General features: G+C 54.5%; 2 protein-coding genes across 2 annotated transcripts; both read right to left on the bottom strand.

The window, feature by feature from the left end:
• Nucleotides 1-23,445: 23,445 nt before the first annotated feature.
• Nucleotides 23,446-25,396, bottom strand: LOC111161385 (carbohydrate sulfotransferase 8-like). The gene is made up of 3 exons (XM_022525007.1): nucleotides 25,393-25,396; nucleotides 25,186-25,223; nucleotides 23,446-24,603 (listed from the first exon to the last, which is right to left on the bottom strand). The coding sequence occupies exons 1-3, from the start codon at nucleotides 25,394-25,396 to the stop codon at nucleotides 23,491-23,493; spliced, it is 1,155 nt and encodes a 384-aa protein (XP_022380715.1). The 3' UTR covers nucleotides 23,446-23,490.
• A 39,576-nt stretch (nucleotides 25,397-64,972) lies between these two features.
• Nucleotides 64,973-127,888, bottom strand: LOC111161601 (carbohydrate sulfotransferase 8). The gene is made up of 3 exons (XM_022525358.1): nucleotides 127,759-127,888; nucleotides 66,713-66,750; nucleotides 64,973-66,130 (listed from the first exon to the last, which is right to left on the bottom strand). The coding sequence occupies exons 1-3, from the start codon at nucleotides 127,886-127,888 to the stop codon at nucleotides 65,018-65,020; spliced, it is 1,281 nt and encodes a 426-aa protein (XP_022381066.1). The 3' UTR covers nucleotides 64,973-65,017.
• Nucleotides 127,889-135,334: the final 7,446 nt, after the last annotated feature.

Genomic DNA, 135,334 nt, shown 5'->3' with positions numbered 1-135,334 from the left:
GGAAGGTCGGGAATGGGGACAGTAAGGAGGCAAGACTGAGATCTCCTGACTAGGCATTCTTGGGGGACCAGGAGACCCTCCCTACCCCCCTCCAAGTTGCTCAACACTCTGAGCCTTTTTTCCCAAGGGGAGTTTCAGTGTTTTTACCAGATTTGTCTATGTGAACATGAGTGCAAATAACCGAACCTTCGAGCTGGGGAAAACGGGTTCTTTCCCATAATGGCAACTGGACTCTGAGTGGCTTAGCAGTGAATTCAAGGACCCAGGCTCCCTCCACTCTCCTCTGTGGTCCTCCACACTGTCTGCACACGAGTTCCTCTCTGGTCTCAAGGTTCCTGTAGTTCCAGGCTTGGCACCTGCTTGGGCACGCATGGAGAGCAGGGAAATGATCCCATTGGCTGACTTACAAGCCAGTCCCTGGGAAGGGGATTAGCTTGGACCAATCAGGTCTAGCCCTTGTCCTGTGGGGCTAGCGCTACGCCCCGAGTCCTGGGGGGAAGGTGGACCCTGGGCACAGTCCAGGGGGAAGGGGGAGAGAATGGACTTGGTTCTGGAGGCTGATGCCCACCGAACGCTGAGCTGCAAGGAAGATAGAAGCTGAAGAGTGAAGAGAGGCCCCAAACCCCAATTGCACTTTCAGAGGATCTGGAAACAGCCATTCCACTCCGGGTCCTCCTTGGATCCCAGGAGACACCAGAGCCAAAAGGGAGGTGGCCTGGCAGAGCAGGTGGCCTGAGGCCAGTTTCATTAGTAAAGTCCCTACTCCCAGTAGGCCATTAGGACATGGGGGTGAGGCTGTCCCCGCTCCCTGAGCTGCGCCGGCGGCGGCTCGGTAGGGCAATGGATCTCCACACAGGCCCGGCACCAATGTTGGGAAGAAGCACAAAAGCAGCTCCAGGACTGCTCTTCCTGCACCACAGACGGAAAAGGTTTCTAGAAAGCTGCTACCGTCCTGGGGGGCCAGCAAGACTCTCTCCAGGCTTCTCCAGGTCTCTCAATCCATGTAAGCATAATCTGTAACCCCGAGAGAACAGCCTTAAATGCCAAGTCTTGCCCCTGAATGACTTTGTGTGGCTCCCAGTCTGGCTCCAAGGGGCCACTGAAGTGGCCTTGGGCTTACAACACAAAGGACCTTACAGCAGCACTTGCACAGGTCCAAGGGTAAAATGGAGCTGAGACAGAGAGGAGAGCAGAGACCCTGTCGCGAGGCTCCTCCCTCCAGCCAAAGCTCTTTACACCCACCCTCCTCCTTGTCACAGTTGGTTCCTTCTCCTCGGACCTGCCCTGTAGGGAGACAGTCTGTGCACCGCATGAACTTGGAAGTCTGAGTCCAACTGGGTGACCTTGGGCTTAACCTCTCTGAGTCTCAGTATCCTCAAGAGAGCAAGAACTTGGCCCAGCCCATTGTCAGTGCTCTTGAAATGACGATGGTTCGATGCTTCTTCCCCCTGACTTTCCAAGAGCCTCCGGTCTGGACCACAGACGGCAGTTACACCCTTCACCTTGACTCCAGTTGCAGCTGGCTAGGCACGCACACACAGGGGGTGCACACGACCTGGGGAAGGTGAGCCAGAGGGAGTCCCCTTGAATGGTTCCTGGACCCCAAGATTCAGGGGTTAAAACCTCGTGATTGTATAATTAAGATAAACATGTATACATTGAAGTGGAGAATGTAGACGTTGCCCAACGTGTAAAGATAAGACACAAGACTTCAGAGAAATTTCATCTCGCTTTGGGCCATGCCCCTGGGGTGGAGCTAGTAAGTGTCTTCAGGCTCTTCTGTCCTCAGGGGCCCTCAGGGAAAGATGGAATCCACCCCACCAGGTTGGGGCCCAGGGAGCAAAAAGGAACCCTGGAGGGCATCAGTGATCCACTGGTAAATTCTTTTCATTTTTCAAACTGTGAAAGTCTTCACTGCTTTTTTCAAAGTATTTTGAAATTTTAATAAAGAATACATTATCATTAAAAAAAACTGCACGTGTGTGCATGCGTACCCCCCCCACACACAGGAAAAATGTATGAAGGGGAAATGAAAATCCTATTTCCTTTTCCCAGAGAGGAATGTGTCAATGACTTGGTGTTTCATGTTCATCCAGCCAGTCTTTCTCCCATGTGTACACATAAAGATGGCACAAACACACACAGGCACACATAGTCGCACAGACTCACACAGATATGCACACTCAAAGACACACACAAACACAACCGCAGACATGACTGCACAGACACATGAGATGACAGAAACACAGGCGCATAGATACACAGACCCACACGCACTCACACACAGTGGCGCACACAAAGGGCCATATACACACACCTAATGTGCACAGATACAGAGTCCCGTAGAACCACAGGCACAGGGACGCATGCACACGCATGCAAATGTACCCATGTGTACATAGTTTTCAAACTAGGGCATCAAACCATTCATGCTAATCTATAGCCTCTCTTTCCCATGCTGTGTATTTCAAAATAGAGAAAATTTAACAGACACCCCTATAGCCACTACCCAGACACAATAAATGTTAACATTTTGAATATTTGCTTCAGATTCTCCTTTTAAAAATCAAAGGAAATGATACAGACCAGTTGAAATCCCTCCCTTCTCTCCTCTTCTAAAATTGCCACCCAGAAGTGGCAACATTCCTGAACACATTTTTATACTTTTTGCAACATATGAATATATTTATAAACAATGATACCATTTGTGTTGGTTTTAAACTTTTATACAAATGATATCCAACATGTGTGTCTTCTTGCATTTTGTTTTTGCCACTCACTTTTGTCACATTACTGGGTGTGGTGGGTGCCCTCCCTTGTCACTCCTTTGATCCACACTGGGCCTCCGCCTCCTTCCCCACCCCCTCCCTCAGCCCACTCTTCTGTGTCTTATAAGCCAAGGGCCCCAAGGGGCCTCTCCTGGCTGGAATTGGGTCTTTGATGCATTTGCTGAAAACAGTAGTTTCTGACCACCTCAATGTCGATGGATGTTGGAGGAAAGGAAATACTCCATCTCCCACCTCCTACCTCCCACCAGGCTGCTTTTGGACAAGGGCATCACCTGACAGGTGTTTGTGTGGATGAGGTCCATTCTTTCCCTCCTCCCTCCCACCTTTTCCCTCCCTCCTGTCCTTTCTCCTTTCCTGTCTTCCCCCTTCCCCTCTTTTCCCCCCTCCTCCCTCTTCCCAGCTCCTTCCTCCCTTTCCTCCCTCTCAACCCTCCCTCCTTTCCTCCCTTTCTCCTCTCCGCCCCCCTTCTCCTCTCCCTTCTTCCATCCTCCTGCTTAGAGCCTAGAGGCGATGCAATCCTCTGGCTGAAAAGCTGGAAGGTCACCCAAGGAGCTGCAAAAAGAAAAGCCATCTTGATATATTTCAAAATATGATCTCCCTATGATGTTTTACATGTCCTTTTTTTTTACATTTAGGTCTCTTATCCTTTTATAATTAACTTTTGCTTATAGTTTGAGGTTGGGATCTAAAACAGAATTTGCTGTTTAAAGACGGCTAGCCAGTCTTCCAGGTGAATCAGCTAGTAAAAATTTCATATTAGGATTTTGCTTAGAATTGGAGAGAATTGAGGTCTTCTTATTTTTGCTTTATTATACCAGGAATATGGGAACACATGTAAGTTGTAAAAAACAAACAAACAAACAAACAAAACGAAACATCTATTCTTTCAGTATTTAGAATTAATAACAAATTACCCCCCCCCCCCCCAGCAACTTCATTCTCCTCCTAGGGAACCTCATTTTGGTATGTGATAGGTTAAATTATTGATTCCAATTTTTCCCTGCCCTGTAGTAGTTTCAGACATCTATACACTTGCTACGGCATCAGGCTTGGCAGAACATACTTTTCTGCTCTTTGATACTGGGCTTCACCAAAGGGAAGTTAGCTGATGTGGCACGAGCAGAGACTTGAAATAGACTCCCGTGGCTGAGCTTGCCTCTTGAGCTCCCGCCATTGCAGTAGGAAGAAATGGTGATCCTCCAGACTGAGCCCCAGAATGAGCTGTGTGGGATGGGGCTGCCCGAGCCACCACAGTTGCATGAGAAATAAATTCCTTTTGTTGTACACCACTGAGACTTCTGTGTTTCTTTGTCACACAGCAGAAGCTGACCGATACAAACTGTATCCTTGTATGTGTCTGTGTGTGCGTATGCTCCCAATCTAATTTGTGTGGGAATGCCTATAGAGTTGACCTTGAATGACTTGAACAACGTGGGTTTGAACTGCACATGTCCACTGACAGTGGATTTTTTTAAAGGTTATTTATTTATTTGACACAGAGAGAGAGAGGGATCACAAGTAGGCACAGAGGCAGGCAGAGAGAGAGGGGGAAGCAGGCTCCCCTCTGAGCAGAGAGCACAGTACAGGGCATGATCCCAGGACCCTGAGATCATGACCTGAGCTGAAGGCAGAGGCTTAACCCACTGAGCCACCCAGGCACCCCAACAGCGAATTGTTTTTACAGTATAGTAAATGTGTTTTCTCTTCCTTATGATAGTCTTACTATTTTCCTTTTTTCTCAGCTGACTTTATTGTAAGAATACAGTATATTAGTACAGATAACAGGCACGATATGTATTAATTGTTTACGTCATTGGTAAGACTCCTGGTGAACAGTAGGTTATTTGCAGGACAGAGTGATACGTGGGTTTTTAACTGTCAGTGGCGGGGGGGTCGGTTGTCAGCACTCCTCCCCCCCTATATTGTTCAAAGGCCAATGGTATATGTATACAGATACACCCACATAATGACCTGCATAATGGATTCAGTCTGGAGTTCTTGGATTCTCTGGAGTCCTATGCTGGAATATGGCAGCTGGGAAGAGCTGGCCCAGGTCCACTGCTCCCCTCACCTTGCTTGGCTCCGCCCCAGACAATCAGGGGGCTTCATCCATACTGTATGCTTACACCCCACAAATGGCCACCCCTTGGCCACCCCATGTACCTGGGAGTACACACACAGGTGGGTGCTGTCCACCCTCAGGACAACTGGTACAAAAGGACCTGAGGAAGACCCCCAGGCAGGCCCCGGCAGGAAGCTCAGGGCTGTTTGGGCAGAAAATCCAAGGGTCTCAGATGCATCGGCACATAGAGACTGTATGTCCTCTTACCCCTGCGCCAGCACATCCTGTCTTCCTCTTGCATAGTTAACCTCCCCCTTGCAAGGGATCCTTTCCATTGGCCTTAACACACGTTCAAGTTACATCCCATGAAACAAGCGAACAGAACTCTAACTGTTCCAGGCATCCCGTTTCAGCCCCTTCCCTGCATCCCTCCACTCATCCCAGCAGACACGATGGAAAGAGTGGTCGGCACTTCTTGTCTCCACCCCCCCCAGTCCTGCCTCGACCAATTCCAGTCACCTTCCACCCTTTAATCCCTTCAAGTCTCCAAAGTCCCCTCTTTCTCAGGTCACCCAGCACCTGCATCCCCTCATTCAGTTTCCCCACCTCCACGGCATCTGGTTCAACCACCACTCACTGTGTTGGACAGTAGTGGGACCAATAGCTCCCTGCTCTCTCCCTCTGGACTCCAGGGTGGCTCTGTCCTTCCCTGCCTCCTCTGAAGTTAGGCAGAGCCATGCAACTCACTTTGCCAGCTTTTATGAGCGACACAGACCTAAAGAGGCAGCTTGCCTTTCCCGTGCCCCTGCGCTGCCTGGGAGATCATGGAGGCTGGTTTAGAGACAGAGCCTCCTTCAACCTAGTGCCCGACTGACCATGATAAGCTGAGTCCCTCCTGACCCACGCAGGACCTATACGGTGAGGGAGAAATAGACTGTGGTCTTTCTAGGTCGTGGGGACTCTAGGGGTAGTAGTGTCTGCCGCATGACCTTGCCTGCCCCCCCGGGGCACTTGACATCTACAGAGCAGCACTCACACCCGTTCCCCTTCCACCAACTCAGCCCACTGCTTCTCAGTTTGGTTTTCTGGCTCATTCTCCTCTACCTGGCCCTTCCCAGGCCTCCTTCTCTTCTCACGTTTCCTCCCCACATAATCTCGTTCAGCTCCGCAGCGTCAAAGACCCTCAGATCTACACCTGCCAGGTCCGGCTGCCTGCCCGATGCCTCCCCTGGGATGTCTCACAGGTTCCTCAGACTCAGCATGTCCTGACTCCAGCTCCTGATCTTGCCCCCTCCAGGCCTGGCCACTTCCTCAGTGTCCCCATCTCACCCTGGAAGCCAGGAGTCCTGCGGGATCTGCCGCCTTCCTTACCCTCTTGTTCATCGATCATCTCAAGCCCTTCACCACAGTCTGTCCAGTCACTCCCCCAGACCCATGCACGTTCCTCTGTTGCCACCTCGGTCCAGCTACCATCGCCTCTCATCTGGATGTCCACAGCGGCGGTCCTCCTGGCTTCACACCGATGTTTGTGAAAGAGAGAGCAAGGGAGGAGTGGGCAGACGGAGAAGCTGAGCTCTCACACAGTCTCAACAGTGCCATGTTTGACCTTACAAGGAGCACAGAACGGTCCCTCATTTGGAGCGAACATGCTGGGCGTCTGTGTCGCCATATTGGATAGGGGTGTTACCTTGAGCAAGGCGGCACTCTCCACCCAGGCCATCTCTGAAGGGAGCTGATGGCTGGATGCTCTCTGCAGATGACAACCCCCAAAGCTGGAGAGAGAAGCCCTTCATTATTGACGAGGGCCCCAGGTGGGGGGGGTGTCCAACACAGTCCATCACAGTCCATCACAGTCCAACACAGTCCATCACTTGTATGATCAGCCTCTACTTCTTCATGGATGTTCAGGGGGTAGACCCCCCAGGATGGTGGTGTGCCTCTCCCTCAGGGAGAGAAGAGGAAGTTTAGTGGGATTAATGACAACCCCCCAATTGCTGCAGTGGGTCTGAGGCAACAGCTGATACTCATTCTCTCTCACCTTGGTTATCTATTCTGAATTTCACCCTCAGCTCATGATCATCCTGGCCTCAGGGGCTTCTCTGGTGGAATAACCAGACCTTCATCCCTGAGGGGTCTGAGACCCTGGCCCACATGAGCTCAGGCCAGAGTTGCTGTACTTCTCCACTTACAGTCAAAATTGGGGAAGGTACCAAGAGGCACCCAAACAGATTAGTTAACCAGACACCAAATATGTTTCTTCCTACCCCGCTGTGTGTGTGTGTGTGTATCTCACAACTACCTCTTTCTGATGACCAGGGTCCTTAACCCCTGCCAAGATGGGGACTCTTGTTGCTTGCTGGTCCCTTGGCCCAAGGGACCTTAAAGTGCCCAGACAGCGTCCACAGCTTCAAGAGCTCATGAAACGCTTCCCGTATTCATTGGCAGAAGCATTCCTCATTGGAACCAGGATCTCTTAAACCCTTAGAACCCAGGGTTGTGGGAATGGGTGGCCCAGATTCCGCACGTAGGTGACCAGGAGCAAACGGGACCCCCTTACTTGTGCTCCTTGGCTTCCAAACCCATCCTGCCTTCTATTTAGTTTCCTAGTTTTTGATTGCTATTGTAGCAAATTACGAGGAACTTGATGAGTTTAGAACAACATAAATGTGTCGTCTTACGTATAGTTTAGGATATCAGATGTCGGAAATGGGTCCCACTGAGCTAAAAATCAAGGTCTAGGCTGGTCTGCATTTCTTCTGGAAGCTCTAGGGGAGAATCCATTTCCTCGCCTTTTCCAGATCCTGGAGTCTGGTTGCTTTCCTTGTCTCATGGCTCCCTTCTATCTTCTAAGCTGGCGATGGCTGGTCAAGTCTTTCTCACCCTGGACCACTCTGACACTCTTCTGCCTCCCTCTTTCACTTATAAGGATGTTGGGCCCACCTAGATCATGCGGGATACTCACCTCATCTCAAGGTCAACTTAATCATGTCTGCAAAATCCCTTTTGCCATATAAGGGAACATACATACAGGCTCTTGGAATTAGGACGTGGACATTTTTGGGGGAAATGGTCATTTCCCCCTAGGGGTAGACCCATGTCAAACTATTGTTGATTTATTATATATGCTTTGCTCTCAAGAGGGGGACCACATCTTTGTAAAATGGCCCATCTGATTTGGCATATTCCTCTGTCTGACTGACACATTCAGGGTGCTGTCATGAGTGATATGACCTATCCCACAGTTGTGGGCCCACCTTCTCACCTCCTTTGCTGACATGTTTTGTGGGGTCCTATGCTGGTACATCTTTAAGTCCTTGGAGGGTAGCCTGGCTCAGGCCCCGTGGGTAGGAAAAACAAGCCTGTACCCAGAATATGTGTTCATTCCTAACAAAATGAACCGCTGCTCCTTCCAGGAATGAAAGGGATCCACTGTGGGCAACTTGCCATGAGGTGACCGGTCGGTGTCCTCAACGAATGGTGGCGGGTTTGGGACTTAGTGTTGGGCTCTGAAAGGCTGCACTTGGCAGCTACAGCTCGATCAGCTTTGTGAGTGGCCGTCCGTGTGTTAGACCTTCCGTAGCCTCCATCCCTGCCCCAAAGACTACTCCTTTTCTGTACTCTTTGTGCCAGCAGAGAAGAGGCCAATGACCAAAGCTGGTTAATGTCCCTTGGTTAAGTCATTCTGTTGACTTAGTTGTTTGGTGCCCTTTCCATGATGGATGCTCTCCAGTGAATGTCCACACGTGAGAGAGCAAGGCTCACACTTTGATCCAAGTCTCATTCCTGTGACTGCCTCCCAGCCCTGTCCTTCCTTCTGGTTGGTTTCCTTCTGGGCCCATGAGTCCTTCTTTTTCTACCAAAGTGGACAACCAAGTGCATTGCTCAGAGCTCTACCCACTGGGAGGATTTCACTTCACCCACCACATCTCAAGGCCACCCCTGAGTGGGGCTGCCATGTAGACCTTACACATTTTTTTTTTTTAAGAGAGATCACAAGTAGGCAGAGAGGCAGGCAGAAAGAGAGAGAAGGGGAAGCAGGCTCCCCGCCGAGCAGAGAGCCAGATGCGGCGCCCGATCCCAGAACCCTGAGATCATGACCTGAGCTGAAGGCAGAGGCTTTAACACAGTGAGCCACCCAGGCGCCCTTTTTTTTACTTGCTTCCACACACCAAGCCAATACCCCTGTGAACCAAGCTCTGGCTATTTCTTCTTTCATGAGCCGATCACATTCCCCACAATGTGGCTATAGGTGTGAGACAAAGAGAGGTGCTGGTGTAACAGGAATGAATAACCAGAGAGCCTGGGTTGTATGCTACACGTGTCTTGTGTGTGGTCTCTTGTCCTGTCCTCGTTTGATCCTAGACGCATCACTTCTGTCTTCTGTCTTATGATGGCTGCTGCTGGGTCCACATGACCTTGGGACTTGGTGGGTCTGACAGAACTCAGTTTATGATGGGCAGTGCTATGTTCTGATGTTTGTGTCCCCCAACTCCCAAACTTCATAGATTGAAGTCCCAACCCCTAAGATCAGCCAGATCTGGAGTTGAGGCCTTGAGGAGACCTGTAAGTCGTAAGGATGAAGCCCCATGAAAGAGACCAGTGCTTTATAAAAGATGCTCAGGAGGCATCTAGCCCCTTCCATCACGCAGGGAGAGGGTGTCAGCTCTGAACCACAAAGAGGGCCCTCATCAACCTTGCTGGTGCCATGATCTTGATCTAGGAAGTCTAGTTCAAGATCTAGACTTCCCAGCCTCCAGAACTGCGAGAAATATGTATTTTTCTGTTTATGAATGATCCAGTTTATGGTATTTGGTTATAGCAGCCTGCATGGACTGAGCTAGGTGGTCACAGCTGCATTTCCACAGTGTCCCCTGGCCATTCAGGCCGTCCGTCTCTACCAAAGCCCATACCTAGCATGCCAGGAGGTGCTTTTCAAAAGATTTGCAATTTTCCACATGGCATGGCCTGTGACAAAACCTTAAGGCTCTGCATTCTAATCCCTCTTTGGGGTTTGCCAAAAGCTCTACATGATGTCTTTTTCTTTTTTTATTTTCTTTTTTTTTTTTTTAAGATTTTATTTATTTATTTATTTGACAGAGATCACAAGTAGGCAGAGAGGCAGGCAGAGAGAGAGAGAGGATGAAGCAGGCTCCCCGCTGAGCAGAGAGCCTGACACAGGGCTCCATCCCAGGACTCCGGGATCATGAGCTGAGCCAAAGGCAGAGGCTTTAACCCACTGAGCCACCCAGGCGCCCCATGATGTCTTTTTCTAATACTGACACTCCGATATCACAGGGTCTTCTGGGTCATAGAGCCCAAGCTAGCCCCTCTCATACCACAGCTTGGACTTGCTGCAAAGCCCTTTCTTGGTCTGGACTATCTTAAAGCTGGCAGTATTTCCTTTCTTCTGATATGTGGTTTGGGGTTTTCCTACATGGGAACTCTGCTTTCAGAACCCAAAGAGACCTACCAAGCATTGTGCTTCCTTCTTTGAGGTTGGAGGCCCAAGATGCCACTATGTGTCCTTTACTTTGGTTGTCCTGGAATGCCCGAGAGCACAGCAGATGCCCCAATTTCTATGGATATGAGAGGCCCCTGAAACTTAATGGGGCTATCCTCCAACCTGCCAGAGTGCATGGGTCTTCCTAAGACCACAATGTACTTGCCATTTCTTGCCCATTCATTCTGATTGGCATGAGGTTATTGATACAGCAGACCAGTGTGCTATTCTGTAGGATGTCCAGCCAATCCAGATCTTTTGGGCCTGTTTTGAGGCAGAGGGCTGGAGAGTTATATTGCTGGGGCAAGACTGTCAATGAATACTCTTATCCATTCCAACTGAAGGCAAGCTGGTTTCGATCCTCTCTTCCGATGGCGATGGAAAATAATGCATTTACCAGATCAATGGCCAAAGACCATGCACTGAGGTCATGACAGTTTGCACTAACAAGGATACCACGTTCGGCACGGCAACTGTAATTTTGACCACCACCTGTTTGGGCTTGCAATAGTTCATGGTCTATACTCTAGGATCCGTCTTGTTTTTCAGGGTCCCAACTGGCCAGTTCAACGAAGCTGTATTGAAGACCACTACCCTTGGAGCCTTCCTTTAGGTTTTAAAGGGCAACTCCGATTCTGCTGCCTCTCTGCCCCGCCCCCGGATACAATATAGTTTTATGTTTACTACCTTGGAAAGGGGCAGAGGGCAGTTTCAGAGACTTCCTCTTGGCCTGCCCCACTACTAAAAGCCCTGACTCTACAGGCCAAAGAGTCAATGAGGGAGTTGTGACAACTACTAAGTCTATTCCTCTAACACACTGGGGGAGTAGGGACATGACCCTTGGGTGAGTCTATGAATTGGCTGGGTCCACCGTAAGCCAGATGGGGGCCAGCGTTCCACTGATCAGCCAGCTCTACCCGCCCCTGCTCTAACGGAAGGCCACCATGATACATGAGATCTCAGATATCAAGTCAGACCCCGTCCAACGGTCCTCGGTTTGCTTGGGTACCCTATTTCTCCAGTGTACCTTTTGGGGGAAGAACTAGGATGATAATTACTAGATATTCTTGCTTTGGTGTCATAGGCTCATCCTGGGGGCTTGATCCTCCTTTAGTCACTGGGTTCCTGGTCTGAAAGCTGGCTTACATCCAGAAACTGGGCGAAGAATCATGACTTTTTTTTTTTTAATTGGGAGGATTACCCTCAGGCTCCTGATTATCCATTCTTGATTTCTTTGATTGTACCGATCGAGTAGCTCTGCTGCTGGCTACCCATCCATTTTGCCCCCAGGGAACACCTTGTCCTGTGGACCGGCTCTTTGCCTCTCTGTGAGCTAGACCACGCGAGCTGTCATGCTGACCTGACACCACTCATCGCCTTGCTTCTGACGGGGAAAGATCACACTGGACCTCTGTGGTTGGGTGCCCTGGCCCCATCGCTGCTGAGTGCCTCTCCTGCTGAGTGGCCTATGGAGGCCAGCTGTCATCTGCCCTCAGTGACACCCAGTGCTCCTCTAACCAGCACATTCCCAAGCTCTGTCTCTGCTGGGGCCTCCCACTGAGCATGGTCCTATACTGTCCTTTGGCCCTTACACTCACTCCAGCATACCCACGGCGCAGAGCCTGTTCATACCCTTTTCTACCATCTAACATGGAAGTCTGGGCATTTCTTTTCTTTCTTTTTTTTTTTTTAAAGATTTTATTTATTTATTTGACACACAGAGATCACAAGTAGGCAGAGAGACAGGCAGAGAGAGGGGAGGAAGCAGGCTCCCCGCTGAGCAGAAAGCCCGATGTGGGCCTCGATCCCAGGACCCTGGGATCATGACCTGAGCTGAAGGCAGAGGCTTTAACCCACTGAGCCACCCAGGCGCCCCAGTCTGGGCATTTCTAAGAGTATGACAGGGCATTCCTTTGTTCACACTTCTAGAACCCATCTCAGGAGCCCCATCTTTTGTAGCTCTTGCTAGGATACTGAATTCTATATTGATAAGTTAATCAACCCTATTCTAATCTACATGCTTCCTTCTGCCCCTCACCCCTCCCTGCCATGTGATCTTGGACGGAGCCCCCTCAGAATCCTGTCCCACCTGGGCTCGCTGGCACCTGCCAGTGCCTGCAGGCCACAGGTCCTGGAGCTCCTTTAGGCTAGAGTTCCTTTCCTTCCTTATCAAACGCACAACACTTCTCTGGCCCAGTTATGTTGTGACTTGACCCCTGACTACAAGTCTAGTGGCCGGAAGGGGAGGTGGGGGAGATCCTGCAGGGGAGGCACGCTGTCTTGCAGAGTAGAGACCTCTGCATTTCTTCAAAGAATAGGGGAGCTTTAGCCCTTAGTAGGGAAGACTGGACCACCTTCTGCAGGCTCAGAGCATTGAAGGCAATCTTGGGATTTAAGATATTGGGGGTGCCTCCGCTCAGATGCCCCATCTGAAATGTCTGTCCCAACCAGAGCATGACCTTGGCGTAGGTCAAGGTCATGGAACTTGGCTGCTCTGAGGTCCTCAGCTTTCTCTACGCTCTTGCTATAGGAGACCGAGGATCCCCTCATGTTCTCCAGGAGACTTCTGGCTCTCACACTCTGCTCTTAACTGCTCTGAGCCCTACCTTTTCTCAAAGTGTCGGTCAAATTTAACAACAGCCATCTAATGCCACTGATTTCACTTTACCCTGAAATTTCTCAAGTACCACTGCATTCCCTCCCATGGGTAAACAGTTCCAATTGACCAATGGTGAAATTGTTAACAATTGCCTGGTCATTTTATGCTCTTACCAAGCCCTACCGGGTCCTGTTGCCACACAGGCAAGATGGTTGAATCGGCTCTGAAATCCCACCTAGCATCTGCTTTCTCAGACCAAGGGGCACTCACTGCTGGGGGCAGTGGTGGTGGGGGGGGGGGTTCCCTGGGGAAGCAGATCTCATTAGCATGCAAGAGGCTTATTAGGGAGGGATCAATATGGGATCAATATGCATGGAGTGGAGGGGAGGAAAGCAGGCTAAGGTAGAGGGAGAAATTGGGCTCTGATGCTGTGTTAGTTCCTCAGGACTGCTCTTAACACTTCGCCGCAAACTTAGTGGCTTAAAACAGTACATATTTATTACATAATTATTCTCTTACACTTCTGGAGTTGAGAAGTCTAAAATGGGTCAGCAGGGCTGTCTTCCTTCTGGAGGCTGTGGGAAGAACGTGTTTCTGTGCCCTTCCTGGTTTCTAAAGGCCTCTCGAATTCTTTGCTCATGGCTCTTGGAGTGATGGTTTTTATCACTCCCATCTCAGCTTCTGTTGTCCAGTCTCCTCCCTAACTCTGACCCTTCTGCCTCCCTTTCATAAGGACCCTTGAGATTACACTGTGCCCGCTTGGGTAATCACGGATCATCTCCACATGCTCTGATCCTTCATTATAGAGAGAAAATTTCTTTAGATATGTAAGCCGACACATTCACGCGTTCTGGGGATTAACACCCGGACATCTTTGGGAGGTCATTGTTCTATCTGTGCATGCAGAGCTTTGAAATTGGATGACCCTTCAGAATTGTTGGGTGGGGACACTGGGCCTTTCTCCTTCCATGCTGATTTGTCATTGGGTATGATGTGACCTTCAGCAGACAGTTGTCTTTAGCCAGGGCTGGCCCTTAAGAGGCTTGGCACTGGTGGCCTGTCTGCTAGCAGCACTCTGGCGACTGGAAGTCTCTCTTTCCTGAAAGAGACCTGGGGTGCACATCATGGCATCTACCACAGCCCCTCTGTTCCAGCCCCAGCAACCCCCTTTTGTCCCTCGCTTGGCCAAAGAATCTTTTGCCACAGGACATTTGCACATATTTTCTTCCCATCCTCTCCAACTTGTCCTGATCTTGGCTCCATTACCACTTCCTCCGGGAAGCCTTCCCTGACTTCTCTGTCTGGGATGTCTTCATAGCTCTTTGAAGGTCATGATGCTACAGCCGTAGGTACTACTACTTCATTAGAGTGAGACCCTTCTCTGCCCCCCCCCACCCCAGGTAGACACAGCTGGGGCTTATTACTGCTCCACTGAGCACAGTGGGCCTGAGGTACTCAGAAGGTATCTATGGAATAAATGAATGTAAGGAATGACTGCTTTCTTAATCAAATGGGGGGGGGGGACAATGTATTGGGCAGCATGAGTGGATCACACTTTGTCCACCTTTTCCCTGTTCATGGATATTGAGGCTGTCTATAATCCTTTGATATTTCATGACTTGCTTCAGGGAACATTTTCCACGCACAGGCTTGTGCTCTTGCTGGAAGTTTCTGCAGGACAGATTTCTGCTGGGCCCACCAGTCTCCTGGAGTTGGGAATGAAAGGGTCAGGTCCCCCCTGGGCAGCAGGGCCCAGAGCGAGCTCTCTGCCTGGGTTTTTGCCATGGGCACAGAAAGAGCAAAGGAAGTGGATTCCCAATGGGACAGAGAAGCACAAAATCATCCCATAGAGGGAGTGGCAGTGAGCCGGAGAGCAAAAGCCTTTGTGGCACTCAAGGTCCCAGGTTCCGAGGCCCTGTGGTCCAGCTGTGTGTGTCCCCAAGTTACTGGAGCCCTTGTAAGGGCCTCCTTTATCTGAAATGGGTCCTCCTGATTTGTTATACTTGCTACCAAAAGGGTCCAGCTGTTACAAGTTCCAGTTCTTGTCATTGTTGTCTAAACATGCGACTCTTACATTCCTTCCTTAAAAATGGAGATGTGTGTGCTTGTGGGTGGGTGTGTGTGTGAGAGAGAGAGATCTGTAATAAGCTTCTGTATATATTCCCAACGCCTCTGAAAAGGCGTTGCATCCTCTCTGGGTTGCAAAATGATACTCATTTTAAATATAAGCATAATAGCACGAGCCCCTTGCTGACCCTTGCGGGGGCCAGGCTGGGTACACAGGCCTGGCTCTGGGTCACAGGTGGGAGGACAGCAGGTGAAACGGGTAAGTGCATCTCGCGCTCAGTCCTGGTGCCGAACAGATGTTTGTGGACATCACGGGGTGGCGTGGGAGGTGGGCACTGCTGCACAAAGGGGTCTGCGTGACTGAGTCCTGAACGCATCTAGGGCTTGTGGGAGGGGCTGGCAGCGGGCTGGGCTAGGAGAGTCCTTTGTGACCCCTTTCCCTCCCAGTGTTCCTGTCTGAGTGGCCAAGGACCATGCTGGGGAATCCCTGAGCCTCACTACTGTCCCTGACGCTGGGCCCCAGTTCGGGCTGGGAGCGCATGCGCCGCATCACCGCGCTCCCACAGTGCCTAGCGCAGACCTGACACGTGACCGCACAGAACAGGTGGAATGGACGCCTGCTGACGGCCTCCCGGCCTCACGATTCGTCTTCCCTGCTCTGCAAACGGGATCACCTTTCTCCCCTTCCAAAGCCCACCAGCTTTCAGCCCCACCCTGAGCCCCGCCCACCGGTTAGCTCCCACCTCAGTTCACTACTGGGGACCCCATTAGACCCGTAGCCCTGGCCACCAATTCTGGGAGAGCCCAACCCCTGAGAAATGATGGCGAGCCCTTGTCCTCGTGTCATTAATTCTCTTGTGACCGAGGCCTTTCCCCCGGGGTGGGCACGGGGCTGGGGTGACTGATTGCACCTGCTTGGCCTACGAGCACTTTGGCCAGTGGGAGGTGTCGACAGCGTTTCGCAAGTGAAATGCTGCGTGGAGATTAATGACCCCTGAGCTGTGGCTCTGGGCGCGCAGGGGCTGAGCGACACCAGGCTGGGCCTGCGGGTCTGCGGGCCTGCGGACCCCCTGCTCCTCACCCCCACCCCCCAGCCCTAGAACCCAGGGCTGCGGGTTCTTCTCCTTCACCCCAGTTCCCAGGATCTCCCAGATATGGTTGCCTCAGCCTCATGCCTGAAACCTCAAACACAAATAATTTTCAATTTGCCTGGGAGTTTCAATCGTACAATCCAATGTTAAATAATAGATTAGGTGCCTCAGGGAGAGAAACAGGGTTTAAGAAGAAGAAATAAATAAAAGGAAAAGTAAAATTCAGCACATGGGCTTGCAGAGTAAGAATGTGGCTTCCCCTCCTGGCCTGTATTTGCCTGCCCTGCTCCCCCGTGCCAACACACCGCGTCCCCTTTCCTGGGTCTATTGGAGTCGCCCTTGGTGCACCGGGGTCTCCCTGCAAGCGGGTTCCAGGCGTCAGCCACTCAGGGTTCCTCCCGTCACCCCTGGCTCCCAGCCTGTGCACTCCATGGAGAGGCCTGACTTGTGGCCCTGGCAACTGCCACCGACCCAGGCAGACAGGCTAACTCCCACCCTCAGGCCCCCATGGGCTGTCCCAGGCGATAGACATGACCTGACCGGGTTGGGAGCCAACATGGGTGGAGGATGATGGTGTCTTCACCCGCGGAGGGTGAAGTGGGTAGGTCTGTGGGATGTGACTTGTCTACAAGCACGGGAACTGAGGTCATCTCTGTGTGGCGACCTTTCCCTCTGCCCATCCTGGCCAGTCACCCACCCCCAACCCTGGCATAGTCTTCTCTAACTGCCACAGGAAGATGCATTGTCTCCAAGCTTACAGATTCCCCACCCCCACCCTCCCTGTACCCAGTAGCCCTTCCCGGCCCTCTCTAGATCCCTTGGGTCACCATCTCCCTGTCCCCTTTCTTCCAGACACTGCATACGTCTAGGGGAGCCCAGCTCTGAACTCTATGCCATACAAAAAGCAGGATGGCACGCTGGTGGACCCCAGAGCCAAACTGCCAGGGTTTGAGTCCCGTGACATCCTCTTAATAGCTGTGTGAGTTTGGGAAAATTACTTACTCTCTCTGTGTCTGTTTTCTCAGCTGGGAAAATGAAGAGGCAATGACAGTACCTGTCTTCCAGGTTTGTGGTGAGGATTAAATACCAGTCCCTGGTAAGCCAGTGAATACCAGGACTGTTACTTTTTGCTTCAGAAGGCCCAGGCAGGAGATGTTAGTGGCTGTGGTTAAGAAGAAGGAGCTGGAGAGGGAGGGGAACACGTGGTCTCAGCACCGGGGCGGGGCGGGGCGGGGGGGGGGGGCCTGGTGGCAGAGACAATGAGTGTGAAGGGGGAAGTCCAGGCCAATCCAGGGATGGAGGGCCGAGATGGGAAGCCTGGGGCAGGGGAGGCCTGAAGGGGAGAAACTCAAGGCTCCCATGGACGTGCCCTCACCCCTGCTAACAGAGGTCAGGCTGCTAAGCTGCTGGCCCCAGGGGTCTGCGGGGCAAGGATCATGAGGGTGTGAGTCCATTGAGCTCATCTAGGGAGTGTGCGGACAGTGTCTGTGGAATTTAGAAGGTGGGGTAGTGGAAGACACGGAACAAGCTGTTTCCGTGGGGGGGTGGGACTGCAAGGCAGCAGGTTCAAGCGTCAAAGGCCAGTGGAGGTGAGGGGCAAGAAGAGAGAGGGACAGGTCAAGTGCTGGAGGGGATACGGGCTATGGCTTTTTGTTTTCAAAAAAGATGAGGTGTTGACAGGGAAGCCCAGTGACTCAGGGAAGGTGGAGTGGGCCTGTGAGCGATGTCTCTGTGGGGGAGACAAAGAGCTTGGGGTTCCCAGAGTGCATGGAGGGCAGGCTCTGAAAGGGCAGGGAGGAGAGATGGACAGAAGGGGCAGAGGGGGGCCTGGGCGGCTCGGTCATTTAAGTGTCCGTCTTCAGCTCAAGTCATAAACTCGGGGTCCTCAGATCGAGTCCCCTGTCAGGCTCCCTGCTCAGTGGGGAGTCTGCTTTTCCCTCTCCCTCGCAGCTCACTCTGCTTGTGCGCGCACGCACTCTCTCTCAAATAGATAAATAAAATCTTTAAAAAGGAGCGGAAATAAATACGACGGAAGACAGCCAAGACCTTTCTGGTCCTTCCTGTGGGTCTCGTTCCAGCGAGAGGCCCACCATTAGCTGTGCGCCTTCCTGTGTGTGTCTGCTGAAGTGTGTGGATGTGTGTCTGTGTCCGTGTGGGGCTGGGTCTGTAGTTGCTTGTAGACGCGCGTGCACAAGCACGTGTGTGTATCTGCATGTGTGTTTGCTTCTGTGTCTCCGTGTCTGCGTGTGTGTTCGTGAGGAAGGGTCTGTGTGGGTCTGTGTAGGGGAGCATGTCTGCGTGAGTGTGTCACGTATACGCGTGTTGAGGTCATAGAAGGCCTGAGGTCACCCTCATGGGGAGTGAAGGACAGATACAGCAGGTCGTTAATGGCCCAGTGGGTTTGTGATCATTTCCTCCTGCTGCAGAGGGGGTGGGGGATGGGGACTTGGCTGGCTTGGGGTTTGCCAGGACAAGGAGACTGAGCAGTGTTCAAGGTCAGGCAGGTCAGGATCCACCCCCAGGTCTAAGCCTGCCACCCAAACCTGGACTGGGGCCAGCAAGAGTGGTGGACACGTGGCCCTTCCCGGCTCTGTGTCCTCCCTGTGTCTGCACTTTGGAGAGAATCCTGGGACGGTCCTGTCCCATTAGGCCCATGTGAGGAGGCGGAGGAGTGGGGACGGGGCCTGTTTTCCAGCTTGGGGTTATGGCCAGTGGGGCCCCTGGAGCAGGTATATTGGGAGTGAATTCTGCGTCTGCCCAGAGGTATCTGAAAAGGCAGGAGCCCCAGGACTCCATGGAGGGAGAAAGGGCAGAAAACCGGCTGACCGGGTGGTGGGGGGGTGTGGCAGGCTGGGGAACCAGTCTCCGGTGGGGCTGGCGGGTCCCCTTACCTCTCTTGGAGCCGCAGGGTCGGAATCTCGCGGCAACCTTGCGGCCCCGGCTGCTCAAGAGCGAGGACTTGGCGCCCCCTGGTGGCCGAGTGCCGCCCTTGCCGGCGGAGTCCGGCGCCCGCCCAGGGCCCACACAGCACCACGTAGACATGGAGGGGGCGGGGCGGGGTCGGCACCAGAGGGAGGGGTGTCAGCCCCACTGCCGGGGCGGGATCCCAGCTCCAGGTGCTGTCGCTGTGCAGCTCAGACAACCTCTCTGTGCTTCAGTTTCCCCACTTATAAAGTAGGGCTAGACACACACGGTCAGGGCTGCTGGGAGGGGTTTATCAGGCAGTCGCAGGGGAGGCCAGCGCAGCGTGGTAGACCCTAGGCCCCACAGTTTGGAATGACTCGTTTCTGACCTCTGACTCCCGACCCTTGCCACCTGCCCTGGTTTCATGTGCTGTGGGGAGCAGCCCTCAGCCTATTCTCTCCCCATCCCCTTCAGGAGGTAGGTGCAGAGGTGAGAGAGGGGACAGGAGCATCTGTTCCAGAGTGGTTCCGGCCCAGCCAGGCTCCTGGATACCGTCTTGCTGCCACCTCATAGCCGAGACTCTGGTGGCAAAAGGCCCTTCTGGGCAGCAGGAAGTCAGGGCACAGCACCAGCCTCATCTCCAGGGCAGGCCAGGCCGACAGGATGGACCGGAGATCAGGGCTCCCCCGTGCTCTCCTCCCCTCCCCCTGCCTCTCCCTTTAAGCCCCCAGCCCCACAGCAGGAGCAGCGAGGGGAACACAGGCTATCCCCTCCCCCACCAGCCGCTGAGGCTACCCCAGGGTGCCTGCTAATTCTTCAACCAGCATGACTGGGCCATCAGCATGGGTCCCCAGAGACGGGGACAGCATGATTTCCGCCCTGTTCACCTAGTCCTTTTCTGGGGCCCACGGTCTTCCCGAGCCCCTGGTGCCCAGCTCTGGGTGGGGAGGTGGGGAGACACCAGGAGGCAATACCCTTCATCAGCCATGGCTGCTCCCCAGAGAGGAAAGGCGGGGGAAGGGAGGGAGGGCAGATCACGTCCTGGTCTCGGGGCTGCTCCTGGGGCTCCCAACCCCACCAATGGGCTGGACCTGGAGGCTGAAGTTGGCAAATGGGCTTTGTCTTGGAGGGGAAGTGGGTGCTGGAAGACTGTCTCTCTGCCTGCGGCCTGACCACGTCTGTCCTGGGCCCCTTTGTGAGCAGCCAGTGGAATGAGGGCAGAAGGAGGGTTTGGCCACGTGTCCAAGGCCAGAGACCACCTGGCTCGACTTGACATCTCACCTCTGCTGGGCACTCCAGAGCTTCTGGGGCTCACAGGTCCCAGTGGGAACTCCAGGTTTGGGGGAAGTCTGCTCTTCACCGCTCAGAGGGCAAGGCTGACATCTGGGAAGGTGATGCAGCTGGAGAAGGGCACTGGGGCTTGGGGAGTTATTTCCCCAACTTCCTGGGCCTGCTTGACCCCTGGGAGGAGCCTGGGGCCCCCTCTAGACTCAAGCCACAAAATGGTGAGCAGATGAAAAGGGGGCAGAGATGGGCCAGGCAGGGAGCAGAGCAAGACGATCCCAGAGAAGAGGGAGGACTTTCCACGGTACCCTCCCCCACCCGACACAAACCCAGGCTCACGGATGGTCCATACCACATCACCCTGGACACCGACCCCCAGGAGACAGACACCAACCCCCCCCCCCCACACACACACACACACACACTCACACCCCTGCCCCACCCACCCACCCACCCAGACACACTCACATCCACACATATTCCTGTGTTGGCAGTTCAGTCCACAGTCCCCAAGCCCTGGGGCTCTATGAGGATGGAGTCTGGGGTTTGGGGGCTGGAGCTGGGTTCAGCATCCCCTCGGTGGATTCAGGGTGAGGACTCAGGGCTGGGCCTCCTGTGGGCAGGTGGACGGCATGCTGGGCGCCACCAAGCGGCCATCATGATCATTGCCTGGATTCTGTGTCTCCGCTTTCCATTTCCAGAAGGAAATCCCCCTCTTTTATTTGCTTATTTATTTTTTTTTAATTTTATTATTTATTTGACAGACAGAGATCACAAATAGGCAAAGAGGCAGGCAGAGAGAGAGAGGGATAAGCAGGCTCCCTGCTGAGCAGAGAGCCCGATGTGGGGCTCGATCCCAGGGCCTTGGGATCATGACCTGAGCTGAAGGCAGAGGTTTAACCCACTGAGCCACCCAGGTGCCCCTGCTTATTTATTTTTTAAAGATTTATTTATTTGAGAGAGAGAGAGAAAGGGAGAGAGGGATACAATTTGGGGGAGGGGCAGAGGGAAAGACTCCTCCAGCAGCCTTCCCCACTGACTGCTGGACCTAGACAGGGCTCGATCCCGTGACCCTGAGATCATGACCTGAGCTGAAACCAAGGGGTCGAGGCTTAACTCTCTGAACCACTTGGGTGCCCCAGGAAAGTCCCTCTTTGATGGACGTGTTATGTGTGTCCATCTGCCCAGCTCGGGCTGAGCTGTCTCTGAGGGATGACATGAGTTAAGATGTTTCTTCCTGGTACACGCCCCCCCCAACACACACACTTCTCTCTCTCATTCTATCTCTTTCACACTTGCAACACACACACACACACACACACACTCACACGTGCACAGCGGGAGGTTGGTCCCGTGGCGATCCAAATTGTCTCCAAGCAGCAGCTTGCCTCAGCTGGGCTTCCGGGTGTCCCCCTGGCTGATGGGATGACATGGTGACACCCGGCCTCAGGCTTCACCAGATGCCTCCCTGCCCAGAGACACTAGTTGTGTGTGGAGACTTCCCTCTCACTCTGCGAGCCCCGCAGCCCAGGCGCAGCTGTGTCGGGGCCCTTCCCTGCCTCCTCTCACGCTGACCCAGCCTTGGAGCCTCAAGGCACTTGTCTCGCTGCCTCCACACCCCGGAGCCCCTGGGGCCCTGACCACAGCCTCCTTCCTGCCCCTCCGAGCTCCTCCTGCCAGATGGCCAGGCCACTCCAGCTGGAACCTGGGGAAGGGGGACCCTGCTCGGGGTTCCTGGACATACGGGACCCCAAGCAGGGGGAGGCAGCCTCAGTTCCTTGTCCCACCTTTGTTAAGTTTCCGGAGCCCATGGTGGAGGCAGAAAGGGGGTGGAGCCCCACGGGCCAGCATGAGGCTGGCTGGGAGCCAGCAGCACGGCGACCGTGGGACCAGCAGGGTCTCCTCCCAGGCCCCAGCAGCATCTCCCCCAACATGTGGGAACAGACTGACAGCCATCTCCTGGCGAGATCCACGGAGACACCCTTGGAAAGATACAGAAGGCCGTGCAGCAGACAGGCTGACAGAGAGATGAGGCCTGACAGCAGACAGACAGACCGACCTTTAGAAACAGGCAGCATTTTGTATTACAAACGGGACCGGACATAGTCACGGCCACAGCCACCCTCAAAGCTCCCACACACTTTTTCTGGGACCTTTCGAGAATCACTCTGGCTTTGGACAATTTCAGAGCCATTACTGTGTGTGGAAAGTACACTGTTGGACAAGTTCCCCCTGTGGGCTTCTCTTCCTCCTCCCCCACGGGTGGGCAGCCCTGAAAGCTTTAAGGGCGTCTGGTCAGGTGAAGGGAGCCAGGGGTCAAGGCCAGGTCAAGGGGTCTCCAGACAACAGCTTCGAGATAAAGCCATGCTGAGAGAAAGGGAGAGCATCCCTCCCGGCCCGTAAGTGCCATACCCACGGAGACCCCCCCATGCTGGACCCCACAGATCCCCACATGGCAGCTTGCCCAGGGAACCCTGGCAGGTCCCCAGAGGGCCTCCACAAAGTGACTAACAAGAAGAGACCCCAGTGGGCCTCCACGGGGACAGGTCAAGTGTCTCCTTTCAGGATAAATGGGCCAGAACTGAGACCAGAGGCCCCAGGTGCCCTGAATGAGAGCCTCAGATCCTCTACTCTCCCCGCCTCCTTTCCCGCAGCAGGACCTGCAGACGCCTGGCTCAGGCCCCTGGGGAGGGAGAAAGAGCCCCCAGAGCCCGGGGAAGGGGCCATGTGTTCCCATACCAACACCAAGTGTAGACACCTCTACTCTGGAAACCATGTGCTTTATTTGGAATCTCTTTCCGAGGGAACCTCCCCCGGGCTCATAGAAAATCTGCAAACCATGTGGTTTGGTACAAGGCAATGGCTAAGGGACCGCAGGAAGTCCCTTACCGCTGGGCCCTCGTCTTCCGGGCCTCAGGCTTCCCCGGCCATCCTGACTCTGCTGAGCTGGGTGTTTGCAGCTGGGACTCCTGGGGTCCTGCTCAACCCCCGGGCGTCTTCCTCAGCAGAGGAGTGAGGAAGTGGGGATGGGACAGGGGCCAGAGGCTCCCCTCCAAGGCCCGGGCCTCTGTCCCCCACGTACAGCTAGCGGCACCGAGCAGTCGCGGCTGCTCCGGTCTCCGGAGCGCCGACAGGTGTGGGAGCGCGCGCCGGCGCGTGGGGCGGGGCTGCCAGCGGCCAGCCGGCCCTGCGCGTCAGTACAGGTCCGCAAAGGGCTTGGAGTAGTTGAAAACCAGGTAGTCCATGTAGTAGAAGTCGTAGGTGCGCTGCCGCTGCAGGGCGGAGAGCTGGGTGAAGTACTGGCGGGCGATCTGCGCCGTGGTCCGGGCCTCCTGCGAGTGCCGGTCTTTGAACCGGGGGAAGGTCAGGTTCCGGGGCGCCCGGATGAGGCTCAGGAAAAAGTTGGCGTCGTCCTCCATGCTCTCGAACTTGCCCACGAAGTCATAGTCGATGAGACAGGGGCTGCACAGCCGGCTGACGTGGTCCCAGTGGATGTCCATGCCCACGGGCCGGTGCACGTCCAGCAGGTACTGGACGAACTCGGGGAAGCGCACGCCAGAGCCCGTCCGCAGTGCCTCCCGGGACGCGTTGGCCCGGTAACGGGCCAGGATGGCCTTGCCGAACACGGGGTGGTAGTAGCTATTGGGGTGCTCGAACTTGTCGCGGAAGGCGGAGACCAGCCTCTCGAAGGGCTCGCGGACGAAGAGCATCTTGGTGTAGGTGCTGAGGCGGTGAAGGATGCCCTGGCGATCAAAGGTGTCCAGCCGCTTGAGGGCGCCGCCGTAGTGGACAGTGTTGTGCGGGATGTCGGCGGTGGACGAGGCCAGCCCCGCCAGCACCATGAGCACCCTCTTCCAGTTGGAGCAGCCCGCCTTGGGCACCTCGCAGTACAGCACGCGGTGGCGGTCCTCCACGAAGATGCGGGACACGTGGCGGGGGGTGACCGCCCGGCGGCTGCTGCTGGCCCTATACTTGGCACATGCCTCCCGCATCACCCGCTTGCGCTCCTGCTGGCTGCGGTGCATGGTGACCCAGTGGCCGTCGGGGGCCCAGGGTGCCGGCCGCGCAAATGCGCCCACTGAGCCGTTGGCCGGGACGGCTGCCGCAGGGGGCATTTTCTTGATAAGTAACCGCCGGCGGCGCTGCCGGGGCCGGGGCCGGGGCCGGGCCCCCGTGTTTAGGTGGGCTTGAGGCTGGTCTGGCACTGGCAGGTGGAAGTCCCTTGGGGCCCGGCTGGACAAGTCTCCGGGGACCTTCTCCGTCGGTGCCTTCGAATCACCATCCTGGGAACTGCCTGGTGGGACGTCCTGGAGCAAGAAGAGAAATGGTTATCAGCATGGACGGGCCACTTATCAGCAGGACACTGAGCATCACACAGGTCAGACCCTCACTATGGCTGGGGTCCCTGCCCCCTCTGTTGCCTCTTTTTTTTTTTTTTCCAGGGTGAGGGAGGAGACCAGCTGAGTCTGCTGGATGGGACCCCTCTGGCAGAGCCCACGTCTAGTCCCTGAAGGCCCCACCCCTGGCTGGCCACTGTCTTGAGGCCAGAGATGCAAGTGTCTTTTCAGCCACGAGATGGCGCAGGCCTCCCAGGAACCTCTCAGAGCCGGGCGAGGGGAACAGGGCAGGGAGCTGGTGGCCGGAGGAGGCTGGCTCAGATTTACCGCCTCTATTAGCAAAAGTCCAAAGCCGCCAGCTAACAGGAAGGAGAAATTCATGGGTCCAAAGCCCTGGGCTTTGTTCCCTAGGCTCCTAGGAAGGACAGGGCACGTTTTTCTTTCCAAAAATGGATTTGACATGAGCTCTGGATTTTCTTCCCTGCTCACCCCACCCCCTCCAACTCGCCCCAGGCTGCCGGTGCTCAGATTTATCGGACTCTCAGAACTCACGTTGTAGGGCTGCTGTGGCCTGATGCTGAACTTTATTCCTGAAAAGCAGAGAGGACAGTATTAGCAGAAGTAACATGTGGCTCCCAAGGACCTGTTCACAGGCCCTTGACAGTTGGGCCCCCAGGCTAGAGGGCACTTGGTGTGGGCTCCATGACAAAGCAGATCAGGGGGGCACGGCTCAGTGTGAGTGCCCCTCCACCCCCTTACCCATATGGAAAATGGGGGTGCAGTGAGATGTAGCCCCACTGGCTCCTAGCTGATGATGCCTTCTCAGTGTCTTACCTCCTGATGTGACCTGGAAGGTCTCAAAAGCTGGCCACCTGCTCAGTGGAATAGCCAGGAAACCCACAGCACTGCCCCTCACCCCCATGCAACCTCACTGTCATTAAGTCACAGGGAAAGGACCCTCTGAAAGCTCTGTTCCTCCTCTCTCTCTGCTCCACTGGCTCAGCCCTTGCTCTAGTCAATGTGAGCTTTCTGTACTCGGAATATGACACAATAACACCCATACCTTTGCACACACAGGCCTGGGTGTGGAACACACGCCTTCCCTTGGACTGGGGCCTCCTCACTTGCTCTGGGAATTCCCCTAACCTAAGCACCTACTTTGAGATTTTGGCCAGCTCAGCTGGCCATGGGACTCTGGCGTGAGCTGGCCATCTCCTGCTCGCCCTGGTCTCCTGCAAAGGGCTGAGCAGAGCCCAGGCACAGAGTGACTGTCTGGCAGGCACTTGTCACTGGAGGGGAGAGGAGACAGATCGGTACATTGCTGACCACACTCCACAATGTTCCCTCTTCCCCCAAGGAGGCTCTTTAGCTAGGCTGGGGCTGAAGTCACCCAGGATAACAAGCTCTAGGGAAGTGAACCCCCACTGGGAGGGAAGGATTCTGCTTCATACTTTGTTTTGGGGGAGGTCCTAGGTAAACAGGACGATTTCCTTTGGGGGGACCTATTTAGGAGTCTTGGCCTCCCTCTCCCATCCCTGCCTGGCCACTGAGGCACCAGGGGCTCTCCCTGCTCTTGTGCCATATATGTGGCTGCTTCTACTCTGTAGCTTTGTTGAAAGCCACAGTCACAATTAGCACCCGCTACCCTTTAAGGAAGAAAAGGCTTGAACTTCCAACTGGCATGACAAGGCACACCTGACCGAGTTCTGGCTGTTCCTGGCCTATGTGTGTGAGATGTTCTGGCGGCCCAGCATGTCTCCTGCTGTCTCTGTGTACTTGGCATAGGTCCAGTGGCCAGAACCCAGCTGGTGAGAGAACATCCTGTCCCTGACCCAGGGGGCTCCACCAAGTTCTCCACAAGGTTCTTTTACAGCTTCTCCCATCGCTGTGACCCTGGCCTCATGCTGGTCAGTCTGAGGATGTGCCTCTACATCTCCTTCACTCACCAGCTACGAGGGGGGATGCAAGGTCACCCCTGGGATGGAAAGCCTACATTCCCTGAGCCTCCTGGGAACTTCTCTGAGTTCCAAAAGTGAAACAAAGGTGGAACTTGGGCCCGTAGCCTCTTTCTTCTGTTGCAATAGTGTTCTTGGATTCCTTTGGATTGGGAACAGGGGTGTGGCAGAGGACAGAGTGTACATATCTTCCTGGGCATTCCCAAGCTTACAGGCAATATGTGTATACATATGGAGCAACTCTGAAACAAGGCTTCCAGACTCTTCTGCGGAGGCTGAAGGGAAGCTCCATGTAGAACCAGCTGCACCCCGGATACTGGGTGCAAGTAGTGGGTCCTTGGTTCCAAGACAAGAGTCTGTTAGAATTGAGCACCTCATCAGGGTCCCCCTCTGAGCCCAGAGCCTACTCCCCTCCTGCTGACCACCCCTCCCCTGCCCTGCCCTGCCTCACCCCTGCATGGGCTTCTTGAGTCCATTTCTTTCTGGCACGTGAGGGTTTCCTCCTGCAGCCAGTGATCACAGGTCCCTTCAGCAGAAGGGATGGGCTGCACACGCAGGCCTCCTCCACACTGCTGGGTTTCCTTAATTATTTTCTTCTGGTGACGGCAGCTGCCTCTGCTAAACCACCTCTCCTCAGAGTCTCAGGTACAGGAATTTACTCTGCTTGTCAATCCTGTCAACTTGTCAAGGTACGGTGGTGCTTATTTACATTCCTTTTTGGGAGCAAATGAGTCATGCCAGATTTGGCCAAGAGTGGGGCTCAGGAGCCACTCACAGAAGGCACCCTGCCAGCCAGTGGAGCTGGAGGAGGATGCGTTTATGGAGATGTCAGGCCCTACAGCTGTGACCTCCCGCTGGCACTGTCCTCACAGCCTGGAGGGTGGTGGGCCATGGGGCCTGTCCCATTTTACCTGTGCAGCCTGTGCAGAAGGATGCTGAACCCCAAGGGGTTTTCCAGGTTGGCCCACTTGAAGGCTGGAGAAAACATCCCTCCTAGACCAAACCCGGGCTTGGGGGCATCTCTGACCTCCTGGCCACTTTTACCCAATAAAGCCAAGCTGGCTGCAATTGCCCCCTTTGAAAATAAAAAAATTGTCTTGTGGAAAACCCCAGCAGTCCTTAGGCGGAGGCCGAATTTGCCACAAGCTGTACGTTCTTGACCTTTAAACTTATTATCGTTCATTTGCCAAAGACTGACCCTATCCCGTATGGCATTTTGGAATAAAGACAGGTAGTTAATGAAGGAAATGTAACAGGCTCCCCCTCCTTGCCAGGGGCCCACTGTCCCTACTTTTTCTGTAGAGGAAGGTAATCTTCCATGCACGGCTTGGATAAAAGCCAAAGCAAAGACCACGCCTAGTTCTGAGCAAGTGAAGGTGAGCAGCCTTGGGTGTCTTGAGGACAGGGTCTGGGTATCCCACAATGGACTGCACTTCAGCACTTGGACAGCTCCGTGGCGTGCTGGGGTGGAGGGCATTTAAGGACGCTGTCTCAGCTGCACCCACGAAAGTACCACGGGGGCAGGGAGAACTTGGCTTCAATATAACCACCACCAGCCCCTCCCAAGCCCTCGAATAAACATGCAGTCTAGACAGAAAAAGTGGGCTTGCTGAACAACATAAACCACAAGCCCCAGCCTCCTTTTCCATCCGATGGCACCCACGCCACCACACGCCTCCGCTGTCTCCCTCCCCCCCACCCTGCGACAGGGGAATCCCAAGGTCAGTCATGTACATGCTCCATGTCCAGGGTCTGAGCTACCTGTCTTCTCCTTTCAACATCATGTTAACAATCTGTGAGAGAGCTCCTTCCCCTGCACGGTAAGAAAAAGACAACCGCTTTCTCCTTCTGGACAGATGATATTTGCAGAGTGGTTGAAACACATGCTGTATGATAGGAGTAAATGCTGGTGAGAATAAACAAAGCGTGACTCCTTGGGACTGCCAAGTGGGCTCCACACTGTGAACTCTTCTCTGGCTCGGGGTTTTCTTCAGACTGTTGGGCTGAAAAGCTTACTGGTTACCTGTCAAGGGGAGGCAAAGGCTGATGATGTTGTATGTGGCCAGTTTCTCCTTTCTTTTCCCTCCCTCCCTTCCTTCCTTATAAAGACAGAAAACTGACATATCACCTTTTTTTTTTCTTTTTGAATTTTTATCTATTCATTTGAGAGAGAGAGAGTGAGAGTACAAGCATGGAGGAGGGGCAGAGGGAGAAGAGGAAGCAGACTCCCCACTAAGCATGGAGCCTAACTTGGGGCTCCATCCCACGACCCTGAGACCATGGCCTGAGCCAAAATAAAGGGTTGGATGTTCAAACGACAGCCTCCCAGGCGCCCCTGTGTGGCCAGTTTCTTATGATTAGGCTGTGTAGCCTGGGCCTGGGGCAGAGTTACCAAGCAGGCTTTGCAGGCACATGGGCTGTTGGGGAGGGGATGCTGCCTACTCCTCTCCCAAGTCACAGGAGAGAGACCTGCTGGGTTTAATCCAAAAGCCCCAATCTCTACTGTCCAGGACCCACTGAAGGTCAGGCTGTGTAGACCAACAACACTGACATGGGCCGAAACAGGACCCAAGTTCCCAGAAAGGGCGGGAAGCTGCCACGTGAGCCCTTGGTTGACCATGTTTGAGGAGTGTGACTGTTACTCCAACTGGCCCAATCCCAGCCCCAGGCCCTGATCGTGGTGAGGGGGTCCTGCTGCTCTGAATACTGCAGGCTGGGGAGCAGGCAGGGCTGTCCTGAAGGAGTCATACCTGCAAAGAAAAAGAGGTAGGAGAGAACAGAAGGGGCCAGCATGGGCCACGGGGCATGGATGTGAGTCCACAGTCCCTGCTCTGTGCAGAGTTTCAACCCGTGGTCCCTGATCTCCAGAGCTACCCCCAACTGCCTTTCCTTGGCTCCTTTTCCATGTCTTGGATCTTCTGGTGGCTGAGCCCGTGTGTCCACAACCATCTGGGCTGTCTCACCACATGTCCTCTTATGCTGTCCATCAGGCCAGGAAACTTCCAGGGCTTTCAGGCTGGCCTGAGCCAGGGAAGATACTGGAAACAAGGCCCCCACTGCATCTTGGTGTCCGGCATGTGTGAGATACAGAGTCCAACTTGGGTCCCGGCCCAGATTCCCTGGCAGGTGCGTCTGGTGAGCAGCCTTGCCCTGCTCTGCTGTGTCCCTTCCTCCTTAGAAAGCAGCAGCTCCTGAACCTCAGGTGCGTGCCAGGGGGCAGCCCGCACGGCGGGGTGGCGTACGGGTCCTCGCACAGTGCTGGGGGGCCGCAAGGTGGGAATCTTGGATGCGGGCAGGAGAAAGGCAGCCAGGAGGGTGCGATGCTCGCTGCAGTTAGGGGAGGAAGCCCTGAGGGAACAGCCAGGCCCCACTCCACAGGAAGCATGGAAGGGTTCTGAAGGAGGGGCTCAATTAGCCCTCCACGACTAGGATCCATGTACACGGGGAGGAGAGAATTTCTTTTAAGGAATCAGCTCATGCAAGTTGTGGAAGGAGCTGCCCAGGCTGACGGGTCTGTCTACTCCCACACAGGCGAGGAGGTCAGATCTACGATGAACCCAACTGGCTGCCTCCCATTGCCATATGTGGGGCACTAGGTCGGGGCCTGTGGCCTCCATGGGGCCACACCAGCTCTGGCTCTACTCCCACCAGCAGCTCAGGCTCTGCCCTTTTGAGGGGCACCCCCTACCCCCACATCGGCCTCTGATGCCTCGTTGTGAGCTGCTTCCTTCCTCTGGGCAGGTTGTTAATTTATGCAGATGAGATGCAAAACTGAAGTTTAAACACACTCAGCAATTAGCGGGCAGCCTGGACTCCAGGCACAGAATTCAGACGGAAGGAGCCTCACCGAAGGGTCTTAAATTCTCACTTGTGATCACAGGAAAATCCAAGTCATTAAATTCTCTGCTCGGGCTCGTGCATGGCCTGGAGACCAGCCTCAGTCCCAGCGGTGCCCGCTTCTGCTGTCCCAGGCCCAGGGCAGGGAGACAGGGTTCCTGGCAGCTCTGTGGCCAGAGTGTGGGCCTCGGGCAGAGGCAGGAGGTAGCTGGACAAGCCACAGGCCCCTCTCCTCCTGCCTTAGCCTCTGTGGGTAGGCTCGGACACAACCAAACTTATGGTGGGGTGACACAGTAACCCCTGACCTTTGGGCCAGACCAGAGCAAGGGCTTGCCCTCCCTTCGCCTGGAGACTCCGAGTAATAGCTTTTTTTTTTTTTTTTTTTTAAGATTTTATTTATTTATTTGACAGAGATCACAAGTAGGCAAAGAAGCAGGCAGAGAGAGAGAGGAGGAAGCAGACTCTCTGCTGAGCAGAGAGCCCGATGCGGGGCTCGATCCCAGGACCCTGGGATCATGACCTGAGCCGAAGGCAGAGGCTTTAACCCACTGAGCCACCCAGGCGCCCCCGAGTAATAGCTTTTAACAAGGGATCACATATTTTAAAAGAAACGAGAGCAAAAGCACAGCTGTGTGACCTTGGACAAATCCCTTGACTTCAGTGAACCTTAGTTCCCTCATCCATAAAATGGGATAAAAATGCCCATCTTGCAGGTCCATAAACATGCACAGTGCTTGGCAAAGAAGAGCTCATGGGAGGGAAGCTGTCGGCTCCGGGTGTTCCCATCACCAGGTCACCTTTGTAGCAGGTGAGTTTTTCCAAGCCCATTCTTCCAAGTCTAGCTCCAGCACCAGCATGGGGACTCTGGGGCCTGTTTGCAGAGGAGGGAAGAGGGAATCTTCCCGCCTCGGCCTGATGGGCTCCTGACTGCTCTGACCACCACTTGTTTTGTTTAGCGATTCCATTCCCTCGCCTCCGTGATTAGGATCCACGATTCAGCTGGGTTGTTCCCTGTCAGCTCAGCCTTGGCTGTGAATTCCCTTGCAGCTGTCAGATTGGAGCGCTGGAGCTGCCTGTCAGCCAGCCAGCCAGCCGGTGAGCCAGTCTGCAAACCCAGCAGCTGTCCTGCTGCTCCACACCCCCCATCTGTCCATCACGTGGGGGGTGAGCTGTCCCTGCGCTTCCCCCCACCCCCACAGCATGCGTGCCTAGACACACGGGAGGGGTCCCCAGCTCCTGCTCCAAAGCTCTCCTGTCAGAGCCTGCGGGGGGTGATTCCTACCATGTTCTGGGCCGGGGGCGGAGTGGGGGGGTCCTGCACTGCACTGCACCGTACCTCCAAGTGTGCAGGTCACATGGAACCGACGTGGTACACCACGCATACCCGGCTTCTCTGTGCCTGTGTCCTGCCACGGGACGTGGTGGGCTCGGGGTGGGGAGGTGTACATTCACATCTGTATCCAGCTTCTGAGAGCTCATGGCATGTGGCTTAGAGCAGGTCATGCCTCTCCTCCCTTCATGTGTTCTTTCAACACACATGAGCCTGGAAGGATTACCAGGAGCCCAGGAACGCTGCTGCAGATGATAAAGAACCAAGTCTGCGACATTGGTCAGTGAAGGCACAGTACCCCCTGGCGGCCATCCCTGCCACCCCTGCAATGTGTTGGCAGCAAGACCAGGAGGAAGAACTCAGTGGCGCTGGCCAACGCCATTTGTCCTTCTGCTCCACAGATGGAGCACCTGTGTGTGTGGCCGGCAGTGGCTTACACACTGGTGACAGGGTCTTGGCAATGAATGGGACCATCGGGGCCTCTGCCCTCATGGAGCTTACGGTCTAGCAGGGAAATGGCAGCAATGGGGTGAATGACAGTCCACGTAGGGTAGGGATGTCAACAAGCCCAGGGCACCAGGGGAGGTCTCCTTAAGGTAGGGGCCGTTAGTTGGCACCTGAGGGTAATGAGGGCATTCCTGGCAGAACTTGGTGGCCTTAGGGGATGAAGGGACACAGAGGCTGAAGGTGTCCAGAAATGATGGGACCACTGAGGGTGGCGGGGACAGCAAACTAGGGGTCCTCTGGGCCTGGCAAAGACACCCGATCTTATCTCCTAAGGCCCGAAGAAAGTCTACAAAGGCTTTTTGGAGCTGGGAGCTATTTTGAATTTAAGGACCATTCTGAGATGAAGAGCTGAAGACGGAACAGAAAGGCTGGTCCATCAGCGGTGGTTGCCACCATCTGGGGAGGAGACGTCTGAGGCCCGGACCCAGAGGCTGATGGGGGAATGCGGAGGAAGATGGGAAGACAATTTCAGAAAGAATAAATGGGGTAGTGTGCTGCTGGATGTTAACATCGGCTCTCGGGATGCTGGGGAGGGGCTCATTTGCAGTGTTGGCTGATTCCTGCAGCGTAAACACTTCTCCTGGGCAGATTTCAAGCTACTGATAGGAAACGGGGTTGGGTCCTCATGGGCTGGTAACAGCCAGTTCCTGCACGCCACTGGGTCCGCACCACTTGGGGACTGACTGGGAGCAGAATAAGGAGATTTGGGTTTCCAGCGTGAGCATCGGGACGCTGGTGCCATTTCCTAGGAAGGGGAGCTGATCCTCATTGAGTCTGAGATGCTGTTGGGTCTCTGAGTGTAGACGTCCAGAGGTCAGATTGAGGATGGGGAGGAGCTAGGGCAGACGTATGTGTGTGCGAAAGCACAGTCCACAGCCCATGGCTGTCCAGGGCCTGCTGAGGGGGGAGGACCAGCCCTTCTCAGCTAAGGGAAGCAGACCTGTGGCAGCCCATCCCCAGCAGCCTTGGCTGTGGGCCCAGCAGAGTCTGCCTGAGTCTGCCTTTCTCCAGAGCCCACAGGGAGTCCCTCCCTGCCCACAGGGGCAGCCTCCTCACTGCTGCGGCCCAGGCCCAAGGTAATGATCGGTAGGGCTCTAGCTGGCTTCAGGATGTGTCTTTCCGGCTGCAGAGTCAATTACCGAGCTGCCCTGTGGCGGCCAGACCTGTCACAGCTGCTGCTTTCAATACTCTGAGAGCCCCAAAAGTGAATCTGTTCTAGCCGATGCTTCCTTGAAGCACCCCACTCCCTGGCAGCTCCGTTCCTGCAGCCAGAACCGCTCCGTCTGCAGGGAGCCCTCCAGCCCCCATAGGGGAGTCAGGCTCCTAGAAGTAGGGCTGCAAAGGAGCTGCTCCGGGGCTCAGGTATAGAGACACCAATTCTCGGAAGAGTCCCCAGAGGCTGTGTACGGGTAGTCACCGCTGTCCACGGATTGTACCCAGACGGGCCCCGAGACTGGGCAGCAAGCCCTCCCCACCCCCAGCCGGATGCAAGCTCCCTACACTGGAGCCGCAGCCCCAGGCTCTCCTCCTGTGCCATACAGACCTCTGAACGGCAACGGCATTTCAGGGAGCATCCCGCGTGCTCTGAGCAGAATGGAGCCTCTGTTTGCAAGGGGAAGCCTGGAGGTGCTTGGAGCACCATGCAATGGGAGGGGGGCCCTGCCACGGGTCCAGGTAGCTGCAATCCACATGGGAGGAGAGGGGACTCCCTGCCCCCTTGAACGTCAAGTTAGGTCCTGCCAAGGACTGGGCCAGCAGCACCTCAGGAAGCGTCTGGCCAGCTTCCCTGAGGGGTAAGGCCTGGAGCACAGCATTCGTCTTGGCCTTGGTGGCTGCTGACTGTGGGGACACCACCGTCCCTGGACATCTAGCCAACACCCACCTCCTCTCCCTTCTGGCTGGCCAGCCCTTGGCTCTGCCCAGCCTGGTGCCCTGGGTTCTGGACAGCAGATGGCCACACTGACCACAGCACCCCAAAGCCATCCTGGGGAGCAGACACCCTCTCTGCTGACTGTCGCACCACAGCGGGCTGGGCTGGGCTCCACACCCGCATCACACACGCTTGCAAAGACGCTCAGATCTGTGCATCCAGGCCCCCGGGTAGAGGGGCCTTGTGTACGCAGAGATCCTTCTGGAGGCAAGTGGGGAATGGCCAAGAAAAAGGGAGGTCCCAAAGAAAGGGCAAAACCAGAAAGGGTTCTTCAGGTGAAGGATAGGGAGCCTGAGTTTAGGCAGCACAAGAGGAGAAAGGGAGGGAGGGCTGCAGGGCTCGGTGAGTCAGGGTGGAAGGGGGAGGGCAAGAAAATGTCTGTGCCCCCACATGCTGTCAGAGGGTGGTCCGGGGGGATAGAGAGGCAACAGAGGACAAAACCCAGACCTAAATTGGGCCACGTGGACCCAGAGGCACAAGACGTGGGTAAGGCTTGCGGTGAGGAGCTCTCAGCTGGAGACAGAATAGCGTGGGCCAACACTGTCCAGACACAAGCCGCGCATCCCAGCCCTGCGACGACCAGCATCCTTGAAACACACGCAGCTGACATAACGCCGCGTAACAACACCCTCGTTAGCTCTGAGCACAGGAATATTAAGTAGAACTAAACCCTGGAAATGTCATCCAGAATTTTCACAATTGTCATGTGCGCTGAGAATTTGCCAAAGTCTTTGAGGCGATCCCTCAGCCGAGACCCTCGGTCTCCTCCCCTCCCCAGCATTTTGGGGGTGCCTCGTTAACTGTGAGAGGCACCATCTTCCTGCTGGGAGCCCGATGCTGTTTGCCGGGGCGGGGTGGGGGTGCGCAGTTCCCGGAAGGCACTGTCTAAGGTCCATGAACCTCCCCCTTCAAGCTCAGCAGGTGTCTTCTGGAAATTAGACCCTCCGGTCTCGCATATAAAATATGGTCCTCCGTAATGGATGCTCCAAGGTGGCGGGGGTCTCTGCGCGAGGAGAGCCGAAGACAGTTCTGAGCTGTTTCCCTGCTTCCTTTGAAGTCCCACCAGCGGCAGCTCTCAGGACGACGACGCGAGCTGTCACAGGCACAAAGATGGCCCCACCCGGCTGCGTGCTTCTCCTGCAGAATTAAGACTCCCGTCTGGATTCCCAGGCATGTGTTTGGGGCATCTCTTTGCGGTCGGGAATACGCTGTTCCAAGACACAAAAGCAGCCCGGCGTGTGCCTCTGGCTTGCCATGCCCGTGTGCGGTGCAGACGAGGAGCTGGCCGTGGAGGTGTGTATGGGGCCGTCCTCTCTAGAATGAATGATTCACTTGCCAGGCAAGGGCTGCTCAGCCCACAGAGGCATCTTCTGCAGGATTAAACGTCATTCCTTCTAATGACTTGATTTATGTCTGGAGGTTCACAGCTCCAAACAAAATATGGTGATGATGGCCATAAATCACGCCGGGGACGCTTACAACGGCAACGAGCTTGTTTTCTGTTTGTTGGGGAGGTGGCTGCAGAGCGAGGGGTGCTGCGTAATGGCCCGTGTGGGGCAGGGAGGGCACAGGACACATGGGGGTGTGGGCGGTGGGTGGTGTGAACACGGTGCAGCAGGCTTGAATGCCTGAGGCTTTTGCGAGAATTTGTGGTTGGAGATGGCAGGGATTTGGGAAGTCCTGGGTGCTGGGGACCACACATGGGGGGCAGACTTCCTGGGAACGTTATTTCCAGCTCCCTACCACTGTCTGCCCGGCTGTACCCCTAACTAGGAGCGCGAAGTCAGGGCAAGGAATTCTCCCGTGGATTACACCTTTCCTCTGGGCTCAGGACAGCTTCTGGAATATGCTGAGGCCATTTTTCAGTCTGCAGCCCTGTCCTGGGTGGGAAGAGACCTGGATGGACCAGGGCTGCGGGGCTGAGCTCTGCAGGTGAAGGAGGACCCACCTGGCTCCAGACAGATGCCCGTGGGCTGGCATTTCTCACTCCGAGGATCAGATTTCCACCGAGACCTCGCCCTGCCGAGAGGAGCTCAGAGGAACACTGCCATCAACGTCAAGGTTCAGGAAGAAACGGGCAGCTCTGTTTCCCCAGTGCCCACCCTTGGCTGAAGTACTCTGTCAGAGACACTGTCACCATGCCCCCAGCATCTGGGACCAGCTGGCCCCGTGAGGCAGGGCAGAGGCTGGAGACAGCGTGGTGGGTGGGAGGGGACCCATTTGGGGGACTGTCACGGTACAAGAGGACCATTTCCACCAACCCAACTACAGCTCTGTTCTGGCCAGAAGTCTGTTAAGAAGTGTGAGCCTTAAAAAAAAAAAAAAAAGTGTGAGCTTCCTCCTTGGTGAAATTAATCTTGCCCCTGGCATCCAAGCTCTGGGAAAGATGATGGGAAGAGGTGGGCCTGGGGTCAAGTTTCAGGGAAGGTCGATTCATCCCAGGGCAACACAGCTACTCTCCCAGGTCTTCTCTCTCTCAGGCAGAGATATGTTTGCACAAGAGCCCATGGCTGAAAATGCCACATCAGAGACACTTGGCCTCTAAGAAGTCATGATATAGGGTGACTTGGGGATGCTGGGCATCGGGGGGAAATTGAGCCATTACCAGGTATATGGCCCCAGCCCCTGTTCATGGCATATTTAACTGGGAGTTGTGGGTGGGGAAATCAGGGGTGTGGGGGGGGGCTTCCATGTCAGATGTGATGGGGAGATGGCCTGGGGGGAGCACACTGACGGCAGTTGGGCTGGGGTGTGGGTGGACGGATGGATGGATGGATGGATGGTGAGTGGCTGACAGGTGGATGGTGGATGGATAGTTTGAGGTCCAGAGGAAAGGGCTTGAGATGCAGGCCAGGCAAGCACTAGAGGTGGCAAGCTGGAGAGGTGGGTGGCTGGAGGGGAGATGGATGGGGAAGCCGTGTGCCACAGACAGGCTCCAGTCCAGCCCCACCAGCTAAAGGTGCATCTGGCTCTTCCCTCCCTGTAGGCAAGAGGGACAAGACACTCAGGCTTTCCTGACGGTCTTTGGTTTTCCTGGATCTGGCACAGGTGACAGCTCCAAACTGAAGGTAAGCCAGGGTCCCTAGTGACCTCCTTGAGCCCTGGGAGTACCCTTTCCCTTTCTACCAAATACTGGAAGCAATCTCCAGTGTCAGAAGACAAAGAGAGCTCTGTCTGTCTTTGATTAAAACAAGGGCAAAAAAAAAAAAAAAATGCTGTTTATCTTCTAAAGTCTGGCAAATTTTGATAATGAAATCTTTAGAACGTATAATACTGAAACCTTTCTAATTCCAGGCAGATAAGGAATAATGGTAACGTATTTCAACTTCGGAAGCAAGAAATAACCTTTTATCACCTAATTTAACAATGTTACTGGGAAAATATGTTAGGAGAACGTAAAATGCTATTTAAATGATAAAATATGCTGCCTTCGATGGCAAGGATTTTAATTGCCACAATCGGAGTCCAAACACACTTTCACGCCAGCGCTGACAGACACCGCTAATGACGGTGTCCTTAACGAGGCACGGCGGAGAGGGTCAGCATTGACTTCCGCCGTGTCCCCGGGGAAGCGGCCAACACCTGACAGCTGTCGGGCTCTGCCGGGCTCATCAACGTCACTGCCTTGTGAAGTAGGAATCGGTTCTGATATTAATATTAATCGGCCAACACATTAATATTAATCAGTTAATATATACTTTCCATGACAACACGAGATAAAGGAATCTTATTATGTGGTGGATCCGGAACGCGGAGTATCTGAGTGTATTTCCTTGGGACACGAGGCATAAAGGAGCCTAAGCCTCTTAGGCGTGTCATCTCCGCAGAGAACGGACCTGGGCGCACGCGAGGACCAAGTCACAAGCAGGGAGAGTGAATTCCTCTCCACGGGGCAGGGAGAGGTTTCTCCCCCAGGCAGTGAGCAAGGCGGTGGGATGGTGGTGGGCATGGGTGACCCCGATTATTCTTTCCACTTGGGATACAGCAGGCTGCCCAGAACGGGACCCCTGACTGCCCACAACAGGATGACTCTGTCCTGAACCCCAACCCACCGGGCCCTGGAGGAGGGGGCTGGTGTGCCTACCCTGTTCACGTGGGGGCACTGAGTCTCAGAGAGGTTGGCTGTCTTGCCTTCATCCACACTGCTGGCTGGGAGGGTGGCAGAGCAGGGGCCCGGGCCAGACGTGACCCCATGTGCCCTTGTTCTAACCCTCAGTGCCTGGGGACCCCTGGGCTGGCCTGGGAGGCGATCACGGCACGCCTCACACAGACATCACCTGTGAGAACGGGCACCGGGTTCTTGGTCTTGGGCGGCCCACCCTGGGGTTCCCTCGGAGGCCAGCCCGTTTGGTGGGGGTGGGGGGCAAGCAGGGGTGCAGAGGCAGAGCTCCCTCCGCACAGGGTTCCGTTCTGCACGCTTCCTTGCAGACAGCCTCCACCGGCAAAGGCACATCTGAGCACAATTAACATTTTAAGCACTAATTATTTTACTTGGGTGTCTAAGTCTGAGGATCCTTCAATTTCAGTATAATTGGAGAAAAATGGTCATCAGTTACCGAACAGCAGGGGGGCGGCTCCATGCTTCCCCAACACCAAGCCAAGCCGAGAATCATCTGAACATATGGGTCCCCAAAGCAGCCGCCAGGCAGCCGTGCCAGGCGAGGGTGTGGTGGGTGGGCCTTGGGCACCCTGCCCTGCCATCCCTGACATCTGCTAGGAAGGCTTTTGGGCCCAGTTAATTACTCGCCTTTTTATCTTTTCCATTTTGTTCCATTTTCTGCAACAGCATCTGTTGCAAGAAAACCAAATGCAAGAGGAAATGGGATTCATTATTAAAAGGAGAGCTTATAATGTCCCCTTCACTCCCCCTTGTACTTGATAATAATCTGAGCTCATAATGAAATCCTCAGGCTCTCCCTGTCATGGCTAGAAGGCTGCAGGGACAGGTGCTGTCCTAGAAAGGAGGCTTGGTTTGAGGGGCTTGGGCTGGCGCCCACCGCCACCTCTCCTCTCCCTGGGTGGGGGGACGCCCGGTGTCTGGGGTCTCATGGGATAACTGTGAGGCTTTGGTGCCCAGACTTGTGGAAAACTACAAAGCATGTTTGGTTTTGCTTTGCCTGTCCCCCCCACCCCTTTGGTCTCCTATGAGCAAACAATTAAGAGAATCAATAGTTCTGAACTCCTGACAGGGAGACTGAGAAGGTGGGCCTTCAGGAGCCTGGCTGCTGGTGCAGTGGGGGTGTGGCGATCTCTTCGGGGAGCCTCTAGGGCCTGGCTGGCCCAGCTGGAGGCCTGGGGGCTGGGGGCAGGGGGCATGGAGAGAGGAGTGGCTCAGGACACAGGGAGATGCTAACTCAGGCCCGGATAACCCCAGAGGGGAATGACCAAGAGACCCTGAGGAGAAAGGGTCTGTTTTTGCTGGGGACCAGTGCCCCTGGTGAGGGTGTCTAATTTTGCAGACGGCTGGGAAAACTGAGTTTAGCTGTGACCCTCCCCGCACACCTGACAGGCCCCTGTTCAAGAATGCATTCTCCCAACCTTCCCTGACCCCTGAAACCCCACTCATGGACTCCAAGATGGTCTCCTAAGTGCCACCATTCCCCTCAGACACTCCCTTCTTGGGCCTTTCTCTCTCAGGTTCCAGACCTCTCTGCCTCTCCTCAGGGAGCAGTCCCACATCTCAGGCAGGCCTGATGCAGTGCACCCTGACACGGAGTCTGGGTCCTTCCAGGCCTCACCCCATGGCCTGTCTCTCAGCCCTGTGGTCCCTCAGTCCCATCAGGGAACCTGGGGCCTGGGGCCACCGCTTGCCCCTGCTCCAGGCTTCACAGAGGCCCTCAGGCCCCACAGGACTGCCGCAAGGCAGCTGGTGAACAAATGGAGGTCAAGAACCACTCAGAGACCCAGAGGGCCTGCCACGGCCCCTCGCCTGATGGCTGCGATGCCCTTGATCCTTCTGTGAGCCACCGGCCCATACCCTCTACAAAGGGCCACACTCCCCTTCCAGGAAGTCTGAACCTGGACTAGAAGGCTGGGTGTCCTGCCCCTGCAGCCTGGGACCTTGGGGCGATGCACCCACCCACAGCCCCTACCCCCAGTGCCTCCAAGGCAAGATGTGGGTGGGCTGGCTTGTTGACGGAGGAGTCGCCCAGGGACAGGGTGAGCAGAGCCCCACCTGGCTCTCCCCTCAGCTGTCTTCCTTGGCGAGGACATGGAGTCCAGGTCCCCACTAGCTGCAAAGAGCCTGCAGCACTGGGCCCTTACAGAGGCCCATGGGGTCAGGGCCATGTTGACCCAACTGGACACATGAAGAAACTGAGATACACACAGGTTAAGCTACCCAAGGGTACACAGCTGGTCCGTGGATAAACCAGGATTTGAACCCAGTTGTCCTTGGCCCCAGTGTCTGTTCTCTTCTCCACCTGCCGCTTTCTCATGGTGCTTTCTTGGCTGGTGGCGGCAAGGTGGGGATCCCACAGGGCCTGCCTTTGCCTCCTCTCCTCAGGGCTCAGCACCCCTCCTCCCCAGGTGTGCTCCCCTCAGGGTGGGACTCTCCCTGCGGCTCTCCCTCCAGCCTCAGCCCAGGACTTATCAGAAACAGCTTCTGGAACTTCTCTGATGCCCTCAGGCATCTGTGTGTACATCTGGGACGTGAGCTTTCCTGCCCGACTTCTTTGGACTCTCCTTGCTCTCTGCCTTTAGTCCGGGTTTCTGTAGCCTGAGCTGGGGTCCCTCCTTCCTCCTGGCACCAGCCTCCCCTGAAGATCTGTCTGCAGCCATGGTTTCACCATCTCTACAATGAGCAACCAGGGGCTTTGTACCCAAAGACCACTGAGTCTCCCACACAGCAGGACAGTGTGAACCACAGGGCCCACAGGCATGGAGAAGGTGTAGGCAGAACCGCCTCCCCCCCCGCCCCCCGCGCCTTGGTATTCACGCAGTTAGAGCCTCTGGGTGACCAGGCGGGAGGGGGCGGCCCATGCTCTAGCTCCACCTCCCCGGCTGGGAGCCCCGCCCAGACTGCAAGCAGAAGCGGAACCTCGGGGGGAAGGAAGGTTTTGCTGAAGGGGCAAAGAATTGCTCTGGGGGGAGTAGAGGGGAGGCTTGGTGTCAGGCCTGAGGACAGCTCTCCCCTGTGCTCTTGGTGGGAGGGGATGCCACACAGGACAATCTCCCCACGGCCCCGCATTCACTTCCTCCTGCTGCCCGTCTGAGCAGACAACCTCCATCCGGCGACCACACTTCTCCCCCACCCCAGAACTCCTTAGGACTGTGAACTCGGCTTAGGACTGTGAACAGTCTTCACTCTGCTTCTGCAGCCTCCACCAAAAAGCCGTGTCCCATATGCGCAGGTGACATCGAGTTCAAAGCTTTCCGTAGAATTGTTTTTGTCATGAAACATTTCATTCATGCAAAAGAAGATACGTAATGTGTAAAATGCCCATATGAAGAAGTACAAAGTATACACATAAAAGAGACACATAAAGGACAGAGAATAAGAACAGAAACGCTCAGGTATTCATCACCCGGTTTGAGAAACAGACCTTTATCCATGTCACGGGCTCCCTCAGTGCTCCTCCCAGACGTCCCATCCCACCCCGACCGGGGATAGCCACTAGACAGAATTCTCCGTTAATCGTTCTCTTGCCTTTTTTTTTTTTTTTTAAAGATTTTATTTATTTGAGGGAGAGAGAGAGAGAACATGTGCGAGCAAACACAAGCAGGTGGAGGGGCAGAGAGAGAAGGAGAAGGCGACTTCCCGCTGAGCAGGGAGCCGGATGCAAGATTCAATCAATCCCAGGACCCCGGGATTACGACCTTAGCTGAAGGCAGACGCTTAACCAACTGAGCCACCCAGGCGCCCCCAATCATTCTCTTGTCTTTTGAAATACTATTATCTACACGTGCCTATAACCCTAAGCAACTTATCATCTATCTTTGCAACATAGCTTACAATTGGCCACCGTGGGAGTATTTACACCAGAGAAAGGAGTGATTGCGACCAATCAGGACTTTGTCCCTTGCGTCCAAAGCACGTTTGCCACCTTGTGTTTGGTGGTAGACTACCTCCAGGAGGAAGGCATTGCCTTCCAGGGGCCTCCCTGTCACTGAAGTCAAGCTTCTGATGAAGGACGCAGCTGTGAGCCAGCAGCGGCAGGCAGGGCTGCAGGGCGGGGCGGAGGGGGACGTAGAGGGGCGGGGCAGAGGGGGCGGGGCGGAGGGGGCACACCCACCTTGAACCAGGTCTGGGCGGGGCACCCGCAGCTCAGCAGCTCCTACAAGGACTCATACCAAGGTCCACACTCCAAGTGACCCCACAAATCTGTCCATTCATTTTTTATTCTGGGACTCACACAATTTACAGGCCACTCCCTGGAGTCAAGCACATACTTACCAGAGCTCTTCCCAACCTGAAATTATTTATGATTTGGCATTCAGGGAGGAAAAGCAATTTTCTCAAAATGTCTGATGTCATGATATATTGTCCGTTTGACATGCATGTGCCAAAAACGATCGCTCTGCCGTTCTGCCCCTCAATTGCAATTATCCTGAATTAAAAAAGGAGAATTACTACTGTTTGGCAGGATACTACCTCAAGTAGCATCCAAAGAAAATGCCTCGAGCATCTTCTAGAAAATAATACATGCCTTGGAAGAAATTATGAAACGCACCAGTGATTTGGCCAGATCCTTGTTTCCCAGGGTTCTTTGTTAAGTAATGCTGGAGGGTGGGGTAGCTGTTGGCCCCAGTCTCACCTGGCTGTGCCCGGGTCCCCCTTCCTGCCTGCACTTCACTAAGGACAGCACTGCCCGTGTCCAGGTGTGCTGGGACAAGAAACTCCAAGAATGTGCCCACCCACGGAGAACAGATAAACCAAGGATGGCATTTCCATACAATGGAATGCTCCTGTCCACAAAAAAGAAACAAGTCACCAATACACATGACAATGGGGTTGAGGCTGACAAACACTCTGAACAAAAAGAAACCACAGTGTACATACTGTAGGGTCTCACTTATCAAATTCCACAATAGGCGAAACTAATCTCTAGCGACAGAATAAGATCGGTGGTTGCCTGGGGGACGGGGACAAAGGGGTGGGGGATGAGTGAGCAGGGGCATGAAGGAATGTTCTGGGGTGAGGGAAATGTTGTAGATCTCGACTGGGGTGATGGTATATATTTGTCAAAGCTCACCATGAATGTGTTCTCCTGTATATACATTATACCTCAATTAAATCGCTAAAAAATTGTGTGAACATATTTTAGAACTCTAAAGTGCTATGTGGGAAAAAAAAAATATGCTATTTCAGTTTTGCAGAGATCACGCTTATATCTCAAAAACCAAATGGCAATACCTGGAAGGAAAAAGCTTTTATCAAACTGAAAAAAGGACTGAATTCAATAGCATCAGCTATGGTTAACTTTCAATGATCCTGGAGTAAGCAAAGCAATTTGGAAAAACTGTCCCCTGCCCCCCAAACTAAGCCTCAGGCAATCCTTGTCGTTTGGGGCTGAGGAGATGGGGTGAGTGGGGGCTGGGAGCCAGAGGTGAAGGCTGCAATCAGATGAAATTTGGGGGATGATGGGGTGTTGTGACCACCGCGGAAGCACAGTGATACGGCTCACAGCCCAGTTTCCGTGCAGAGATCAACTCTGGGCTCTGGAAGGTCCCCTCACCAAAGGCTACATCTTCTTCCTGGAGGCTGCCCGTAACCCGCAATGGGCTGACCGTCTCAGACCTCTTACATCGATTCAGAACAACCCAGCTCCAGACCTCTGGGCAGGAGTGGCCGGCTCAGTCACACTCTGACTTCTCCCGGCTGCCTGATTATGCTTCCTTCCCTTTCCCATGGGTGTCAATCCTCTAGGACCTTTTCCCACCCCGCCACACACTCCCTGAACCTCCTCTGAGTCTAATCCCCAGGAATGTGACAGTTGGTGCCAGTGGTCCAAGAAAGCAGATGCTAAGATGGAACGTTAGACTCGAATCGCCTGGCAACCGGCCACTAATGAGGACCCCAGAACTGGCTGTAGGTGGGAGCGCAGAAAGCCCTTGGCAAGATGCAGTAATGCAACTGTTAAATTTTGTACTGGGGGTGAACTAGGATGGCATACGGAAGGAAGTGCCCTGGGGTGTACCAAAATGTATCAAAAGGTTGAGAAATACGAGGCAAAAAGCAATTTAGGGACAAAGGGCTATCGCCTCTTCGGCAGCCTATCAAGAGACTCACGTCTTTTGCTCCAGGGGGACAGTTCCAGGTCCTAGTGGTAAAAGTAGCAGAGCCGCAGAGAAGGCAAATTTCTGGCAGTGTCAGGCACCTGACGAAGAAGGAATGGGACCCTGAGAAATGGGATGGGGACATCTGGATTGATGCGCTTGAAGAGGAATGTGACCCTCCTCAGAAAGAGGTGAAGGAACCAGGAACCAGGTCCTCGTGGGAGCCAGAAGTACACACCCTACTTGATTCTGAGGATCTTAACATAAAACACCAGAATATAAAGCTGGGTAAGGAGGAATAATTTCTATGGGAGCATTCTCCCGGGATACAGGATTGAAAAGTATGGCAAGGGCCCCAGATGATGATGCTGACACGCCGCTAGGATGCTCTCAGAAACACCAAGAAGGCCGCGGCCCACACCAAATGAAGTAGAAATGACAGAGTTGTTGCGGCAGACACTGCAGGAAGAGATCAAACGGCTCTCAGAGGTGATCGTGCCAGAGTGATCAATGAAAGGCTGGAGGACCGACCACATGACTATGTTTTGTGGGAGGGCCTGGAGGGTACCCCCCTTGTCTAAAGCAATGGGGAATTTATTGGTAGAAGGGGCACCAGCATCAATGAGAAACTCAGAAACGGCTCTCCTCTGTAGGACAGGGCTGAGTGTGGGAGATACCATTAGAGACCTGGATTTCCAGATACCAGTGGGGAACCATAGGATCTTGAAACAGAAGCCACATGGCAGTACTCAGCCATCACAAATGAATCTCAGTGAGCAGCACTGTCACCCTGGCAGCCAAGAGAAGCTGACCAGGAGCGAGCTATGAGGATGGTTACTAGAATGTGACATCCCTAAGGGCAGGAAAGATGGGCGGCCAACAAGGTATGCACCAATACATAAAACTAAAAGAAATCAGGGATGGAAAATCAGGAGGCTAAGGTCAGCTGTCCTAATAACAGGGCATAATCCCTTGGCCAGTTTTCAGATGCAGAAGTCAATGACTGATGGACAGGTTAGTTCCCCAAGAGGTGAACTCTATCACATCATAGCAGGTGTATAGTAAAGTTTCCCTGGTCCTTCCCCAAGTGACCTGGAGTCATTTATTTGGTTAAATGTACATTGTGGCAGAAGGAAACACCAAATATGTCAGATTTTTGTCTGAGTTGACATTTACACATGGGGCTTTGATCCTTGGCAATCTTTAGAGTCACTGTAGCCTCCTGGAGAGGACAAACAAAGGCCAGGTAATAAGTTGCCCAAGTCTGGCTCAAGTTGGGTTCAAAGACTCTCCCACCCCAGGGGATCCATTTCCCCCAGTCTCTGGGTATATAGTTGGCAAAACTGCCATGTCCTTGACCCCTGGGACAAGAACTACCATAATAAGGAATGCCTAGTGAAGACATTTGAAAGTCACCATATCACCTGAACCAACATATTGAACAAGGGTAATAATACTGGGAAAATGGCAGAGATTACTGTTACCTTTAAAGACCTAAGCTCAGGACTAGTCATACCAACAAACGTCCATGAAATTCACCAGTCTTGTCCCTACAAAAGATGAATGGGTTCTGGAGGATGACAGGAGATGGCCAGGAACTCTATTAAGCTGTAGTCCTAATTGTAACCACTGTGTCAGGTGTGGTATTTTAACTAGAGAAGATTTACATGATCTCAGTTAGGCAACCAATGGTCCAATAAATAGGTTCTTTCCCATCCCTGTCAAAAAGGAGTGGCAGAAACAGTTCATGTTGACTTGGAATGGACAACAGTAGATGTCCATAGTTTGCTCCAAAGCTAATTTAACTATCCTCTATTATAATATCATCCCAATAAACTACCTGCACACAAATCCCTGTCTCAGAGTCTGCTTTCCCAATGAACCCAACAGGCATCAGGCTGAAATGGAGATATAGTTTTGTGGTAAGAGGCTAACCCTTGTTCAGGGGCCGGCAGCCCTGTGGTGATAGGCAGAGTGGATTTGGATCTGTCAGGACCATGTCAGACTGAGAAGCATGATGGAAGCAAAAGGCCAGATTTGGGCTGGGATCTAAAGTGGACTAAGAAACAGAGCAATTATCAAGGAGGTGATGAAAAACTGAGACCTGGCACCAGAGACATCTCTGAGAACGGGATCCTGTGGTGGCAGCTCCGCCAACTGGAAGAAGGGAGGCCACTTTCAGGACAATGGACAGCACCAAATGTTCCTTGGCGTGGATTTAGCCCTAGGCGCTGTTCTCCTGGATAACCTATGTGAGGTCCTGGCCATCAGCATGGCCACCAGCAAGTTTTAACACCACAGACAGTTCCTAAAGGTCCAAATCTAAGCTCAAAAGCCAAGATCTGTACATGTACAAGATATCGGTCTGGGAGCTGATACCAAAGTAAATAATTTATCTCTGGAGAAGCCCACTATCCAAGATGGTAACCATGTCATGGCCTTTGAGGGTCCTTGAATCTTTTCAAATGGTGAGCATTGTGTGTGTGTGTGTGTGTGTGCGTGCGCGTGTGTTTAAGAGAGAGGGTAGGGAGAAGAAAGATGGAGGCCCCAAAATGTCAAGATCCACTGGTCTGGACCTTTGGCTGGGGTAGGAGTTTAAAAGTGTGTCTTAAACAAGTCTTGATCAGTTTCAGTGTGATTCTCTGCTTCCAGGGAAGGCTGTTCCACTCATTCTCTGAGCTGACCCGGTCTAGCAGCTTATGTTTGTCTCAGACCTAATGTCCCAAGGCACATGGCCACACAGGCTGAAAGCCCACAGGGAAACCCCGAGTCTTCTCAGCCTGGCAGGTACCCAGACTTTGCACTTGGTATGTCACAGGTTTCTGTGAGTCAGTTCTGCAAAAACACCAACAGACTTGAGAAAGTTCCCTGGGGGCCATTGGAGGGGGTCCCCTTGCCCTCAGGGATTGGGGATATCCACCAAAGAACTCTACCACCCACTGTGAGGCACTCTTGGAGGGAGCTGTGTGGGATTTGCTCCTATGAGTCAATTTGAGTTTCTCCATTTGCTGGAAGGTTCTAGCACAGCCTCCTATTGGCATCTAATTCGGGACAAGTTACAAGCATCTATCGTGAATTGATTTAGAAAACACAGAACACATACTTGCTTTTTAAAGGCAACACGTAAGGACTTATTAAGAAAATGACAGGGTCCACATATGCACCCCTGCTTCTGAGAGTTGGCCTCCTCTAACCAGACTGCACCAGACCAAAGCGTTGAGCCTGAGACGCCACTTGCCAGGATGAGGACATGTCTGGCTCTCTACGGCACCTTGTCCATCAGCCAAGACCTTATCAGATCCTTTGACCTTCTCTTTCTGAGAGATGCCCAGAGCGTGGATGTCAGAGAAGAGCAATCTCATTTTCGACTCTTCCCTAAGCATTCAGGGAATATGAAAAGAGACAAAAATAGGCTTTTATAAAAATCCATAAACACACTCCTGGGAACTCTTGGGAATGGTGCTTTAGGGCTAATGGAGTGAGTCTTGAGTTCCATTTAGCACACAAGCAGGTGCACGGTGTCACACCCGTGCACTCACAAACAGAAGTACCACTCGAGTCTCACACTGTGATCTGCAGCAAAAAGTAAATGAATGACTTAATTTCCATTGAATAACCAGTGCTGAGCACACAGGCTAAAACAACAGTGTTAATTCGGGATGAGCAGCTACAGACACTGTGTGCGGTTTCTGAGGACGATCTGATCCTCTGCGGGAGAAAGAGCTGGTCCCCCAGCCTTGATGGAAGGGGAGGGAGGGAAGATTTTCTGCTTCTGTGACTTCTGGGGGATGGCTAAAGTCAGGTAGGGTCACTTTTCTCTGCTTGATGGTCCTCCACCTTCTGGGCGATGAGGAAGAGTTAGCTTGGGCAGCTAATGGTCGAGGCTGGGGAAGAGATTGGGTGTTTAGAACTAAGCTGAAATGAGACTCTAAATCTCCATGAACTTACATTTGCCTTGGGCTCTAGTGCTCCCTCTCTCTCCATTCTCCCTCTCTCACACACACGGAGATGAAAATAGAGCGAGAAGCATCAAGGCAAACCCTGTAACTTTAAGTGGTAAATGGATTTCTGAAGCCAGACAGGGTTGGGGTGGAAAGCTTTGCCTGATCTCCTCGGACAGAGCCTATACCAGGGAGCCCTTCTGGAAGGCATAGGAGGCAGGATTCTTGTGGCCTTAATTAATCCTGGCAATTTCCTCTCTTCCTGCTGTCTCTCCAGCCAAGGACAGCTCTGTGCACTTGGTAAGGAACTTGCCTTCCATCTCTCTGGATGTCAAAGAGAACTAGTATTTACATCAGAATAGTAGTACAAGGCCTCCTTGCTGGCTTCCTAATTCATCTGCAGTCAATTACTCTTTGCTTCTGAGGCAACTGAAGGTTTTCTGAAGGAATATGGGAATGTGTTTCATTAATCTCACCAACTAACTGGTTTGTGGCATTTTGCTGAAAGCCCAGGCATGGGGAGCTCAGAATGACCACAGGCTCTTTGCAAAGGCTGGTCAGAGTCCTCCTGCTTCTGTAGTTGTCCCATTTTCCCAGTTAATGGCTCAGGGAAGGGTAGAGGTCAAACACTGCCCAAATTTTTCAAACATCACTAGGGCCTGGGCCCTTTACTTGGCAGGTCCGTGACCTTAACCTCTCCCCCAGGCGGATGGTGACTGGCAAGGGTGGGGAGAACAGGGTCCCCAGATCAGCCCTGGGAAGTTTTGAGCAGTCAGAGAATATGATGTATTTATCTAGCAGAATGTTCTCTAGCTGCATGTCATATCCTCATCAAGAATGAGAAAAGGGTAATTGGATTTAAATGTCAAGATGTTCCCAGCGTAGGGTAGAAGGCACATATCTCTTTTCTCAGCTTTTTTTTTTTTTTTTTTTTTTTTGGTCTTATGATAATGAAAACTGCAACCACTTGTTGCTGAAGATGACATGAGAAAATTCCCCAGGACTTGGAAATAAGCACGGAGTCACAGTCCAGGGCCAGGTGCATGGCTCTCAGAGGCAGAAGCCACATTAAAAGGCAGTCCCAGGGAGAGACGGAAGCCCAGGACCAGGCAAGGGGACAGTTTGCAGAGAGCAAACTGGAGAAGGCCCAGGGGGAGCCCAAAGGAAGAGTCGGCTGAGGCATCCATCCTGGGAGGGCGGCCGTACTTCAGAGAGTGTGACCAGCTCAGGTACTGCCTGGGGACAATTCGCTCCCCAGAGCTCTGTCCTAAGGCTTCTTCCTGAGTTCCGAAAAACTGACTGTGACGCCCGACAGCATGGGGAAGTGAACTGTCTCCTCCATTCGTCTCGGCTCTAATCATGCCCACAGCGAATCCTATCCCTGCCAATCCCCACTGCTGGGGACAGCTCTGAACGCATGACCCACTGGTCCTACTTTGGGGCATGGAATGCTAATGACACAGCACGTATCCTTTCTTCTGTGTGTGTTGGGGACTGAGCTGTGGGCTGTATCCTGCACGGCCACAGACCCATACCTTCTATGGAGTGGGGTTGGGGGCATGGGGTGGTGGCCGGTGTGTCTGCTGGAGCTAGCCCATCTCTTAAAGCACAGGAAGGGAGGGGCGCCTGGGTGGCCCAGTTGGCTGAGTGTTGGCCTTTGGCTCAGGTCATGATCTCCAGGTCCTGGGATTGAGCTCTGCATCAGTGGGCTCCCTGCTCAGCGGGGAGTCTGCTTCTCCCTCTCCCTTTCTCCCTGCTTGTACTCTGTCTCTCCCTAATGAATAAACTGAATCTTAAAACAAAACAAAACATAGGAAGGGAGTCTGGACAGGACATTCTCACAGCCCCAAGGACATGGGACTCTCTGCAGTACCTAATGTCCCCACAGTTGCCCCCATACATTCATCTGCCAGGATAGTGGTCATCCCAGTTGGTCTGAGAGGCACTGGCCTATGCATCCAGTCTGAGCTCAAGAAGACACCCAACAGCACCCCAGAAGGACCCTCAGAGGGCCTTCTCTCTAAAAGGGAGGTCTCACTCTCTGCAGATGGCGGTACCAGCTCATAGAAGCACCCAGGCACCAATCACAGGCAGGGCTGGGGGAAGGGAGATCGCCACCCCACCCCAGCCTTCCATTCTGATTGGCAGGGTCTGGGAGAGCCCCATGTGATCCTAACACGGCCTCCCCCCACTCCATCCATGAGCACATTGTGAAGAAAGGTGGGCAGAGTGGGAAAGACCGGGAGGGGCGACCCAGAGGACACTGGGGAAGGCACACAGGACCCCAGTCGGTACCTAGTTCCCAGCTAATTCTTCACTGCCAACTTCCAAAACACACCTCGACTTTGAAGCTCTCTCTAGTGGGTCCTCCAGCCTCTTTCTCTGTTCCTCACTGATGGGGACAAGAACGAAGCAAGTAAATCACGCAGCCTGAGGGCAGAGCCTGGGGTGCTGCCAGACTCCCCCAACTCAAGGGAGAATGAGCTCACACAAGGATTCCAGAAACAGCCTCCAAGGCTGTCCCCAGCTAAGGGTCCAGATGGGGGAGTGAGGCCAGAGAACCCCCAGCCCCCAGAGAGCCAGGCTCGCAATCCGAGCACACCCCCAGTGTCTTCAGGGGTCACAAGTTCTTGGCTTTGTTGGGCGGAGACCACCTGTGGCCTCGGTAGAGAGCCGTCCTCTTTGTAGGTGGAGGGATGGGACCTGAGAAAACACTACCCTCATAGAAACAGGTGCAGAGGACCCTCTATTCCATTTATAGGTGTGAGTGATCCTTCTGGCGGATTTTCTATGGCTGCTACAGAAAGCCAAGTGTCTGCGTGTCATGTGTGCACCCCATGCTCCAGTGCAGGGCGGGTGGGGAGGGAGAGAATGCACTAGAACCAGCCCTCTGGCTGCCCATGGGCTGCGGAGTCAGAAGGGGAAGTGCTTGGCTGGAGGCAGGCACAGTCCCCTCCTCTCACATTCCAGCTCTCCTGCTGCCCGGGGCACATCTGATGCCTCTTCCCATCAATCTGTGAGTTCTCTTCTCCAGCTCAATTGCTTCCCCTGTGTTGAGGCGTTTTAAGCCTCGTCTGGACGTGCCCCACGCTCCCCGCTGAGAAGCAAGGCAGCCTCAGTGGTGGGAGGCTGTGTGCCAGCAGGGGAGGGGGTCTGGAGCTATCTCCACCCCTCTCTTCCATCTTTCCTCAGCCAGGCTGTTTCCAGGGATTGTCTCGGTTTCTGCCAACAGCTGGCATTTTCTGATCCAAAGCCAGGCCTAGCGCTGCTCCCTGCCAGCAAGCTCATGCCTCTAAAGGATGCCGCCTTCTCCCCGGGGCTGGGGACTTCCGGGCCTGACATTTGCTATCGTCTCTGGCCTTGCTCAGGACATGGCATGGAGGACACCGGCCCAAGGACCCCGCTTGCCCCCCTGCTGGGCTTGATGCTGGTGGGGGCGGGAGATGTTTCAGGAACCGGCTGTGGAATATTCAGAATCTTCATGACCCTGAAGGGGACCTCAGCTCCAACTCACCCAGCAGGGTCTGCCTGGTGAGTCCGAGCTCCCAGGGTGGTGCTCTGTGTACGGCACAAGGGGCAGGCGAGGCCCAGCCAGAGGCAGCTATGGGAGCAGGAAGGTGAGTCCCCACCCCCAAAAGACTGCACTGCTGGTGCCTCCCTCACCTGGGCTCTGAGCCAGGCTGGTGCTCTTCCTCCTGCTTCCTATCCCCTCACGGAGTTCCTGCACTTGGGGTGACAATGGAAAGGCATTCTCTCGGTAGTTAGGAGCCCGGGGTCTGGCCTAGCTAGCCACCACCCAGGCCCTTCATCTCTACGTCTGCCTCATGCAAAGCGGGTCCCGCCGCCATCTGCTCACAGAGAAAGGAACCTTGACCTGGAAGAAGCACTAGCTCAGCGGCTGAAGGGTCTGGCTCGTGCTACGGCGGAGCGGGCCCCCCACTGCACGGTGCTTGCCGCTGTTAGGTGACAGGCACCGGAAGTCTCTGCTCTTAGGTCACACACGCTTTTGAAGCTGAAGCTGGAACCACTGATATTATCTATTCTACTCCAGCTCGGCATACAAGAAATGAGAGCATGTATTAAAAGCGGGTCTGATGGAAGAAGGAAAAACCTGGCGGGGAGAGAAATGGATCCGAAGCCAGCCTGAAAGTTGCATTTCACTGCGACCCGTTCACTGGGGACTGGGCTGGGGTCTAACAAGGAGTAGAACCCGTCCTGGTCTCCAGACTCCCAGCTCTGGAGCTTCCAAACCCTTGGCATTTGAGTGACAGGTATCTTCGTTATGCTAATGAGGTGACTGGTGGTGGGGCCCCAGAGTTTCGGGATGGGGGCTGGTTACCAGAAAGGTCAACCGCTTGATTAGAGGGTTGGAACTTTCGGCGCCTGACCAAGGAGGGGTGAGGGGCTGGAGACTGAGTTCCATTATGTGGCCAATAATTTGTCAATCATGCCTACCCACTGAAACCTCCAGAGAAACTCCAGACAGCGAGGCTCCCTGATGCGGGCACGCTGTGGTGCTAGGAGAGCGATGTGCTCTGGCTCCGTGAGGGAAGGGTCTGGAAACTCTGTGTTGAGGACCCTCCGGGACCTGGCCCTATGTATCCTTTATAATAAGGCTGTTCTTGTGAATAGAGCGCGCCCTGGGTCTGTGAATCATTCTAGTGAATTATCCAAATAGAAGGGGTCATGAGAACCCCCCAATTTGCGGCCTGCTGGTGAGCAGAGCGGGTGGCCTGGAGACCCCACTGGTGGCTGGGGTCTGCAGTGTGCACCCGTGGGGTGTGATGAGGCTGCCGGGCATCAGTATCAAAACCGCCGTGCAGTCAGTAACAGCCCAGCTCAGGGAGAAACAGATCGTGGGTGCACACCTCAGGCGGGAGCTTCCCAAGTGTGCTTGACCTCATCCCTAAAGGGTAGTCGGGATGTCTGAGGGGCTGTGTTTCAGACCTGCTCCGCAAAGAGGCAGCATCACAACAGGACATACTCAGCTCTCAGTTGAATTTGCGCTAATGTGCTTAGTGCGATGGCAGACCAGGCCGGGCTGAAGGGGAGGCTGTCCCCGCAGGTGGATAAGGGACACCCTATGCCTGTGTCCGAGTCTCTGCCCATCAAGTGGAGGTGCTGGGCTGGCCCTCCTGTTTCCCTGAGGGGTGAGCTGCTTCGGGTGGAAATGTCGCAAACTGGGGAACCTGGCTGTACCCTCATTCACGGGGCCTGGAGCTGCCCAGAAGGAACCCGAACCTGGTCTCCAATCACTATTTGCACTCACGTAGACACAGAAAGACACCCCCGGTGAACTGAAGGGGGCCATGGCCAATGTCAGACCCTAGAGAAGGCAATGGCTGTGTCCAAAGAGAAAAGCCTACATGGCCACCAGGCCCTCACCAAGCATGGTCCTGTATTATCTTATTTAACTCTCAGAGGAAGGCTCTACTATGAGCCCTACGCCCAGCTTGCCCACAGGGAAGCTCCCAGTGAAGTGGGCTTTCCCCCGAATGGTCCCCCGGCTTCAACTTTCTCCAGAGAGCAGCTGGAGGAGTCCTTTTGCAACCGTAAACCAGAACACGCAATTTCCCCCACGAAAGCCCCTTGGTCACAGCCCACCTCGGGGGGCAGCCTCCCAGCTCCCTGCCAGGTGAGCTGCCCTTGTTACCTACCCTCTGTAAGCGCGGGCCGGCCACAACTCACGGGACAGCATGTCACTTTGGAGGGCGAGTTACAAAGACGCCCAGCCTTCTCTTTGGTTTGCCCTCTCCTGCTTACTCACTCTGAAAGAAGCCAGCTCCCATGTTGTGAGCTATTCCTGGGAGAGGCTCGCCTAGCAAGGAACTGAGGGAGTTCTCAGGCCAAGGCAGATAGAACGGAACCTGCCAGCAGCCGTGGGGCTGAGCTTGAAATTGGGTCCGCCCACAACTGAACCTTCAGATGGGACTGCTGCCCGGGACGCCTCAATGGAAGCCTGCTTCTCCTTGAGCTTCCAGGGGTTTTCCCTCTAAGTGTCCCTGGACCCTGTAACTCCAGGGATGGCCAAAAGGCAGGGTATCCTGGAACAGCACAGCTGTGGGCCCATCTCCCTTCCCTCCCACTCCTGCAGCACCCCCGTCCTGTGCCAGAATGCCTTGTTGGCATCTGGTGAGATGCCTTCTTGTCTATTCCCAGCCCCACCCAAAGGACACAGATGTGGTCCACTGTGGGTGAGCCCAGAAGTTGAACTAGTGCGCCCAATACCCTATGGTGTGTGGGCTTCTGCCCAGAGACCCAAGGCTCCCTTAAAGGGGCAAGGCTGCCTCCTGGTGCATTCTCTTCCAGGGGGTCCCAACACCTCTCGTCCCCAGCTCACAGACATTCAGGGAGCTGTCAGGGTGGGGTCTGCCTCCCTCCTTTCCTCCTTCCATCCCCTGCTCTGGGCTCTCCCACACCTCTTCCCCAGCAGGCTGTGAGCCCACTGAGGGCAGGTGCACCTCTGGAGGCCTGCAGCCAGCCCAGGGATGGCCAGAAGAGCATCTGGGAGGCCACTCAAATGGCTGTATCAGGGCTGGGCTAGGAGCTCCCTCCTGGGACTGCATGAGGTCCTGGAGGCACGCAGATGGGAGTTTTGGCCTGAACTTGCCCCTCTCCTTCACCTGGCACCCCTCCCCCCCAACTTTCTGGGTCTGGGTACCCTGAAGAACATCCACTGTTGATGGGTGTGATGTGTCGTCCTAGGAAAAGCCAAGGGCCAAGCAGCTGTTACCCAGAAAACCTGAGGGCACCACCTCTGCCCCTGGAGCCACCCCAGAAGCTGCGCCTACAGACAACCAGGCGGGGGACGTGGCTGCCACCGCTCACCCAGGCTTGTGCCAGGCACTGTCTTAATTACCCTGAAGGTGTCCAAGAAATCGTGGGTTGGACTGAATCTACCCCTGAAAGAAAGGCTGAGTAGTCCTGCGAGAGGCGGGCTGGGGGCGGGGGTACCGGAGCTGAACAATTAAAATCTCTCCTGAAAATAAAAGCAGTTCTGCCCACTGTGCCAGGATGAGTGTGGCCGGGAACCGTGCGGGGGCGGGGGGGGTGGGGTGGGGGAGCAAAGGTGTTCACTTGGCCCCCAGGCTCTGCTCACAGCGTCCCCACATCGGCGCTTGGGCGAGGCACCCACCATGAGCATCCGTCTGCACCGCGCCCACAGGTGGTATCGCCTGGCTGCGTTCAGGGCTCAGTGAGGCAGTGACGTCTGGAAGGGAAGGCGTGCAGGTTTGTGCGAACGGCACGCGGCTGGCCTGGAACCCAGCCACCAGCCCTGCTACGGCGGGAGGCTTCCTGAGGGAGCAGATTCACTTGGCACCTGGTCACGGTAATTACTGCTGAACTTGAAAACCTAACGCAGCAAAACCACAAATATTTAACATGTGCTCCTCCTCCCGGGGTGCGTGGGGCAGGGGGAGGGGGGACGGGAGCAAATGGCCAGATTCACAACACGAACTCCCGGGTCTGCTCATAAAAGGGATTAATAAAGAAGCCAGCCTCGACAAGTGCACAGACCCCAGCCCTCCTGGTACTGCTCCTCCGGCTGGGAACCAGAGCCTGCCTGGCCACAGACTCTGGGGCACCCGGTGGCCCACCCCGAGACTCAGGGGCACACACACGTGCACAGACACACATGGGCATGGATGCATATGCCCCCAGGCTTGTAGAAACCCACACACACATAATGCATATACAAACACAGTGCCCCCCAACCAGTCCCCAGCTCCCTCAGGGCGGGGACCCCTGAATGGCAGTGAGAGCCACTAGGGGAACTGGTTCTGCCTCCTTGGTTAGCACAAAGTTGTCCACTGCAAGCTCTACAGATGGAGGGCTTCCCGGGGGCAGCAATGCTCCAGATACCAGGTTTTTCCCCTGCGGGGAGGTGGTGGTTGTGGATCTCAGGATATCTCTGGGGAGCTGGACACATGGTGCCCAGGTGATTCTGGACAATGTTCATCATCTCGGCTTGGGCTGGAAGGGGGACGTCAGGTCAGGAGCAATCAGAGATCGCGGACAGGCTGGAGGGCTGGAGTACGATGGGAGCAGCGGCCCTGAGGCTGGGCAGCTGGAGGAGCCTGAAGGCCAGACCCACTGTGACATCTTCCTCCCCGAGCCTCTGCTCACAGCCCTCAGCCACGTTTCCCTTACCAGGGGATCTCCCTCCTTCGTAGTAGTCGGGATCAAGAAGCAAAGTCAGACCTTCCCCTGCCCGATCAGGTGCTCAGCACTGTCATCGAGAGGCACCTAGCTGGTGGCCCTCTCTGCTCCAGGGAATTGGACCCAGCTATGTCCTGCTTCCGGTCTGTGCCCCATCCCCACCTCCAGGCCCAAGCTTCACATTCAAGTGGCTCGAAGTCCTGACCCAACGTGGCGGGTTCTGCATGGTCTAGAGAGCAACTGGCTTCATCCGTGCCCTCCCCAACACCCTGTCTTCCGCTCCCAGTGGGCAGCACGGTCATCTCAAGAGATCAGTGGTCCCAGCGCCCTCTGCCCAGTCCACAAAGGCCTCATGGCAGAGCTGGCCTCATGCCCAGCTGACCACCCTCTCTAGGTCCGAAGGGGAAGAGAAAGTGCGGGACATCTGCCACCACAGTAAGCAATGATACTCCTACCCACTGTGGCAGCTTCTCTGTGGGCTCATGGGGACAGAACCAGGCCAGAGCCCCGGCCACTCTAGCCTGAGTCCCTCCAAAGGATCTACCATTCCTGGAAGATGAGACAGAAGGGGACACAAGGGACACAGGGAATGGCAGGGCCCGAGGCGGGGAGTGAGCTGCACCTGACTGCCAAGTCTGGTTCTCCTGGTTCCCCTCGCACTGCCACCCCTTCCCTCTGCACGGCCCCTACGCAGACCCCGAGTCCCAGGTGAGGACGGGCAGAGCTGCAGGGAAATCCTGTCTCCTGCTCACGTGGCATGGGGAACATAGGAAGTAGAGTCACCCCTTTGTGCTGATGAGAAAGGAGGTTCCTCCGTGTGAGCAGAACAGCCACAAGAAGGGCCGCATGTGGCCTCTGAGACCCCACGCGAAGCTCAGCAGGAAGCTGGGCTGGCCCAGGGCCCAGAGCAATGTGGCAGCTGGTTTCTAATTTTCACGTTTCAGAAATGTCATTACCAGGAACTCTAGGTTGGAGGGATTAGGACGTCAGGCTCAGCTCTCAGAGGGAGGGTCTGAGAGGAGTTCCCGACAGCAGCAGTGGAGAGAGGGCTCTGGGACAGGATGCCCTGGAGCTGGGTGGGGGAGGTGTCCAGCCTGGAGCTCAAGGCAGAGGCCCTTCTGGGACCTCTCAGTCCTGAGCAAACCTCTGATGTGCAAAGCCACAGACACAGCGGCCCAGGTGTGTTCCTTCAACCCCACGCCCAGCCACACAGCCCCTGCCGCACCCACACAATGCCACACGCTTGCACACACACGCATTGCCCTCGTGATGTCTGCCCTGCTCAGCGTGTGCACGCACACACAGGCACACACACACACACAGCTACCTGTGTGTGTGTGTGCAGGGGCAATCACTACCTACCTTCCCCCTCTACCCATCCCCTGCAAGTCCCTCCGCCAGGGATATGCTTTGGGACAGTGGCAGGCTGGCTATGCTCTAGCCTGGCCCCTACCTGGGGTCTGCTCAGGTGTGGCACCTCCCTCTGGGCTCCCTGGAGCAGCTGTCCAGAGAGGGGGCTGCCTGGGGGTGGCCCCGAGTCAGTCTTCTTGGAGCCCTTCCTCCTTGGTCCTATCCTTGCCCCCACCATCTCAGTGCACCTGTCTCCTGAGCCCTTGGCGGCGGGGGTGGGGGCTTGCCATACCCGCCATCTGCAGCAAGCCCTCCCAGCCGACCCTCTCCTGCCCTGGGGGCTCTGAAGGTAGGGAGGTGGGGAAGGAGAGAGGGCCGGGGCAGGGGGCAGGCCCAGGAGGGGCAGGCCTGGGCCTGGTGTCCCTCCGAGTCCAGTGCTATTGCTATTGTCTGAGCTTGCTCCTAAACACAACGGGGGAGGGGGGCGTCCTCCAGGCTGCGGGTGCACACTTAAGGTGTTTTTAATTATTCATGGAGACTTGGAAGAGCTGCCTGCCTGCTGAGAGCAAGCCTGCAGCCACACTTTGCAGAACGGCTGCTCGTGGCTCCTGTGGCAGTGACCCAGAGAAGCCATGGGTGTCCTCAGCTACCGCCAGGGAAGGCGAGTCCCTCCCCCATTTTTGTAAGACCCCAGGGCTGGAGGCCTGGCCCAGCGCCCTCCCCTCCAGGGCTTGAGGCCCACACCCAGGGCAGATGCTGCCTACTGGTTAAGGTCTGTCGGGAAGGTGGGGCAATGGTAGATCAGACAGGTGGGGCCTAGCCAGGTTGTGGGGTTTTAAGGGCAAGTGCCTGCTCAGGGCCTGCGTGGCTAGAAACCAAAGGTGGACCCTGGTCAGGGGACGTAGTCTGAGGCTGGCGGGCAGTAGGGGTGGGGAGGATGGGTGGGGGGGTCTTTGAAAGCCTGAAGCAGGAACAGCTGACCCCAGCCAGGGGCCTGTGTAGTAGCTGCTGTGAGCCCCCAGGGGGTGCTGACAGCACCAGGGCCCTTTTGGATGCAACTGTTCACGCCTCAGATGTGAGACCTCAGGCAGAGAGAAAAGAACCCCTACACAGCTTCCACCCACCCATCTCCCATTCCCGTCCCACTGCACCCACCTTCCCCTCCCCTGCTCTCAGACCCTGTGGTACACACCAGGAGGGGCGTGTGATCCCTCAGTCGAGTCCATCCCTCAGCCATAGGAATTGGCTCAAGGGGCATCAGGAGATGAAACTGAGGGGGGCCGTGGAAGTGTGGAGATTCGATGGCCACCCCTAGGGGCGAGGATGCCGGGCAGTGAAGCACATAGGGCAAAGCAGAGGGGAGGAGTGAAGAAGCTGAGTTCTTCCGACACCAAGAGGACAGCTGAATACAGCCCTACCTGATGCTATCACTTTCAATTGAAATGCTCCTGTCAGATGAATGGATAAAGAAAATGTGGTGTGTATGCACAATGGAATATTATTCAGCCAACAAAAGCCAGAAATCTCGCCATTTGCAATGACACTGATGGAACTGAAGGGTATTATGCTAAGCAAAATAACTCAGCCAGAGAAAGACGATTATCTTGTGATTTCACTCATACGTGGAATTTAAGAAACAAAACAGAGAAGCATAGGGGAAGGGAAGGGAAAATAAAGCAAAACAAAATCAGAGAGGGAGACAAACCATAAGAGACTCTTAATCATAGGGAACAAACTGAGGGTTGCTGGAGGGGAGGTGGGTGGTGGGATGGGGTAACTGGGTGATGGACAGTAAGGAGGGCATGTGATGTCATGAGCACTGGTGTTATACACAACTGTTGATTCACTGAACTCTACTTCTGAAACGAATAATATCCTATACGCTAATTAACTGAATTTAAGTCATTAAAAAAAAGAATAAAGATACTTTAGAAATTAAAAAAAGAAAGAAAGAAAGAAATGTTCCTGTCAACCCAGGACCTTCCTCCCTTCAGGCTCCCCTCCTCCCTCCGGCACCTGCTTTCTCTAGCAGGAAAGGGACAGAGAGGGAGCACGGGGCTCCAGCCACCTTTCCTCCCTTCCAGGCACCAGCTAGGGTGGGGGTGGCAGCGAGATGGCTCAGCGTGGGGCATCATGCTAGTAGCAACTCCCCTCCAGGAGAGAGGACTCGGGAGTACCGAGGGGCTTGTGGTCCCTGGCATGTACAGCAGCACCCTGATGACAAACATGGGCACCGAGCACACTCCTTTATGCAGACAAGGCCACACACTCACGGAGACGTGAGTTCTAGATGCCTGTGCATGCACATGCTCACACGGACCCTCAGGGATGAGCACGGCCGTGCACACAGTCAAAGCCATACAGGCATATGCACGCACTGCTGGATGAGCCCTCAGGCGTGCCCCAGACGCCAGCCATGCACTCTCCAGGTATGCTCACACTCCCAGGCACACGTGTGCTCCCAAGCCCCGGGTGCCCACACATTCCCACTAAGCCATACCTTCATGCAGGCGGTGGGGGGGGGCATGCGGGGAGTGGGAATGTGGCCCGGGAGGGTGCCTGCAGCCTGCAAGGGGAGCAGGGCAGGGTCTGTCAGCCTCCTGGTCTCCAGTAGGCCCAGTGGCAGAGCCCGCAGGTCTCTGCAAGGGTGAACACCAGGTGGAAAATGATTAGCTGTCACTCAGCCCTTGATAGATGCAGCCTGCTCTTGGCAAAGGGCTGACACGCTATTGATCCACTTAGTGTACTCCTACCAGCACCCTGGCTAAGGACCACAGAAGCAGGGGAGGGAAGGGCTGAGTCTGTGCAGGGGGCGGGGGGGGGGAGGCTGCCAGGCTGGTCCATGCCCACAGCCCCTGCTTGGCCCGCAGTTACACTCAGGCAGGGTGCTCCCTCTTCTCAGCTCCCTCATCCCACATTTGCATCTCCAGCCGTGACTGCCCAGTCCGGGCTGGAGAGGGGAAGGGGAGTAACCAGGGCATGGGAGGGATGGAGGGAAAACTGATGCCAGGACCACAGGACCACTGGGCACGGAACCTGCAAGAACAAATCAACACCTGGGCCCTTCTCCTAGAGATGTTGTCAAACTTCTTCTGTTCCTTAAGAGACCTTCATCTGTAGCTGGGGCTATGGCTTCAGTCCATCAATAAGCCTGAACTGACCTTTTAGTGCCTTCTGATGGTGCATTTACCTATCCAAATGTCTGTCCATCCATCACCTTCCCATTCGTCCATCCACCCAACCATCTATCTGTCCACCTGTCCATCTACTCACCCATCCATCCATACTCTGTCCATCTGTCCAACCACCCAGGCAACCATCTATCCATCTACCTAACCCAGCCATCCACTCACCTGCCCATTTGTTTACCCATCCATCCATCCATCCATCCATCCATCCATCCATCCATCCATCCATGCATCCATCCATTCTTTTCCTCCCTCTCCTCCTTTCTTTTTCATCTATCTGTCCGTCCATCTGTTGAACCCTGCAGCCACCCAACAGACATTTATTAAGCACTGAGCATGTGTGGGTCCTGCATCCATTATGGTGATGGGAGGTGGGAAGTTGGCTGTAGGTGGACAGAGACAGGACTAGACCTCAGTCCTGTCCTGGGGATGCCCTGTCTCCGAGGTCTGAGGGCAGACTAGAACATCGTGAGCTGGCTCAGGGCACCCTCTGCTGGTGGCGAGGCAAGTGCACACCTCTAACACCAACACTGGCTCCAGGGATTTTAGAACTGGGTTTCCAAGGAGTGGCCGTGGGGACCCCAAGGGAGGTCCCCAGAGACCGCCAGCCTTCTTGCCAGGCCCCATCGTTTCCCACAGGGGTTTCACTTGTGGAGATGAGGGCTCTGGGCTTCCTGCTGCCACAGACCAGGCATCTCTGGGACAAATGGCCTTGAGCCTGGGGATGGCCACAGGTGCAGGCCCAGGATGGGCAGAGAGCATCCAGTCAGACCGCACTTCGGCTGCCCTGGCTTAGGCCTGCTAGCCTCCATGCACCATTCCTCCCTATGTCCAGGCTGGGCCAGAGCCCAGGGCTGGCCGCCTCTGCTTTCAGCAGTGATGGGCATGGTCATCCTTGATGGGGGCTCCTCCACCGGTGGCCCCAGCTCCCAGGCAAGGCTGGACCCTGTGGGGGATTCAGAAGGGTCCTGCCCTGGGAAGTTCCTACCCCGCACTCCTTTGCTGCTCCCTGCTTCCTGCCTCCTCACGGCTTTAGGCTGGAGAAGGTGCCAAGCTCTCACCAGCCTGAGTGCTTCGAACGCCGTGGGGGCCACAGAGGGTAAAGTTGGGGAAAGGGCGCCCCCTCTTCAGGGAGCACATGCCAGGCTCAACAGAGGAGCTTCAGCTGGGTGTGATTTGGGCTGGTGAACAGGTGCCAGTGGGATGGTCTGCCCCACCCACCCACCCACCCAGACACACTCACATCCACACATATTCCTGTGTTGGCAGTTCAGTCCACAGTCCCCAAGCCCTGGGGCTCTATGAGGATGGAGTCTGGGGTTTGGGGGCTGGAGCTGGGTTCAGCATCCCCTCGGTGGATTCAGGGTGAGGACTCAGGGCTGGGCCTCCTGTGGGCAGGTGGACGGCATGCTGGGCGCCACCAAGCGGCCATCATGATCATTGCCTGGATTCTGTGTCTCCGCTTTCCATTTCCAGAAGGAAATCCCCCTCTTTTATTTGCTTATTTATTTTTTTTTAATTTTATTATTTATTTGACAGACAGAGATCACAAATAGGCAAAGAGGCAGGCAGAGAGAGAGAGGGATAAGCAGGCTCCCTGCTGAGCAGAGAGCCCGATGTGGGGCTCGATCCCAGGGCCTTGGGATCATGACCTGAGCTGAAGGCAGAGGTTTAACCCACTGAGCCACCCAGGTGCCCCTGCTTATTTATTTTTTAAAGATTTATTTATTTGAGAGAGAGAGAGAAAGGGAGAGAGGGATACAATTTGGGGGAGGGGCAGAGGGAAAGACTCCTCCAGCAGCCTTCCCCACTGACTGCTGGACCTAGACAGGGCTCGATCCCGTGACCCTGAGATCATGACCTGAGCTGAAACCAAGGGGTCGAGGCTTAACTCTCTGAACCACTTGGGTGCCCCAGGAAAGTCCCTCTTTGATGGACGTGTTATGTGTGTCCATCTGCCCAGCTCGGGCTGAGCTGTCTCTGAGGGATGACATGAGTTAAGATGTTTCTTCCTGGTACACGCCCCCCCAACACACACACTTCTCTCTCTCATTCTATCTCTTTCACACTTGCAACACACACACACACACACACACACTCACACGTGCACAGCGGGAGGTTGGTCCCGTGGCGATCCAAATTGTCTCCAAGCAGCAGCTTGCCTCAGCTGGGCTTCCGGGTGTCCCCCTGGCTGATGGGATGACATGGTGACACCCGGCCTCAGGCTTCACCAGATGCCTCCCTGCCCAGAGACACTAGTTGTGTGTGGAGACTTCCCTCTCACTCTGCGAGCCCCGCAGCCCAGGCGCAGCTGTGTCGGGGCCCTTCCCTGCCTCCTCTCACGCTGACCCAGCCTTGGAGCCTCAAGGCACTTGTCTCGCTGCCTCCACACCCCGGAGCCCCTGGGGCCCTGACCACAGCCTCCTTCCTGCCCCTCCGAGCTCCTCCTGCCAGATGGCCAGGCCACTCCAGCTGGAACCTGGGGAAGGGGGACCCTGCTCGGGGTTCCTGGACATACGGGACCCCAAGCAGGGGGAGGCAGCCTCAGTTCCTTGTCCCACCTTTGTTAAGTTTCCGGAGCCCATGGTGGAGGCAGAAAGGGGGTGGAGCCCCACGGGCCAGCATGAGGCTGGCTGGGAGCCAGCAGCACGGCGACCGTGGGACCAGCAGGGTCTCCTCCCAGGCCCCAGCAGCATCTCCCCCAACATGTGGGAACAGACTGACAGCCATCTCCTGGCGAGATCCACGGAGACACCCTTGGAAAGATACAGAAGGCCGTGCAGCAGACAGGCTGACAGAGAGATGAGGCCTGACAGCAGACAGACAGACCGACCTTTAGAAACAGGCAGCATTTTGTATTACAAACGGGACCGGACATAGTCACGGCCACAGCCACCCTCAAAGCTCCCACACACTTTTTCTGGGACCTTTCGAGAATCACTCTGGCTTTGGACAATTTCAGAGCCATTACTGTGTGTGGAAAGTACACTGTTGGACAAGTTCCCCCTGTGGGCTTCTCTTCCTCCTCCCCCACGGGTGGGCAGCCCTGAAAGCTTTAAGGGCGTCTGGTCAGGTGAAGGGAGCCAGGGGTCAAGGCCAGGTCAAGGGGTCTCCAGACAACAGCTTCGAGATAAAGCCATGCTGAGAGAAAGGGAGAGCATCCCTCCCGGCCCGTAAGTGCCATACCCACGGAGACCCCCCCATGCTGGACCCCACAGATCCCCACATGGCAGCTTGCCCAGGGAACCCTGGCAGGTCCCCAGAGGGCCTCCACAAAGTGACTAACAAGAAGAGACCCCAGTGGGCCTCCACGGGGACAGGTCAAGTGTCTCCTTTCAGGATAAATGGGCCAGAACTGAGACCAGAGGCCCCAGGTGCCCTGAATGAGAGCCTCAGATCCTCTACTCTCCCCGCCTCCTTTCCCGCAGCAGGACCTGCAGACGCCTGGCTCAGGCCCCTGGGGAGGGAGAAAGAGCCCCCAGAGCCCGGGGAAGGGGCCATGTGTTCCCATACCAACACCAAGTGTAGACACCTCTACTCTGGAAACCATGTGCTTTATTTGGAATCTCTTTCCGAGGGAACCTCCCCCGGGCTCATAGAAAATCTGCAAACCATGTGGTTTGGTACAAGGCAATGGCTAAGGGACCGCAGGAAGTCCCTTACCGCTGGGCCCTCGTCTTCCGGGCCTCAGGCTTCCCCGGCCATCCTGACTCTGCTGAGCTGGGTGTTTGCAGCTGGGACTCCTGGGGTCCTGCTCAACCCCCGGGCGTCTTCCTCAGCAGAGGAGTGAGGAAGTGGGGATGGGACAGGGGCCAGAGGCTCCCCTCCAAGGCCCGGGCCTCTGTCCCCCACGTACAGCTAGCGGCACCGAGCAGTCGCGGCTGCTCCGGTCTCCGGAGCGCCGACAGGTGTGGGAGCGCGCGCCGGCGCGTGGGGCGGGGCTGCCAGCGGCCAGCCGGCCCTGCGCGTCAGTACAGGTCCGCAAAGGGCTTGGAGTAGTTGAAAACCAGGTAGTCCATGTAGTAGAAGTCGTAGGTGCGCTGCCGCTGCAGGGCGGAGAGCTGGGTGAAGTACTGGCGGGCGATCTGCGCCGTGGTCCGGGCCTCCTGCGAGTGCCGGTCTTTGAACCGGGGGAAGGTCAGGTTCCGGGGCGCCCGGATGAGGCTCAGGAAAAAGTTGGCGTCGTCCTCCATGCTCTCGAACTTGCCCACGAAGTCATAGTCGATGAGACAGGGGCTGCACAGCCGGCTGACGTGGTCCCAGTGGATGTCCATGCCCACGGGCCGGTGCACGTCCAGCAGGTACTGGACGAACTCGGGGAAGCGCACGCCAGAGCCCGTCCGCAGTGCCTCCCGGGACGCGTTGGCCCGGTAACGGGCCAGGATGGCCTTGCCGAACACGGGGTGGTAGTAGCTATTGGGGTGCTCGAACTTGTCGCGGAAGGCGGAGACCAGCCTCTCGAAGGGCTCGCGGACGAAGAGCATCTTGGTGTAGGTGCTGAGGCGGTGAAGGATGCCCTGGCGATCAAAGGTGTCCAGCCGCTTGAGGGCGCCGCCGTAGTGGACAGTGTTGTGCGGGATGTCGGCGGTGGACGAGGCCAGCCCCGCCAGCACCATGAGCACCCTCTTCCAGTTGGAGCAGCCCGCCTTGGGCACCTCGCAGTACAGCACGCGGTGGCGGTCCTCCACGAAGATGCGGGACACGTGGCGGGGGGTGACCGCCCGGCGGCTGCTGCTGGCCCTATACTTGGCACATGCCTCCCGCATCACCCGCTTGCGCTCCTGCTGGCTGCGGTGCATGGTGACCCAGTGGCCGTCGGGGGCCCAGGGTGCCGGCCGCGCAAATGCGCCCACTGAGCCGTTGGCCGGGACGGCTGCCGCAGGGGGCATTTTCTTGATAAGTAACCGCCGGCGGCGCTGCCGGGGCCGGGGCCGGGGCCGGGCCCCCGTGTTTAGGTGGGCTTGAGGCTGGTCTGGCACTGGCAGGTGGAAGTCCCTTGGGGCCCGGCTGGACAAGTCTCCGGGGACCTTCTCCGTCGGTGCCTTCGAATCACCATCCTGGGAACTGCCTGGTGGGACGTCCTGGAGCAAGAAGAGAAATGGTTATCAGCATGGACGGGCCACTTATCAGCAGGACACTGAGCATCACACAGGTCAGACCCTCACTATGGCTGGGGTCCCTGCCCCCTCTGTTGCCTCTTTTTTTTTTTTTTCCAGGGTGAGGGAGGAGACCAGCTGAGTCTGCTGGATGGGACCCCTCTGGCAGAGCCCACGTCTAGTCCCTGAAGGCCCCACCCCTGGCTGGCCACTGTCTTGAGGCCAGAGATGCAAGTGTCTTTTCAGCCACGAGATGGCGCAGGCCTCCCAGGAACCTCTCAGAGCCGGGCGAGGGGAACAGGGCAGGGAGCTGGTGGCCGGAGGAGGCTGGCTCAGATTTACCGCCTCTATTAGCAAAAGTCCAAAGCCGCCAGCTAACAGGAAGGAGAAATTCATGGGTCCAAAGCCCTGGGCTTTGTTCCCTAGGCTCCTAGGAAGGACAGGGCACGTTTTTCTTTCCAAAAATGGATTTGACATGAGCTCTGGATTTTCTTCCCTGCTCACCCCACCCCCTCCAACTCGCCCCAGGCTGCCGGTGCTCAGATTTATCGGACTCTCAGAACTCACGTTGTAGGGCTGCTGTGGCCTGATGCTGAACTTTATTCCTGAAAAGCAGAGAGGACAGTATTAGCAGAAGTAACATGTGGCTCCCAAGGACCTGTTCACAGGCCCTTGACAGTTGGGCCCCCAGGCTAGAGGGCACTTGGTGTGGGCTCCATGACAAAGCAGATCAGGGGGGCACGGCTCAGTGTGAGTGCCCCTCCACCCCCTTACCCATATGGAAAATGGGGGTGCAGTGAGATGTAGCCCCACTGGCTCCTAGCTGATGATGCCTTCTCAGTGTCTTACCTCCTGATGTGACCTGGAAGGTCTCAAAAGCTGGCCACCTGCTCAGTGGAATAGCCAGGAAACCCACAGCACTGCCCCTCACCCCCATGCAACCTCACTGTCATTAAGTCACAGGGAAAGGACCCTCTGAAAGCTCTGTTCCTCCTCTCTCTCTGCTCCACTGGCTCAGCCCTTGCTCTAGTCAATGTGAGCTTTCTGTACTCGGAATATGACACAATAACACCCATACCTTTGCACACACAGGCCTGGGTGTGGAACACACGCCTTCCCTTGGACTGGGGCCTCCTCACTTGCTCTGGGAATTCCCCTAACCTAAGCACCTACTTTGAGATTTTGGCCAGCTCAGCTGGCCATGGGACTCTGGCGTGAGCTGGCCATCTCCTGCTCGCCCTGGTCTCCTGCAAAGGGCTGAGCAGAGCCCAGGCACAGAGTGACTGTCTGGCAGGCACTTGTCACTGGAGGGGAGAGGAGACAGATCGGTACATTGCTGACCACACTCCACAATGTTCCCTCTTCCCCCAAGGAGGCTCTTTAGCTAGGCTGGGGCTGAAGTCACCCAGGATAACAAGCTCTAGGGAAGTGAACCCCCACTGGGAGGGAAGGATTCTGCTTCATACTTTGTTTTGGGGGAGGTCCTAGGTAAACAGGACGATTTCCTTTGGGGGGACCTATTTAGGAGTCTTGGCCTCCCTCTCCCATCCCTGCCTGGCCACTGAGGCACCAGGGGCTCTCCCTGCTCTTGTGCCATATATGTGGCTGCTTCTACTCTGTAGCTTTGTTGAAAGCCACAGTCACAATTAGCACCCGCTACCCTTTAAGGAAGAAAAGGCTTGAACTTCCAACTGGCATGACAAGGCACACCTGACCGAGTTCTGGCTGTTCCTGGCCTATGTGTGTGAGATGTTCTGGCGGCCCAGCATGTCTCCTGCTGTCTCTGTGTACTTGGCATAGGTCCAGTGGCCAGAACCCAGCTGGTGAGAGAACATCCTGTCCCTGACCCAGGGGGCTCCACCAAGTTCTCCACAAGGTTCTTTTACAGCTTCTCCCATCGCTGTGACCCTGGCCTCATGCTGGTCAGTCTGAGGATGTGCCTCTACATCTCCTTCACTCACCAGCTACGAGGGGGGATGCAAGGTCACCCCTGGGATGGAAAGCCTACATTCCCTGAGCCTCCTGGGAACTTCTCTGAGTTCCAAAAGTGAAACAAAGGTGGAACTTGGGCCCGTAGCCTCTTTCTTCTGTTGCAATAGTGTTCTTGGATTCCTTTGGATTGGGAACAGGGGTGTGGCAGAGGACAGAGTGTACATATCTTCCTGGGCATTCCCAAGCTTACAGGCAATATGTGTATACATATGGAGCAACTCTGAAACAAGGCTTCCAGACTCTTCTGCGGAGGCTGAAGGGAAGCTCCATGTAGAACCAGCTGCACCCCGGATACTGGGTGCAAGTAGTGGGTCCTTGGTTCCAAGACAAGAGTCTGTTAGAATTGAGCACCTCATCAGGGTCCCCCTCTGAGCCCAGAGCCTACTCCCCTCCTGCTGACCACCCCTCCCCTGCCCTGCCCTGCCTCACCCCTGCATGGGCTTCTTGAGTCCATTTCTTTCTGGCACGTGAGGGTTTCCTCCTGCAGCCAGTGATCACAGGTCCCTTCAGCAGAAGGGATGGGCTGCACACGCAGGCCTCCTCCACACTGCTGGGTTTCCTTAATTATTTTCTTCTGGTGACGGCAGCTGCCTCTGCTAAACCACCTCTCCTCAGAGTCTCAGGTACAGGAATTTACTCTGCTTGTCAATCCTGTCAACTTGTCAAGGTACGGTGGTGCTTATTTACATTCCTTTTTGGGAGCAAATGAGTCATGCCAGATTTGGCCAAGAGTGGGGCTCAGGAGCCACTCACAGAAGGCACCCTGCCAGCCAGTGGAGCTGGAGGAGGATGCGTTTATGGAGATGTCAGGCCCTACAGCTGTGACCTCCCGCTGGCACTGTCCTCACAGCCTGGAGGGTGGTGGGCCATGGGGCCTGTCCCATTTTACCTGTGCAGCCTGTGCAGAAGGATGCTGAACCCCAAGGGGTTTTCCAGGTTGGCCCACTTGAAGGCTGGAGAAAACATCCCTCCTAGACCAAACCCGGGCTTGGGGGCATCTCTGACCTCCTGGCCACTTTTACCCAATAAAGCCAAGCTGGCTGCAATTGCCCCCTTTGAAAATAAAAAAATTGTCTTGTGGAAAACCCCAGCAGTCCTTAGGCGGAGGCCGAATTTGCCACAAGCTGTACGTTCTTGACCTTTAAACTTATTATCGTTCATTTGCCAAAGACTGACCCTATCCCGTATGGCATTTTGGAATAAAGACAGGTAGTTAATGAAGGAAATGTAACAGGCTCCCCCTCCTTGCCAGGGGCCCACTGTCCCTACTTTTTCTGTAGAGGAAGGTAATCTTCCATGCACGGCTTGGATAAAAGCCAAAGCAAAGACCACGCCTAGTTCTGAGCAAGTGAAGGTGAGCAGCCTTGGGTGTCTTGAGGACAGGGTCTGGGTATCCCACAATGGACTGCACTTCAGCACTTGGACAGCTCCGTGGCGTGCTGGGGTGGAGGGCATTTAAGGACGCTGTCTCAGCTGCACCCACGAAAGTACCACGGGGGCAGGGAGAACTTGGCTTCAATATAACCACCACCAGCCCCTCCCAAGCCCTCGAATAAACATGCAGTCTAGACAGAAAAAGTGGGCTTGCTGAACAACATAAACCACAAGCCCCAGCCTCCTTTTCCATCCGATGGCACCCACGCCACCACACGCCTCCGCTGTCTCCCTCCCCCCCACCCTGCGACAGGGGAATCCCAAGGTCAGTCATGTACATGCTCCATGTCCAGGGTCTGAGCTACCTGTCTTCTCCTTTCAACATCATGTTAACAATCTGTGAGAGAGCTCCTTCCCCTGCACGGTAAGAAAAAGACAACCGCTTTCTCCTTCTGGACAGATGATATTTGCAGAGTGGTTGAAACACATGCTGTATGATAGGAGTAAATGCTGGTGAGAATAAACAAAGCGTGACTCCTTGGGACTGCCAAGTGGGCTCCACACTGTGAACTCTTCTCTGGCTCGGGGTTTTCTTCAGACTGTTGGGCTGAAAAGCTTACTGGTTACCTGTCAAGGGGAGGCAAAGGCTGATGATGTTGTATGTGGCCAGTTTCTCCTTTCTTTTCCCTCCCTCCCTTCCTTCCTTATAAAGACAGAAAACTGACATATCACCTTTTTTTTTTCTTTTTGAATTTTTATCTATTCATTTGAGAGAGAGAGAGTGAGAGTACAAGCATGGAGGAGGGGCAGAGGGAGAAGAGGAAGCAGACTCCCCACTAAGCATGGAGCCTAACTTGGGGCTCCATCCCACGACCCTGAGACCATGGCCTGAGCCAAAATAAAGGGTTGGATGTTCAAACGACAGCCTCCCAGGCGCCCCTGTGTGGCCAGTTTCTTATGATTAGGCTGTGTAGCCTGGGCCTGGGGCAGAGTTACCAAGCAGGCTTTGCAGGCACATGGGCTGTTGGGGAGGGGATGCTGCCTACTCCTCTCCCAAGTCACAGGAGAGAGACCTGCTGGGTTTAATCCAAAAGCCCCAATCTCTACTGTCCAGGACCCACTGAAGGTCAGGCTGTGTAGACCAACAACACTGACATGGGCCGAAACAGGACCCAAGTTCCCAGAAAGGGCGGGAAGCTGCCACGTGAGCCCTTGGTTGACCATGTTTGAGGAGTGTGACTGTTACTCCAACTGGCCCAATCCCAGCCCCAGGCCCTGATCGTGGTGAGGGGGTCCTGCTGCTCTGAATACTGCAGGCTGGGGAGCAGGCAGGGCTGTCCTGAAGGAGTCATACCTGCAAAGAAAAAGAGGTAGGAGAGAACAGAAGGGGCCAGCATGGGCCACGGGGCATGGATGTGAGTCCACAGTCCCTGCTCTGTGCAGAGTTTCAACCCGTGGTCCCTGATCTCCAGAGCTACCCCCAACTGCCTTTCCTTGGCTCCTTTTCCATGTCTTGGATCTTCTGGTGGCTGAGCCCGTGTGTCCACAACCATCTGGGCTGTCTCACCACATGTCCTCTTATGCTGTCCATCAGGCCAGGAAACTTCCAGGGCTTTCAGGCTGGCCTGAGCCAGGGAAGATACTGGAAACAAGGCCCCCACTGCATCTTGGTGTCCGGCATGTGTGAGATACAGAGTCCAACTTGGGTCCCGGCCCAGATTCCCTGGCAGGTGCGTCTGGTGAGCAGCCTTGCCCTGCTCTGCTGTGTCCCTTCCTCCTTAGAAAGCAGCAGCTCCTGAACCTCAGGTGCGTGCCAGGGGGCAGCCCGCACGGCGGGGTGGCGTACGGGTCCTCGCACAGTGCTGGGGGGCCGCAAGGTGGGAATCTTGGATGCGGGCAGGAGAAAGGCAGCCAGGAGGGTGCGATGCTCGCTGCAGTTAGGGGAGGAAGCCCTGAGGGAACAGCCAGGCCCCACTCCACAGGAAGCATGGAAGGGTTCTGAAGGAGGGGCTCAATTAGCCCTCCACGACTAGGATCCATGTACACGGGGAGGAGAGAATTTCTTTTAAGGAATCAGCTCATGCAAGTTGTGGAAGGAGCTGCCCAGGCTGACGGGTCTGTCTACTCCCACACAGGCGAGGAGGTCAGATCTACGATGAACCCAACTGGCTGCCTCCCATTGCCATATGTGGGGCACTAGGTCGGGGCCTGTGGCCTCCATGGGGCCACACCAGCTCTGGCTCTACTCCCACCAGCAGCTCAGGCTCTGCCCTTTTGAGGGGCACCCCCTACCCCCACATCGGCCTCTGATGCCTCGTTGTGAGCTGCTTCCTTCCTCTGGGCAGGTTGTTAATTTATGCAGATGAGATGCAAAACTGAAGTTTAAACACACTCAGCAATTAGCGGGCAGCCTGGACTCCAGGCACAGAATTCAGACGGAAGGAGCCTCACCGAAGGGTCTTAAATTCTCACTTGTGATCACAGGAAAATCCAAGTCATTAAATTCTCTGCTCGGGCTCGTGCATGGCCTGGAGACCAGCCTCAGTCCCAGCGGTGCCCGCTTCTGCTGTCCCAGGCCCAGGGCAGGGAGACAGGGTTCCTGGCAGCTCTGTGGCCAGAGTGTGGGCCTCGGGCAGAGGCAGGAGGTAGCTGGACAAGCCACAGGCCCCTCTCCTCCTGCCTTAGCCTCTGTGGGTAGGCTCGGACACAACCAAACTTATGGTGGGGTGACACAGTAACCCCTGACCTTTGGGCCAGACCAGAGCAAGGGCTTGCCCTCCCTTCGCCTGGAGACTCCGAGTAATAGCTTTTTTTTTTTTTTTTTTTTAAGATTTTATTTATTTATTTGACAGAGATCACAAGTAGGCAAAGAAGCAGGCAGAGAGAGAGAGGAGGAAGCAGACTCTCTGCTGAGCAGAGAGCCCGATGCGGGGCTCGATCCCAGGACCCTGGGATCATGACCTGAGCCGAAGGCAGAGGCTTTAACCCACTGAGCCACCCAGGCGCCCCCGAGTAATAGCTTTTAACAAGGGATCACATATTTTAAAAGAAACGAGAGCAAAAGCACAGCTGTGTGACCTTGGACAAATCCCTTGACTTCAGTGAACCTTAGTTCCCTCATCCATAAAATGGGATAAAAATGCCCATCTTGCAGGTCCATAAACATGCACAGTGCTTGGCAAAGAAGAGCTCATGGGAGGGAAGCTGTCGGCTCCGGGTGTTCCCATCACCAGGTCACCTTTGTAGCAGGTGAGTTTTTCCAAGCCCATTCTTCCAAGTCTAGCTCCAGCACCAGCATGGGGACTCTGGGGCCTGTTTGCAGAGGAGGGAAGAGGGAATCTTCCCGCCTCGGCCTGATGGGCTCCTGACTGCTCTGACCACCACTTGTTTTGTTTAGCGATTCCATTCCCTCGCCTCCGTGATTAGGATCCACGATTCAGCTGGGTTGTTCCCTGTCAGCTCAGCCTTGGCTGTGAATTCCCTTGCAGCTGTCAGATTGGAGCGCTGGAGCTGCCTGTCAGCCAGCCAGCCAGCCGGTGAGCCAGTCTGCAAACCCAGCAGCTGTCCTGCTGCTCCACACCCCCCATCTGTCCATCACGTGGGGGGTGAGCTGTCCCTGCGCTTCCCCCCACCCCCACAGCATGCGTGCCTAGACACACGGGAGGGGTCCCCAGCTCCTGCTCCAAAGCTCTCCTGTCAGAGCCTGCGGGGGGTGATTCCTACCATGTTCTGGGCCGGGGGCGGAGTGGGGGGGTCCTGCACTGCACTGCACCGTACCTCCAAGTGTGCAGGTCACATGGAACCGACGTGGTACACCACGCATACCCGGCTTCTCTGTGCCTGTGTCCTGCCACGGGACGTGGTGGGCTCGGGGTGGGGAGGTGTACATTCACATCTGTATCCAGCTTCTGAGAGCTCATGGCATGTGGCTTAGAGCAGGTCATGCCTCTCCTCCCTTCATGTGTTCTTTCAACACACATGAGCCTGGAAGGATTACCAGGAGCCCAGGAACGCTGCTGCAGATGATAAAGAACCAAGTCTGCGACATTGGTCAGTGAAGGCACAGTACCCCCTGGCGGCCATCCCTGCCACCCCTGCAATGTGTTGGCAGCAAGACCAGGAGGAAGAACTCAGTGGCGCTGGCCAACGCCATTTGTCCTTCTGCTCCACAGATGGAGCACCTGTGTGTGTGGCCGGCAGTGGCTTACACACTGGTGACAGGGTCTTGGCAATGAATGGGACCATCGGGGCCTCTGCCCTCATGGAGCTTACGGTCTAGCAGGGAAATGGCAGCAATGGGGTGAATGACAGTCCACGTAGGGTAGGGATGTCAACAAGCCCAGGGCACCAGGGGAGGTCTCCTTAAGGTAGGGGCCGTTAGTTGGCACCTGAGGGTAATGAGGGCATTCCTGGCAGAACTTGGTGGCCTTAGGGGATGAAGGGACACAGAGGCTGAAGGTGTCCAGAAATGATGGGACCACTGAGGGTGGCGGGGACAGCAAACTAGGGGTCCTCTGGGCCTGGCAAAGACACCCGATCTTATCTCCTAAGGCCCGAAGAAAGTCTACAAAGGCTTTTTGGAGCTGGGAGCTATTTTGAATTTAAGGACCATTCTGAGATGAAGAGCTGAAGACGGAACAGAAAGGCTGGTCCATCAGCGGTGGTTGCCACCATCTGGGGAGGAGACGTCTGAGGCCCGGACCCAGAGGCTGATGGGGGAATGCGGAGGAAGATGGGAAGACAATTTCAGAAAGAATAAATGGGGTAGTGTGCTGCTGGATGTTAACATCGGCTCTCGGGATGCTGGGGAGGGGCTCATTTGCAGTGTTGGCTGATTCCTGCAGCGTAAACACTTCTCCTGGGCAGATTTCAAGCTACTGATAGGAAACGGGGTTGGGTCCTCATGGGCTGGTAACAGCCAGTTCCTGCACGCCACTGGGTCCGCACCACTTGGGGACTGACTGGGAGCAGAATAAGGAGATTTGGGTTTCCAGCGTGAGCATCGGGACGCTGGTGCCATTTCCTAGGAAGGGGAGCTGATCCTCATTGAGTCTGAGATGCTGTTGGGTCTCTGAGTGTAGACGTCCAGAGGTCAGATTGAGGATGGGGAGGAGCTAGGGCAGACGTATGTGTGTGCGAAAGCACAGTCCACAGCCCATGGCTGTCCAGGGCCTGCTGAGGGGGGAGGACCAGCCCTTCTCAGCTAAGGGAAGCAGACCTGTGGCAGCCCATCCCCAGCAGCCTTGGCTGTGGGCCCAGCAGAGTCTGCCTGAGTCTGCCTTTCTCCAGAGCCCACAGGGAGTCCCTCCCTGCCCACAGGGGCAGCCTCCTCACTGCTGCGGCCCAGGCCCAAGGTAATGATCGGTAGGGCTCTAGCTGGCTTCAGGATGTGTCTTTCCGGCTGCAGAGTCAATTACCGAGCTGCCCTGTGGCGGCCAGACCTGTCACAGCTGCTGCTTTCAATACTCTGAGAGCCCCAAAAGTGAATCTGTTCTAGCCGATGCTTCCTTGAAGCACCCCACTCCCTGGCAGCTCCGTTCCTGCAGCCAGAACCGCTCCGTCTGCAGGGAGCCCTCCAGCCCCCATAGGGGAGTCAGGCTCCTAGAAGTAGGGCTGCAAAGGAGCTGCTCCGGGGCTCAGGTATAGAGACACCAATTCTCGGAAGAGTCCCCAGAGGCTGTGTACGGGTAGTCACCGCTGTCCACGGATTGTACCCAGACGGGCCCCGAGACTGGGCAGCAAGCCCTCCCCACCCCCAGCCGGATGCAAGCTCCCTACACTGGAGCCGCAGCCCCAGGCTCTCCTCCTGTGCCATACAGACCTCTGAACGGCAACGGCATTTCAGGGAGCATCCCGCGTGCTCTGAGCAGAATGGAGCCTCTGTTTGCAAGGGGAAGCCTGGAGGTGCTTGGAGCACCATGCAATGGGAGGGGGGCCCTGCCACGGGTCCAGGTAGCTGCAATCCACATGGGAGGAGAGGGGACTCCCTGCCCCCTTGAACGTCAAGTTAGGTCCTGCCAAGGACTGGGCCAGCAGCACCTCAGGAAGCGTCTGGCCAGCTTCCCTGAGGGGTAAGGCCTGGAGCACAGCATTCGTCTTGGCCTTGGTGGCTGCTGACTGTGGGGACACCACCGTCCCTGGACATCTAGCCAACACCCACCTCCTCTCCCTTCTGGCTGGCCAGCCCTTGGCTCTGCCCAGCCTGGTGCCCTGGGTTCTGGACAGCAGATGGCCACACTGACCACAGCACCCCAAAGCCATCCTGGGGAGCAGACACCCTCTCTGCTGACTGTCGCACCACAGCGGGCTGGGCTGGGCTCCACACCCGCATCACACACGCTTGCAAAGACGCTCAGATCTGTGCATCCAGGCCCCCGGGTAGAGGGGCCTTGTGTACGCAGAGATCCTTCTGGAGGCAAGTGGGGAATGGCCAAGAAAAAGGGAGGTCCCAAAGAAAGGGCAAAACCAGAAAGGGTTCTTCAGGTGAAGGATAGGGAGCCTGAGTTTAGGCAGCACAAGAGGAGAAAGGGAGGGAGGGCTGCAGGGCTCGGTGAGTCAGGGTGGAAGGGGGAGGGCAAGAAAATGTCTGTGCCCCCACATGCTGTCAGAGGGTGGTCCGGGGGGATAGAGAGGCAACAGAGGACAAAACCCAGACCTAAATTGGGCCACGTGGACCCAGAGGCACAAGACGTGGGTAAGGCTTGCGGTGAGGAGCTCTCAGCTGGAGACAGAATAGCGTGGGCCAACACTGTCCAGACACAAGCCGCGCATCCCAGCCCTGCGACGACCAGCATCCTTGAAACACACGCAGCTGACATAACGCCGCGTAACAACACCCTCGTTAGCTCTGAGCACAGGAATATTAAGTAGAACTAAACCCTGGAAATGTCATCCAGAATTTTCACAATTGTCATGTGCGCTGAGAATTTGCCAAAGTCTTTGAGGCGATCCCTCAGCCGAGACCCTCGGTCTCCTCCCCTCCCCAGCATTTTGGGGGTGCCTCGTTAACTGTGAGAGGCACCATCTTCCTGCTGGGAGCCCGATGCTGTTTGCCGGGGCGGGGTGGGGGTGCGCAGTTCCCGGAAGGCACTGTCTAAGGTCCATGAACCTCCCCCTTCAAGCTCAGCAGGTGTCTTCTGGAAATTAGACCCTCCGGTCTCGCATATAAAATATGGTCCTCCGTAATGGATGCTCCAAGGTGGCGGGGGTCTCTGCGCGAGGAGAGCCGAAGACAGTTCTGAGCTGTTTCCCTGCTTCCTTTGAAGTCCCACCAGCGGCAGCTCTCAGGACGACGACGCGAGCTGTCACAGGCACAAAGATGGCCCCACCCGGCTGCGTGCTTCTCCTGCAGAATTAAGACTCCCGTCTGGATTCCCAGGCATGTGTTTGGGGCATCTCTTTGCGGTCGGGAATACGCTGTTCCAAGACACAAAAGCAGCCCGGCGTGTGCCTCTGGCTTGCCATGCCCGTGTGCGGTGCAGACGAGGAGCTGGCCGTGGAGGTGTGTATGGGGCCGTCCTCTCTAGAATGAATGATTCACTTGCCAGGCAAGGGCTGCTCAGCCCACAGAGGCATCTTCTGCAGGATTAAACGTCATTCCTTCTAATGACTTGATTTATGTCTGGAGGTTCACAGCTCCAAACAAAATATGGTGATGATGGCCATAAATCACGCCGGGGACGCTTACAACGGCAACGAGCTTGTTTTCTGTTTGTTGGGGAGGTGGCTGCAGAGCGAGGGGTGCTGCGTAATGGCCCGTGTGGGGCAGGGAGGGCACAGGACACATGGGGGTGTGGGCGGTGGGTGGTGTGAACACGGTGCAGCAGGCTTGAATGCCTGAGGCTTTTGCGAGAATTTGTGGTTGGAGATGGCAGGGATTTGGGAAGTCCTGGGTGCTGGGGACCACACATGGGGGGCAGACTTCCTGGGAACGTTATTTCCAGCTCCCTACCACTGTCTGCCCGGCTGTACCCCTAACTAGGAGCGCGAAGTCAGGGCAAGGAATTCTCCCGTGGATTACACCTTTCCTCTGGGCTCAGGACAGCTTCTGGAATATGCTGAGGCCATTTTTCAGTCTGCAGCCCTGTCCTGGGTGGGAAGAGACCTGGATGGACCAGGGCTGCGGGGCTGAGCTCTGCAGGTGAAGGAGGACCCACCTGGCTCCAGACAGATGCCCGTGGGCTGGCATTTCTCACTCCGAGGATCAGATTTCCACCGAGACCTCGCCCTGCCGAGAGGAGCTCAGAGGAACACTGCCATCAACGTCAAGGTTCAGGAAGAAACGGGCAGCTCTGTTTCCCCAGTGCCCACCCTTGGCTGAAGTACTCTGTCAGAGACACTGTCACCATGCCCCCAGCATCTGGGACCAGCTGGCCCCGTGAGGCAGGGCAGAGGCTGGAGACAGCGTGGTGGGTGGGAGGGGACCCATTTGGGGGACTGTCACGGTACAAGAGGACCATTTCCACCAACCCAACTACAGCTCTGTTCTGGCCAGAAGTCTGTTAAGAAGTGTGAGCCTTAAAAAAAAAAAAAAAAGTGTGAGCTTCCTCCTTGGTGAAATTAATCTTGCCCCTGGCATCCAAGCTCTGGGAAAGATGATGGGAAGAGGTGGGCCTGGGGTCAAGTTTCAGGGAAGGTCGATTCATCCCAGGGCAACACAGCTACTCTCCCAGGTCTTCTCTCTCTCAGGCAGAGATATGTTTGCACAAGAGCCCATGGCTGAAAATGCCACATCAGAGACACTTGGCCTCTAAGAAGTCATGATATAGGGTGACTTGGGGATGCTGGGCATCGGGGGGAAATTGAGCCATTACCAGGTATATGGCCCCAGCCCCTGTTCATGGCATATTTAACTGGGAGTTGTGGGTGGGGAAATCAGGGGTGTGGGGGGGGGCTTCCATGTCAGATGTGATGGGGAGATGGCCTGGGGGGAGCACACTGACGGCAGTTGGGCTGGGGTGTGGGTGGACGGATGGATGGATGGATGGATGGTGAGTGGCTGACAGGTGGATGGTGGATGGATAGTTTGAGGTCCAGAGGAAAGGGCTTGAGATGCAGGCCAGGCAAGCACTAGAGGTGGCAAGCTGGAGAGGTGGGTGGCTGGAGGGGAGATGGATGGGGAAGCCGTGTGCCACAGACAGGCTCCAGTCCAGCCCCACCAGCTAAAGGTGCATCTGGCTCTTCCCTCCCTGTAGGCAAGAGGGACAAGACACTCAGGCTTTCCTGACGGTCTTTGGTTTTCCTGGATCTGGCACAGGTGACAGCTCCAAACTGAAGGTAAGCCAGGGTCCCTAGTGACCTCCTTGAGCCCTGGGAGTACCCTTTCCCTTTCTACCAAATACTGGAAGCAATCTCCAGTGTCAGAAGACAAAGAGAGCTCTGTCTGTCTTTGATTAAAACAAGGGCAAAAAAAAAAAAAAAATGCTGTTTATCTTCTAAAGTCTGGCAAATTTTGATAATGAAATCTTTAGAACGTATAATACTGAAACCTTTCTAATTCCAGGCAGATAAGGAATAATGGTAACGTATTTCAACTTCGGAAGCAAGAAATAACCTTTTATCACCTAATTTAACAATGTTACTGGGAAAATATGTTAGGAGAACGTAAAATGCTATTTAAATGATAAAATATGCTGCCTTCGATGGCAAGGATTTTAATTGCCACAATCGGAGTCCAAACACACTTTCACGCCAGCGCTGACAGACACCGCTAATGACGGTGTCCTTAACGAGGCACGGCGGAGAGGGTCAGCATTGACTTCCGCCGTGTCCCCGGGGAAGCGGCCAACACCTGACAGCTGTCGGGCTCTGCCGGGCTCATCAACGTCACTGCCTTGTGAAGTAGGAATCGGTTCTGATATTAATATTAATCGGCCAACACATTAATATTAATCAGTTAATATATACTTTCCATGACAACACGAGATAAAGGAATCTTATTATGTGGTGGATCCGGAACGCGGAGTATCTGAGTGTATTTCCTTGGGACACGAGGCATAAAGGAGCCTAAGCCTCTTAGGCGTGTCATCTCCGCAGAGAACGGACCTGGGCGCACGCGAGGACCAAGTCACAAGCAGGGAGAGTGAATTCCTCTCCACGGGGCAGGGAGAGGTTTCTCCCCCAGGCAGTGAGCAAGGCGGTGGGATGGTGGTGGGCATGGGTGACCCCGATTATTCTTTCCACTTGGGATACAGCAGGCTGCCCAGAACGGGACCCCTGACTGCCCACAACAGGATGACTCTGTCCTGAACCCCAACCCACCGGGCCCTGGAGGAGGGGGCTGGTGTGCCTACCCTGTTCACGTGGGGGCACTGAGTCTCAGAGAGGTTGGCTGTCTTGCCTTCATCCACACTGCTGGCTGGGAGGGTGGCAGAGCAGGGGCCCGGGCCAGACGTGACCCCATGTGCCCTTGTTCTAACCCTCAGTGCCTGGGGACCCCTGGGCTGGCCTGGGAGGCGATCACGGCACGCCTCACACAGACATCACCTGTGAGAACGGGCACCGGGTTCTTGGTCTTGGGCGGCCCACCCTGGGGTTCCCTCGGAGGCCAGCCCGTTTGGTGGGGGTGGGGGGCAAGCAGGGGTGCAGAGGCAGAGCTCCCTCCGCACAGGGTTCCGTTCTGCACGCTTCCTTGCAGACAGCCTCCACCGGCAAAGGCACATCTGAGCACAATTAACATTTTAAGCACTAATTATTTTACTTGGGTGTCTAAGTCTGAGGATCCTTCAATTTCAGTATAATTGGAGAAAAATGGTCATCAGTTACCGAACAGCAGGGGGGCGGCTCCATGCTTCCCCAACACCAAGCCAAGCCGAGAATCATCTGAACATATGGGTCCCCAAAGCAGCCGCCAGGCAGCCGTGCCAGGCGAGGGTGTGGTGGGTGGGCCTTGGGCACCCTGCCCTGCCATCCCTGACATCTGCTAGGAAGGCTTTTGGGCCCAGTTAATTACTCGCCTTTTTATCTTTTCCATTTTGTTCCATTTTCTGCAACAGCATCTGTTGCAAGAAAACCAAATGCAAGAGGAAATGGGATTCATTATTAAAAGGAGAGCTTATAATGTCCCCTTCACTCCCCCTTGTACTTGATAATAATCTGAGCTCATAATGAAATCCTCAGGCTCTCCCTGTCATGGCTAGAAGGCTGCAGGGACAGGTGCTGTCCTAGAAAGGAGGCTTGGTTTGAGGGGCTTGGGCTGGCGCCCACCGCCACCTCTCCTCTCCCTGGGTGGGGGGACGCCCGGTGTCTGGGGTCTCATGGGATAACTGTGAGGCTTTGGTGCCCAGACTTGTGGAAAACTACAAAGCATGTTTGGTTTTGCTTTGCCTGTCCCCCCCACCCCTTTGGTCTCCTATGAGCAAACAATTAAGAGAATCAATAGTTCTGAACTCCTGACAGGGAGACTGAGAAGGTGGGCCTTCAGGAGCCTGGCTGCTGGTGCAGTGGGGGTGTGGCGATCTCTTCGGGGAGCCTCTAGGGCCTGGCTGGCCCAGCTGGAGGCCTGGGGGCTGGGGGCAGGGGGCATGGAGAGAGGAGTGGCTCAGGACACAGGGAGATGCTAACTCAGGCCCGGATAACCCCAGAGGGGAATGACCAAGAGACCCTGAGGAGAAAGGGTCTGTTTTTGCTGGGGACCAGTGCCCCTGGTGAGGGTGTCTAATTTTGCAGACGGCTGGGAAAACTGAGTTTAGCTGTGACCCTCCCCGCACACCTGACAGGCCCCTGTTCAAGAATGCATTCTCCCAACCTTCCCTGACCCCTGAAACCCCACTCATGGACTCCAAGATGGTCTCCTAAGTGCCACCATTCCCCTCAGACACTCCCTTCTTGGGCCTTTCTCTCTCAGGTTCCAGACCTCTCTGCCTCTCCTCAGGGAGCAGTCCCACATCTCAGGCAGGCCTGATGCAGTGCACCCTGACACGGAGTCTGGGTCCTTCCAGGCCTCACCCCATGGCCTGTCTCTCAGCCCTGTGGTCCCTCAGTCCCATCAGGGAACCTGGGGCCTGGGGCCACCGCTTGCCCCTGCTCCAGGCTTCACAGAGGCCCTCAGGCCCCACAGGACTGCCGCAAGGCAGCTGGTGAACAAATGGAGGTCAAGAACCACTCAGAGACCCAGAGGGCCTGCCACGGCCCCTCGCCTGATGGCTGCGATGCCCTTGATCCTTCTGTGAGCCACCGGCCCATACCCTCTACAAAGGGCCACACTCCCCTTCCAGGAAGTCTGAACCTGGACTAGAAGGCTGGGTGTCCTGCCCCTGCAGCCTGGGACCTTGGGGCGATGCACCCACCCACAGCCCCTACCCCCAGTGCCTCCAAGGCAAGATGTGGGTGGGCTGGCTTGTTGACGGAGGAGTCGCCCAGGGACAGGGTGAGCAGAGCCCCACCTGGCTCTCCCCTCAGCTGTCTTCCTTGGCGAGGACATGGAGTCCAGGTCCCCACTAGCTGCAAAGAGCCTGCAGCACTGGGCCCTTACAGAGGCCCATGGGGTCAGGGCCATGTTGACCCAACTGGACACATGAAGAAACTGAGATACACACAGGTTAAGCTACCCAAGGGTACACAGCTGGTCCGTGGATAAACCAGGATTTGAACCCAGTTGTCCTTGGCCCCAGTGTCTGTTCTCTTCTCCACCTGCCGCTTTCTCATGGTGCTTTCTTGGCTGGTGGCGGCAAGGTGGGGATCCCACAGGGCCTGCCTTTGCCTCCTCTCCTCAGGGCTCAGCACCCCTCCTCCCCAGGTGTGCTCCCCTCAGGGTGGGACTCTCCCTGCGGCTCTCCCTCCAGCCTCAGCCCAGGACTTATCAGAAACAGCTTCTGGAACTTCTCTGATGCCCTCAGGCATCTGTGTGTACATCTGGGACGTGAGCTTTCCTGCCCGACTTCTTTGGACTCTCCTTGCTCTCTGCCTTTAGTCCGGGTTTCTGTAGCCTGAGCTGGGGTCCCTCCTTCCTCCTGGCACCAGCCTCCCCTGAAGATCTGTCTGCAGCCATGGTTTCACCATCTCTACAATGAGCAACCAGGGGCTTTGTACCCAAAGACCACTGAGTCTCCCACACAGCAGGACAGTGTGAACCACAGGGCCCACAGGCATGGAGAAGGTGTAGGCAGAACCGCCTCCCCCCCCGCCCCCCGCGCCTTGGTATTCACGCAGTTAGAGCCTCTGGGTGACCAGGCGGGAGGGGGCGGCCCATGCTCTAGCTCCACCTCCCCGGCTGGGAGCCCCGCCCAGACTGCAAGCAGAAGCGGAACCTCGGGGGGAAGGAAGGTTTTGCTGAAGGGGCAAAGAATTGCTCTGGGGGGAGTAGAGGGGAGGCTTGGTGTCAGGCCTGAGGACAGCTCTCCCCTGTGCTCTTGGTGGGAGGGGATGCCACACAGGACAATCTCCCCACGGCCCCGCATTCACTTCCTCCTGCTGCCCGTCTGAGCAGACAACCTCCATCCGGCGACCACACTTCTCCCCCACCCCAGAACTCCTTAGGACTGTGAACTCGGCTTAGGACTGTGAACAGTCTTCACTCTGCTTCTGCAGCCTCCACCAAAAAGCCGTGTCCCATATGCGCAGGTGACATCGAGTTCAAAGCTTTCCGTAGAATTGTTTTTGTCATGAAACATTTCATTCATGCAAAAGAAGATACGTAATGTGTAAAATGCCCATATGAAGAAGTACAAAGTATACACATAAAAGAGACACATAAAGGACAGAGAATAAGAACAGAAACGCTCAGGTATTCATCACCCGGTTTGAGAAACAGACCTTTATCCATGTCACGGGCTCCCTCAGTGCTCCTCCCAGACGTCCCATCCCACCCCGACCGGGGATAGCCACTAGACAGAATTCTCCGTTAATCGTTCTCTTGCCTTTTTTTTTTTTTTTTAAAGATTTTATTTATTTGAGGGAGAGAGAGAGAGAACATGTGCGAGCAAACACAAGCAGGTGGAGGGGCAGAGAGAGAAGGAGAAGGCGACTTCCCGCTGAGCAGGGAGCCGGATGCAAGATTCAATCAATCCCAGGACCCCGGGATTACGACCTTAGCTGAAGGCAGACGCTTAACCAACTGAGCCACCCAGGCGCCCCCAATCATTCTCTTGTCTTTTGAAATACTATTATCTACACGTGCCTATAACCCTAAGCAACTTATCATCTATCTTTGCAACATAGCTTACAATTGGCCACCGTGGGAGTATTTACACCAGAGAAAGGAGTGATTGCGACCAATCAGGACTTTGTCCCTTGCGTCCAAAGCACGTTTGCCACCTTGTGTTTGGTGGTAGACTACCTCCAGGAGGAAGGCATTGCCTTCCAGGGGCCTCCCTGTCACTGAAGTCAAGCTTCTGATGAAGGACGCAGCTGTGAGCCAGCAGCGGCAGGCAGGGCTGCAGGGCGGGGCGGAGGGGGACGTAGAGGGGCGGGGCAGAGGGGGCGGGGCGGAGGGGGCACACCCACCTTGAACCAGGTCTGGGCGGGGCACCCGCAGCTCAGCAGCTCCTACAAGGACTCATACCAAGGTCCACACTCCAAGTGACCCCACAAATCTGTCCATTCATTTTTTATTCTGGGACTCACACAATTTACAGGCCACTCCCTGGAGTCAAGCACATACTTACCAGAGCTCTTCCCAACCTGAAATTATTTATGATTTGGCATTCAGGGAGGAAAAGCAATTTTCTCAAAATGTCTGATGTCATGATATATTGTCCGTTTGACATGCATGTGCCAAAAACGATCGCTCTGCCGTTCTGCCCCTCAATTGCAATTATCCTGAATTAAAAAAGGAGAATTACTACTGTTTGGCAGGATACTACCTCAAGTAGCATCCAAAGAAAATGCCTCGAGCATCTTCTAGAAAATAATACATGCCTTGGAAGAAATTATGAAACGCACCAGTGATTTGGCCAGATCCTTGTTTCCCAGGGTTCTTTGTTAAGTAATGCTGGAGGGTGGGGTAGCTGTTGGCCCCAGTCTCACCTGGCTGTGCCCGGGTCCCCCTTCCTGCCTGCACTTCACTAAGGACAGCACTGCCCGTGTCCAGGTGTGCTGGGACAAGAAACTCCAAGAATGTGCCCACCCACGGAGAACAGATAAACCAAGGATGGCATTTCCATACAATGGAATGCTCCTGTCCACAAAAAAGAAACAAGTCACCAATACACATGACAATGGGGTTGAGGCTGACAAACACTCTGAACAAAAAGAAACCACAGTGTACATACTGTAGGGTCTCACTTATCAAATTCCACAATAGGCGAAACTAATCTCTAGCGACAGAATAAGATCGGTGGTTGCCTGGGGGACGGGGACAAAGGGGTGGGGGATGAGTGAGCAGGGGCATGAAGGAATGTTCTGGGGTGAGGGAAATGTTGTAGATCTCGACTGGGGTGATGGTATATATTTGTCAAAGCTCACCATGAATGTGTTCTCCTGTATATACATTATACCTCAATTAAATCGCTAAAAAATTGTGTGAACATATTTTAGAACTCTAAAGTGCTATGTGGGAAAAAAAAAATATGCTATTTCAGTTTTGCAGAGATCACGCTTATATCTCAAAAACCAAATGGCAATACCTGGAAGGAAAAAGCTTTTATCAAACTGAAAAAAGGACTGAATTCAATAGCATCAGCTATGGTTAACTTTCAATGATCCTGGAGTAAGCAAAGCAATTTGGAAAAACTGTCCCCTGCCCCCCAAACTAAGCCTCAGGCAATCCTTGTCGTTTGGGGCTGAGGAGATGGGGTGAGTGGGGGCTGGGAGCCAGAGGTGAAGGCTGCAATCAGATGAAATTTGGGGGATGATGGGGTGTTGTGACCACCGCGGAAGCACAGTGATACGGCTCACAGCCCAGTTTCCGTGCAGAGATCAACTCTGGGCTCTGGAAGGTCCCCTCACCAAAGGCTACATCTTCTTCCTGGAGGCTGCCCGTAACCCGCAATGGGCTGACCGTCTCAGACCTCTTACATCGATTCAGAACAACCCAGCTCCAGACCTCTGGGCAGGAGTGGCCGGCTCAGTCACACTCTGACTTCTCCCGGCTGCCTGATTATGCTTCCTTCCCTTTCCCATGGGTGTCAATCCTCTAGGACCTTTTCCCACCCCGCCACACACTCCCTGAACCTCCTCTGAGTCTAATCCCCAGGAATGTGACAGTTGGTGCCAGTGGTCCAAGAAAGCAGATGCTAAGATGGAACGTTAGACTCGAATCGCCTGGCAACCGGCCACTAATGAGGACCCCAGAACTGGCTGTAGGTGGGAGCGCAGAAAGCCCTTGGCAAGATGCAGTAATGCAACTGTTAAATTTTGTACTGGGGGTGAACTAGGATGGCATACGGAAGGAAGTGCCCTGGGGTGTACCAAAATGTATCAAAAGGTTGAGAAATACGAGGCAAAAAGCAATTTAGGGACAAAGGGCTATCGCCTCTTCGGCAGCCTATCAAGAGACTCACGTCTTTTGCTCCAGGGGGACAGTTCCAGGTCCTAGTGGTAAAAGTAGCAGAGCCGCAGAGAAGGCAAATTTCTGGCAGTGTCAGGCACCTGACGAAGAAGGAATGGGACCCTGAGAAATGGGATGGGGACATCTGGATTGATGCGCTTGAAGAGGAATGTGACCCTCCTCAGAAAGAGGTGAAGGAACCAGGAACCAGGTCCTCGTGGGAGCCAGAAGTACACACCCTACTTGATTCTGAGGATCTTAACATAAAACACCAGAATATAAAGCTGGGTAAGGAGGAATAATTTCTATGGGAGCATTCTCCCGGGATACAGGATTGAAAAGTATGGCAAGGGCCCCAGATGATGATGCTGACACGCCGCTAGGATGCTCTCAGAAACACCAAGAAGGCCGCGGCCCACACCAAATGAAGTAGAAATGACAGAGTTGTTGCGGCAGACACTGCAGGAAGAGATCAAACGGCTCTCAGAGGTGATCGTGCCAGAGTGATCAATGAAAGGCTGGAGGACCGACCACATGACTATGTTTTGTGGGAGGGCCTGGAGGGTACCCCCCTTGTCTAAAGCAATGGGGAATTTATTGGTAGAAGGGGCACCAGCATCAATGAGAAACTCAGAAACGGCTCTCCTCTGTAGGACAGGGCTGAGTGTGGGAGATACCATTAGAGACCTGGATTTCCAGATACCAGTGGGGAACCATAGGATCTTGAAACAGAAGCCACATGGCAGTACTCAGCCATCACAAATGAATCTCAGTGAGCAGCACTGTCACCCTGGCAGCCAAGAGAAGCTGACCAGGAGCGAGCTATGAGGATGGTTACTAGAATGTGACATCCCTAAGGGCAGGAAAGATGGGCGGCCAACAAGGTATGCACCAATACATAAAACTAAAAGAAATCAGGGATGGAAAATCAGGAGGCTAAGGTCAGCTGTCCTAATAACAGGGCATAATCCCTTGGCCAGTTTTCAGATGCAGAAGTCAATGACTGATGGACAGGTTAGTTCCCCAAGAGGTGAACTCTATCACATCATAGCAGGTGTATAGTAAAGTTTCCCTGGTCCTTCCCCAAGTGACCTGGAGTCATTTATTTGGTTAAATGTACATTGTGGCAGAAGGAAACACCAAATATGTCAGATTTTTGTCTGAGTTGACATTTACACATGGGGCTTTGATCCTTGGCAATCTTTAGAGTCACTGTAGCCTCCTGGAGAGGACAAACAAAGGCCAGGTAATAAGTTGCCCAAGTCTGGCTCAAGTTGGGTTCAAAGACTCTCCCACCCCAGGGGATCCATTTCCCCCAGTCTCTGGGTATATAGTTGGCAAAACTGCCATGTCCTTGACCCCTGGGACAAGAACTACCATAATAAGGAATGCCTAGTGAAGACATTTGAAAGTCACCATATCACCTGAACCAACATATTGAACAAGGGTAATAATACTGGGAAAATGGCAGAGATTACTGTTACCTTTAAAGACCTAAGCTCAGGACTAGTCATACCAACAAACGTCCATGAAATTCACCAGTCTTGTCCCTACAAAAGATGAATGGGTTCTGGAGGATGACAGGAGATGGCCAGGAACTCTATTAAGCTGTAGTCCTAATTGTAACCACTGTGTCAGGTGTGGTATTTTAACTAGAGAAGATTTACATGATCTCAGTTAGGCAACCAATGGTCCAATAAATAGGTTCTTTCCCATCCCTGTCAAAAAGGAGTGGCAGAAACAGTTCATGTTGACTTGGAATGGACAACAGTAGATGTCCATAGTTTGCTCCAAAGCTAATTTAACTATCCTCTATTATAATATCATCCCAATAAACTACCTGCACACAAATCCCTGTCTCAGAGTCTGCTTTCCCAATGAACCCAACAGGCATCAGGCTGAAATGGAGATATAGTTTTGTGGTAAGAGGCTAACCCTTGTTCAGGGGCCGGCAGCCCTGTGGTGATAGGCAGAGTGGATTTGGATCTGTCAGGACCATGTCAGACTGAGAAGCATGATGGAAGCAAAAGGCCAGATTTGGGCTGGGATCTAAAGTGGACTAAGAAACAGAGCAATTATCAAGGAGGTGATGAAAAACTGAGACCTGGCACCAGAGACATCTCTGAGAACGGGATCCTGTGGTGGCAGCTCCGCCAACTGGAAGAAGGGAGGCCACTTTCAGGACAATGGACAGCACCAAATGTTCCTTGGCGTGGATTTAGCCCTAGGCGCTGTTCTCCTGGATAACCTATGTGAGGTCCTGGCCATCAGCATGGCCACCAGCAAGTTTTAACACCACAGACAGTTCCTAAAGGTCCAAATCTAAGCTCAAAAGCCAAGATCTGTACATGTACAAGATATCGGTCTGGGAGCTGATACCAAAGTAAATAATTTATCTCTGGAGAAGCCCACTATCCAAGATGGTAACCATGTCATGGCCTTTGAGGGTCCTTGAATCTTTTCAAATGGTGAGCATTGTGTGTGTGTGTGTGTGTGTGCGTGCGCGTGTGTTTAAGAGAGAGGGTAGGGAGAAGAAAGATGGAGGCCCCAAAATGTCAAGATCCACTGGTCTGGACCTTTGGCTGGGGTAGGAGTTTAAAAGTGTGTCTTAAACAAGTCTTGATCAGTTTCAGTGTGATTCTCTGCTTCCAGGGAAGGCTGTTCCACTCATTCTCTGAGCTGACCCGGTCTAGCAGCTTATGTTTGTCTCAGACCTAATGTCCCAAGGCACATGGCCACACAGGCTGAAAGCCCACAGGGAAACCCCGAGTCTTCTCAGCCTGGCAGGTACCCAGACTTTGCACTTGGTATGTCACAGGTTTCTGTGAGTCAGTTCTGCAAAAACACCAACAGACTTGAGAAAGTTCCCTGGGGGCCATTGGAGGGGGTCCCCTTGCCCTCAGGGATTGGGGATATCCACCAAAGAACTCTACCACCCACTGTGAGGCACTCTTGGAGGGAGCTGTGTGGGATTTGCTCCTATGAGTCAATTTGAGTTTCTCCATTTGCTGGAAGGTTCTAGCACAGCCTCCTATTGGCATCTAATTCGGGACAAGTTACAAGCATCTATCGTGAATTGATTTAGAAAACACAGAACACATACTTGCTTTTTAAAGGCAACACGTAAGGACTTATTAAGAAAATGACAGGGTCCACATATGCACCCCTGCTTCTGAGAGTTGGCCTCCTCTAACCAGACTGCACCAGACCAAAGCGTTGAGCCTGAGACGCCACTTGCCAGGATGAGGACATGTCTGGCTCTCTACGGCACCTTGTCCATCAGCCAAGACCTTATCAGATCCTTTGACCTTCTCTTTCTGAGAGATGCCCAGAGCGTGGATGTCAGAGAAGAGCAATCTCATTTTCGACTCTTCCCTAAGCATTCAGGGAATATGAAAAGAGACAAAAATAGGCTTTTATAAAAATCCATAAACACACTCCTGGGAACTCTTGGGAATGGTGCTTTAGGGCTAATGGAGTGAGTCTTGAGTTCCATTTAGCACACAAGCAGGTGCACGGTGTCACACCCGTGCACTCACAAACAGAAGTACCACTCGAGTCTCACACTGTGATCTGCAGCAAAAAGTAAATGAATGACTTAATTTCCATTGAATAACCAGTGCTGAGCACACAGGCTAAAACAACAGTGTTAATTCGGGATGAGCAGCTACAGACACTGTGTGCGGTTTCTGAGGACGATCTGATCCTCTGCGGGAGAAAGAGCTGGTCCCCCAGCCTTGATGGAAGGGGAGGGAGGGAAGATTTTCTGCTTCTGTGACTTCTGGGGGATGGCTAAAGTCAGGTAGGGTCACTTTTCTCTGCTTGATGGTCCTCCACCTTCTGGGCGATGAGGAAGAGTTAGCTTGGGCAGCTAATGGTCGAGGCTGGGGAAGAGATTGGGTGTTTAGAACTAAGCTGAAATGAGACTCTAAATCTCCATGAACTTACATTTGCCTTGGGCTCTAGTGCTCCCTCTCTCTCCATTCTCCCTCTCTCACACACACGGAGATGAAAATAGAGCGAGAAGCATCAAGGCAAACCCTGTAACTTTAAGTGGTAAATGGATTTCTGAAGCCAGACAGGGTTGGGGTGGAAAGCTTTGCCTGATCTCCTCGGACAGAGCCTATACCAGGGAGCCCTTCTGGAAGGCATAGGAGGCAGGATTCTTGTGGCCTTAATTAATCCTGGCAATTTCCTCTCTTCCTGCTGTCTCTCCAGCCAAGGACAGCTCTGTGCACTTGGTAAGGAACTTGCCTTCCATCTCTCTGGATGTCAAAGAGAACTAGTATTTACATCAGAATAGTAGTACAAGGCCTCCTTGCTGGCTTCCTAATTCATCTGCAGTCAATTACTCTTTGCTTCTGAGGCAACTGAAGGTTTTCTGAAGGAATATGGGAATGTGTTTCATTAATCTCACCAACTAACTGGTTTGTGGCATTTTGCTGAAAGCCCAGGCATGGGGAGCTCAGAATGACCACAGGCTCTTTGCAAAGGCTGGTCAGAGTCCTCCTGCTTCTGTAGTTGTCCCATTTTCCCAGTTAATGGCTCAGGGAAGGGTAGAGGTCAAACACTGCCCAAATTTTTCAAACATCACTAGGGCCTGGGCCCTTTACTTGGCAGGTCCGTGACCTTAACCTCTCCCCCAGGCGGATGGTGACTGGCAAGGGTGGGGAGAACAGGGTCCCCAGATCAGCCCTGGGAAGTTTTGAGCAGTCAGAGAATATGATGTATTTATCTAGCAGAATGTTCTCTAGCTGCATGTCATATCCTCATCAAGAATGAGAAAAGGGTAATTGGATTTAAATGTCAAGATGTTCCCAGCGTAGGGTAGAAGGCACATATCTCTTTTCTCAGCTTTTTTTTTTTTTTTTTTTTTTTTGGTCTTATGATAATGAAAACTGCAACCACTTGTTGCTGAAGATGACATGAGAAAATTCCCCAGGACTTGGAAATAAGCACGGAGTCACAGTCCAGGGCCAGGTGCATGGCTCTCAGAGGCAGAAGCCACATTAAAAGGCAGTCCCAGGGAGAGACGGAAGCCCAGGACCAGGCAAGGGGACAGTTTGCAGAGAGCAAACTGGAGAAGGCCCAGGGGGAGCCCAAAGGAAGAGTCGGCTGAGGCATCCATCCTGGGAGGGCGGCCGTACTTCAGAGAGTGTGACCAGCTCAGGTACTGCCTGGGGACAATTCGCTCCCCAGAGCTCTGTCCTAAGGCTTCTTCCTGAGTTCCGAAAAACTGACTGTGACGCCCGACAGCATGGGGAAGTGAACTGTCTCCTCCATTCGTCTCGGCTCTAATCATGCCCACAGCGAATCCTATCCCTGCCAATCCCCACTGCTGGGGACAGCTCTGAACGCATGACCCACTGGTCCTACTTTGGGGCATGGAATGCTAATGACACAGCACGTATCCTTTCTTCTGTGTGTGTTGGGGACTGAGCTGTGGGCTGTATCCTGCACGGCCACAGACCCATACCTTCTATGGAGTGGGGTTGGGGGCATGGGGTGGTGGCCGGTGTGTCTGCTGGAGCTAGCCCATCTCTTAAAGCACAGGAAGGGAGGGGCGCCTGGGTGGCCCAGTTGGCTGAGTGTTGGCCTTTGGCTCAGGTCATGATCTCCAGGTCCTGGGATTGAGCTCTGCATCAGTGGGCTCCCTGCTCAGCGGGGAGTCTGCTTCTCCCTCTCCCTTTCTCCCTGCTTGTACTCTGTCTCTCCCTAATGAATAAACTGAATCTTAAAACAAAACAAAACATAGGAAGGGAGTCTGGACAGGACATTCTCACAGCCCCAAGGACATGGGACTCTCTGCAGTACCTAATGTCCCCACAGTTGCCCCCATACATTCATCTGCCAGGATAGTGGTCATCCCAGTTGGTCTGAGAGGCACTGGCCTATGCATCCAGTCTGAGCTCAAGAAGACACCCAACAGCACCCCAGAAGGACCCTCAGAGGGCCTTCTCTCTAAAAGGGAGGTCTCACTCTCTGCAGATGGCGGTACCAGCTCATAGAAGCACCCAGGCACCAATCACAGGCAGGGCTGGGGGAAGGGAGATCGCCACCCCACCCCAGCCTTCCATTCTGATTGGCAGGGTCTGGGAGAGCCCCATGTGATCCTAACACGGCCTCCCCCCACTCCATCCATGAGCACATTGTGAAGAAAGGTGGGCAGAGTGGGAAAGACCGGGAGGGGCGACCCAGAGGACACTGGGGAAGGCACACAGGACCCCAGTCGGTACCTAGTTCCCAGCTAATTCTTCACTGCCAACTTCCAAAACACACCTCGACTTTGAAGCTCTCTCTAGTGGGTCCTCCAGCCTCTTTCTCTGTTCCTCACTGATGGGGACAAGAACGAAGCAAGTAAATCACGCAGCCTGAGGGCAGAGCCTGGGGTGCTGCCAGACTCCCCCAACTCAAGGGAGAATGAGCTCACACAAGGATTCCAGAAACAGCCTCCAAGGCTGTCCCCAGCTAAGGGTCCAGATGGGGGAGTGAGGCCAGAGAACCCCCAGCCCCCAGAGAGCCAGGCTCGCAATCCGAGCACACCCCCAGTGTCTTCAGGGGTCACAAGTTCTTGGCTTTGTTGGGCGGAGACCACCTGTGGCCTCGGTAGAGAGCCGTCCTCTTTGTAGGTGGAGGGATGGGACCTGAGAAAACACTACCCTCATAGAAACAGGTGCAGAGGACCCTCTATTCCATTTATAGGTGTGAGTGATCCTTCTGGCGGATTTTCTATGGCTGCTACAGAAAGCCAAGTGTCTGCGTGTCATGTGTGCACCCCATGCTCCAGTGCAGGGCGGGTGGGGAGGGAGAGAATGCACTAGAACCAGCCCTCTGGCTGCCCATGGGCTGCGGAGTCAGAAGGGGAAGTGCTTGGCTGGAGGCAGGCACAGTCCCCTCCTCTCACATTCCAGCTCTCCTGCTGCCCGGGGCACATCTGATGCCTCTTCCCATCAATCTGTGAGTTCTCTTCTCCAGCTCAATTGCTTCCCCTGTGTTGAGGCGTTTTAAGCCTCGTCTGGACGTGCCCCACGCTCCCCGCTGAGAAGCAAGGCAGCCTCAGTGGTGGGAGGCTGTGTGCCAGCAGGGGAGGGGGTCTGGAGCTATCTCCACCCCTCTCTTCCATCTTTCCTCAGCCAGGCTGTTTCCAGGGATTGTCTCGGTTTCTGCCAACAGCTGGCATTTTCTGATCCAAAGCCAGGCCTAGCGCTGCTCCCTGCCAGCAAGCTCATGCCTCTAAAGGATGCCGCCTTCTCCCCGGGGCTGGGGACTTCCGGGCCTGACATTTGCTATCGTCTCTGGCCTTGCTCAGGACATGGCATGGAGGACACCGGCCCAAGGACCCCGCTTGCCCCCCTGCTGGGCTTGATGCTGGTGGGGGCGGGAGATGTTTCAGGAACCGGCTGTGGAATATTCAGAATCTTCATGACCCTGAAGGGGACCTCAGCTCCAACTCACCCAGCAGGGTCTGCCTGGTGAGTCCGAGCTCCCAGGGTGGTGCTCTGTGTACGGCACAAGGGGCAGGCGAGGCCCAGCCAGAGGCAGCTATGGGAGCAGGAAGGTGAGTCCCCACCCCCAAAAGACTGCACTGCTGGTGCCTCCCTCACCTGGGCTCTGAGCCAGGCTGGTGCTCTTCCTCCTGCTTCCTATCCCCTCACGGAGTTCCTGCACTTGGGGTGACAATGGAAAGGCATTCTCTCGGTAGTTAGGAGCCCGGGGTCTGGCCTAGCTAGCCACCACCCAGGCCCTTCATCTCTACGTCTGCCTCATGCAAAGCGGGTCCCGCCGCCATCTGCTCACAGAGAAAGGAACCTTGACCTGGAAGAAGCACTAGCTCAGCGGCTGAAGGGTCTGGCTCGTGCTACGGCGGAGCGGGCCCCCCACTGCACGGTGCTTGCCGCTGTTAGGTGACAGGCACCGGAAGTCTCTGCTCTTAGGTCACACACGCTTTTGAAGCTGAAGCTGGAACCACTGATATTATCTATTCTACTCCAGCTCGGCATACAAGAAATGAGAGCATGTATTAAAAGCGGGTCTGATGGAAGAAGGAAAAACCTGGCGGGGAGAGAAATGGATCCGAAGCCAGCCTGAAAGTTGCATTTCACTGCGACCCGTTCACTGGGGACTGGGCTGGGGTCTAACAAGGAGTAGAACCCGTCCTGGTCTCCAGACTCCCAGCTCTGGAGCTTCCAAACCCTTGGCATTTGAGTGACAGGTATCTTCGTTATGCTAATGAGGTGACTGGTGGTGGGGCCCCAGAGTTTCGGGATGGGGGCTGGTTACCAGAAAGGTCAACCGCTTGATTAGAGGGTTGGAACTTTCGGCGCCTGACCAAGGAGGGGTGAGGGGCTGGAGACTGAGTTCCATTATGTGGCCAATAATTTGTCAATCATGCCTACCCACTGAAACCTCCAGAGAAACTCCAGACAGCGAGGCTCCCTGATGCGGGCACGCTGTGGTGCTAGGAGAGCGATGTGCTCTGGCTCCGTGAGGGAAGGGTCTGGAAACTCTGTGTTGAGGACCCTCCGGGACCTGGCCCTATGTATCCTTTATAATAAGGCTGTTCTTGTGAATAGAGCGCGCCCTGGGTCTGTGAATCATTCTAGTGAATTATCCAAATAGAAGGGGTCATGAGAACCCCCCAATTTGCGGCCTGCTGGTGAGCAGAGCGGGTGGCCTGGAGACCCCACTGGTGGCTGGGGTCTGCAGTGTGCACCCGTGGGGTGTGATGAGGCTGCCGGGCATCAGTATCAAAACCGCCGTGCAGTCAGTAACAGCCCAGCTCAGGGAGAAACAGATCGTGGGTGCACACCTCAGGCGGGAGCTTCCCAAGTGTGCTTGACCTCATCCCTAAAGGGTAGTCGGGATGTCTGAGGGGCTGTGTTTCAGACCTGCTCCGCAAAGAGGCAGCATCACAACAGGACATACTCAGCTCTCAGTTGAATTTGCGCTAATGTGCTTAGTGCGATGGCAGACCAGGCCGGGCTGAAGGGGAGGCTGTCCCCGCAGGTGGATAAGGGACACCCTATGCCTGTGTCCGAGTCTCTGCCCATCAAGTGGAGGTGCTGGGCTGGCCCTCCTGTTTCCCTGAGGGGTGAGCTGCTTCGGGTGGAAATGTCGCAAACTGGGGAACCTGGCTGTACCCTCATTCACGGGGCCTGGAGCTGCCCAGAAGGAACCCGAACCTGGTCTCCAATCACTATTTGCACTCACGTAGACACAGAAAGACACCCCCGGTGAACTGAAGGGGGCCATGGCCAATGTCAGACCCTAGAGAAGGCAATGGCTGTGTCCAAAGAGAAAAGCCTACATGGCCACCAGGCCCTCACCAAGCATGGTCCTGTATTATCTTATTTAACTCTCAGAGGAAGGCTCTACTATGAGCCCTACGCCCAGCTTGCCCACAGGGAAGCTCCCAGTGAAGTGGGCTTTCCCCCGAATGGTCCCCCGGCTTCAACTTTCTCCAGAGAGCAGCTGGAGGAGTCCTTTTGCAACCGTAAACCAGAACACGCAATTTCCCCCACGAAAGCCCCTTGGTCACAGCCCACCTCGGGGGGCAGCCTCCCAGCTCCCTGCCAGGTGAGCTGCCCTTGTTACCTACCCTCTGTAAGCGCGGGCCGGCCACAACTCACGGGACAGCATGTCACTTTGGAGGGCGAGTTACAAAGACGCCCAGCCTTCTCTTTGGTTTGCCCTCTCCTGCTTACTCACTCTGAAAGAAGCCAGCTCCCATGTTGTGAGCTATTCCTGGGAGAGGCTCGCCTAGCAAGGAACTGAGGGAGTTCTCAGGCCAAGGCAGATAGAACGGAACCTGCCAGCAGCCGTGGGGCTGAGCTTGAAATTGGGTCCGCCCACAACTGAACCTTCAGATGGGACTGCTGCCCGGGACGCCTCAATGGAAGCCTGCTTCTCCTTGAGCTTCCAGGGGTTTTCCCTCTAAGTGTCCCTGGACCCTGTAACTCCAGGGATGGCCAAAAGGCAGGGTATCCTGGAACAGCACAGCTGTGGGCCCATCTCCCTTCCCTCCCACTCCTGCAGCACCCCCGTCCTGTGCCAGAATGCCTTGTTGGCATCTGGTGAGATGCCTTCTTGTCTATTCCCAGCCCCACCCAAAGGACACAGATGTGGTCCACTGTGGGTGAGCCCAGAAGTTGAACTAGTGCGCCCAATACCCTATGGTGTGTGGGCTTCTGCCCAGAGACCCAAGGCTCCCTTAAAGGGGCAAGGCTGCCTCCTGGTGCATTCTCTTCCAGGGGGTCCCAACACCTCTCGTCCCCAGCTCACAGACATTCAGGGAGCTGTCAGGGTGGGGTCTGCCTCCCTCCTTTCCTCCTTCCATCCCCTGCTCTGGGCTCTCCCACACCTCTTCCCCAGCAGGCTGTGAGCCCACTGAGGGCAGGTGCACCTCTGGAGGCCTGCAGCCAGCCCAGGGATGGCCAGAAGAGCATCTGGGAGGCCACTCAAATGGCTGTATCAGGGCTGGGCTAGGAGCTCCCTCCTGGGACTGCATGAGGTCCTGGAGGCACGCAGATGGGAGTTTTGGCCTGAACTTGCCCCTCTCCTTCACCTGGCACCCCTCCCCCCCAACTTTCTGGGTCTGGGTACCCTGAAGAACATCCACTGTTGATGGGTGTGATGTGTCGTCCTAGGAAAAGCCAAGGGCCAAGCAGCTGTTACCCAGAAAACCTGAGGGCACCACCTCTGCCCCTGGAGCCACCCCAGAAGCTGCGCCTACAGACAACCAGGCGGGGGACGTGGCTGCCACCGCTCACCCAGGCTTGTGCCAGGCACTGTCTTAATTACCCTGAAGGTGTCCAAGAAATCGTGGGTTGGACTGAATCTACCCCTGAAAGAAAGGCTGAGTAGTCCTGCGAGAGGCGGGCTGGGGGCGGGGGTACCGGAGCTGAACAATTAAAATCTCTCCTGAAAATAAAAGCAGTTCTGCCCACTGTGCCAGGATGAGTGTGGCCGGGAACCGTGCTGGGGCGTGGGGGGTGGGGTGGGGGAGCAAAGGTGTTCACTTGGCCCCCAGGCTCTGCTCACAGCGTCCCCACATCGGCGCTTGGGCGAGGCACCCACCATGAGCATCCGTCTGCACCGCGCCCACAGGTGGTATCGCCTGGCTGCGTTCAGGGCTCAGTGAGGCAGTGACGTCTGGAAGGGAAGGCGTGCAGGTTTGTGCGAACGGCACGCGGCTGGCCTGGAACCCAGCCACCAGCCCTGCTACGGCGGGAGGCTTCCTGAGGGAGCAGATTCACTTGGCACCTGGTCACGGTAATTACTGCTGAACTTGAAAACCTAACGCAGCAAAACCACAAATATTTAACATGTGCTCCTCCTCCCGGGGTGCGTGGGGCAGGGGGAGGGGGGACGGGAGCAAATGGCCAGATTCACAACACGAACTCCCGGGTCTGCTCATAAAAGGGATTAATAAAGAAGCCAGCCTCGACAAGTGCACAGACCCCAGCCCTCCTGGTACTGCTCCTCCGGCTGGGAACCAGAGCCTGCCTGGCCACAGACTCTGGGGCACCCGGTGGCCCACCCCGAGACTCAGGGGCACACACACGTGCACAGACACACATGGGCATGGATGCATATGCCCCCAGGCTTGTAGAAACCCACACACACATAATGCATATACAAACACAGTGCCCCCCAACCAGTCCCCAGCTCCCTCAGGGCGGGGACCCCTGAATGGCAGTGAGAGCCACTAGGGGAACTGGTTCTGCCTCCTTGGTTAGCACAAAGTTGTCCACTGCAAGCTCTACAGATGGAGGGCTTCCCGGGGGCAGCAATGCTCCAGATACCAGGTTTTTCCCCTGCGGGGAGGTGGTGGTTGTGGATCTCAGGATATCTCTGGGGAGCTGGACACATGGTGCCCAGGTGATTCTGGACAATGTTCATCATCTCGGCTTGGGCTGGAAGGGGGACGTCAGGTCAGGAGCAATCAGAGATCGCGGACAGGCTGGAGGGCTGGAGTACGATGGGAGCAGCGGCCCTGAGGCTGGGCAGCTGGAGGAGCCTGAAGGCCAGACCCACTGTGACATCTTCCTCCCCGAGCCTCTGCTCACAGCCCTCAGCCACGTTTCCCTTACCAGGGGATCTCCCTCCTTCGTAGTAGTCGGGATCAAGAAGCAAAGTCAGACCTTCCCCTGCCCGATCAGGTGCTCAGCACTGTCATCGAGAGGCACCTAGCTGGTGGCCCTCTCTGCTCCAGGGAATTGGACCCAGCTATGTCCTGCTTCCGGTCTGTGCCCCATCCCCACCTCCAGGCCCAAGCTTCACATTCAAGTGGCTCGAAGTCCTGACCCAACGTGGCGGGTTCTGCATGGTCTAGAGAGCAACTGGCTTCATCCGTGCCCTCCCCAACACCCTGTCTTCCGCTCCCAGTGGGCAGCACGGTCATCTCAAGAGATCAGTGGTCCCAGCGCCCTCTGCCCAGTCCACAAAGGCCTCATGGCAGAGCTGGCCTCATGCCCAGCTGACCACCCTCTCTAGGTCCGAAGGGGAAGAGAAAGTGCGGGACATCTGCCACCACAGTAAGCAATGATACTCCTACCCACTGTGGCAGCTTCTCTGTGGGCTCATGGGGACAGAACCAGGCCAGAGCCCCGGCCACTCTAGCCTGAGTCCCTCCAAAGGATCTACCATTCCTGGAAGATGAGACAGAAGGGGACACAAGGGACACAGGGAATGGCAGGGCCCGAGGCGGGGAGTGAGCTGCACCTGACTGCCAAGTCTGGTTCTCCTGGTTCCCCTCGCACTGCCACCCCTTCCCTCTGCACGGCCCCTACGCAGACCCCGAGTCCCAGGTGAGGACGGGCAGAGCTGCAGGGAAATCCTGTCTCCTGCTCACGTGGCATGGGGAACATAGGAAGTAGAGTCACCCCTTTGTGCTGATGAGAAAGGAGGTTCCTCCGTGTGAGCAGAACAGCCACAAGAAGGGCCGCATGTGGCCTCTGAGACCCCACGCGAAGCTCAGCAGGAAGCTGGGCTGGCCCAGGGCCCAGAGCAATGTGGCAGCTGGTTTCTAATTTTCACGTTTCAGAAATGTCATTACCAGGAACTCTAGGTTGGAGGGATTAGGACGTCAGGCTCAGCTCTCAGAGGGAGGGTCTGAGAGGAGTTCCCGACAGCAGCAGTGGAGAGAGGGCTCTGGGACAGGATGCCCTGGAGCTGGGTGGGGGAGGTGTCCAGCCTGGAGCTCAAGGCAGAGGCCCTTCTGGGACCTCTCAGTCCTGAGCAAACCTCTGATGTGCAAAGCCACAGACACAGCGGCCCAGGTGTGTTCCTTCAACCCCACGCCCAGCCACACAGCCCCTGCCGCACCCACACAATGCCACACGCTTGCACACACACGCATTGCCCTCGTGATGTCTGCCCTGCTCAGCGTGTGCACGCACACACAGGCACACACACACACACAGCTACCTGTGTGTGTGTGTGCAGGGGCAATCACTACCTACCTTCCCCCTCTACCCATCCCCTGCAAGTCCCTCCGCCAGGGATATGCTTTGGGACAGTGGCAGGCTGGCTATGCTCTAGCCTGGCCCCTACCTGGGGTCTGCTCAGGTGTGGCACCTCCCTCTGGGCTCCCTGGAGCAGCTGTCCAGAGAGGGGGCTGCCTGGGGGTGGCCCCGAGTCAGTCTTCTTGGAGCCCTTCCTCCTTGGTCCTATCCTTGCCCCCACCATCTCAGTGCACCTGTCTCCTGAGCCCTTGGCGGCGGGGGTGGGGGCTTGCCATACCCGCCATCTGCAGCAAGCCCTCCCAGCCGACCCTCTCCTGCCCTGGGGGCTCTGAAGGTAGGGAGGTGGGGAAGGAGAGAGGGCCGGGGCAGGGGGCAGGCCCAGGAGGGGCAGGCCTGGGCCTGGTGTCCCTCCGAGTCCAGTGCTATTGCTATTGTCTGAGCTTGCTCCTAAACACAACGGGGGAGGGGGGCGTCCTCCAGGCTGCGGGTGCACACTTAAGGTGTTTTTAATTATTCATGGAGACTTGGAAGAGCTGCCTGCCTGCTGAGAGCAAGCCTGCAGCCACACTTTGCAGAACGGCTGCTCGTGGCTCCTGTGGCAGTGACCCAGAGAAGCCATGGGTGTCCTCAGCTACCGCCAGGGAAGGCGAGTCCCTCCCCCATTTTTGTAAGACCCCAGGGCTGGAGGCCTGGCCCAGCGCCCTCCCCTCCAGGGCTTGAGGCCCACACCCAGGGCAGATGCTGCCTACTGGTTAAGGTCTGTCGGGAAGGTGGGGCAATGGTAGATCAGACAGGTGGGGCCTAGCCAGGTTGTGGGGTTTTAAGGGCAAGTGCCTGCTCAGGGCCTGCGTGGCTAGAAACCAAAGGTGGACCCTGGTCAGGGGACGTAGTCTGAGGCTGGCGGGCAGTAGGGGTGGGGAGGATGGGTGGGGGGTTCTTTGAAAGCCTGAAGCAGGAACAGCTGACCCCAGCCAGGGGCCTGTGTAGTAGCTGCTGTGAGCCCCCAGGGGGTGCTGACAGCACCAGGGCCCTTTTGGATGCAACTGTTCACGCCTCAGATGTGAGACCTCAGGCAGAGAGAAAAGAACCCCTACACAGCTTCCACCCACCCATCTCCCATTCCCGTCCCACTGCACCCACCTTCCCCTCCCCTGCTCTCAGACCCTGTGGTACACACCAGGAGGGGCGTGTGATCCCTCAGTCGAGTCCATCCCTCAGCCATAGGAATTGGCTCAAGGGGCATCAGGAGATGAAACTGAGGGGGGCCGTGGAAGTGTGGAGATTCGATGGCCACCCCTAGGGGCGAGGATGCCGGGCAGTGAAGCACATAGGGCAAAGCAGAGGGGAGGAGTGAAGAAGCTGAGTTCTTCCGACACCAAGAGGACAGCTGAATACAGCCCTACCTGATGCTATCACTTTCAATTGAAATGCTCCTGTCAGATGAATGGATAAAGAAAATGTGGTGTGTATGCACAATGGAATATTATTCAGCCAACAAAAGCCAGAAATCTCGCCATTTGCAATGACACTGATGGAACTGAAGGGTATTATGCTAAGCAAAATAACTCAGCCAGAGAAAGACGATTATCTTGTGATTTCACTCATACGTGGAATTTAAGAAACAAAACAGAGAAGCATAGGGGAAGGGAAGGGAAAATAAAGCAAAACAAAATCAGAGAGGGAGACAAACCATAAGAGACTCTTAATCATAGGGAACAAACTGAGGGTTGCTGGAGGGGAGGTGGGTGGTGGGATGGGGTAACTGGGTGATGGACAGTAAGGAGGGCATGTGATGTCATGAGCACTGGTGTTATACACAACTGTTGATTCACTGAACTCTACTTCTGAAACGAATAATATCCTATACGCTAATTAACTGAATTTAAGTCATTAAAAAAAAGAATAAAGATACTTTAGAAATTAAAAAAAGAAAGAAAGAAAGAAATGTTCCTGTCAACCCAGGACCTTCCTCCCTTCAGGCTCCCCTCCTCCCTCCGGCACCTGCTTTCTCTAGCAGGAAAGGGACAGAGAGGGAGCACGGGGCTCCAGCCACCTTTCCTCCCTTCCAGGCACCAGCTAGGGTGGGGGTGGCAGCGAGATGGCTCAGCGTGGGGCATCATGCTAGTAGCAACTCCCCTCCAGGAGAGAGGACTCGGGAGTACCGAGGGGCTTGTGGTCCCTGGCATGTACAGCAGCACCCTGATGACAAACATGGGCACCGAGCACACTCCTTTATGCAGACAAGGCCACACACTCACGGAGACGTGAGTTCTAGATGCCTGTGCATGCACATGCTCACACGGACCCTCAGGGATGAGCACGGCCGTGCACACAGTCAAAGCCATACAGGCATATGCACGCACTGCTGGATGAGCCCTCAGGCGTGCCCCAGACGCCAGCCATGCACTCTCCAGGTATGCTCACACTCCCAGGCACACGTGTGCTCCCAAGCCCCGGGTGCCCACACATTCCCACTAAGCCATACCTTCATGCAGGCGGTGGGGGGGGGGCATGCGGGGAGTGGGAATGTGGCCCGGGAGGGTGCCTGCAGCCTGCAAGGGGAGCAGGGCAGGGTCTGTCAGCCTCCTGGTCTCCAGTAGGCCCAGTGGCAGAGCCCGCAGGTCTCTGCAAGGGTGAACACCAGGTGGAAAATGATTAGCTGTCACTCAGCCCTTGATAGATGCAGCCTGCTCTTGGCAAAGGGCTGACACGCTATTGATCCACTTAGTGTACTCCTACCAGCACCCTGGCTAAGGACCACAGAAGCAGGGGAGGGAAGGGCTGAGTCTGTGCAGGGGGCGGGGGGGGGGAGGCTGCCAGGCTGGTCCATGCCCACAGCCCCTGCTTGGCCCGCAGTTACACTCAGGCAGGGTGCTCCCTCTTCTCAGCTCCCTCATCCCACATTTGCATCTCCAGCCGTGACTGCCCAGTCCGGGCTGGAGAGGGGAAGGGGAGTAACCAGGGCATGGGAGGGATGGAGGGAAAACTGATGCCAGGACCACAGGACCACTGGGCACGGAACCTGCAAGAACAAATCAACACCTGGGCCCTTCTCCTAGAGATGTTGTCAAACTTCTTCTGTTCCTTAAGAGACCTTCATCTGTAGCTGGGGCTATGGCTTCAGTCCATCAATAAGCCTGAACTGACCTTTTAGTGCCTTCTGATGGTGCATTTACCTATCCAAATGTCTGTCCATCCATCACCTTCCCATTCGTCCATCCACCCAACCATCTATCTGTCCACCTGTCCATCTACTCACCCATCCATCCATACTCTGTCCATCTGTCCAACCACCCAGGCAACCATCTATCCATCTACCTAACCCAGCCATCCACTCACCTGCCCATTTGTTTACCCATCCATCCATCCATCCATCCATCCATCCATCCATCCATCCATCCATGCATCCATCCATTCTTTTCCTCCCTCTCCTCCTTTCTTTTTCATCTATCTGTCCGTCCATCTGTTGAACCCTGCAGCCACCCAACAGACATTTATTAAGCACTGAGCATGTGTGGGTCCTGCATCCATTATGGTGATGGGAGGTGGGAAGTTGGCTGTAGGTGGACAGAGACAGGACTAGACCTCAGTCCTGTCCTGGGGATGCCCTGTCTCCGAGGTCTGAGGGCAGACTAGAACATCGTGAGCTGGCTCAGGGCACCCTCTGCTGGTGGCGAGGCAAGTGCACACCTCTAACACCAACACTGGCTCCAGGGATTTTAGAACTGGGTTTCCAAGGAGTGGCCGTGGGGACCCCAAGGGAGGTCCCCAGAGACCGCCAGCCTTCTTGCCAGGCCCCATCGTTTCCCACAGGGGTTTCACTTGTGGAGATGAGGGCTCTGGGCTTCCTGCTGCCACAGACCAGGCATCTCTGGGACAAATGGCCTTGAGCCTGGGGATGGCCACAGGTGCAGGCCCAGGATGGGCAGAGAGCATCCAGTCAGACCGCACTTCGGCTGCCCTGGCTTAGGCCTGCTAGCCTCCATGCACCATTCCTCCCTATGTCCAGGCTGGGCCAGAGCCCAGGGCTGGCCGCCTCTGCTTTCAGCAGTGATGGGCATGGTCATCCTTGATGGGGGCTCCTCCACCGGTGGCCCCAGCTCCCAGGCAAGGCTGGACCCTGTGGGGGATTCAGAAGGGTCCTGCCCTGGGAAGTTCCTACCCCGCACTCCTTTGCTGCTCCCTGCTTCCTGCCTCCTCACGGCTTTAGGCTGGAGAAGGTGCCAAGCTCTCACCAGCCTGAGTGCTTCGAACGCCGTGGGGGCCACAGAGGGTAAAGTTGGGGAAAGGGCGCCCCCTCTTCAGGGAGCACATGCCAGGCTCAACAGAGGAGCTTCAGCTGGGTGTGATTTGGGCTGGTGAACAGGTGCCAGTGGGATGGTTGTGTGTGTGTGTGTGTGTGTGTGTGTGTGTGTGTGTGTGTGTGTGTGTGATGTGAGCACACCACAGGGCCCAGACAGTCCCCCACTTCCACTCCCTAGCGTACCAGGAACCTCTGGCTCTTCTCGCTCCTCTGACTGCGTTCTTGAGTCGGGAAGGCCTGGCTCAGAGAGCTAAGTTCCCAGCCTCTGCAGGAGTGAGCCACTGAGGCAGACAGTAGGATTGCCCTGCTCCCAGATGCTGCTCCCCGAGAACGCAGACAGTGCTGAAGCTCTCGCGATGGGAAGTAGCCCTTGTGGCCCTAAGTCTCCCAACAGTCACCTGGCAGCTGCCACACGCGAGCACACAGCTGCACCGGGGACCTGGGCACAGTGTACACAGGCCTCCCTGGCTGGGAAGAGAAGGGCATGTACTACGGAAAGCCCAGGCCTGTTGTGAACAGTCTGGATCCCACTGCACAAGTTCTTTTATTTCTTGTAGCTTAAAAGAAATCGCTGCAGGCCCCACGGGGCTAAGGGGAGGGTCAGGCTCAGCCAAGTGCAGCCCTTCCCCCTCTCTGGGGTCCCCAGAAACTCCCCTCCCAGGCCTAGAGGGTCTGGAGCCTCCAGCGAGGGCCCTCTGCTTTGCTTGATCTTGGACACCGCAAGCAAGAGGATGGTTTAACCCTCCACTCTTATCCAGTTTCCCCAGGTGCGCCCCGCAATCCTGCCACATCCCTGGGCCTATCGCTCACGACGCAGGGGACCCCCAAACGCCCATCTCTTCCTAGCCTCCAGCGAATTCTGTTGCTCTCAGCTTTGGTCACTGGATCTATCTTGTATCTTTCGAAGATATCCCCTCCGTCCCTTTTCCCTAGAACAACTCCTCAATGAGCTCAGACCTTCCCAAACAGAAGCCAGAAGTGGGGGGTGGGGGGGGCGTCTCCTCAGATACAAAGCCACTCCCTTCAAGGACACAGAGAGGCCTTGGAAGGGACAATTTCGCTAAGCCGAACACAGATCATCATTGTCAACGCAAATTACCTTGTGACAGCTGCTCGGCCCTTCTGCCCATCCTGGAGTTCCCCCTCCCCCCCAGACACAGGGCCCACCCCACCCCCAAGGCCTGAGTCTCCCCCGGAGACCCTCTTATGTCCTGGAGAGCCCCGAGGCCCAGGGCTGCTCTGATCTGGCTTCTCCAGTCTCAGGCACCCCCACCCGACCCACGCCCGGCTGACAGAAGGTATTTGCCTTATATCAAGGGAAGTGTAAATGGTTTTAAAAAAACATTTTAGCAGCTTCAGCAACAAGTTTGGAAAACATGCATTATTTTGGAGGTGTCAGACACCCACCTTGTCTCTGGATCAAGAGTGACACACCTATGACATCACAGGGGGAGAGGAGGCTGGCGGGCAAGGCAGGTGCCAGGCCCTGGCAACCCGAGCCTCCCAGGGAAGCTTCTTCCCTCTCTGAGCAGCAACAGCGATTCAGGATTCAAAGGGCAAGCCCCAGGCTGCTGCCCCCCCCCCCCCACCAGATCCTGCTTCAGAGCCCTCCCTGTCAGGCTGGGGCTCGTCCCTTTTCTTGGGGGAGAAGCCAGGAGGCTTCAGGGAGACACAGTGGACGGAATACGTACATTTGTCTCAACTTCCTCCTAAGATCCCAGTGTAATGACAGCAAAGGAATAAAACAGAAGGCCACGGGAACAACAGGAGCTGGAAAGGGGGTGGCACAGATTCCAGCACATTTTTGGAAATTAGAAAGTGGATGGAGGGTGGTGATAGATTCCACACGGGGAAGGGGACACGGAGCTGAAGGTCAAGATGAGGTCGCTGGGGTGGGTCCTAATCCAAGAGGACTGGTGTCCTCCTAGAAAGAGAAGTTCAGACATAGGGAGGGACAGGCCAGGTGGAGACACGGGGAGAAGACGCCACCTATGAGTGAAGGAGAGAGGCCTTGGAAGAAAGCAGTCCCGCCAATAGCTTCATCTTGGATTTCTGGCTTTCAGGACTGATAGAATAAATGTTTCCTTATTTGAGAGCCCCACCCCCAAGTCTAGGGTAGTTTTCAGCAGCCCTAGTGAACTAACACAGTCCCCCCTGAAATTCTCCAGTGAGAAGTCTGACTCTTCACCCCACCCTGCGAAGGAAAGCTCTGTCCCCCACTCCATACCAGTCACGTGCTGGGTGCCCCACTCTCAACTGTGGACGGAGGGCCACCAGGCATGTGAGCCACCATCATGTGAGGACAGCCTCCACCACCAGAGAGACAAAGAGAAGCAACCAGAAAAAGAAGACTCCGGAGGAAATAGAAATGATCTGGGAACCAGCCCCAAACTGTGAATAGCACAGCATAAAGCACAGACCAGTAGAGAGCGGGTCGAGCAAACCTAGGCTACATCTTCACAATGGTTTAGTTCCATGGCGCAGCCTCTGAGCAGGGGTAAAAACCACGGAAACGGATCAGTGTGGAAAGCGGTCGACCATGTCGCAGTAGGTGCTGGGAAATGGATCACAGTACGCGGGGTGCGACTGTGTTTATGCAGATTGCATGTACATAAGAAGGGTCTGGCAGAAGGTGGGAGGCAGGCCTGTGGGGTACATGGGTTGAGAGTGTCTTCTAAATGGGCTCACATAGGTGCTGGCAAAAAAAAAATCCTGTGTATCTCTGGACCTCCATGCTTACCCGGCTACCTCTGGACCCACAGAGACATTCCTGTTGGACCTGGAGGGCCGGGAAGCCAGCGTGAGGCCAGCCACACAGCAGGCACTCAACACTTGCTTGCTGGATAGATGGGTGGCTGGCTGGATGCACGGTTGGCTGGCTGGACATGATCCTGTGATCGTGCAGGTAGCTGGGGGACCACTGAGGCCAGTTAATAGAGCAAGAATGTAAAGGTCATCCTGAGTGCCAAGTTGTCTGTCCCCTGAAGACCAGCACACCTCCAGGGACCCTGTCACCTGCCTGAGCAGGCACGGAGGCTGACACTGAACTTGTTGAATTGCCCAGGCAAGCATTAGCGTGCTGGGGTGCGGGGCTGAGAGTCCCAGGAAGTACCGTATTCCCTTTCCTAAACCGCAGACCTACCAGGGCTCCCTCAAGGTCTGTCCCTATCAGTTCAGAAACTGACCCTCTGGGAATGCTTCCCTTTCCTGACCCCAGTTCCAGAAGAAGCCAAGATCCCCATGTTATCCAACCCTGGGAACGGGGGCCTGGGTCTGAGCTTTTGTAGGGGCTCAGACCTGACAGGGGACAAGGCAGGGGATGACAGCCAGATGGTGGATTAGGAGCTTCAGGCCACTGACAACACACACACCTGTGGCCTGAACAAAGAGCAGCCCCAGGGTGAGTGGGCAAGGCTGGGGCTCTTTACTGGCTGGATAAGGGGGATGCAGCTCAGATGGCAGGTGGGAAAGTCCAAGAACTGAGAAGCATCCTGGATGAGTCATCTAGAGAGAAGTGGGTGTATGGGAAAAGGTGACAGTGGCCTTGATGTTGGGGTCAGGTGTCTGCCAGGGCAGGCAGGGGTGGAGGTAAGCTGTGTTGGAGAGAGTGCTGTGTGGTCAGGAGGCTGCAGAGTCCTCTCTATGGGTGGGGCTGCTTTGGGAAGCTGAGTCAAGTTCAGAGGCCAATTTCAGAGGCGTGGGCAAGCCCAGTGTCAGGATCCCACACCAGGGTGGGGTAGGGAAGGAGGGGACAGGAGCAGGGGTTTGGGGAAGGCAAAGGGAGAGCCACACTCAGCTGCGTACTACCCCTTAAGGAAAAAAGAGCTGCAGGACTGAGTCCAGGCTTTGTCACCTAGTGATGAAGACATGTTTGCTTGTGATCCCCAAAGAAGCAGAAAGCATCTTCTCTCTCTCTCTCAGGCTTGCTGGGCCATTAAATTCTCCTCAACCAGCATTTCTCAGCCTTCAAGTACATTCAAACCACCAGGAATCTTGTTAAAATGCAGATTCTAATTGAGAAGATCTGGGGTCAGGAAGCTTCTTAGGAAGCTCCCAAATGTTACTGAGTCTACTGGCCTACAGAGACATTAAGTAGCATGGTCCTAAATATAACCCCTTGTTGTTAGAAAGGCAGGATCCTGGGGCACCTGGATGGCACCAGCATCCGACTATTGATTTCAGCTCAGGACATGATTTTGGCGTCGTGAGATCGAGCCCCATAACAGGGTCCATGCTCAGCGGGGAGTCTGCTTCATGTTCTCTTGCTCCCTCTGCCCCTCTCCTCAGCGCTCTCTTCTCTCTCTCTCTCTCAAATAAATAAATCTTAAGAAAGAAAGAAGAGAAAGGGAAAAGAAAAGTAAAGAAAAGAGAAGAAGGGGAAAGAAAAATGAATGACTGAATGAATACAAGGATCTTGGCCACCCCCCCACCCCAGATCTACAGAATCAGAATCTGGATCTCCACAGGGGATCCAAGTGATCTGTAGTTACACTGAAGCCGGAGAAACACTCTTCCAAATCCATTGGCTTTCATGCTTGCTTGTGGCCCGAGGGGCTCTCCCAGAGATTCAGATTTGCTTGGTTCAGGGAGCAGCTCAGACATCAGGCTCTAATGGCCTGATTAACAAGCACTACGTATGTAGCAGCTGCCTCTCCCGGTTCCAGGTGGATGGAAGCTGAACGCCCTCGTCAGGCTCTGCACTCCCCAGGTAGGCTCCATGGGGATTCTGCAGCTCAAAATAACTGGCAGGTTCAAAACCCCAGTCCCAGTCTCTCCAGCAGTAATAACCTGAACTGTCTGGGTTTTGCTAGGTCGCTGCATGCCCCAAGGAATGGAGACCCCAGGGAGGGAGGGGAAGCAACTGCTTTGCCCACATGTCTGCCCCTCCACGTGTGGTGGCATTTGAGACAGTGCCTCAGAGACGGCCGGGGTGGGGGCCTAACTGCTGACCTGTACTCGGGGCGGCTCCCAAGCACCAGGGCCTGCCAGGAGGGGGGCCCAATTGTCATTCCTACACGATGGCGAGCAGATACTAGATGGGGCATGTCCGCAGAGCCCCATGGGCTGGAAGAAGCCGCAAGCAGCCAGTGAAACATTATTTCACCCATCTGCTGAACTCCACTGCGGTTCTGGAAACAGCAGGGAGCACTGCCAGCCTCCAGACCCCCTGCATGGGGCAGGGATGGTGACAGGTAACCTAACCTGTGACAGGTAACCAATGTTGGGCTCAGGTCACATGGCTGGCCAGTCTCCACTGATGCTGTTTTTGAAGGGGGCACAAACTAGGCCCCGAGCTTATAGCACGTCCCTCTAAACAAAGATAGACAGACAGCTGGGGGAGAGAGGGACGGATACACAGGCAGCGTGAAGGGGCCGAGGGTGACCAGGGCAAGAGCCGGGCAGGGTCCCAGCACCCTTGCTGTGGTTGGGGGAGTCCCGAGACTGGGGCAAGGAGCCTCCCCTCTCCAGCTTCCTTTGCCCTCAACGTGGTTCCCACTGAGGATGACGTGTTTCCACTCAGGCTGCTGCAGGACAGACTGCCGTCATGCCTGTAAGGTCGGAGAGTGAGGCCCAACGTCACATGCCACCTTGATATCTGGTAGAGTTGGGAGGCCCTCAGAGAGTTCCAGTGTAAGTTCTCTCTCCGCTCCTGCACGTGAGGTCCCATAGCCAAACACGCGTCCTCATCAAGGGGACCATGCATGGTTCCCGCTTATCTGAGCACAGGGGTCAAATGCCCTGCCAGCCCACAGAATTCTTCAATTAAAGCCAATGACATCTTCCCGTGAGAACCGGGTAGCACCCCTCCCCCACCCCAAACTACTAGCCTGCTTCTGACGGCCCCTGCTTTTTACTCCCCCTGGGACCCTGAGCGCCATGGGCCATCCACCTCCCCATGTGACACATGTGACACGTGTCTGTCCCATGCTGAATTGTTGGCCATCCCATAACCTGGTGGGAATCCCTCTGTCACCAGTGAGGCAAACAGAAGGTGATTAAACAAGCACCCAGCCCTGGAAGTGGGGCTACCTACCGTGAGAGGGGTCAGGGCAGAGGCTCTTGGGATACACGTTATACTTCCCGGGCTCAGCCATATTTTAAAATAAAGTCCAAAGTTTATTACAATCCTGGAGTTCCGGTGTTTCCAGCACCAACACCCCTCCCTGTCACCAGTAACCCCAAGCCCCTGGCCCAGGCCCCACCTGACAGACTTCGACTCCCTTAGACTTCTTAACCCCAATTTCTGTCCCCCGTCTGAACTTCCACATCATCTCGGTTCTGAAACCCCCGAAAAACGAGGGCTTCTGATTATTTTTAAAGACTTACAAGTATTTATCTACCTACTGCCAACGTATTATCTTACCATTATTTCTTGCCTCCCACTCTCGCAGGTTGAATTTTCCTCTTACGGGGGCACCTGGGTGGCTCAGTGGGTTGGGCCACTGCCTTTGGCTCGGGTCATGATCTCAGGGTCTTGGGATCAAGCCCCACATCGGGCTCTCTGCTCGGCGGGGAGCCTGCTTCCCCTGCCTCTCTGCCTGCTTATGATCTCTCTCTCTCTGTCAAATAAATAAATAAAATCTTTAAAAAAAAATTGTCCTCTTAGGGAATTACATCTATGGTCTGTCATCGAAACTAAGCCACCTCTAAGAGTGGGAGGAGCCCTGGTAACAATTACCCCTGACCACAGGTGGAAACTGGGACCGTCTCAAGCAACCTGGGCCAGCGGTCATGGATTCTGATGCCTCCCCAGAGTGCTATTTACAAGTGGCTGCAGTCCAGCTCAGCACCTTGGTCGGACCAGAGATCTCATCTCCTGTCTGGGTAGACATCATGACCCAGTCCTAGACGTAGGGGTTCTGGAATGACTGAGGGAGAAGGTTGGCAAATTCTTTCCCCAAAAAAGAAATAACAGAAGAGGAAAAAATAAAAATAGAAAATTTTTAAAACCCTACCACTTAAGAATTCTGGAAATTGACCAGAGATATAGAATATAAGAAAAAGCTTTTAGTCAAGAAGTTCTCCTAAACCTCAGGAAGAGGAGAGTAAGCCTGGGTCGGCTTCCATCGCCCCCACCCAGCTTCCCCATTGACTGAAGTTCTACCAATGTAGGGCAGGCCAGGAAGATCAAAAAATCCCATGTCCAGGAATGTTGTTGAAAATAATAATTCCAAAATCTCAGCTCTCTGAGGTTGTGATAGAGTTTGGGGGCAGCAACAGACCAGCAGACCAGACAGATATTTAAAGACAGCTCTGGGACAGGAGATCCTTAAAGTAGACTATGGATAAAGCGGCGTTTGAGGGAAATTTAGAGCGGCAATGTCTTCAAAAGGAAGGATCTTAAATCAGTCACTTGAGAAACGAGAAACTTAAGAAACTAGAAAAAGAAAAAACCCAAAGCACGCCAAAAGAAGGAAATCATGAATATTAGAATAGAGATCAGAGAAACAGAAAAGACAAAAGCAATGAAATGAAGAGTTGGTTCTTTGAAAAGAGTAACAAAATGGATAAACTTTTAGCTTGACTTGCAAACGAAAAAGAGAACACACAAATCACTAAAATCAGGAGCGAAGGAAAGAAGGAACATCATGAACGAATACAGGAGAATACTATCAGCATCTTTTTGCCAATGAATGAAACAACTTGAAAGAAATGAGTAAAGCCAGGGCACCTGGGTGGCTCAGTGGGTTAAAGCCTCTGCCTTTGGCTCAGGTCATGATCCCAGGATCTTGGGATAGAGCCCAGCATCGGGCTCTCTGCTCAGCGGGGAGCCTGCTTCCTCCTCTCTCTGCCTGCCTCTCTGCCTACTTGTGATCTCTGTCTGTCAAATAAATAAAACCGTTAGGAAAAAAAAAAAGAAATGAGTAAAGCCTTAAAAAAACATAAATTATGAAGCTGACTTAAAAAGCAGAAAATCTGAATAGACCTATAGTAAAGGAATTGAATTAGTGGTTTAAAAATCTTCCCACAAAGAAAAGTCCAGTTCCAGATGGCTTCAATGGCAAATTCTACCCAACATTTAAAGAAGAATGCCAATCCTTCACAAACTCTTCCAGAAACACAGAAGAAGTCGAGAAAATACCTCCTAATTCATGCTGAGACCTACATTAATCTGATACCAAAGCCAGACAAAGCCATCGCAAGAAAACTACAACTATTTCTCAAAAACCCCACAACACAACCCTAGTAAACTGAATCTGGCAACATATAAAACGGATTATACACCATGAGCCTGTGGGATTTATCTCAAGAACACGAGGTTGATGTATCACTGTAATACATCATATTTACAGAATAAAGGATAAAAGCACATAAGCATCTCAACAGATATAGAACAAGCATTTGACAAAACTTGACATTCATGGTAAAAACATTTTTTTTCCAACAAACTGGCAGTAGAAAAAGACTTTCTCCAAGTGGTAAAGGCCCACAAAAATCCTACAGCTCCCATTAGACTTAATGGTGAAAAATTGAAAGCTTTTCTCCCAAGATTGGAAACAAGGCAAGCAAGTCCACTCTCACCACTTCTGTTTCTTATTGTACTAGAGGTTGTAGCCAGTGCAAATAGGCAAGAAAAAAAAGGCAGCCAGATGGGAAGATGAAGTAAAATTTGCAGACAACATGACCCTGAGTCTTAAGAATCCTGGGGAATTCACACACAATTAAACTACTAGAATTAATATGTTGCAGGGTATAAGATTAATATAGTGAAATCTAATCTATTTCTATATATTAGCAATGAACATTCCTATATATTAGCAATAATATCTAACATATTAGAAATGTAATTAAGAAAACAATTCCACTCACTATGGTGATGAAAAGAATAAAATACTTAGGAAGAAATTTTAAAAAAGAAGGATGAGACTTGTCTACCGAAAACTACAAAATATTGCTAATCGGAACTAAGGAAACCTAAATAAATACAGAGGCATTCCATGTTCATGGAATGGAAGACTCAATATTCTTGATAGTTGGATTCAATGCAACAGCCATCAAAATCCCTCTAGGCTTTTTGTTGGTGGAGATGAATGAATTGTAAAATTTATGTAAACTTTGCAAAGACCCAGGATAACCAAAATGATCTTGAGAAAGAAGTAGAAAGCAAGAAGACTTATAGTTCCTGATTATAAAACTTACAAAGTTACAGCAATCGAGACATTGTACTATTGGCATAGGATGGACATAAGGCTCCACTGAATAGAATTGAGACCCTAGAGACAAACCCTTACATTTGGGCAATTTATTTTTGGCCAAAGCACCAAGGTAGTACAATGGGGAAAAGATGGTCTTCAGTAAGTGGTGCTGGGACAATTGGACAAACCATAAACCACAGCTAACAGATGAACTTAGAACATTATCTCACACAAAACATGAAAATTAACTTAAAACGAATCACGGACATAGATGTAAGAGCTAAAACTATAAACTTTTAGAGGAAATCACAGAAGAAAGTCTTTATGACCTTGGAGTTAAGCAAAGATTTCTTAGACACAACACCAACAGCATAATCCCCAAAAGAAAACAAATTGATGGAATGAACTTCTCCCAATTTAAAAACTTTTGCACTTCTAAAGACACCATCAAGAAAACAAAAAGGCAAACCACAGATAGGAGAAATCCCTTGCAAATTTAGTAAGTCCTTGGATCTACAAAATAAAGAACAACAACTTAGCAAAAAGACAAATAACTCAATTTAAAAGATGGGCAAAGATTCGAATAGACATTTCTCTAAAGACGATATCGAATGGCTAATAAGCACATGAAAATATGCTCCATATCATTAGTCTTCAGTGAGTGTAAATTAAAGCCACAATGAGGTATCACTTCACACCCACTAGAATGGCTATAATTAAAAAGACAGATCATACCCAGTGTTGATGAGGATGTGAAGTAATTGGAGCCCTCGTGCGTGGCTGGTGGAAATGGCAACGGCGCCATTTTGGAAACAGGCTGGCAGTTTCTTCAAAAATTCAACACCAATTTACGATACAGCCCCGCAATTCAACTCCTATCCACCCACCCGAGAAATGAAGACGTGCTCACAGAGAGACATGAGAGTTTCAAAGCAGCATTATTTGTAATCGCCAAAAAAAAGTACAAACAATCCAAATGCCCAGCCACTGCTGGATAGCTAAACCACGGTGCTGTGTGACTGGAAACATTAGTCGGGGTAAACAGGAATGCACTCCTGGTAGATGCCGCAACATGGGTGAATCCCGAAAACATGACGCTCAGTGAAAGAAGGCAGATGCAAAAGACTATGTATTGGAGGATTACATTTATGTGAAAAGTTCAGAAAAGGCAAATCTAGAAAGACAGAAAGCAGATCTGTGGTTGCAGGGGGGCAACGGGGAGGGGGTGCTGACCGTAAATGGGCAAAAGAGATTTGGGGAAAGGGGGCAATGGCAAGACCCTAAAACTGGATTGTGGGGATAGTTGCGCACTCTGTAAATTTATTAAAAATTGCTGAAGTGTACACTTGAACAGATTGAGTGTTAGGGCACATGAATTATATGTGAATAAAGTGGATTTTTTTTTTAAAAAGCCCTGGCTCCAGGCACCATGGCAGGCATCCCTTGGAGCTCACGGCTTCTCCTGAGTCCCTCTCATTTTCTGGCTCCAGGGATTTCTCTTTCCTTTGAAAGAAGTTTTAGGTCCTGTTTTTTCCAGGGCAGGTGGGCACACTGCCCCAGGCTGACCACACAGTCGGTATTCGCTTTCACGAAATTCTGGTATTTTCTGCTCCCCGGGGAGGGCTGCATGCATTTGCTCCCCCCTCAGTGAAGCAAATGGAAGAAATACAAACACAAACTGGCTGGATGGAGGGGTGTTCTGGCCCTGGCTGTGATTCTGCTGTTGGCTCCCTGGCCCTCTCTTTAGGACACAGAATGGAGTGGGGGGTCAAGCCACATCAATGCCTTTCCTGTTCTTTCTCCCACCAGAAGGAATCCTAGCTCAGTCCCTTAATTTACAAGCCATGATGTGGAACGAGGATCAGACATCCCAGCACTCCTGGGACACTGTGTAAGGGCCAGCTTGGAAAGGAATCGGGGTGGACACCAGGAGCTCCCCATCCCCTACTCACGGTGAGTTCTGTCTGCCCAGGGACCTCGGGGTCCTGCTCCCTGCAGAATCCCAGTGCCCAGCCAGGCTGGGGCTCAGTAAATATTTCTGAAATAACTGAGTGAAAGTGGAAAAGTGCTCCCAGCCATTAATAAACCCCCTCCCGCTGGCCTGTGGGCTTCTAATGCTTGCTCATGCTCCCTGGGAAGGGGCAAGGCCTAGCCCCTTCTTGACAGCCCCATATATTGTACACGGCTGATGAACAGACTCGGTTTAAGCCCACAAATCCTTTAATTAGGGCTGCTCCTTCTGGCTTGGTTCTGGGAAGGAACTAATTCGAGCAGCGATCACTCGACTTGAAATATTATGAACGTAATTTCATTATTTGGTCTACTCCCGTCGCGTCGGGCAAAAGGGTTACAATAACTGGTTTTGCCGAGTTCCTGCTAGAATGGCCATGCCTCATTCCTCTGTGACTGGCCTGCCCAGCCCGGAGCCCTGCCTGTGTGCGTCCCCCATCTGCCCAGGGCAGGGGGGAGCATCAGTGTGCCCTCAAGGCAGCCTGCCCCAAACTGTCCCACATGAAAGTGTTTCCCACAGGGGCAGTAAGCCCCAAGCACACGTGCCTGGACCTCAGAATTGTGTGCAAACACACTTGGGCACACACTGTGGGCAGGAGCCAGACATGTGCACACATTCACAGAGGTCCCATCCCTGCACCAGCAGACGTAGGCACGGACCAGAACGTGTCTGCAACACATGGGAAAGAAGCACGCCCCAACACCAGCATGACTGTGTGGCACAGGCCCCCAGGCTGGCCCTCCAACATGGTGTCTCAGCTCCAAGTGGCTGTCAGAGTCACTAATGAGACCCTGTGTCTTTGGGATCTCGTTTAGGCACTGCCACTTGCCGACTGTGTAACCTTGGACCAATGACTCTGCCTCTCTGTGCCTCAATTTCCCCATCTGTTAAAAAAGAGACCTGGTGCTAGGAGGCTTCAGGGAGAAGGTCCTGGTAAACGGCAGGCACTCAGCACTCATACTGTCATCGCTGCTCAGACCACATTCCCTGGTGCCAGCTCCCCAGATGCTGTCTGGATTCTCTAGAACTCTCTGGTCCCACTCACAGCCCTGGTGGCACTGTCTCTGACAAGGAGACAGCAGGGAAGAAAGAGTGCACAGTGCCCCTTGCTGGGCCACACTTGGTCCCTCACCCAGAAGACCCCAGACAGATGTGACTACCACAGACAGTATCCCAGGTAGGGAAGAAAGAAGGCCAGTGTAGCCAACCTTGCCATCACTATGGGAAACGGTATCTCCATTTCCACCCAAGCCTGCTCCACAGGAGCCCACAGTCCACTCCCAGCCCTTTGGTGAGGGGCCCACCCTTGTAGGAAGGTTTGTCCAGAAATGATCCTTTATTCACAGCACCAAAGCTTGCTGCTGTTAGTGGTGCAAATACTTGCATATGAGTAATCGTGTGTGTGAATAAAGGAAGGTTTTCATTGTGTGCCTCCGCAGACCCTGCCTCCTGGCCCTTGCCTCCCCCATGCCTCTGCTGACTAGTCACTTTCTGCCTCTCCCCCCAGGCCCCATGCTGAAATCATGACAGTTCTCTGGTGGGGCTTCAGGCCTCCCGAACCAGGCAAGGGCCCCCTCAGGACTCCAGGAGGCCACTGTTGGTCTGTCAGCACCTCGAGAGGCTCTGCCTTGACTCACTTTGGGTTTGGCTTGAGGCAAGTCCTACCAGGGCTGGGAAGAGTTCACGAGTCCCCTCCCCATCAGGCAGACCCACCACCTCTCTGTCCTGGGGCATGGGGGCTGCACAGAGAAGGCAGGAGGGGACAGTTCTCAGCCTGAGGGAGCTTTGGGATATGGGACAGACCCCCTCCTTCCTGTCCATCCAACTGGTAGGAGGTACCCGTGTGAAGTGTGGTCCAACTCTAAAACTGTCTTCTCAACTTCCAAAATTTGACTGCCACTTAAAAATCAGAAGTCCCAGAAATGTTACAGATCCCTAGCTTCTTTGGAAAAAAAATAAATCAAAGGGAGGGCCTGGGCACTCTGGGCCCACATGGCACTGAACTCTTGGCTGGAGCTGAGCAGTGGCCCAGGCCTGTCTGCTCCCCACCTCCCTCCCCCACCCAGTCTCCTATGATCTCCCCACCCTGGATGCATTTTCTGATGGATCTGGTGACCCCACACACTTTTCACCGATATCCCACCTCATCCCTGTCCCTCCTGTCCCTGTCCCTCCCCATTTCCCTCCTTCAGGGGCAGGCCAGACCCTGAGGGCAAAGGTCGAATGCATTCACAAATGACTGTGGCCTTCAACTTCTCAGGAGGAAACACATCTGGATACAAAACCAAAATGAGGAGAAAGGTTCACAAACCATCCCCCTCAATCCAACCTAGGTCGGGAACCACCTGGGCTGAGAACCACTTGGCCAGGGACTGGACCCTTGACCTGCTTTGGGCACAACCAAACTCAGGAAAGGGGAAGGGGAACTTGAACGAGGGCTAGACTGCTCTATAGGTGATCTCTGGAACCTCTGAGGAGGGCTGGGCATGCCATGGCCAGGCCTCAAGGCTGGGTGAGAAGCAGCCTCAACTTCCTGTCTGGACCCCAAGCCGTGAGAATGGGAAGAAACCCCAAAGGCTTCTTACCCCTTCCATTAGGGGCCAATGTCTATGTGGGGCTCCAAAGCAGCAGCTACGTGGGGTGGGCAATGGAACCCATTGTAGCTGGGCTACTTTTCCCATATAAAGAAAACGTTTTCAATGAGAGAACGGTCCACTGAGTTTCCCCATGATTCAAGTTAAAACTGCAGAGCCCCCCCATCCCAGAAAAGCTTTATAATGAGAACACCAACAGATAGGTAATGGGAAGCTTCTGGCCTAGATGGCGTTTACCTGAGCTCCTAACTTCCTGCAAATTATTTCAGGAGAGAGAAGACACACGCTGACCCTTAAGCCACGAGAACGGGTCACCATAAACAGGAGGGGCTAGCAGGTCAGGTGCGGTGAGAGCCCCATCGAGGCCTGACCCAAGGCATGCGGGCCTCAGCCCACCCCCAGGGCGCCCCTGATGGGCTCACCACACTGCGGGCCTGCATCGGTCTTCAGAACCAACTTTCCGGGGCTGCTGTTGTCATAACTACCACCATGACCTTTTCGGGGTTTAAAAAACCAAGAACCACCCAGTGGCCATGGAGAAGGACAGCAACCATAGCAACAGGCCCGTCCTTGGACCCTTCTGGCACAGAACCATTTCTCTGCTGCCCACATTAGCTACTTAGGCTTTCAGAAAGGTTAGAGGGCCTTCCATAAGCACATGGTAGGAGCCCACTGGACTCTTCCCCACACTGGCAATGAACATGGCATTCTGATTCACTGTGTGTGCTGAGCTCCTCTCCCACCGCAGCACAGATGTGGCTGAGGGGAAGGCAAGCCAGGCAGAGGGCCGCCCCTCGGAGCCCTGTGCCACTTTGGGACCAGAGCTCTCTCTGCCCTTCTACTCCTGCTGACAGATCTCCTGAGTTGAGTGGAGGCCTTGGCTCTGATGTCAATGACCCCCCAACTAAAGATGCCTGGTTGGTGAATGGGGTCAGGGGTTGGGGAGGGGTAGGGCCCACATGGAGGGAGAAGAAGTTCAGTTCTGGTAGTAACCCCTGAGTCTAAGTGCTCCTGGGGCTCAATGATGGTCCAGGGGCAGTCACAGCATCCCAGACCGGATGCGATTCTGGGGCATCTCACACACAGATCTCGAGCCGTCCCCCCCACCCTGGTCTCCCTTCAGTTCATTCCAGGACGGGCAGAGTGGGATAGGGGTCACACCACACCTGAGCCCCGCTCTGGGCCCGCCAAGCCGTGACTCACATCACAGGTGAACAGAGCCCGATTCACCTCCCAAGTGAGGGGGCCGGGGGAACGGTAGGCCCCTGTGGCCACACAACCCGAAACCAGGGTTTCCGTGAGCCAGCACTTAGCCCCCGCCCAGGCCCAGACACAATAGGAGACCCAGTTTTCCAGCATGACTGTAATTTCAGAAGGAGGCTTTGTGTGGGCCTTATTAGCTAAGCCAACAGAAAAGCCTTGGGGCTGGAGTCAGGGTGTCCGGCTGCTGCTGGGTGTCAGCAAGAAATGCACTTTGAGGAAATGGCAGAAAAACATCAGAATATATAAGAAAAGTAGACTGTGACATCAACCAGTAGCAACAGGCAAGGAGGGCAGGGTGAGACAAGGAGGGGCTTTGCAGTCAGGCCCATCTGGGTTCAAATCCTGGCTGGGGCCACTCTGGCTGTGGGACTTTGGGCCACCCACTTACCCTCTCTGAGTCCCAGCTGAGGACAATTGTTTTGACTCCCACGGTGGAGAAAAAAGGGAAGGTGCCAGGGTCGGTGCCAAGCGCCAAGGAACGTGACTCTCACAACGTTTCACGCACATGGAAGCTTAATTACACGGTCTCATTTAAAAATTAACAAACACATGTGTGGGGGACTGTGGCTTTCTAAGCCACGTTCGTCCAGGACCCGGTTAGACCCACGCAGTGACCCCATCTCCTATTCTTACCATTTCCCTTTAATTCCTTTAAAACCGAAGTCTTGCTCTTACTGGAACAGAACCGGTGCCCCAATGTTCCATTCTGCTCTCCTTTTTAATCTCCCCCCCCCCCCAGGAACCTTTAGCATTACAATTCTGGGACCGTTTTCTATTAATATCAATTTCCAGATTACAGTGATATGATGTCTGTTTCCTAATTTAATTAGGTGATTCCTGTTATTAGTTCCTCTATGTTCATTATTTTTCATTTAGCCTATTTTAACGCACCATAGGAAAGTGAGATTCTGGCTGGAGACCCCTGGGGTGTCTTCTGCAGGGATGAGGGGAGTGTTTGAGGCCAAAATCAGAGAAACAGATGCTGAGGAGCTGCGGGCCAGGTGTGCCACTGAGAATGGCCCCATTGCAGTGAGAGAGGGTGGGGACAGGGAAATTCCTGCTGTAGAGACAGGGCCCATAGAGCCTCCCAGGCCTCAGGGCAGCAGGAGGGTCCTTCAGGAACCCCACCCCCCAAAAGAAGACTCCAGCCAGCACCCCAGAGTCCACCAAACCAGTGGGCTCCAGGAGCCCGCACTTGAGGGCTATGTGTTCGGACACTGCCCTGCCCTTTCCGGCACCTTTTGCCTGACTACCACGTGGAGGATCCGTCTTCATCCCTATTGCCCCCAGCACTTCCAGGGGGCAGCCTTCACCCCAGAGTCTAAGTCAGCAATACTCCAGAATGAGCACAGAACGCGGTGTGAGTGGTACCCCCTGAAATACGCAGACTCTGCCTCCATACGCCCACCCCGTCAAGGAGGGCTTGGCCATCACACCCCTGGGCTTCTGGCCACGTGGGTTTCTAATCTTGCAATGGCTGAGCCCACGGGTTTCCTTCTTTCTGCCGGCACAGTGATGACTGGGAGGCCCCAGCTCACTACCACCCTGTGGCCCCAGAAGGAACCCCTCAGAGCTGCTCTGGAGATTACAAGGATGAAAGGGGGGGGGGGCGCCAAGAAGTCCCCAAAGGCCACACTTGTAAGGAGACCATTACGAGGATCCTGCCCCATGGCCCTGACTTTGAGCCCGGTGCCTTCTGTGATGAGGAGCGTGCTCTCCAAAGACTAGGAGGAAACTCAGCAGGTGCTTTTACCTCGAGTAGAATTTCCTTTGCTGTGGTCACAGAAAAGCAAGGTGCGGGAGAGTGAGGCGGCCCTCACGAGCCCTCGGCGCTGTGTGGCCAAACAGTCTGAAGACGCTTGCAGGTGTGTTGTTCAGAAACACCGGGTTCTGGGAGTCCCAGCCCTGTTGATTCCGCAGTGTTATATTACCAGCTACTTAACGGGATGGATCACTGCAATTACATGTCACTTCTGATATTCACAGTCACAACAAGGATGTGTCAGCTTCGCAAGGTTTGTAGAAAATATATATGGCGCTCTGCAATGCTGGTGGGAACTGGTCTCGGGAAACAGACTCAGGAGAACTCCAATAAATCCCACCTACCCGGGGAAAGCAGATGGCTCCACAGAAATGGGGGCTGGGGGAGCAGGGAATCTGGCTCCCCTGGCCCAGAAAGAGTGTGAGCATACATGCCCTGGTGCCGGTGGGCTGTCCCTGCCCTGGGGCCAGTGGGGGGAAGAGGAGGGTCAGCCACCACGCTTCTGTTCATGCCATTAACCTCACATAAGTGAGCTATGGATCGCCGCTCGGCAGTCACGTCTGCTGCCTCGGCCCACCCGGCCCACTCTGGCCTGGCTGTGCTCTTAGGGCTCCAAGGGGACATCCCTGGGCCAAGAGTTGCTGTAGAAACAAGACGCATGAGCCAAGTGTGGGTTCAGTACTGGCTCAGGCAGGGCTATGTGTCCCCGGTAACCATGGGACCAGGAGTGAGGGCCGCGCTTTCTCCGGCCAGCACATCCCTGCCTCCAGGGGACCGAAGCAGGAGCCCTCAACAGCAGTTCTCGGCCCCTGGGCAGTGGAATTCTGGCTCTGCGGATTTGCAGCTGGGAGAAACTAGGCAAGAGGCGCAAGGGCATGCACACTGCAGAGAGACCCCAAGCTCCAAGCGAGTCTCACCCAAACCTACTTCACTGCTTCCATGGCAGGTGTACACCCGGTGGCCTCTTGGGCGCTCCAGAAGACAAACATGCCACCCACAGCTCCCCTTCTCCAGGCAGCCCTCCTGGCTCCTCCAGCCACGACTCTGCCCTCAGGCATAGGACACAGAAGAAGTGAATGTGAGGCCTGAGAGCAGAGAGGCTGGAGGGGGAGGGGCTTTCTGTGTCTCCTGCTTGTTCCTAGAGTCTGTGAGTCTGGAGTTCAGGGTGGAGGACTGACAGAGCAGCTCTGCCCAGCAACTCAGATGCCACCTGCCTAAAATAGAACACGCGGTCTCCAGCCCCCTCCCCCAAACCGCTCCCCATCTGGCGTGTCTGCCTCAGTGAGTGGTAGACCCATCCCAATCTGTCAGAGCCAGCAGCCCTACTCACCCTCATCACCGTCCCACTCTGTGTTGCTGACTCTGCCCGGACCCCCTGAATCCACGCTCTCCGGGCTCTGCCTCCCCAGATCCTGCCTTCTCTCCTGCATTGCTCTGAACCTGCCACTGGGTTCCCTGTGCTCTTGTCCCCTCCTGTGCTCCTGGTCACAGCTCCAGATGTGAGCCTTCTAACAGCCACCCCCACCTCAGGGGCTCCCCTCGGCCTGTAGTGAAGGCTCGCTCCTCTGAGAGGCTCCAAGGGAGGGCTTGTGGGCCCCAGGACTGGCTGTGTCTGCAGCACGAGGCTAGACCCCCAGGTCACACTGCGGCCCCTGATTCACTGGGAATTCCTCCCATGCCAAACTCCAACATGCCTCCAAATCTTGATCCAGGCTCTCTCTGCCCGGGCTCTGCTCTGGGGCCAGGGGAGGCAACATGGAGCATTACCGTTGTTAGGAGGGAAGCAGGTGCATGTCGACAGCCTGCTGCCCAAGGACAAATCCCAGTTCCGAAACCCAAAGCTGTGTGGTCTCGGGCATGGCTCTTAACCTCTCTGATCTCAATAGTCTCATCTGTCAGATGGCGTAATAGTGCTTAACTCATGGGTTTAAAAGCATTCAGGGAGTACTAAATACCTGTAAAGTGCCGGGTACAGTGCCCAGCATGCAGCGAATAACACATTAAGAACAGTGCCGCTGTGTGCCCACTGGGCGGCTGTCCAACACTTTGTCTGTAAACAGGAATAATCAGTTGTTCACAGAATTGTATGTACTGGGGCACCTCGGTGGTGCAGCTGGTTAAGTGTCTGACTCTTGATTTTGGCTCAGGTCGCGATCTGAGGGTTGTGAGATCGAGGCCCATATAGGGCTCCACGCTCAGTAGGGAGTCTGCTTCTCTCTCTCTCTCTCTCCAGCTCTCAAATAAATAAATCTTTAAAAAACAAAACAAAACAAAAACACAAACAAGAATTATACGTATTAAAACATACAAAGTGCCTGGCCTAGGGTCTGACACATGGTAAAAAGCAGATTATTACCCTCATCCTTGAATGTCGTTGTGCTGTGGAAGGAATGCCCCGGGAAGACTGTTGCTGACGAGGTCACTGGTGGCTGTCCAGTCCCTTTGTCTGCACTAGGGGCCCCTGAACCCCTGCTGTCACTGTGGTTGCCTCCGTCCTCGACACCCCTATATAATCCCCAAACCCAGCTCCACCATTCACAATTCCATGGCTCCAGGAAAGCCAAGAGCTCACGTCTCTGAAACATGGGGTGTCCCCGCTTTAAGAAAACTCACTCTAGGGGAAAAAAAGTAAAGAAGGAAAGAAAAAAGACCTATTTATAGTGTGTTAGCAACAGAATCTGTATCATAAGGTCATGGTTTTTTATTTGCCAATGAATAAACCAATCAATCCACCATCACTTTGGCTGCATGGGTCACTAACAACAACTCACCTTGCCCCATTAAAACAAAATCCATCCCACTTAAAAGAATGAAGGAGGAGGGGCACCTGGGTGGCTCGACGTTAACCACCTGCCAGAGTCCTGGGATCAAGCCCCACATCAGCATCGGGCTCTCTGCTCAGCGGGGAGTCTGCTTCTCCCTCTGCCTGTTGCTCCCCCTGCTTGTGTTCCCTCTCTCACTGTCTCTCGCTGTCAAATAAATAAATAAATTCTTAAAAAAAAAAAAAAAGAATGAAGGAGGAATGATAAACTCTCAACACCGCATTGTGCAGTTGCAGCCCTGAATGAACGGATGGATCCGGGGGCTCCAGCAGTGGCTAACGGGTGTCACAAGAGAGAGCCAGGCAGATGTGCGCCTCCTGATGGAAGAACATAGAATCACACGTGCATCCCCCAAAAAGAAAAGAGGAGCACCTGGGTGGGTCGCTTGGTTAAGTGTCTGCCTTTGGCTTGGGTCATGAGCCCGGGGTCCTCGGATAGAGCCCCACATCGGGCTCCCTGCTCAGCGGAGAGTCTGCTTCTCCCTCTCCCTCTGCCTTCCCCTCCACTCCACTCATGCATGCCCGCAGGCACGTTTTCTCTCTAATAAGTAAAATCTCCAAAAGAGAAAAGAAAATCCCCCAAACCCATATCTGATCAAGCTGCTAGATTTGCTTAACTTACAGGAAATACAAAGAGCACAAAACAATGTTAAAATACACCAAACAGGGCACCTGGGTGGCTCAGTGGGTTAAAGCCTTTACCTTCGGCTCAGGTCATGATCTCAGGGTCCTGGGATCGAGCCCCGCATCGGCTTCTCTGCTCAGTGGGGAGCCTGCTTGCTCCAATCTCTCTGCCTGCCTCTCTGCCTACTTGTGATCTCTGTCTGTCAAATAAATAAATAAAATCTTAAAAAAAAAATACACCAAACACATACGATCAACAAAAACCCCAACGGGGAGAAACTCAGCAGGACCTGGGACCAAGTTTCCTCTAATAAAGAGCAAGAGAAAAACAAAGGTTAGGAGAGAATCCTACACATTGAAAGAGACTTAGAAGACTCGACCACCAACTGCAATGTGTAAGCTTAATCTGGATCCTGGATAAAACAAAGTGGAAATAAGGGTATTGATAATATTTGTGATGCAACTAGAAATTTGAACACTGGATATTGGGTGATATTAAAGAATCGTCAGATGTTTAAAAAAAAAAGAATTCTTATCTCTCTTTTTTTAAAGAATTCTTATCTCTTAAAAAAAGCAATACATTGTAGTATTTATGGCTGAACTGACATGTTATCTGGTATATGCTTCAAAAGTCAGGAGGAGGAAGGTGCCAGTGGCTGTGGGCGTGGGCAGCCCCATGACAGAGCCCGCTGGTGCCTGGAGCCCGGAGCTCGTCAGATCTACTCTGTGTGTGTTCCAAACCCTCCATAATAAAAAGTTCATAAAGAAAGGCCACTCATAAAATTTCAGTCTGCCCAGCCACACGTCTGGAGTCTGTCTTCTGTATCCCCAGGGCTAGCAGGATGTATTACTCCTGGTTCTGGTCTGTTCTCTGCATCTTGTACATTAAGAAGGAGCAAGCCTAGTCTCCTGGGTCAGGGTGTGAATTTCCTGAGGCCTCGGGGCCTGGCAATATTGGAGACTGGAAAATAATTGGATACGTGAATTCTCTGTTACACACGACACACCAAAATCTCATTTTAGGTGAGAGATAGGTTAACCAGCAGCTATTCACATTCCAGAAAGTTTGACTGATTTAAAATATAGCAAACATTTTTTAAAAATGGCTTAATTTACAAAAGTTGGCAAGCCCATAAGATTGCATCTGATGCACCAGTCAGGTGAGGTTTGCTGACTGGTCCCTGAGAAGTTCACATGCTATTAACACCTAATGACTGCCCGAGAGAAAACTGAGCAGCACAAGCAACCAAAGGCTCCTTCTCCCACTCTCAGGCTTGTTTCTGGATCTTCACCTGCCCACCCTCCCCTGCCCACCCTGGTCAACGCCACCAACGGTGGCTCCCAGACCTTGAGTTCCAAGGGAAGTTGCTGACGCTATGAAAGCCCTAGTAGCCCATGCGGAATTTCCCTCTCCAGGCGGCATCCCCAATGGCCTTCCCCAATCTGTTTGACAGGGCAGCCTCCTGACTTTGTACCTCCCACCAGCAGAAATCCACAGGGAGAAGGCTTGTCCAGGCCCCTGGGGCCACCCACGCATGCAACTGGATACATACACTTTGTAAGCACTGGTTTCCAACAGATAAATGTAATCAAGGTTTATATGCTCAGAGAAGCCAACAGGATGGGATTGTTTCACTTGAAAGATCAGAAGAAAATTGTAACTAATGTTGTGGAAAATTACTTTGATATTGCTTTCTTGGTACCGAATCACAATTAGGCTTCTGTGAGAAGTACAGGGAAAGAATAAATGAATAGTAACAAATCAACACAAACAGCCTGTGTCAGGAACACTTTGCTCAGGGAAAGTAACATAAGCATTACTTAAAGTTTTATGACTGTGTTTGATGTGATTTACGTAGACCGTCAAGGTTGCCCATCCCCGGTCACGTGGCGCAGGTGGTCCAGCTCCATTTACACCATTACACCCACCTGCCTCAAGCCCCAGGTATGCTCCTTGCACCAGTCAGCCACGCCCATGCCGTCCCCACGGCAGGGAGAAATACGCACCGAAGCTTCGTGGCACTCCCCACGCCCTGCGGAGGCTCGGAGCTCCTTCCCCAGCTCGCCACTCCACCCTGGAAATCGCAGAGGTCCTCCGGGGTTTGGCCCCACGAGTAATGGAGAAGATCCACAGGCCATGCGCAGGTGCAGCTGGCCGGGGGCGCATGCGCAGGGACAGCCGGCTGGCATGAGGGGCCGGAAGTCACAAAGCGCAAGCGTTCTGCTTTGCCGGCTGACTGTCATGGCGGGGTGCGGGTCCGGGCCACCAGGCCCCAGCTCTGCCCAGGGATATAGCATCTCCCTACAGTGTACCACAGCTGAGTGCATGACCCCTGGCCAGACGGACGCCATTCACAGACACGGGCCTTCTCTCCCAGGCTCATCCCACAGAACGCAGACCCTGAACACAAGGACCCGCTGCCCGTGCGTGCACCGCAACCACACAACACACACCAAAATGGGCACCACAGTTCCAGGGGTCACCCTGAGGATACACTATTTACCCCAAGCGACGTTTAAGGGCCCTTGTTCAGCACAGATAACCCTACACCTAGGGGGTCTGATCTCAGCCCGCCTGATAGCCCTACCCTACAGGGCCAGGTTCTGCTGCCACAGGGCCACCAGCTACTCTAAAGCTCACATGGGGCTGTAAAGTCCCCACAGAGGAGCCAGCTCAGAAGCAAGCAGTATCCTTGCTTCTCCACAAGCTGGGAAGAACCTAAACCCGCTTCTGACAGCCACTATCCCTGAGGGCCTGGCCCAGGCATGAGTCAGTCCCAGTGACTCACCTGCTGTCTCCTGGGGTCCCACCACCTTGGCCACCTCTTGCTGATTCTTGATGAAAGAGTGAACTCATCCGCCTCCCCACCTGGGGCCTCTGGTAGCAGCTGCCAGGCCTCATTCTAGCCTCCTGGTGCTCCTTCTGACTTTCCATCTGATGCCTACAGGCCTTCAGTCTGTGCGTAGGATGGCTGAGCCAGCCAGAGCTGAGAAGGGGGCTGTAGGCCCAAGTACCTGGGCCCCCCCTTTCTGAGGGCCAGGTGCCCTATGCAGGGCCCTGCTCTTCTGCAAACTGGTGCAGGAATTTATCTGCCTAAGCCCACAGTCTCTACTCGTCTTCCATATTGTCTGTGTCCTGGAGCACACGGGTATCTTCACAGACTTCCCCACTAAAGGTCCCAGGCCCGCCACTGAGAGATGAGTGGGGGCTGGGTCTCAGCATGAGGCTCCTTGCCTGAGCTCCCCCTCTCCATATCCTGCCCACCTGAGGCTCCAGAACCATCCCTTCCACTTTCTCTTCCACCTGTCCTCAGCAGATCTCTGCAAATCAGGAGGGGCGCTCCCCTCCATGGCTCACGAGGGACACGTGGGATGCAGGCAGCATGTGGATGCCAGCAGGAGCAATCTCAGCCTCACAAAGGCAGGAGGTACCTTGACCCCCTCTGCCCAGGCCAAAGGGCCTGGATTCGAGGGGTCCCAGGGCTGGCAGAGAAGCAGAGTCCCATGGAGGGGCATGAGCTCAAGGAGAAGTCATTCACCCTCTGATATCCCAGACCACATGGGAGAGACCACCCAGAGATGGCAGAATTCTCCTTAAGCCTCAGCTTCACCAAAGGCAACAAGTGGATGAGAGCCTGGCTATCATTTCAAGAGGAGGGCACGGGCCAGAGACCACAGGCTAGAGGCCAGAGGCTGATGCCCGCCAGGAGAAGGTCAGGCCCCCTCCTCTGCCTGCCGGGGCTCTGGGCACAGACTAGGCACCAGGGCAGCCACGGAGGCCTGCCCTTTGGACAGGAAAGCTGGGGTGCCCGGGCAGCAGGGCCCAGCGCAGGGGCTCACCTGGCAGCTGCCGAGGGGCGAGCTCCGTGGGGTCCTGCAGGCTGATGAAGAGGAGGAGGCCTGCGGCTCCGAACAGCAGGATGGATGAGAACATGCAGGCCAGCCGCATGGTTCCGGCTCGTGCGGTCATCCGGGGCTTGCTCCGGGGTCACCTCTCGGGTGTGGGAGGTGCGTTCTTCCTTCATCGTCCACACCATGCATCCATCAGGGCACGGTCTACGGGGCAGACGGGGAGAAAGAGGGTCCATCACCGAGACACAAGACATCCCGTGCAGGCTGAGGCCCCAGTCACTGCCTGCGACCAAGCATGATCCCCGACCCCTCCGTCCTTTAGAACTTACTCAGGCATTTCCCTTCCACTTTTCCAACCCCAGGAGGCTGAGGGAGGTCTAGTCACCACCTGTGGCTGGGACACCAGCTTCCCAGCAGGGTCTCCTGTATTTGCACCCCCAGAAAAACCAGGGGGATACTCTCTGGACTCTGCCTGGGGGAGCCCAGGGTGGGCTCCCAGAGACCCACAGCCAGTATCAGCCCCTGCACTGTCCAGGCACTCCGAGCTTCCAGAAGAACTGGTGTCCCTATAGGTCCCTATAGGGGGTCTAGGTACAGGCCCAGCAATTTGGGTCCTTGTCCCTTACAAGTGGCCTGGTGGACAGAGAATCTCTTGGATCTCTCTGCCCTGGCTCCTCTCTGCAGGGTGTTGGGGACAAGTATCCCTACAGATGCTTTGGGAAGGCGCCTCCCAGGCCCAGAGGCTGCCAGGGGCAGAGAATCCCCCACCTGGTGGCTGCTCTCACCAGCCAGGGCTGTGTCTCCCTGACAGATGGGTGGGCTAGCAGAACAGAGACCCCACCGGCTAGTCAGCTCTGTCACAGGGAACTGAAGCTCTGGCCAGACCAAGCTACTCCCATGCTTGAGGCCCTCGGGCCTGGAGCTGAGGCAGCCAGACCCACATTTGACAGATCCCAGGCTCAGAGGCAGGTGACAACCTCCCTTGTGTTCCTGCCGATGGGCACCCGTCACCGCCGACCCAGAGCGTGCCCAGGTGACTTGCCCCTCACCCCGGTTCCTCCTGAAGGGCAGAGCCAGAAACGCCAAACACCCCATATACCAACGAGTGACTCCAACTGGGCCAGGCTGTGGGTCAAGATGGGGGCAGCCCGAGGCCATTTGCTCATAGGAAGGAGGTAAGATCCTGCAGTGGGGTGTGACATGGGTGGAGTGGAACAGGTGCTGAAGAGGGATTTGCACAGGAGGTCATGCTGGACGGGCAGGGATTTCAGAACCCTCCCCCCCCCACCTTTAGAGAAAGGCCGCTCTGTCCCCTTGGTTTCCCCCCGTTCCTACTAGTCTGGGCAGAGAAACCATCCTCTCTCTATCCAAAGGCCTTGCGGGAGCTTCCTCCGCCCTGACACAGGACAGCTCTAAAGGAGGCTGAGACAAGGTGGGCAGTTTCTGAGATCACAGGTGGGTGGTTAGATCCCCAGACCAGATGTGCTGCTTGGCACAAGGAGTCTCCCCCGCCTGGAGTCTCCTTGGGCACTGTACTGTGGTCGAGGAACCCATTCCTGACCAGGCACCAAGGCGCTGGGGGAGGAAGCCCCAGCTCCTGTCCCTCTGTGAACTCATGCTCCTAGGGGAGCATGAGGCAGAAGTCAGAGGAATCCTTCCCTCCCCAGCCCAGACAAAAATTCCCAAGGTCTAGACTGTTCTCAGCAAAGCTCTGAGACTGAGTGTTAAATTGCAGGTTTGGGTTTCTCCCCTCTGCAGTCTCTGTAATTATGTTTTCACTCAGTTAACTTTAATTAACCTGCCCCAGGCCTCTATGCAGGGGAACACGTCTGAGTGCAGGGCTCTCTGGGCTGTGCTGAGCAGGTAGTTCCCACGACCTCCCAGCTCTTATGTTTGGGAGGCAGCACCGAGGAGGGCTGTTTTGTCTCTGGAGCTGGCTCAATTTCCATTGGCCCTGACCTCCTGGCAATGGCCCCCGCCCCAAAGAAAGACAGCTGCGCCCGCCATCACCAGGGACACCACTGCAGGGGGCTTGCAGTGGGTAAAAATAGGCAGCCGCATGTCCCCAAAGGCTCAAACCCTGAAGTCCCTTGTGGGGCTCTGTGGCATCTCCCTCTGTGGCTGCCCAGGATGGGACTGTCCTGGCGGTGGGGGGTGAGGGGTTGGGGGGCAGTGCCTGGCTCGACATCCTGCAAAGACACAGATGCAGTGGTGCAGGTCCCAGGCCCCACTGAAGGACAAGGTCACTCTCAACACTGTGTCCTTCAGTCTCCCAGTGACAGGCCCTGTGTGCAGGGCCAGCCTCGAGGTCTGGGGGAAGGTGGGGGGCAGAGGGCCTCCTGTCCCAAATCACTTGGCTTAACCCCCCACTGGTTAACCCCCATGGAAAGGAGTCAGAAGAGTGGGAAAGTGTCACACACACGGATTCGGCAGGGACAAGACCCTTAGCTAGGGAACAGGGGAGAGAGCTCAAGGCCCTTCCAGATCAGATGCACGGGCTCTAACACACATACACACACGTATGCACACAGAGCATGCGCGCACACACCATTGACAGTCCCCACCAAGGCCACAAGCTGTAAAGAAAGTACCACAAAGCCCTGATGTGCGGGGCTGGGGTGGTCGCATGCTGCCTGCAGCCTCACGGGCCTCCTGGGTCAGACACGAGGCCAGGAGGTCCATCTGACCTAGGGTGAGGGAAAGAGAGAGGAAGGAAGGAAGGAAGGGAAAGAAAGTGGCCACTTTATGGCTGGGGCCCACGGCTGCCCGGTAAAACAGCTAATAAAGTGCCACGCGATCTTGGTGCAAAGGCTCTATTGGATGGAAAAAAAGGAGGTTGTCGGGGGTGGCTCAGAAGAACATACTATCATCACTGCATTGTTTGCAGGAGCTGGCGCGGCCGAAGTGGCTCTGGAAGGACCGGCCAGTCCCCTCCCACTCCCAGTCACTGTCTCACTGTCACAGTCCAAGCCAATACAGACTTCCCCCATTCTGCAGCTGTGACCTGTCCTCACTTGTTTCTGAACTGACCCCAACCCAACCCCCAACACGGAGCCAGCCTCCAGCAGCCTACGTGCCTGGGAGCCAGGATGAGGACCACATCCCTGACCCCCAATCTGGGGGGCGGGGGTTAGGGGGAGAAAACCAGCCCTAGGGCCTGCACCTTCACCACAGCGGGAGCATCAACCATCCAAGTGTCTGGTCTCAGAGACCCTCCCTTTTGTTGATGTCCAGGAGAATACAGTACCCTCTCTGTTCTCCATGCCCAGGGAAGCTGGCGTTAGAGGCAGGCGTGGCTCTCCCTGAACCCTCCCTAAGCATCAGACTCCAGCATTCCCCTCAGACGCCTTCCTCTCAGTGTTTAGTTCTCACTGCAGACCATCTAATCAGCCAACTCCCTGCTATGTGCAAATGGAATCAAAAGGTTAACGTGCCTCCCCTCCTGGGTAACTGGCTTGCAGGCTGGCTGGGTATTCACCGCTCCAGGAGGGGGCCAACATCATAGAACCCATAGGAACCTCCTTCCTTTAAAGGTGAAGGGTAGATAGGCGATCACCCGACACTCCAGGGAGTGTGTGTATCTGATCCTCTATTGTTCCCATGAGGGTCCTTGTCTTCAAAGTCACATGTTATTTTCAAGGCAACGGGGAGATGCTGGTCCAAGGCGGCTTGTCTCCTGGGAATTGGGTTGCTGTAGGGGGAGTGGACTCCGTGATCTGTCACAGGCCCGGGCCAGGCTGCCCAGGGCCCCGTAGACATACTCACAGTCTTCCACTCCCACCTGGGACTGTTACAACCTTATAGTGCACAGCATCCCACTCGGCTCCCCTGACAAGTCCCCCCCACCCCCCACCTCCCTGCCTCTCTTCCAGGACCAACAGACAATAAGAAAATTCAAGTAACTGAGGGCAGAGTGAGGAGGAGTAAGGCAAGAAAAATAAACAGCCCACTTAGTTTCAGAAGGTCCTGTCTTCACAATCCCTAGTTTTCCCAGTGGCGTGCTCTCCCTGAGGCCTGAATGGCATCACCAATTTTTACTCTAAGGAAAAAAAAATGCAATTAATTTTGCAAACACCTCCTGGGACACAGGTCAGGGCCAAGGATTCCTCCCATTTCCTTATTTATCCGATTTAAAAATTTGTCTCGGGAAAATTCACTTTAGGGCATAAGCAAGGACTTGGGAATTCAGCCAAAACGCACGCACCTCCAGTGGCGACAGGCCGGCAGGCGATGGACGGATGGCTCCAAGGACACGCTTGGCTGCGGCTGCTCCAAGGCCTGGATGCTTTCCCCCAGTCACCCAGAAGACCCCCTCGGGCTGTGAGGACCTGCTCCCGTGCCCCACTGGAGGCAGCCAGAGGCGTCCGGCCCTGTGCTCCTGGGAGCACCCACTTGGTGTGTGGACCCTGGGCCCCAGAAAGTTCTCTGTCCAGTCAGTCTCCTCCGTGCACGGGCAGGAGCGAACAATGACGTCCCTCCCGGCTGAGGGCTCCAGGAGGAGCTGCTCATCGGGAGAGAGGCTGCTATGGCAACTTGAGGAGAATGGAGCCAGGCACTGCCGTCACCTTGAATCCGGCACCAAGCATTCCACCGCAGCGACAGAGGGGGCTGCACCTCTGCTCCGCCCCTGACAAGCCTCCTGCGATGGGGCTGACCTCCTGCCTTCCCTGCTCAGCGTCCTGGCCTCAGGAACTCATTTGCTCCTCACTGAAATGGAGCACACAGCCCAGTCCCCTGAGAACGCCACCTCCATCTGTTTTGTCAGACAAGTTCTTCCGTGTGTGTGGCTCCTGCTTGCTTCTGAGATGGGGTTCTTCTTGATTTCAGCTCATTAAAATCCTGCAGCTAATTAAAACCTAACAGCAGCGGCGGCAGCAGCAAACTCTGGGATGAGTCCCTCTAGTTTTTATGCGTAGGCATCAAGTTGCAGAATGGTGCAAGACAGACAGAGGCGGGGTTGTGGACTCCGGCCCTGCCAGAGGCAGGAGGGCGCTGACCTGGGTCCTGAAATGCCCAGAGCCCAGCCTCAGCACACACCAGCCCGCATGGGTGCACCCCACTCCTGGGGAAGGTGCAGTTCACCTGCCCTACTCCTCTCCATTATAAGGCAGGGATTCCCTCCAATTCCCCATACTTTCTGCTGGGTGGGAGAAAGGGAGCCCTAAGGCAGAGGCCAAGGCATAAATCAGGCTCAAACAGCCCCAAATCTACTAGGCTACAGCCCCACGAATCTACTAGGCTACAGCCCAGCTTTCCACCACTGCTTACACTGAGGAGAAGCCTGCAAACACATAGCTGCAGCGAGGGGTCTCTGAGAGCCTGGCCAAGGAGTCACAAGCTATGACGCCCTGATTGCTTTCAGGGGAACGACCACACCGTGGACACCATCTCTGCCCAAGACTTCATTTTTAGGGCATTTTATGAGGCAGGCTAGGGGATAGTTATTGTGCAGGTGGAGAAACCGAGCCCCACCCTGGCAGAATCTGGGATGCAGATTCAGCACCCCCAATCCCATGAGCATGTGTTACCTCGATAACAGCCCTTCTCTCACCATGCGGAGAGTGTTCACACACCTGCCTCAAACTCTTGGAGCCCCGAGAACAGTGTCACACCCTCTCCGCACCTTCGTATTCTCAGCACTTAGCACAGTGTCTGGCACAAGGCAGGTGATCAACTTAACCTGTGTTGCATGTGGTGTGAGCATATCTGGGCCAATGCAGAGAGGCACTCCACGGACCTGGTATTTCTAAAAGGTTATGCTGTCTCAGGGACCTGTGGGTTTGTTTTGATCAGGTCTGGGTTAGAATTAGGTCCAAAGAGGAGCCCAGTCCTGTGAGAAAAGAGGAGGCGAGGAAGTGGGGTCCATTAGAGATCCTGATGGAACCTGGCAGCTCCCACGTACCCAACGCACACCCACCGCAAGGATGCCTCTTTTGTATCCTCATTTTGGTAAGGCAGAGTTCAAATCATGGGGCTTGAAGACCAATACATTCATGGAGGTAAATGTGGACTCTATTCATATATATATATATATATATATATGTATTAATATACATAAGTACAAATATACAAGTCATTTAGATGCCATAAAATGGATTATGCTAGGAAACTCCTACACGAAACTGAAGTTTTAATGTGTTGATCCAAAGTCAATGAGGAGAGTGGGGGAAGACAATGGAGAGGGACGATCCTAAGTTCACCTCCACCGGGGGACATACTGAAGCATCAACTACATGTGTGACAGCTCACTCTGAAAACAACCTGAAGCCTAGCCAAACAGATCTTCCTGAGCTAAAGACATTAAGAGAAGGTCATATTGAGAAGTGTACGAGGGTCAGAGACAAAGTCGGGAACCAAACCCCCCATGTGGCAATCCACAAGCAGGAGGGACATCACAGGTATGGAGGAGTGAAGAGGATTAGCCCCACATCAGGCATCCCTGGCCCTGAGGACCTGCACAGAGAAGATGAGCCCCCATGATGTCTGGCTTTGAAAATCAGCAGGGTTTACCTTTGGAAGAGTTGGAGGTTTATAGGAAACCGATTCTCCAGTCTTAAAGGGCCAGTGCACTCTATCACTGGGCCCAAGAGCCAGCAATAGAAGCAGCAGTTTAAAAAGCGTCAGGGGTATACATGAAGGGGATTTATGGACTAATTCTAGGGTATGTGTTGGAGGGTTAGGGATCTGCGAGAGTTTTCTCCAGGAATGGGAAGTCCTGGCAGGTGCTATTTCTCTTGCCTGCCTTTTGTCTTGGCCAGATGCTTGAAGAAGCCAGTTCGGACACTCTCCATCTAACTTGCCCTGCCCCAGAATTCTTCTGAAGACTAGCCCCCCCACCACCAAACCAACCTACCAGCAGGCACTTCTCCAAAGTGGCTCCCACAATGAGCCACCCCAGCTGGGACCGATGCCCTGCCAGAGTGACTATCAGTTCCCACACCCAACAGGCAGCTCTGGTCAGAACTGGCACATCTCCAGAACAAATCCTGACTCAGGGAGTGAGGGAATGAGCCCTACCAACTAGCACATGACCCTTTTATCCAATAGCATGTGAGCCAAGCCCAGCCCACCAGACAAGTTAGGCTGAAAACTGGCTCCACCCACCAGTGCACCCTCAGCCCAGTCATAACTAGAGGGTGCTTCCAGCCCACGTAGAGGAGCACCACATATATACATATAGAACAACCACAGAGTCAGACAAAGTGAGGAGGCAGAGGTATATGATTCAAACACAAGAACAAGACAAAACCCTAGAACACAAGCTAAACAAAACAGATAAGGAATCTATCTGATAAAGAATTCAAATTAATGGTTATAGATACTCACCAGACTTGAGAGGAGACTGGAAGAACTCAGTAAGAACTTTAACAAAGAGAGAGTATTTATTTTTATTTTTTTTATGATTTTTTATTTATTTATTTGACAGAGAGAGATCACAAGTAGAGAGGCAGGCAGAGAGAGAGAGAGAGAGAGGGAAGCAGGCTCCCTGCTGAGCAGAGAGCCCGATGCGGGACCCGATCCCAGGACCCTGAGATCATGACCTGAGCCTTCGGCTCAGGTCATG

This window comes from Enhydra lutris, unplaced genomic scaffold (genome assembly GCF_002288905.1).
Source record: "Enhydra lutris kenyoni isolate GAN:26980312 unplaced genomic scaffold, ASM228890v2 scaffoldscaffold85, whole genome shotgun sequence".
Classification (NCBI taxonomy): Eukaryota; Metazoa; Chordata; class Mammalia; order Carnivora; family Mustelidae; genus Enhydra; species Enhydra lutris.
This window is presented reverse-complemented; position numbering and strand designations above follow the sequence as displayed.

What these genes read in the sequence shown, in the direction of transcription:
- LOC111161385 (XM_022525007.1), bottom strand. An exon ending in GGCCACAGCAGCCCTACAAC is followed by an intron (nt 24,604 to 25,185) that starts GTGAGTTCTGAG and finishes TTCTTGCTCCAG; the next exon opens with GACGTCCCACCAGGCAGTTC.
- LOC111161601 (XM_022525358.1), bottom strand. Translation starts at nt 127,888, where the DNA reads ATGACCGCACGAGCCGGAACCATGCGGCTGGCCTGCATGTTCTCATCC. An exon ending in CGCCCCTCGGCAGCTGCCAG is followed by an intron (nt 66,751 to 127,758) that starts GTGAGCCCCTGC and finishes TCTGCTTTTCAG; the next exon opens with GAATAAAGTTCAGCATCAGG. An exon ending in GGCCACAGCAGCCCTACAAC is followed by an intron (nt 66,131 to 66,712) that starts GTGAGTTCTGAG and finishes TTCTTGCTCCAG; the next exon opens with GACGTCCCACCAGGCAGTTC.